General features: G+C 40.1%; 4 protein-coding genes across 7 annotated transcripts in view; 3 read left to right on the top strand and 1 right to left on the bottom strand.

Moving 5' to 3' along the window:
* The window catches only part of ntn2 (netrin 2), a 21,851-nt gene extending 15,766 nt beyond the window's left edge, over positions 1 to 6,085 (top strand). For both annotated transcript variants that reach the window (XM_060869430.1, XM_060869429.1), the window contains 5 exons: positions 490 to 678; positions 2,986 to 3,135; positions 3,216 to 3,269; positions 3,403 to 3,477; positions 4,068 to 6,085. In XM_060869430.1, the coding sequence (XP_060725413.1) occupies positions 490 to 678; positions 2,986 to 3,135; positions 3,216 to 3,269; positions 3,403 to 3,477; positions 4,068 to 4,417 (818 nt within the window). In that variant the 3' untranslated portion in view covers positions 4,418 to 6,085. The remainder of the gene's footprint in view (positions 1 to 489; positions 679 to 2,985; positions 3,136 to 3,215; positions 3,270 to 3,402; positions 3,478 to 4,067) is intronic.
* Positions 6,086 to 26,442: 20,357 nt separating this feature from the next.
* LOC132845369 (uncharacterized) lies at positions 26,443 to 55,887 on the top strand. The gene is made up of 7 exons (XM_060869323.1): positions 26,443 to 26,658; positions 39,514 to 39,673; positions 40,147 to 40,290; positions 53,149 to 53,271; positions 54,617 to 54,694; positions 54,789 to 54,892; positions 55,579 to 55,887. The coding sequence occupies exons 1-7, from the start codon at positions 26,443 to 26,445 to the stop codon at positions 55,876 to 55,878; spliced, it is 1,125 nt and encodes a 374-aa protein (XP_060725306.1). The 3' UTR covers positions 55,879 to 55,887.
* Positions 55,888 to 58,379: 2,492 nt separating this feature from the next.
* Positions 58,380 to 91,875, bottom strand: si:ch211-234p6.5 (pleckstrin homology domain-containing family A member 7). 2 transcript variants are annotated; one of them, XM_060869147.1, is made up of 21 exons: positions 91,809 to 91,875; positions 89,212 to 89,278; positions 88,897 to 88,992; positions 74,799 to 74,871; positions 73,992 to 74,092; positions 73,762 to 73,880; positions 73,481 to 73,633; positions 73,186 to 73,330; positions 70,094 to 70,141; positions 69,928 to 70,008; positions 69,684 to 69,821; positions 69,482 to 69,580; positions 63,945 to 64,053; positions 63,660 to 63,679; positions 63,436 to 63,540; positions 63,282 to 63,333; positions 63,160 to 63,206; positions 62,818 to 63,069; positions 60,184 to 60,290; positions 59,943 to 60,010; positions 58,380 to 59,844 (listed from the first exon to the last, which is right to left on the bottom strand). In XM_060869147.1, exons 2-21 carry the CDS (start codon positions 89,275 to 89,277, stop codon positions 59,069 to 59,071), a joined length of 2,655 nt encoding a protein of 884 aa, XP_060725130.1. In that variant the 5' UTR covers position 89,278; positions 91,809 to 91,875; the 3' UTR covers positions 58,380 to 59,068. The 2 variants fall into 2 exon arrangements, with proteins under 2 accessions (XP_060725130.1, XP_060725131.1); XM_060869148.1 differs by lacking the exon at positions 73,481 to 73,633.
* A 17,026-nt stretch (positions 91,876 to 108,901) lies between these two features.
* On the top strand, positions 108,902 to 142,214 carry mybpc2b (myosin binding protein Cb). 2 transcript variants are annotated; one of them, XM_060869426.1, is made up of 30 exons: positions 108,955 to 108,991; positions 113,169 to 113,195; positions 113,341 to 113,361; positions 113,772 to 113,789; positions 116,201 to 116,260; positions 116,439 to 116,587; positions 117,658 to 117,775; positions 118,125 to 118,173; positions 118,309 to 118,368; positions 118,881 to 119,050; positions 119,521 to 119,653; positions 119,756 to 119,880; positions 120,375 to 120,480; positions 121,440 to 121,606; positions 121,968 to 122,133; positions 122,238 to 122,344; positions 122,646 to 122,675; positions 122,828 to 122,970; positions 123,224 to 123,383; positions 123,744 to 123,848; positions 126,437 to 126,625; positions 126,752 to 126,886; positions 133,263 to 133,430; positions 133,655 to 133,743; positions 133,886 to 134,081; positions 135,419 to 135,558; positions 136,620 to 136,779; positions 138,085 to 138,221; positions 141,755 to 141,941; positions 142,077 to 142,214. In XM_060869426.1, exons 1-30 carry the CDS (start codon positions 108,970 to 108,972, stop codon positions 142,100 to 142,102), a joined length of 3,363 nt encoding a protein of 1,120 aa, XP_060725409.1. In that variant the 5' UTR covers positions 108,955 to 108,969; the 3' UTR covers positions 142,103 to 142,214. The 2 variants fall into 2 exon arrangements, with proteins under 2 accessions (XP_060725411.1, XP_060725409.1); XM_060869428.1 differs by lacking the exon at positions 113,772 to 113,789 and having other exon boundaries at positions 108,902 to 108,991.
* Positions 142,215 to 144,179: the final 1,965 nt, after the last annotated feature.

Here is a 144,179-nt window from a genome sequence, read left to right as displayed (position 1 = left end):
TTTGCTTCCTTCACCGCTCTGCGCACACTGTAAGATGCAGCCTTGTACTCGTCCATGTCCCCGGTGGCGAGTCCCGTGTTGTAGGCAGCAGAGTGGGATCTCAGTGCATAAACACTGTCAGTGTTTATAATGATTTGTAATCCCACTCTTAGTGTTTATATTGATTTAAAATCCCAATCTCTCAGTGTTTATAATGATTATAATCCCACTCTGTGTTTATGATGATTTATAATCCCAATCTCTGTGTGTATAATGATTTATAATCCCACTCTCTTGTGTTTATAATGATTATAATCCCACTCTGTGTTTATGATGATTTATAATCCCACTCTCTAAGTGTTTATAATGATTTGTAATCCCACTCTTATTGTTTATAATGATTTGTAATCCTACTCTCAGTGGTTATAATGATTTATTATCCCAATCCCTCTGTGTGTATAATGATCTCTCTCTCTTATCTCTCTCTCTCTCTCTCTTGCCTTTCTCTAGCCTGTAACTGTAATCTACATGCCCGGCGTTGCAGGTTTAACATGGAGCTATATAAGCTATCAGGACGGAAGAGTGGAGGTGTTTGTATGAATTGCAGACACAACACAGCTGGGCGACACTGTCACTACTGCAAAGAGGGTTACTACAGAGACATGAGCCGACCAATAACACACCGCAAAGCCTGCATAGGTAACCTAGTGTGTGTATGTGTGTGTTAGGGGTGGGGTTGGGGGCGTTGTGTGTTTGTGTTGTGTGTGTGTCTCATTGTTAAGGTGACATTGATGTTCAGTATATTTAGCATTTCTGAAGATTTTCACAAATTCACCAAATTCTTCAATATCATGCACAGTGCACACAGTTGATCTCTCTCTCTCACTCTTTTTTCTCTCTCTCTTTTCTCTCTCTCTCTTTCTCTCTCTCTCACACACACACACATGCTTCCACAAAAATGTAATATATACAGTACTTTAAAACTAAAAATAATTTGCAATATACTGAAGATATTACGATTTACAATTGTCTAGGTGTGATGTTACTAGCGTACCTGTTTCTGTACAGGTGTGTGATGATGTTACTAGCGTACCTGTTTCTGTACAGGTGTGTGATGATGTTACTAGCGTACCTGTTTCTGTATAGGTGTGTGATGATGTTACTAGCATACCTGTTTCTGTACAGGTGTGTGATGATGTTACTAGCGTACCTGTTACTGTACAGATGTGTGTGATGTTACTAGCGTGCCTGTTTCTGTATAGGTGTGTGATGATGTTACTAGCGTACCTGTTTCTGTACAGGTGTGTGATGTTACTAGCGTACCTGTTTCTGTACAGGTGTGTGATGATGTTACTAGCGTACTTCTGTACAGGTGTGTGTGATGTTACTAGTGTACCTGTTTCTGTAAAGGTGTGTGATGATGTTACTAGCGTACCTGTTTCTGTACAGGTGTGTGATGTTACTAGTGTACCTGTTTCTGTAAAGGTGTGTGATGATGTTACTAGCGTACCTGTTACTGCACAGGTGTGTGATGTTACTAGCGTACCTGTTTCTGTACAGGTGTGTGATGTTACTAGCGTACCTGTTTTTGTACAGGTGTGTGTGATGTTACTAGCGTACCTGTTTCTGTACAGGTGTGTGATGTTACTAGCGTACCTGTTTCTGTACAGGTGTGTGATGTTACTAGCGTACCTGTTTCTGTACAGGTGTGTGATGTTACTAGTGTACCTGTTTCTGTACAGGTGTGTGATGATGTTACTAGCGTACCTGTTTCTGTACAGGTGTGTGATGTTGTTACTAGCGTACCTGTATCTGTACAGGTGTGTGATGATGTTACTAGCGTACCTGTTTCTGTACAGGTGTGTGATGTTACTAGCGTAACTGTTTCTGTACAGGTGTGTGATGATGTTACTAGCGTACCTGTTTCTGTACAGGTGTGTGATGATGTTACTAGTGTACCTGTTTCTGTACAGGTGTGTGATGATGTTACTAGCGTACCTGTTTCTGTACAGGTGTGTGATGTTACTAGCGTACCTGTTTCTGTACAGGTGTGTGATGATGTTACTAGCGTACCTGTTTCTGTACAGGTGTGTGATGTTACTAGTGTACCTGTTTCTGTAAAGGTGTGTGATGATGTTACTAGCGTACCTGTTTCTGTACAGGTGTGTGATGATGTTACTAGCGTACCTGTTTCTGTACAGGTGTGTGATGATGTTACTAGCGTACCTGTTTCTGTACAGGTGTGTGATGATGTTACTAGCGTACCTGTTTCTGTACAGGTGTGTGATGTTACTAGCGTACCTGTTACTGTACAGGTGTGTGATGATGTTACTAGCGTACCTGTTTCTGTACAGGTGTGTGATGATGTTACTAGCATACCTGTTTCTGTACAGGTGTGTGATGTTACTAGCATACCTGTTTCTGTACAGGTGTGTGATGTTACTAGCGTACCTGTTTCTGTACAGGTGTGTGATGTTGTTACTAGCGTACCTGTATCTGTACAGGTGTGTGATGATGTTACTAGCATACCTGTTTCTGTACAGGTGTGTGATGATGTTACTAGCATACCTGTTACTGTACAGGTGTGTGTGATGTTACTAGCGTACCTGTTACTGTACATGTGTGTGTGATGTTACTAGCGTACCTGTTTCTGTACAGATGTGTGATGATGTCAGGATTGTACTTGTTTTCTGTCTTCTGGTAAAAAGTATGCAACGGCACATATAGGACTGGACAAGCACCATTAATAGCATATTCATTTTTCATTTCCTGCCTGGTCCTGCATACAAGACAGTGCCAAGCACACACACATACACACACACACACACACACACACACACACACACACACACACACACACACACACACACACACACACACAAAATACCAGAGCCTTTGTGGAAGTGTAAGTGTGAAGAATATAAATGAACAAGCTACTAATGCCAATCTCTCTCTCTTTCTTTCTTGCTCTCTCTCACATGTTCTTTGTCATTTGACATTTTTTAGCATGTGACTGCCACCCAGTGGGAGCTGCAGGTAAAACTTGTAACCAGACATCTGGGCAATGTCAGTGTAAAGATGGAGTGACTGGACTCACCTGTAACCGCTGTGCCAAAGGTTACCAGCAGAGCCGCTCACCTGTAGCCCCCTGCATCAGTGAGTCAGTGTGTGCATCTGTGTGTCTCTGTTCACCACATAAAATCCCAACCAGTAATCTGTTCTTCACCCTTCCTCAGAGATTCCTACTATTAATCCAACAGCAATGGTGAGCAGTACAGAGGGACCTGCAGGTTAGCACACACATACACACACACACACACACACACACACACACACCACACCATGTTTACACAGTTTATTTAAACACTACATCATGTAATTGTATAGTGGAGCAAAGTGTGTGTCTGTGTTCCATCTGTCCAGACTGTGAGTCCTACTGCAAACCAGCCAAAGGCAACCTGAAGATCAACACCAAGAAATACTGCAAGAAAGACTATGGTACAAAAGCAAACACAACACCAAAAATGACCTCTTACCACTGAACACTGTATGCACTTAACACCAGTGATATAAGTTCTGAAACTTTACACAGTGCTGTAAAATATTCTCTAATAAGAATATTCAGAGATGATCTGTCCATCTGAGGTCATAAGCAGAGGTGACCAGCTTCAGAAAGTTCAGTCAGTATTTATTTGGGGCACTTATGCAGCATCTGGTTATGCAGATTTATCTTGAGTAGAAGTGTCTGAGATGGAGTGTCACAGTAGAGCAACTCACCTTTAAACCTGGAAAAATTCAGGGACAGAAAATAAAGTTAATAATATTTTTTTTATTATTTCTGCCAAATATAATATCATAATTTAACTGAATAAAAGACTAATAACATGTTATATTAATGTGAAGATGAACTTATTATTGTTCCTCACCTGAACTGATATCAGGTCTGAATCTCTGCTCTGGTTTAGATTCTGTGTGTGACTCACGTTACCTCTGAATACCTCTTATGTCTATAAAGAATGACTATTGACTATAAAGAATGAAAAGAATCTTGTTTGTGTGTGTTTGTGTGTGTGTGTGTGTTTGAGTAGCCGTCCTGGTGAGTGTGTTGGACATGGAGACGGTGGGAGACTGGGCAAAATTTTCCATCAGCTTGGTGTCAGTGTATAAGAGCCGAGAGCCACTGAAGAGAGGCGAGAACGCACTGTGGGTTCACATGAAGGATTTGGCATGTAAATGTCCACGCATCCACATGGGGAAACGCTTCCTCATCCTGGGCTCTGGTGGGGGTGGAGCCAGTGCAGAGAGGGCGGGGCTTGTTGCAGATAAAAACAGCCTGGTCATACAGTGGAGGGACATCTGGACTCGACGCCTGCGCAAATTCCAGCGCAGGGAAAAAAAGGGCAAGTGCAGTGCTGCAGAACACAACCATGAAGTCTAACCTCCAATCCTGTGTGCGTGTGTGTGTGTGCGTGTGTGTGTGTGTGTGCGTGTGCGTGTGTGTGCGTGTGCGTGTGTGTGTGTGTGCGTGTGTGTGTGTGTGTGTGTGAGTGTGTGTGTGTGTGTGTGTGTGTGTGTGTATAGACTGTTGGTCAGCCTTCTGAAGGGACCGTTAAAAAGTAAAAGACTGATGCAGGAACCACGATTATTTCTCTCTCTCTCTCTCTCTCTCTCTCTCTCTCTCACACACACACACAGACACACACACACACACACACACACACACACACAGATGCTGCTCATTTTCAAACCTCAAACATTCATCATTATCATTCTTATGGGACTGAAGAAATTTCTAATGTTTTTAATATCTGTGTGTGTGTGTGCGTGTGCATGTGTGTGTGTGTGTGTTAGTTATACAGAATGTTAATATGAACTTCATTAAACAGGGGATGTGGTAGTCTAGTGGTAAAGGTGCTGGACTACCAATCGGAAGATTGTGAGTTTCATTCCCACATCCACCAGGCTGCCACCACTGGGCCCCTGAGCAAGGCTTTTAACCCTCAATTGCTCTGTTGTACAAAATGAGATAAAATGTAGGTCGCCGTGGATACGGGCATCTGCTCAGTGCTGGAAATGTAAATGTAAACAGACAAAGTAGATCAGTCAGTCTCATAACCACCTTTAAACACCCACGTGTTCTGGTCACCAATCTGCTGCATTCTCAAAAACATTCTGGAAATCTAGAACACGTCTCAGAACCCTGTTTTTCTGAACATTTTGGAAACAGCTAAGTTGCTGAAAACCTCCAAACACCAGCTGAGTTATAGAACCTCCTCAAAGAGTGAGATGAGTTTTTGAATGTTTTTAGTAGGACATCTATTTTGTGATTTCTACACCAGCTGAATTCTGGGAAACTTTCCAAAATGTCACCTGTTTTAGCTGCAATACATTTGCATGTCAGCTTGGCTCTAGAACAAAAAAGCAGAATGAGTCTGACAGCAACACCTTTGAACAGGAATGTGCTTCAAAGCAAATTCAGAACATTTAGAAGGTCAAGTTCTGAATATTAAAGTATTTCAACATTGAATGGAGCGCTTCAACATTTCAGTTTAGAACACGTTCTGAACATAAACAAAGTTTTATAACTTATATAGAGAGTCATATGGGGTCTAGAAAAATTCTGTGAATGTCAGGTGAGATCTTCTATGAAGTCTGTAGAGTTTTAGAACATGAATGTGGTCTATGTTCTACGGTGGATTCCTAGCATACCTTTTGACTCAATTTTAGATCAATTTTATTACGCAAACTGAATTCTTGTATTCTTTTAAAAATGCAGAGAGGGTCTAGAATGATTTTGAATATCACACTTTCAGATATTCTGCCTTTTTCTGCAGATTTCTGCAGTAATTATTGGTTTGTTCTGTAGGTCTGTTACCTGATTGGTCAGTTCATGTTCACCTGCACTGGTGCTGTAAATATCAATAAGTGTATCTTTGTTGTGTTTGTTGTTATAAAGTAACTGACTAGAGAGAAAGTGTTGCTCTTCCCACTGTGTGCGTGTGTGTGTGTGTGTGTGTGTGTGTGGGGAGACACACTTCCATCTCTCACTATTTTCACTGCCATGACCACTGACTGTTTAACCCACACCAATAAATTATTATTTAAAAATCTTTTTTAATTTTTATTATTCTTGCTGTGTGACGTGTGTGTGTTTGTGTGTGTATTGTGTGTTGTGTGTGTGTGTGTGTTTGCTCATACAGGACCTTTAAGCACAACAATTTGGACCAATTGCTAAGGTTAATCATAGCATACTCATGTCAAATGGCTGTGTGTGAGAGAGAGACTGTGTGTGTGTGTGTGTGTGTGTGTGTGTGTGTGTGTGTGTGTGTGTGTGTGTAGGACTGAAAGCAATTTGGTACCTGAATTTAATACAAATTCCACACTACACCTTTGCCCCCACACACACACACAAACACACACTAAAACACTGTCTGTCTATCTCTCACAGAACAGCCTCTAGCCTATAGATAGATAGATAGATAGATAGATAGATAGATAGATAGATAGATAGATAGATAGATAGATAGATAGATAGATAGATAGATAGATAGAAAGAACTTTATTGTCATTGCATTGTACAGGCACCCAGCAACGAAATGCAGTTTGGCATCTACCAGAAGTGCAAAATGTAGCAGTCGTGCAAAAGTGCAGATAAATATCTAGCATATTTACAGCAAGTGGTATTTATGAAAGCATATACAGTGAATAAATATAAAGGCTATACAGTGCAGAGATGTGTGGACATACAGGATTACAGTGAATAAATATAAAGGCTATAACTGCAGAAGTATGTGGACATCATTAAGAATTACAGAATTACAGAAATGGTTCTAAGGCTATGGCACTGAAGAGGAATGTGCAGAGTGAAAGGTTACAAGATTACAGGAGTATGGCATTTAAGGAGTTAGCAAGCTGAATAAACAGTCTACTATATATATATATATATATATATATATATATATATATATATATATATATATATATATATATATATATATACGTAGATGAATGTGAAATTTTGGGCAGAATGTACAGTAATGATACTGTATAAAGATACATATAGATAAAAAAATAGTGCAGATGTAATGAGTAAAAAAGATGTAAAACTATGTAATATGTACATGTATTGTACAGAGGTTATATACAGTGTTTTGCTTTGTGTTTGTTTTGTAGTGATCTAGCGGTGTAGTGTAGAGTTCAGTACTGTGATGGTGGAGGTTCTTGATGGAAGGAGGTTAAACAGTTTATGACTGGGATGTGAAGAGTCCTTGATAATGTTGTGAGCTCTGCGCAGACATCTGCTGTGGTGAACGTGTTCAATGGCATGTGCATGTGTAGTTGGGTGCCAGTGATGCGTTGGGCAGTTTTGACCACCCTTTACGTGCAGGGCTTTACGTTCACACACAGTGGAGCTTCCGTACCATACGGTGATGGAGTTGGTCAGGATGCTTTCGATGGTGCAGCGGTAGAAACTCGTTAAAATCCCCGGGGACAGATGAGATTTCTTGAGACTTCTCAAGAAGTACAGGCGTTGTTGTGCTTTTTTAACCAGAGCTGAAGTGTTCTGCTGCCAGGACAGATCCTCAGAGATGTGAACTCCCAGGAACTTAAAGCTGGAGACTCGCTCTACCCCAGTTCCGTTGATGTTGACTGGTAGATGTCTCCTGCTGTCGGATTTCCGAAAGTCTACAATGAGCTCTTTGGTCTTTGTGGCGTTGAGGGTCAGGTTGTAGTTGGCACACCATTCTGCCATGCTGACAGATTTCGGATCTCTTCCCTGTAGGCTGATTCGTCGTTGTTGTCAATCTGGCCGACTACGGTGGTGTCATCTGCATACTTGATGAAGATGTTGGAGATATACAGAGGAGCACAATCGTGGGTGAACAGGGAGAAGACAGGGAATGGGCTCAGGACACAGCCCTGCGGGATGCCAGTGTTCAGAATGAGGGTTGAGGATACCTGGTTTCCCAACCTAACAGATTGAGGTCTGTTGGTGAGAAAGTCCAGAATCTATCTGCAAGTGGAGGTGCAGATGCCCAGGTCACTGAGCTTAGTGATCAGTACAGTGGGGAGGACTGTATTGAACGCAGAGCTAAATGAACAGCATTCTGATGTAGGTGTTGCTTTTATCCAGGTGGGTGAGAGCTGAATGAAGAGCTGTGGAATCTGCATCCTCTGTTGACCTGTTCGGGTGATTGGCAAACTGGTGTGGGTCCAGTGTAGGTGGTAGGCCTGCAGTGAGGTGATTCAGAACCTCAGAAAGCATTTCATAGCAATGGGGGTGAGTGCAACTGGGCAAAAGTCATTCAGGCATTCGGGAGCTGAGTGCTTAGGCACAGGTATGATGGTTGTGGTCTTCAGGCATGTAGGAACTGTGGTTTGGGCCAGTGACAGGTTGAAAATGTCAGTAAAAACCTGTGCCAGTTGTCCAGCTCATGCTCTGAGAACACGTCCCGGTATGCCATCCGGGCCAGCTGCCTTGCGTGCATCCACTCTGCTAAACACTGAACTGACATCTGTTGTTGAGAGTGAAAGTGGGCTGTAAGCTGTAGAAGAGTCTGTGGTTGAGGTGAAATGTCCTGTGCTTTGGTCAAAACTAGCAAAAAAGTGATTGAGTTCGTCCGGTTGGAAGGCACTGCTGGTTGGTTGAGCTGTGCGTTTGTAGTCTATGATGGTCTGGATGCCTTACCACAAGCGTCTGGGGTCAGAGTTGTGGAAGTGCTCTTCTATGTGGAGTTTGAATATGAGTTTTGCTTTCCTGATGCCTCTTTTCAGGTTGGCCCTGGCTCTGTTGTAGTCCTCTGCACTGCCAGATTTAAAGGCAGCATCTCTTGCTTTCAACAGGAGACAGACTTCAGAGTTCATCCACGGCTTCTGATTAGGAAAGCATTTCACGTGTTTGACGGTAGTGACATTGTCAATGCACGTGTTAATATGGTCAAAAACAGATGATGTGTAAATGTCCATGTCTGTGTGAGAGTCTAGTGTGGCCTGAGGGCAAACATGTTCCAGTCAGTATCCTGAAACTGTTGCTGTAGAGAAGAAATGGCCCCCTCTGGCCATACTTTTACTGTCCTCACAGCTGGTTTCACCTGTTTGATCAGTGGTGTGTATTTGGGTAGCATGAACAAAGAGAGGTGATCAGACTGACCCTAGTGGGGGAGGGGAATGGCTGAGTATGCCCCAGGTATGTTTGTGTATACCTGGTCCAGTGTTTTGTCCCCTCTGGTAGAGCAGGAGACATTGCAGTGAAATTTTGGAAAAACAGATCTCAGGTTGGAGTGGTTGAAATCTCCAGCAACAACGATAGCTCCTTCAGGATGTGCAGACTGCTGTTTGCTGATAGCTGCATGCAGTTCCTCCATAGCTAGCTTAGCATTAGCATCTGGCGGAATGTACACTGCAGTCACAACAATGGCTGAGAATTCTCTCTGTAAATAAAAGGGTCTGCACTTAATCATCAAATACTCTAAATGTACAGAACAATGACTTTCAGTAACAGTAGAGTCCGTGCACCATGATTTGTTAACATAGATGCACAGACCTCCACCTCTGCGCTTACCAGAGTCCTCTGCCGTCCTGTCCGCCCAAAAAACACTGCGACCCCGAGCTCAATGACGCTGCTGGGAATGTTGTCGTTGAGCCATGTTTCTGTAAAAATCATGACATAACAATCCTTAATCCGTTTGTGTGATGTTATCCGGAGCAGCAGCTCATCCATTTTGTTTGCGAGAGACCATACATTAGCAAGGAAGAAGCTTGGAATCGATGGTTGATGCGGGTTTAGCCTTAGCCTAGCCCTGATGCCGCCTCGCTTCCCTCTCCTTTGTTTACGGTCTCGGCGCCAGCTCCGAGGTCTCGCTGTCGGCCGAGCTCGATCAGCGGTCCATGGTGTTCGGGCGATATCCCGAGGGAGTTCAAAGTTAGTTGAAAGCCCGTATCTGTAATTGTGGCCAATGTCTAATAATGCTTGTCGGCTGTATGAGATGTGTGCAAACCTGTTCTGAGTGAATAAACGCTGTTGATGGAGAAATTGCTACTAAATTGCAAAATCGGGAGAGACGCTGGGCCTCGCGTTGTGCACGCACTGCCATCTTGGAAGATCCCAACCAGTCTGGCTTTAAAGCAGCTCATTCCACAGAGACAGCCTTTTGGATGTCTCTGAGAAACTACATGCTGCTAGATCAGCCAAACTGTCATCCGTCCTTATCCTCCTTGTCCTTTTAGCAGTGTTTGATATGGTCAACCACAAGTCTCTCTTATCCACCCTCAGGAGTCTTGGGATTTGCGGATCAGCTTTGGAATGGTTCAATCCCTGCACAGCGATCTGATCTCCCCTTCAGCCACAGCTCACAACCTTGGGGTAACCATGGACAATCAACTGTCCTTTTCCTCTCATGTTCCTAATGTGACTCGCTCATGTCGGTTCCTTCTCTACAACATTAGAAGGATTTGGCCATTTTTGTCCACACAGGCTGCTCAGGTACTTGTTCAGTCTCTTGTCATCTCAACACAGGTCTACCTATGAACACAATTCATCCTCTGCAAATGATCCAAAATATAGTTGCACGGCTTGTTTTCAACCTGCCAAAGTTCTCCACACCACCACACTGCTGTGTTCCTCCACTGGCTTCCTGTAGCTGAACACATCATATATAAACACTGTCCACTGTGGACCATCTCCCTCTTCCCTCAAAGCCCTCATCACTCCTCACACTGCACCTCACACTCTAAGATCTACAGCACTGCTCCACTGGTTCCACCATCTCTCAGGGTAAGAGGTAAGTTTACTACAAGACTCTTTTCTGTTCTGGCACCGAGGTGGTGGAATGAACTTCCCCTAGAGGTCCGGACAGCCGGAGTCACTGGCTATTTTCAAACGATGGTTGAAGACCTACTTATTCAGGAAACACTTCAACTAGCACTTCTTTCCCTGTCTTCTCCATTTATAAAAAAAAAAAAAAAAAGTGTACTTGTACATAGAGTGTATAAAAGAACATAGAGTGTACTTGTTTTATGTATACACACACACACACACACACCGTTGTTGAATTCTGAATTGTGATTGGTCGGAAGGTTTCTAGCAGTACTGCATCAGCAAGTCATAGATTATTATTAATATAAACTGCTATCTGGTCTGGTGCAGTTGGCTCCAGAAAAAAGAGCCGTCTAACAAACTTCTAACCTTGCACCCTGCTCATGACCGTCAGGACACTGAAAGGAAAGGCAGCTTTCAGTGATCACTGTACCTCGTTCCTGCACTAGACATTTATTATTATTATTATTATTATTATTATTATTATTATTGTTATTTTATTTTTTTATTTTATTTTTTTAAATGCTCTTTAATTATTTAACAAGATAACATTATAATGATTTTAAATATTATTAATACATAGTATTTGCTATTATTTTTTAAACTTATTATTATTACATTGTTGACGCTGTATATTATTAATATATTTGTTCCACTTCTACTGCCACTATAATGTAAATAATTACATTTTAGTTACTTACCATTTCCACTTAAGGTGGAAGATCTGGATGGTGTTTATTTGGTAGGGCTGTGTTGTGTGTGATGTGGGTGTATTGGTGACTGAATACTGAGAAGAATTCCTAACACATGTATACGCTTTTGATTAATCTAATAACAGCTCAATCACAGGAACCTGATTTGTGTATATATTTATTTAGTGAAAATTTTCTTTACTTTAGTTCAACATTTATTCAAGAAGTCTTTAGCGTTGTTGGAAGTAGAGCTAACTTTAGTTTATCTGACATCTTTAGGAGCATTTTCTGTGAAAACCAGAAACAACTTGTTTGACCAACAGTGTATGTAACTACACATGAATAAAAAGTATAACATACTGTTATTTATTTATTTATTCTCTATAAAATCATAATTCTTGGGAACAACTTCTGCTGTATTATAGGATGTCATTATCGCATTCAAGACATTAGCTGTGTCAAAAGCCACCAGAGTTTTCCTTTCCACACACATATACACAGGGTTCTACAGAGACCCAAGATGTGGTATCAGATGCCATTGTGATAACTGTTCTTGTTAGTGAGTTCCCTCATTAGCCTCCACCAGATGCAACATCCTGCCCTGTGCAGTTCAATACAATTTTAGGGGATTCGCTCACGAGCATGGCCGAGACCCAGGTGCTCCACTTCAAGATGTCCTTCACATATAATCTAAAGGCCTTTATGAAGCTCTTCAAGTGCACTCCAGCTGCATTGGGGTGGTCCCTACGCCAGCTACCCATGCTGTCAGGGGAAAACCCAGACCAACCTGGAAATCTAACAGAAGTAATAGAGCTTGAAGAAGCTAATTCTACAACAGGTTGACCATCAAAAACAGGTTGGCCGGAGGACCATCAAAAACACCTCCAGGTCCTGATGCTTGTGGATACTGCTGACTGCAGAGCAGTATGAAGAGAGAATTCTCAATCTTGAATCATCAAATCCATGGGAGAAAAGAATAGATATGGCAATTAGTCCTCACCTCCTCAACCGCTAATTCCTGGGGCAAATGGACCAAGGTTTAGGGCATTAGTATGAGAAATGTTTGTGGATTGGTCCCAGCAGTAGCAAGGCATGGAATATGTACAGTGTTGGTTGGGAAGGGCCACAGGGACATGGACACAGAGGTTGGAAAGGGTTTAGAGGGTGGCAAAGGATCCATAAACATTGCCAACATCAAATACAAAGAAATGGTGGAGTCAAACTGCAAGGGTTCAAACCTAAAGAGCATGTGTAATGGCCTGCGTTTTTAGTTTAAATCTACAAGGGAAGGAGGACCTGTTCGATGGAAAGTGCATACTCAAACATGACCTAATGACTCCTTGACAAGCTTAAATTTGAAATAAACATTCCCTCTCCTTAAAACTGAACAAGACAACCATACATATTGTCCAGTTCAAGGCCTTCAAGGCTGTCAGTGATTCTCACTTACTTACTAAGAGGTACACCATTGATCCACTCTCAAAAAGACATTCTAAAATGACCGCTGGACTGTTCAAACCAACACCACCCTAAAATCTGATGATTACACTACAATCCAAAGCCTTATCACCAACTTCTGTCTCAATGTCAGCAAATCTAAGGAGACAGGATGCAGGAAATAGATGCAGGAAATCCTACTTGGATTCTGAACTCTGACCGGATTGCAAGGGATTGTCCATGTGACTAAATCTTAACTTACTAACAAGGAACAAGAAACTTGGTTCTCTCCTATAACATCCTCACAAATATCTTCCACTGCACTAATCAGAGCATACTGATATGTTAACTGTGAATTTCCCTCTGGGGTTAATAAAGTGGTATTTATCTGGGTAATGAGTAGAACAGCTGCTATAAATAATGGAAAGTTAACATAGAGCTTGTAACTAAAAGTATGCGTCTGTTGGGGGCATTTTGTGAATGTGTATTTAATTGTGTATGTGTTGTGTTAGCGTTGCATGTTTCCCCTTGAGGCTTTAGGTGTGTGAGCTTTAGTAACCTCCTATCACTTTGGTAGAACCAGATGGTGAATAATGAAGAGCATGTGTGTGTTGGAGAGAGATGAAAACACACACAGACACACACACACACACACACACACACACACACACACACACACACGAATTAGGAGAGCCATGTGAATAGGATTGTTGGTTTCATTCAACCTCATTAAAGCGTGACAGACGTCGTTTCTCTATACGTACATACAACAATACATGTATATGCACATAATACGTGTGTCACGTCTCCAGCCCCATTTGAAAACCAGAGATGTTGAAAAAAAAGGTCTAGTTTACAGACCAGACATGATTTTCTAATAATATTTCTAATTTAACCCTTGTATGTTGTTCGGGGCTGTGGGACTCATATTCATGAACATCAATAAGTTTTGAAAAACTTTGCTCCCTTGTATATTTGTACTACTCATAACTTGATTAAATTTGATTTTCTTTCTTTTATTACATTTTATTAAAAAACAACAAAAAATGAGTAGCACTTTAATTACAAAATGTGATGTAATAAAGGTAAAGGGCAAACATTAACTGTATATGCTGTTTATATTGCTTGTAATTGGGATGAAGTAAACATCTGTAGACTATTTTAACATAACATTTTTGATTGTGTTGAATTAAAAACCCAAAAATGCAGTGGGTCAAACAGACCCACGAACACTTGCTGGGTAATAAAAATACAAACATCATACAAGGGTTAAATTAAATAAATGATAAACATTGGAGGGGAAAATTGGCCAAGGTTTAAGTTTATATTTGTTTTTTCCCTTTCTTAGTAACAAGTCCCTTTCTTCATTATAGAATTATAGAAATATATATTCCTATATATATTTTTATGTGTATTTTTTTCTTCTACTTAAATGAGAAAGAGATTTTAAAAGGAGCCACTCTTATTTCTTCATCCAATTAATACACAGTATTGATCGTCTAAAATGACCAGGTTGATTTGAATAAAAACTGCAGTAAAAGTAGTTTATTTTTTATTCAGTTTTATTACATTTGAAGCATTTTTCTATTTTGTTTCTTGAGTCATTGTGAAAATAAATTTCTGACTTTCTGACTAGCAGAATGTTCAGATTATAAATTATGATTTTGTAATTTACTTTAAAATTTAAAACTGTAATGAAATTCTTCTAAAGGACGAATCAGACCTTTTGATGTGGTGCCATTACTTTAATTCACAAAAATTCAGAATTACAGGATGTTAATTTCTGTTAAAAGATGTTCCACGATGATGTCATGAGCATCTCAATGCACACGTCATTCAAAATCCTTTTTGTGCCCTAGTAAAAACTACTTTACAGGATTTTACTAACCCTAACCCACACAAAGTAACTCCAGATCTACAGCTTTCACAAGAAAAGAATTTAAATTCAACTCATTTGGTGCTGGTTGTTGTGACTGCCACAAAATACAGATTATAAAATAGGAAATAGGGACAAATCTTTATTTATATTAAATTATATTATTCTGCTATATTTTACAGACATCGTTTGTGTTCCCTACCAGAGATATTAAAATGAATCTAGAACATTTTAACATTATTTGGCCTTTGAAACAATCCATTAATTAATTAATTAATTAATTTATTTATTTATTTACTTTTCACAATTTTTGACTGACAATTTGACTGATCGTTATCAGTCTGTAGAAATAACTGATAACTTAAATCTCTACGGATCTTAAGGTAAAATTCTGTGTTCCTAAAGGTTCTGTTTAAGCCCACTGCTTTTCTTCTTCTATATCTTGGTGCACTTATTCATAATCTCAGTATTAGATTTACTGTTTTATTGATGACACACTAGCGCTCAGAACAGCTCAGTATTGCTCATTGGGGAAAGTGTTTATTTTTAAACATTATCATTTGTATATTTTTGTTTTTGTATTTATATATTTCTGTAAAGCTGCTTTGTGATAATATCCATTGTTAAAAGTGATATACAAATAAAAGTGAAAAAAAAATTCAAGAAGACATGTCTGTCCAGATATATTAAATATTAATTTATTAATTAATAAATACATTAAATTTAATATAAATGTTAATTTCATTAAAAACACATACAGTGAAACAGACAAAATTTGGAGAGGAACTTTTGTAAGTTGTTCAAGGTCCAGGAAAAGAATTCTGTACCTGTAACATTTTTACAGAGAATTATATGTATAGTAATTACTGCCTCACTATAAATAGACACACACACACACACACACACACACACACACACATACACACACACACTCACACAGCTGGCCACCTGGCTCCTTGGCCATGGAATTCAGAGATACATGCTGCAGGTGTGCAGAGCGAGAACAGATCCTCACTAATCACTCAATTACATCTTACTGATGGACACACACACACACACACACACACACACACACACACACACACACATACAGAATATTTGTGAATACTTTTTGTGTTATCAGTTGTGTATTTGCAGTTAACTCAGAAAAAGTCTGTACATTTATATAGTTTTATTATAAAAAGATTAAGCTAGTGTACGGTGTGTATGACTTATTATTACTCTCTTTTACTAAGTTGATACGAAGCTTTATTAATGTTGTGTGATCAATAAATCTGGTTAAAAATCTTCCTGTATTAACATCAATAACATTAACTTAAATGTATAAAATGTAAAAAGTTAAATTAAGTGTGTGTGTGTGTGTGTGTGTGTGTGTGTGTTTTCTCAGGTGGTTTGGGTTATTGACATTATTCTGCATACTCTGGCAGAAAGCTTAATAAAACACACACACGCACACACACACACACACACACACACACACACACACACACACACACACACACACACACACACACTATTTATACATACAGTTTAAAATCTCCATTATACAGAGTGTTCACACTCTCAACCCAAGGCATGATGTTTTTAAACCTGAATAAGTTTATTGTGAGTCGAGGCACTATCTGGATGGCTTCAGGTCCTGCACTGTTCTCACTTGTCTTTAATTTATTTAGACTTGTGTGCTGTTGTGTGTTGTACTGTTGGTCATTTCAATGTATACAATAAAGACAATTAAACCCAGTTGATTCTCCATGCCACTGTAACTCCTCAATAAACCTCCAAATCTATTCAGACAGCAGAGTGAGAGACGATCAGATTCATAACTCAGTGAGGAGATGTTTTCACTTTCACACATTATGTCAAAGGTACAGTGATCTAAGATGGAAAATCAGGCTGCACTTTGTGGAATTAGGTCTTCCTGACAGATAAGTAGCAGTAAAAACAGAAAGTAATCAGTGATAAAGGATGATTAGGATGAAGAACGTGTGATAGATGGAATTAAATCGGTCTTTTCTCACTCAGAAACTTAATTACCAGAATTCCCAGATGATGTCACATTATAAATATTCCAGTCAGCATGTCTAATCAGGACCTCCATGTTACCCTGCAGCACTTGCAGCACTATGAAGTATGACAAAGATATTAAAGACCGTATTAAAGACGGCAAATCATTTTACTGGCATCAAATTTTACTTCTTAATTTGATAATTTCAGCTAAAAATATGAACATTAATAAAGAGAAACAGAGCAAAAACACACACTCACACACACACATTCACACTCACACACACACTTACACACACACACACACACACTCACTGTGTGTGTATGTATGCGCATGGAGTGGAGGGGGGTTGAAGGAATTTCCTGTGAGCACAGGTCTTTGCTTCAGGTCTCTGGGTTTGGAACACGGCCATGTTGTGAATTCAGGGGTCAGTGCAGTGTTTATAATCTCACACACCTCCTCTCTCTGTCTCGGGTTTAGGTTACACACTTTAAAGCGAATGCCTCATCCTTTATTTCAACACAACTCAATCAAACCAAGTCCTGAGGATGGGATTAACTAAACACACACACACACACACACACACACACACACACACACACTCTTTCCATTTAGTTTCCAGTTTCAGTCACTTAGCAGTTACTAAAATTGAATACAGTAACTAAGTGCCTCTGAACATGGAATAGATATAAAGACCACAGAAACATCACCATCATCAGTCCACTGTGGCTGCGTCCCAAAGCACGTACCCTGTTCACTCCACACTCCACGTACACAAAATCATCAGCACACCAATTCATCCCAGTGTCTTTTTTAAATGGGTTATTTGCCACTGATAAACTTTTAACTGTGATCCTTTATCATTTTTAATCCTTTAAATAGGACAAATCAACACGTCTTTTAGGTTGTCGGACAACTTAATAAGTTACAAACTTGAAATAAGGTCCATGTGGATGTAAGTATTTGAGCTCATTAATGAAGCCGGCTGCATATTTCAGTCTGTTCGGTGTTCCTCTTAAACCCTGGACATGGGGCTTTGCATGCAACTGTGTTTATTTAATGACCGAGTTTAATTTAAATAATTCTAAGATTTGTTATAAGCTTAGTTTTGTCATTTAAATCCAAAAAAATTGCAGTTATTCTAAAGAACATAAAATTCAAATTTACTGTCTTCCTAAAAGGTCACATGACATCATAAACATTATAAATTATATACTCGAATCAAATATTTCACACAACATCTGTTCCCCAACAGACAGCGAGTGCGTGATGTGAAGTATTTATTGTTGTTTGTGTTTCTTTGAAGCTGTGGTGGTTGTTCATTTGGCTCCTAATGAAAGCAGCACCAGTAAATTCTGCACCACACTGAGTGTGTAGATGGAGTAAAACACACTCACGCTAACACACTATAAAATGCCTAATAGTGGTGTATAATGAGCATACACTCCATTCTCCTTCAGCAGGACTGAGAACAACACCACAAATACAACAGGAGTATAAGAAAGAACTGTAAACATGGATAAGTTGAAGTGGTTGTCCTCAAATGGTTTAAGTAATCAACAGTAGAAAAATGTAACTGTTTAAGTAGTCAACTTAAATGCAAAATATTCAGAACTTAATTTTTAAAGTCAAATACACTTAAAACCATGACCACACAAAGTAATTGTTTTTTTTTTATTTTATTGAAACATATAACAAAGCAACAAATGTCATTGATAGTGATGCTATTTATGAACTACAAGATGTTTTCAAAAATGAGCTTTAAACAGCTTTAAACAGTGAGAGCAGTAAAATGACCAAAATGTCTTCTTACCACCAGGTACTACAGTCTATTTTTACATATAGCTGCAGACATTTTCTCTCACAATCACTGAAATACTTTTTTTTTTTAACGTTGAATTGTAAAACAAGTTTTTTTTAAATGTTTAAATTACATAAATTTCTGGAAAATAAAAACACATTTTAACAACACTTACCATGTAAACCTTAAGTGGTACAATATCCCTGCTGAAAAATCCAGCATATACCAGCATGAATTCCATGCTGGTCCAGGCTGGTTTTTACTGGTTCATGCTGGTATAGTGCTGGTATAGCTGGGTGGCATAGTCATGGTGTTATCAAGCAAAACAGGGCTGGTGTAGCTGGTTAACCAGTATGATCTTGCTGGAAAGAGCTTTATGGGAACAAGCTTTATTTTTCCTTGTGTATGTTTCTATGTAACACATTAATACTGTATAAGATTAAAACACAATATATTGGAATATATTTAATTATAAGTGTGTTATTTCTTTTGCTCCCTCTTTTGAATAAAGAACTGAAATAACAAAGCTCAAAAAGCTTTGAATAACAAAGAATAAAAACATTTAAAAATCGTTCATTAGGGATTAAAGTGTCTCCACAAATTAAATATAGTAATACCAACAAATGTTGACTTCCTGGGCTCCATGAGGGAAGCAGCATATAAATCATACAGAATGATGGTTTTTGAAAGATGAAACCTTTAAAGCAACTATGTTCACGAAGATAAATGTAGTTCCTGCACTTTCCTAAAATAAATATCGCAATGTTTTCGAATACATTATATACCTTACAGTGTTTATTGAAATTAGTATAAGTGCACGTGTTCCAGATCATCATGTTTTTGCCACCGTAATTAGGATTTTGTTTTGGGGTAAATAAAAAACTTCCGCTTCTACACGACGAATCTGCTGATCACTGGGAATCAGAATGTTGGCATACGTGAGGTACCTGGATGACGGCTGCATGGCAGTTGTTTCAACTAGCGATATTAAGGACTTTAACTACGACATGTTTGACCAAACTCAGGTTTATTGAGTACGATGGAAGCAAGACTTCTTCAGGGCACAAATACTGATGCTTAAAGGTATGTAACTTAAGCAGTAGCTGTTTTATCGTAACTCGTTCACTGCACAATATAAACAAATGAGTGATATATAGTTTTGTTTCTTATTTTGTTTCTATAATTTTTCAGAGAATAAAGAAGACATAGAGCAGGAGTTGTCTAAAGACAAACGACTCTGGGTAGCACCTCTTAAAAAAACATGGTCATCGCCACCACATACTACTTGTTCCTCACTAAAAGAGAGAGCGGAAGCTAAGACCAAAAATGTGTGTTGTAAAGGTTATATTGTGTAACGTTATTTGTGCATGTGTGTATATTACAGTGTGATGGCAAATGTCATTGTCCAATAAATATTTTAAACAAACATATAAAAAGAAAGCCATGTAAATGATTGATAGGAATATCCAGAATGTTTTTCTTTATTAAAAAGTGAATTGCAATTCTCTAGAAAATTGTCTTCGTCTTTATTTAACTACGAATATGCACTAAGAAATGTGATATGTAACAAATGGGTTTTGTTGTGGTCTTGCTGGGATTATACTAGCATCCAAAAGACAACAGATGTTGACCAGCACACCAGCATCCCAGGCTGGTCGGCCAGCACACCAGCATCTCAGGCTGGTTGGCCAGCACACCAGCAACCAGCACCTAATGCTGGACCAGCATACCACCATCCCAAGCTGGTCCCAGCAAAACATAGTTGCAAAACATACCTTATGCTGGACCAGCAATGCTGTTTTTTTTTAGCAGGGATGTTACAACATTTAACATAAAACCATTTTGTTTAAAGCAGGGGTTCCCAAACCAGGTCCTCAAGTCCCACTTGCCTGCTTGTTTTCCAACTAACCCTGCTTCACCTGCAAAATACGCAAACTTTCTAAAATGTGTCCTTTGTTAAACAATTTCAGTTCTGGTTAAACAAACATTTTTAACAATATTGGACACATATATTACAAGAAGAAACATATATTACAAAATGACGAACTGCAAGAATATTTGCAATTGTGCCACGATCATAAATGTGTCTTACACTGCAAAGATCATTCTTCAGCTTTTGAACCTTTGGTGGTAGCTCACTTCGACCTTTGGGTACTCCAAGTGGAATGCATAGGTAAAGCCAAACAAGAGGCACATTGCTTGAGGTAGGTTGGTGAGTGCATCTCTTACAAGGCTGCCCTCCAGGATAATCCCGACTCTTGAGGGGTTCAGTTGTGTTGATACTGGACTTGTGGATCTGTTGTCTTTATGGCAGAGAATTCCCACTTGAATGTCCAAGAATTCTTCATCATTAAGATTCTTCAGTGTGCGAAAGACAATAAAGAGGATATCCGGGTAAACTGCATATACTGTGGTTTTATTTTTTGTAATGTTGTGTAAACCACAATTGTGTACATAATTTATGCAATAATGTGCTACCTCTTGGTAACAGGAAAGGCACATTAACAGACAAATCAAGTTAAAATCAACTTAAATTCAGTAAAACATCTACATAAATGCTGATTGTTATTACCAACCTTCCAAAATAATTTAAAACTTATAGCAAAATGGCAATATTAAATAACAATGTTAAGTAAGTAACAATAATAATTAAAATAAAGTTACTCACAGAGCTTCTCTTGAAGAACATAGATGCATCATCCCCAAGAATGACTAGAAGTCCCCTCAGGACAAGACATCTAGTGGCTGTTGGCTCAGTGCTCTACAAAGAGTTATAGCACACACTTATATGTAGAACAAATAAACACATTTTCTTTCTTTACTTTGGCGGTATCGCTCCACGCAGAGGCTTGGCTTTATTTGTCCAGTTGAGATTTTAGCCTCTGACATTTACACTTCCATTAGTTTGTTATGAAGAGAATGTGTTTTCGTAATTTGAATGAACCATCAATATTATTACAGAATAAAACAGAAATATTGACCCACCTTTGTCTGTTTTAGTAGCTTCGCTAACTGGCTAATCCGACCTGTCTTAAGTTTGGATGCAACCCAACCCAACTCAAATTAAACCTGAAAAATACAGGTAAAGTTACTTATAACACAAATGAGCCTATTTAACTTGTTGTCCAATTATGTATTGTATGTAAGACAAGTAAAGAAAACACATTTTCAGAGGAAACATCCATAAACCTGGCTTTCTGTGAAAAAGGGCTGTGTTAGGGTTAGGGACATCAGGTTGCCTTGGCATAGTCTGTATTCCACATTTACAGAAAACTTGTCAAATACCTCAGGCCACTCTCTGCACCTCTTCAGGGACATAGTAGACAAGATCTCTGTGTCACGCTAGCTGCTTGTTTCACTGCTTATTTCACATTGTGGCACTGTGGTCAAGGACATAAATAAATTGGATAGTTGGTTTCTCTCGAAGGTCAGAAATGTCAGTTAGGTTACACAGTGCATTGTTGAATTCAGCGTCCTCATACTGTAAAGTGAAGTTGTAATCAGCTCCAACTGATCTCTTGATCCAGTCTTTTAAGTCATCAACTGTATTTGGATGAGGTCTCATTCTTTATTAGATGTAAATGATGTAATTGTTTGCAGAGAGTTTTTGTGCCGGTCGCATGTGTTTGCTTGGCTGAGTATTTTGATTTGGTTTTGGGTTATCTTTGAGTTTATACTTTAACTCCTTACTTTTTACAAATGGTGAACACACCAGCAATAGCAATAGCATCTTAAAAGAAAAATCTTTTTGATATCTGTGGTGGAAATTTTTACTTTAGAGATGTTTTACTTTAGAGACTATAAGTTGTCATTGCCAGTGGTTGTTTTCTTACATTATGACAAGGGCACAGGGGATTGGAAACGAGTTGTTGGGAATTAGACATATACAGCTTCCAGTAGACCTTCCAGTAGACCTTGGTTGGTCCAGATTAGCTTGGTCAGGAGATGAGCAGGCGATGTATTTAAGCCAATGATTGATGATGTTTTGCTTTTTGAATCCTGTCTATAAAATCTTGATGTAATCAACGATCGGGGCCGAGACTTACTCGTGCTATACGCGGAGTGTTGGGTCCTGCTGTGCAGCTGAACACAATAAATTGTGAAACCTTTTTACTCTTGCCCATGCCTACCAGTGTGATATTTAATACTTTAAATTGCTCAAACCTCAAAACCTCCACAACATGTTGTTAATTTGTTACTTATTTTCCTGTTCGTCTGCTTCTAGCTGGTTTGCCTGCTAGCATCACTAGCTTGGTTACCACTAGTTCTCTACACCTTCTCACACCAATTATCTTTGTTTTACTTGCCCTATAACAGCATGTCGCGTGTGCTTCCCAGTCGGTTGCTCACCTGTCTCAGGTAAATTTTCAGTACGAAATTAGTACTCCCTCCACCTCAACTCCGTGTATTTCTCTGACCCAGTGCACCCAGGAAGCGGCCGGCCCAGGTGTTGTTCACTCCGGCACCAGGTAACCACAAACACTGGGTCTGGCAGCAGCGGAAAATGCGAGTTACTACAGCTAAACCAACAACTTGTTCACTAGACAACATTCCAACTAAATTACTGAAAGAAGTGTTACATAAAGCTGGTGAGCCTCTTCTTTATATTATTAACTCCTCGCTATCTTTAGGTTTCGTACCTAAATCTTTCAAGTTGGCAATTATTAGGCCACTCATTAAGAAACCTACTTTAGATCCCAATGAACTAGCAAATTACAGACCTTTTTCACATCTTATTAATGTAAACCTCATAGTCAAAGCTGACATTAAAGAACCACAAATGTTCCATCCTAGAGTGGATTGAACAGATGAATGTGTATTTTTCCGAAAAGGGTTGCGGCAAAGTTGACGGGGTAGAGGAAAAACTGAATCATCTCTGTGGCCGGGCAAAGAGCATTGTCAAGGTTAAGCTAAAAAAAAGAGTGGGTCAGACCGGGCCAGATTAGACAAGAGGTCACATTGGTGCCGTGACCCGGATTTCAATCAAGGTGGTCGAAGATCATCACATCGGACCGGCAAACCTGTTGTCATTCTTCATTGCACAGAACCTTCAGCTAAGCTTTTATTAGTTATTGCTGGACTTTAAAAGGAAAAAAAAACTTTTGAATGGGCACTCTAAAGTCCAGGTATCACAGCTGTATGATATAGTATACACATGTTTTTTTATTTTCCCATTTTCCTCAGTCAACCAGCAGTCAAACTAAGTGATCTATATGTGAGGGAGGATCACGTAGATGTTGTGAGTGAATCTCCCATATCCAGTTTTGGATGAAATGGATTATGAATCCAGATGAAATGGATTATGAATCTTTGTCACATGTTCAGTGATGTCTCTTCAGACAAAACAGTCATCTTTCAGGGTGTTCAGAAAGTTCCAAAAGCTTGTTTTACACATCTGTTTCAGTTGGAAAGGATCTCATCCTTAAAACTTAAATTGATAGTGGATCAGTGGCATGTACAGTACTATTAGCGAGTCCGCTATAGAAAGGATGCTAAAAAGTATCCCAGATATGACAAGCCAGTCAGCAGAAGATATTGTTATTGTTGGTTGTGGTGGCCATCGTGTTGCCCCTACTGCAGTCTATGATCTTAAAGCTAAGCTGTACGGTTGCTCCATGATAATTCCTGCTTTAGTTGTGCCTGGCCAGACCGAAGAAATGATTTTGGGCACAAACTTCATAAAGAGACTCCTGATGCAAGTCAGAGAAACTGACGGTTACTGGAGGCTCATGTCTAAGTCAAGTAACAATGAGAGTGATGAGTGCTGTATGTTTCTTTCTCTTTTCTCGAATGCAGAAAGATGGAGAGGTGAATCCACACCAAAAAAAGTCGGTACTGTAAAGTTACAAAGGAGTGTGATGTTAGAGCCACAAACAGAACATCTGGTTTGGGGTAAGCTACCTCAGTCTTCTGTCTCGTCACTAGGCAGCACTGTTATTGTGCACTGTTATTGTTCCTGGGACATACTTCAGATCAAAATTGTAAGAAGCAAGTTTTGCCACCCATCGCTGCTCGCATGCATCAAGTTGATGTTTTGTCAGAATATATGTTAGAGGATTATTGTCGGTCCATGCCATAAAGTGCCGTCCTCGCAGCCAATGGCTAAACCTCTCATAGATAGCCCACTTCAAAGGCAAAGAACTCTAATCTGTGAGCTGGATAGTTCATTTGTGAGCAAGACAGAGTTCTGCTTGCGAAGGCAATGGGTCTGGCAATCTCTTCACCTGCCAAATAAATGGCAATACAGCTCCCACTCCATCGAAAGATGCATTGACAGCCAAAACGAAAGGTCGGTCAAAGTCTGGGTGAGCTAGTGTTACATTTTTCGTTAATTCTTGTTTTAGGGTGTGCAAAGCTTCTTCACAATCAACCGACCAGTCAGCTGGGGAAAGTTTGAGGTAACTAAATTTCTTTCTTGGATTGCGTCCTTTTGTGAGAAGAGTCTGTTTTACTGAACCTGATGTCAACTTGAATAGAGGCTTTACTTTTCCTGAACATCCTTCAATAAAATGTTGATAATATAGAACCATTCCAAGAAAGGATATGATCTTTTTCTGACACTGTGTTTTTCCATCAGAATACTGTTTACACCTGAATACTGTTAATTGCCTCAACTTTACCAGGATCAGTCTTAATCCCTACTTCACATACAATGTCTCCAAGGAATTTCACAGAACGCCTCAAGAAACAACATTTCTTTGGAACCAACTTTAGATTGTGATGTAACAACCGCAAGAGAACCATTTCAAGACGTTGGAGGGCTACGGCCTCAGAGGGGGCAAACACCATCAAATCATCAAGGTAACAGAGAATGCTGCTGAAATTTTCATCTCCAAAGATAGACATCATCATTCTCATGAAAGTGGCTGGGCTATTAGAGAGACCCTGGGGAAGCCTATTATACTCATGAAGTCCAAATGGGGAAGAGAATGCAGTGTACTTTTTGTGTTCTTCTAGGGGGACATTATAATACCCTGAGGTAAGATCCATGGTTGAGAAGAAGGTGTTGCCTCCTAATGCAGCTAACACATCAGACTGGTGTGGTAAAGGGTAGGCGTCTCTGACAGTCCTTGTGTTTAACCACCTAAAATCAGTGCAGATTCTGAGATCTCCATTCTTCTTCCAAACTAGTACAAGAAGGGAAGCATAGTCACTATGTGACTTTTGGATGATTCCTTTTTCCTCCATCTCATTTAAAGCTGTCCTCAGTTTAGCATACTGGCTTGGTGGTATACGCCAGTATGGAAAACGGAAGGGTCTGTCATCAGTGAGGTTAATCCAATGGACAACGCCTTTAGCCTCTCCGCAGTCCATGTTGTCTCTTGAGAAAACTGAGTCATACTCAATAATTTGCAACAGCTTATCTTTGCAGTGGGTTGAAACTTCACATGATTCCAAATCAAGATTGCCAAGGTTCAAATCACTCAAGACATGCTTCATCTCTTCACTGGATCTAGGTGGTAAGAGTTCCTCGGTACACTGCAGATTTGAATGAATCTATTTTGGCAGCGGTAAATCTTGCACAGCAATACAAGGTGACACGTCAGCTATTTTTGCATTTCTCCTCAACACAACTCAGTGATTAGTGGGGTTGATGACTTTTAAGGGGATAGAACCATCTCCCCATAGCGGTGTTATGACCCTCTCGACCAATATTTGTCTTGACCTTGATCTGGACTCGGTCGGTTCCACAATAACAGTGCTGCCTACTGACAAGACAGAAGACTGAGGTAGCTTACCCCAAACCAGATGTTCTGTTTGTGGTTCTAACGTCATTACAAAGATTTTGTGTCCAAGCTGAAGAAAGACTTGCGTGAAGCAGCTCACATAGCAAGGATGCACACTCTGAAAGAGCAGGAACGACGTGGCAGACTTTACAACAGAAAGGTGAAAGGCTGTCCACTGGCTGTTGGAGACAGAGTGTTGGTTGTGAACAGAGGCAAAAAAGGTAGAAGAAATGTTTCTGATAAATGGGAGTCATCTCCCTATGAAGTCACTGTGGTGTATCCTGATATCAATGTTTACAGGATTCGAGAAATCAACTCTGACAAAGTGAGGGTAGTCCATAGAAATCTTCTGTTATCTGTGAACTTCCTACCAGTTGATGAACATCAGGAATCAGATCAAAAGGATGATGACGTGAATGATGAAATTGATCTTCAGGAAAACAAAGTTGATCTCTCTGTCTTTGTTCCGTGCTGTGATGTCACAATTAGAGGATGTGGTGCATCAAATTAACCCCTCAGGTTCCCCTCCTGATGCTGTTACCCCCGGATTGTTTAAAGAGATTTTCCCTTGTATAGGGCATTTGCTTCTCAATTTTGTTAATAACAGTTTATCTTCTGGTGTGGTTTCTACTGAACTTAAACATGCAGTAGTAAAACCACATATCAAGAAACCTGAAACCAAAGTCTCGATCACTCTGTACTAGCTAACTTTAGGCCTATCACCAGACTGCCCATACTTTCTAAAGTCTTAGAAAAATTTGGATATACACAATTGATATTAGATGAACACGACATCCTGGAGGTTTTCCAGTCTGGCTTTAAAACACTGCATACCACAGAATCAGCCTTGTTAAGGGTTTTTAATGACATGCTTATTGCGTACGATGCTAGTGATTTTGTGATCCTTGTCCTGTTGGACCTAACAGCTGCTTTTGATACAGTTGACCACTGCATATTAATGTCTAGGTCAACATGTGGCTGTCCGTGGCCCTGTTTTAGAGTGGTTTAGGTTCTACTTAAATAGAATTTTTTCTGTGGGTCTTGATGGTACAGTACAGAATCCTCCACTCATCCTTTGTCCTACAGGGTTCCATGGGCTCGGTTCTCTGGCCATTACTCTTTTTGCATTATCTGCTTCCCCTGGGATCCATCCTTATACACTATGGGATTTCCTTCCATTGTTATGCAGATGACACCCAGATCTATATACCTGTAAAGCGAGAGGAAGGTTTCTCCATTACACATCTCCATGCATGTCTTGATGACATTAAAGCTTGGATGGTGTTAAACTTAAAACATTTTAATGATAACAAGACAGAGGTGGTGATGTTTGGCCCAAGTGGCTCCTGCAAGCCATCCCCTGTTGACCTGGGTTCCCTTGGCATTGCATGTTTTATCCCGTGATAACTAATCTTTAAAATGGATGTAGATCTTAGATTGGATTGCCAAACTGGTGCTGTGGTGAAGTCCAGCTTTTTTCACCTAAAGGTGCTTGTCAAAAATAAAACCTCTGGTGTCCAGGCAACAATTTGAGATGGTAATCCATGCCTTTATTACATCTTGACTGGATTACTGTAATGCAGTTTATATTGGTATTAGCCAGTCTTCTCTGTCTCGCCTTCAATTGCTCCAAAATGCTGCTGCATGTCTTTTGACTGGTGCAAGGAAATATGACCATATTATACTGATTTTGGCCTCACTCCATTGGCTACCAGTGTATTTTAGGGTTCAAGTTGAAGTTCTTTTATTTGTTCTTAAATCTTTAAAGGGCCTCAACCTGTCATACCTAAATTAAACTAAAATTTCCCTGATGTATAAGGGAAGTAAGAGAACCCATCTGCATCTGTGTGCCACCAGAGAGTGGGAATTTAAATCATTATAAACACAGTGTCAGGGAAAGTGGGTGTCTTAACAAAATACAGAACTAAACACAGGGATAACAAAAATGGGTTTAATTAGAGAAAACTAACAAAGGCTAAAAACACAGAAACAGAAAACAACAACCCAAAGACAGCAAACTAAAGACAAGGAAACCAGTTTCCTTGTCTAAAAACAGACACAAGACAACTGGTATAAATAAGGAGAACAATCATTGAAACACAAGGAACAGAGGTGGGAATGGATTAAGGATAGGGTGGGGCAAACACAGATGATACACAAAAAAACAAAAACACATGGTACAAGACAAAACGTAACCCCTTGTGTTCAGACAGGAAAGTCCAAGCTGTTCCTGACAGTACTCCCCAGTCTAGACCAGCAACGTTTTGGCACTTTTCCTGGTTCAGAGCCGGTGCTTTGGGTGTCGAAAAAGAAAGAACTGATTTTAAATTAGGCTCTGGCTCCGAACCAGCACTCAAACTGCCGTGGTGGAGGGTTCATGGTCATAGAGTGTTTGGTGAACTGGGATGTCTGGATGTTGTCTTCTTACCACCATCACAAGTCACACAGGTCTGCAGACTATGGAGTGGTGGGACGCTTTACATCCCAGGAAGCCCTCATGTTTGTCACACCTTCTGGCTCTAGCCTAGCCTTTTAATTATGCTGTCATAGCTAGTCTTGATGGAGTCCCTGTCTGCACTTTACACATAATTTAAACTGTCACATACCTCATTACAAACCTCATTACAATCATACCTAACAATTTTTCTCTCTCTCTGTCGAGCTATATACGCCAATCCCAAGCTCCCGGTGTTCCGAGTTCCTAGTCTCTTTTTATGGAGCTACTTCGTCAATCCTGATGTTCTACCCCTGGTTTGAGTCTCGTCTCCCGGTGGTCACCCTGCCAGGGATTGATCTGCATGATCAGCCAGTGACTCATGGGATTGTTGTGTATGAAGCCGCCTGGAGACTGTCATGTCCTCTTTGAACCAATGTTGTGTCAGTCAGCTGTATGTTCTGGTGTTTATCAGCAATCAGGTCTGTGCTGAACTCAGAGTTTACGATGACCCATCAGGAGCTCTCAGCTGCACTATTATAAACTGTTGTAGAAAGGACATTATTTACATTTACACTATTTACTGTAGAGTGTCACCCAAATGAGGATGAGGTTCCCTTCTGAGTCTGGTTCCTCTCAAGGTTTCTTCCTCATATCATCTCAGGGAGATTTTCCTTGTCACTGTCGCCTCCGGCTTGTTCATTAGGGATAGGGATAGATATATTTTAAATTTTAAGTTAATATTTTTTAAATTAATTTTAAACTTTAATTGTGTGTATTCATATATTTATTTTTATCCAAATTTTTTCTTATTATTATATATTTCTTTCTTTTTTGTCTCTCTTCTGTTTCCATACTTCTGTAAAGCTGCTTTGAGACAATGGGAAGTAAAAGTTTAAAAGTTAAAAGTGCTATACAAATAAATTGAATTAAAAAATTTTATTATAAATAATTATAAACACTGAGAGTGGGATTATAAATCAATATAAACACAAGAGTGGGCTTATAAATCATTATAAACACTGACAGTGGGATTATAAATCACTATAAACACAAGAGTGGTATTATAAATCATTATAAACACTGAGAGTGGGATTATAAATCATTATAAACACTGAATGGGATTATAAATCATTATAAACACTGAGAGTGGGATTATAAATCATTATAAACACTGAGAGTGGGATTATAAATCATTATAAACACTGAGAGTGGATTCTAAATCACTATAAACACAAGATTGGGATTATAAATCATTATAAACACTGAGAGTGGGATTATTCTGCTTACTGAATAATCTTCCAGAACTAACATCTTGAATCACATTTTATTTCATTTAGTTTAAGTTTATTGTATCACATTGAAGTTATCCCACTATTCAATGATTGGGTCAAGTATATTCTTTACGGAAATCCATGCACAACATCCACTAAGATTTAAAAATAATGAAGTGAGAGAAGTGTATGTGTGTGTGTGTGTGTGTGTGAGTGTGTGTGTGTGAGAGAGAGTGTGTATTTGGACACAGCTGCTCATTCCAACACCAAACCAAAGAGTCTTTGTATCTTTATCACAGCTTACTGAGTGACATGTACACACACACACACACACAGAAATTGCAGGTGCTGGATGATGGAATGTATTTGAAATGTTGTTCACCTGCTCAGACTGTGAGAACCTTAGAGACAGTTATAACCCTGGAAGGAATGAAAGGTCATAGGCCAACTTCCTGTGAGCTTTCTCTCTATCGCATATACACACACACACGCACACACACACACATCTGTTCTGTTGTTCATAAACACATACTTATCCCCACATCCGCAGTAGCACCTGTTGCTATGTAAAATCACATTGATTAAAATGAAGTGATATAAAACTTCAGAAACGGGTCTCTCTGAAAAACAACTACTAAACAATAATAAGAAGAATAAACCAAGAATTCAATCTGAATAGAACTCAAAACACAAGAAGAACACACATGGTAATAATACAACAGTAATATGTAATAATGAAAGCAAGCTGGTGTGACCAAATCATTTCTACAGTTGAGGCAAACATTTTAAATCCATTTAAACTGAAGACAAATAAATAAAAAAGATCTTCCCCCTGCAGCCAGTCTCTGGTCTGATCAGCTCTTTTATCTAAATTCCCTGCATAAATACAGCCGTGATTGCATAAACCAGAACAGAACTAGTTTATATTCTCTGAAATGAAAGAGAATTTTTTTTATGTTTATTACATACACACACACATTCAGCACAAAGTGTTCTATATATTATAGTGGGGAAAAATACTTTTAAAACAGCTTTTAAAGGGTTATCTGTATTTTTAGTTCAGAACATAACATTCACAATCTGTGTGTGTGTGTGTGTGTGTGTGTGTGTGTGTGTGTAATGATGCAAGAACATTCCAGCACAGGTGACCGGGCTCACCTAAAGATCAGGTATCACCGTGGCAAAGCTTCACTGCTTTAGATCAACAGAGTTGAATAAAACCTCTTAAAAGAAAAAGATCAATGAGAGAGAAATGCAGACATGAAGAGTATGGCTAGAGAGAGAGAGAGAGAGAGAGAGAGAGAGAGAGAGAGAGAGAGAGAGAGAGAGAGCACAAGTGAAATGAGATGAGCAAGTGAAATGTACATCATTTGTAAATTAAAAGGTTTGAATGCAGACTTTTTGCACCCTTACTCAAATCCCTCTATTCCTTTTTCTTAATCTCTCTCTCTCTGACAGGACATAAAGAGACAGGACTGAACAGAGACATATCTGGACAGACAGATCAGGACATAAAGGAACTTGTCAGGATAGAAAGAGACAGGTCTGTATGTAGAAAGTCAGGTCAGAATGTAGAACATAAAGAGACAGATCAGAGCAGCGACAAAAGTTTTATGATTGCTATTCTGTGAATGAATGCCTTGTTGATCTTGTTTCTGACTAACCACCATATTTTCAGTGTTCTAAAAGACCTCCGATTATTTTATTTACATTTCTGCCCTCATCCAGAGCAACTTACATTTATTTTAATTTACACAACTGTGCAGTTGAGGGTCTTGCTCAGGGGCCCAGTAGTAGAAGCTTGGTGGCCCTGGCATTTGACCTCACGACCTACTGATCGGTTGTCCAACAGTTTCACTACTGAGCTACTAGTTAGTATTCATCACAGCATCTATAGACAATGTCATGTATCATAGTCAAAATTAATACTTATGAATTTGCAGAATTTCCCAAACTTATATTCCTTGTGCAGTTGGAAGGTTTTATTAGGATTAAGAAAATAATCCACAGAGGAGCTCTACAATACATAAAAAAGTGTTTGTACTCCAATATGTTGTCATATCAGGAGTCTACCAAATATAAATATTGTAGAAATGACATTATTTATATTTACATTATTTATTTTTACATTATTTACATTTACACTATTTACAGTAGAGTGTCACCTCACCACCGTCACTTTTTCATTAGGGATAAATGTTAGAGATATATAGAAACTTAAGTTCAGGGTTAGGGTTAAAAATTAAAATAGGGCTAAACTTTAAAAATGTTATACAGTTTCTATATTTATGTAAAGCTATTTCAATACCAATACTGCCAGTATAATTTCTGTACTACTTTCAATACTGCCAGTAGTGGCAGTAGTTTGCTTCCTTCCTGGAAGGTCAGTCATATCAGGTGACTGACATCTGCTCCATTAACTCTCCATTGGCATTCCTCAAAGTGCAGTTGTTGTTGTAGAAAGGACATTATTTACATTTACATTATTTCTTGTTCAGTGTCACCCAAATGAGGATGAGGTTCCCTTCTGAGTCTGGTTCCTTTCAAGAGTTTTTCCTCACCACCGTGGCCTCAGGCTTGCTCATTAGAGATGTGGATAGATATATAGTATTTTATATTTTAAATTAATATTTTTAAATTCATTTTAAACTTTAATTGTATATATTCATTTACTTATTTTCCTTCTTTTCCCTTCTTAATATTATTATATATATTTATTTATTTATTTATTTTCGCTTCTGTTTCTATATTTCTGTAAAGCTGCTTTGAGACAATGTGAATTGTAAAAAGTGTGATACAAATAAATGTGTAGTACTCAGGCCTCTTCTGTTCTCCTTCAGCAGGCAAACAACCATTCTCTTGGTGAAGTCATATATTCAGAAGGATTTTCATACCACTGCTATGCAGATGACACTTAGCTCAATCATTCCTTCCCACCATGAGACTCTACTGTTTCTGTTCAGATATCAGCATCTCTGCCAGACATCTCATCATGGACAGCAGCTCACCATCAGAACTGAATTACTGTTCATCCCAGGTGAATCAACCTCATGTCAGGATCTCGCTTATCTCACATTCACCTATTTTCAAATAAACTAAATTTATTTGCCTAGCACTTTCTCAAAGCAGTTTTATAGAAATATAGAAAGAGAAAACAAATTTTCATTTTTGTCATTTCAAGAATAGACTACTGCAACTCTCTCCTGGAAGGTTTACCTCTGAGCTCAATTTAGCCTCTGCAAATGATCCAGAATGCAGCTGCATGACCTTCCTAAGTTCTCCCCACCACCCCGTTGCTGCACTCCCCGCACTGGCTTCTTGTAGCCCTATCAAATTTAAAACACTAATGTTTGCATACATAGCCAAAATGGACCAGCTTCCCCTTACCACAAATCACATCCCTTACTGCACCACACTCCCTCAGATCTGCTAGGTGTTAAGTTGTCTGTATGCTTTTCATGTAAAATTTCCTCCCAGTAGTTTTTAGACTGATAGAACACTTAGTCAGTGAGGTAGTGAACCAATATTAATGCTTTCATTGACAGAGACTCTGACAGAGACAGAGACTTTTAACTGTCTGCCAAATGCAAAACTGAGTGACTTGTGATGGTGGTAAGGAGACAACATCCAGACATCCCAGTTCACCAAACACTCTATGCCCATGAACCCTCCAGATCTGCTACTTTACCTAAGAAAAGATATTCATAAAATTTTATACTAAACAAATGTGTTTTTATCCTGGACTTAAACTCTGAGACTGTGTCTGAGTCCCGAACACTAATTGGAAGTTGTTCCATAACTGTGGGGCTCTGTGAGAAAAAGCTCTGCCCCCTGCTGGAGACTGTAATATTTGAGGTACAAATAATACAAATATCCTGCACCCTTTGATTGAAGTAGGTGTGACGGATAATAAAAAAACAAAAACAAAAGATCTCTCAGGTTCTGTGGTGTGAGACCATTAAGTGCTTTATAGGTTAATAATAGTATTTTATAATCAATTTGAAACTTGACTGTAAGCCAATACAAAGAGGATAAGATAGAGGTGATATGTTCATATCTTCTGGTTCTAGTTAGGACTCTAGCTGCTGTGTTCTGGACTAACTGGAGCTTGTTTATGCTCCTACTGGAACATCCAGACAGTAAAGCATTACAATAATCCAACCTAGAGGTAACAAATGCATGAACTAGTGTTTCTGCATCATGTAATGACATCATATTTGGGTGGAAATGCTCTTCAGATCTTTTTAATATCTTGATAATAATAATAATAATAATAATAATAATATGCCCTGCGATGGGTTGGCACTCCGTCCAGGGTGTATCCTGCCTTGATGCCCGATGACGCCTGAGATAGGCACAGGCTCCCCGTGACCCGAGGTAGTTCGGATAAGCGGTAGAAGATGAATGAATGAATGAATGAATGAATGAATAATAATAATAATAATAATAATAATAATAATAATAATAATGAACTTTATTTTGTATAGCTCCTTTAAAAGTAGCTTCTCAAAGTGCTTGACATAAAAGATGAAATTAAAAGATACACATTACAGGCACTAAAACTACCCATACAAAAATAAAAAGCCAATAAACAACAAACAAAGAAATCACATAAAAGCTGCCCTAAAAAAAGTATGTTTTAAGTTGGGATTTAACAACACAAGGGATTCTGCATTCCTAATCTCAGAGGGCAGAGAATTCCACAATTTGGGAGCCAAAGAAAAGCCCAATCACCCATAGATTTTAGCCGTGTTGTTTGGGCAGTTAGAAGACCAGCTTCAGAAGAGCGTAGAGCATGTGTAGGAATGTAGGGGGTTAACAGCTCACACAAATATCGAGGGGCCAAACTATTAATGGCCTTATAAGTGAGCATGAGAATTTTAAAATCAATATGATAACTAACAGGAAGCCAGTGCAATTTTTCCAGGATAAGTGTGATGTGCTCCCTTGCACTGGTCCTAGTCAGAATTCTAGCAGCTGAATTTTGTATCAACTGTAATTTACTCAGGGTAGCTTTAGGAACTCCAGCCAGCAAAACATTACAGTAATCAATGCGTGGAAAGTGTTGATTAACTTTTCAGCCACAGAGAAAGTCAACATGGGACGTAATTTGGCAATGTTTCTGAGATGAAAAAAATTATGCTTTGACAGTGTTACGAACATGACGGTCAAATGTTAAATTGGCGTCAAATATCACACCCAAATTTTGATCTCATTCAAGTCAAAGGTACATAATCATTAATCATGGCAAACCTTCAGCTTGTCCAATGCATGAGCGGCAGCATGCTTATTAATTCTACCTCCGTCATTTGGCATTAATGACAGAGAAGATCTCAGCTTTAGAGGTGCGCATCCAGACACAAGACATGATTAGCGATAGCGACAGTAGTGTAGTTTCTGTAGGGGAAAATCTGGATGCCTTAGGCGGAGTTAGTAAACCTCCAACTCCGGCATTAGAGTCTTCAGAGCAAGGCGAATGGGTGACAACTTGGCGGCAAAGTCACAAAGCCAAAGCTAACGCTAGGGCTTGCCCACAGGAGCACCACAGCTCTCCGCTTCACATGTCTAACAGGTTTACTCTCCTAAGTGAAGCACATGCGGAGAAACCTTAATCAGCTCTGGTTATAGGAGACTCCATCTAAAGGCATGTGAAATTGGAACACTTTTGAGGGCAAGGCTGGCCTGTTAGGACAGGATGGCATCCATCCATCAGATAATATTTCTGTTTTTGATCAGTACTTAGACAGTGTTAATCCCCCCTTATGAGAATGACCTCAATTCAACGATTTCTTCTTCAAAATGATCAACCTGCATATTGGATCCCTTACCCACATGTTTCTTTAAACAGGTGTTACCAGTTACCAATACTGTTGTCCACAATCGGCAATCTTATTAAGCTAAAACCTACAGTACTTTTGTTACTTATTCGTTTTAACCCTGACTGGAATGATCCTCCTCTTCCTGCCAATAAACTTCCTAATCATGGACCCTTCCTCAGCCCTGTCTTACAGAGAGACGGGACAAAAACTGGTTGGACAGACAAGACAGATAAAATTACAGCATAGCTATAGCAATAAAACATCAAAACATAGAACTAAACTGAACTGAATTGAGAAACAGAGAATAGCGGTATAATGTGTACAAGTGTGTGTTGAAGGTTAGAGAGGACGATTTAATAATGTGTGTGCAGTATGTGACTGCCCTCTGCTGCCTGTAAAAGGAACTGTCACTATATTCACAGCTATCTTCATAACTCCCAATCTCACACTATTATAAATATTGCTAGAACAAAACATCATATTTTTTTAAACAAACAAGCTCACACAGTGTCATATGGATATATAGATATAAATTGTGGTGTGTGTTGTTTGTGTGTGTGTGTTTGTGTGTGTGTGTGTGTGTGTGTGTGTGTGTGTGTGTGTGTGTGTGTCAGTAGTTGGTGAGTGGTGGTGGTGTGTTTCACACTCATTGACACACTGCCCTCATAAACATTGACACACTGCCCTCATAAAATCATATCCCAAACTGAATATAACTACACTGGTCCAATAGAACAATGGCCACACATCATTCAGATGTCTTGAAATATTTACAAGATCTCCCTTCTGAAAGCTACAAGAAAATAAAGGTATAAAATATTTAAAATATACATCTTTCTATCATTAGCAAGTTTCTTATTCTAGTGTCCACATTAGCATAACAGAAATGTAATGAATCGAATTAATGAAAACGAAATAAAACAAAAAAAATAAGAATAAACAATGATATTAACATGTGCACCATGAGAATGAAGTATTTTGGGGCTGTAAGTCTCTCCTCTGTAACCATGTCAGTGCCTGATAATATTTATTACTTTTAATTACCTTTAAAGGCTCCCCTACATGGACTCCCCTACACCTTTGTTGTCACATTTCTCAACTGTAACAGCAGAAGAGATTCTAAAACTCATCCAGTCTTGCAATCCTACCACCTGCCCATTGGATCCACTCCCTTCCACTTTGCTCCAGACCATCTCGCAAGACCTTCTGCCCTTCATTACAACTATCACCAATAGATCCATAGCATCTGGTCAGGCACCAACTACCTTCAAGAGAGCAAGGGTTATTCCCATCCTGAAGAAACCTGCTCTGGATCCATCAGACATCAGTAACTACAGACCGGTATCACTTCTCTCGTTTCTTTCAAAAATTCTTGAACGCATTGTCTTTAATCAACTGTCTGTCTATCTCTCACAGAACAACCTCCAAGACCCCAACCAGTCTGGCTTTAAAGCAGCTCATTCCACAGAGACAGCCCTTTTAGATGTCTCTGAGAAACTACATGCTGCTAGATCAGCCAATCTCTCATCCGTCCTTATCCTCCTTGACCTTTCAGCAGCGTTTGATACGGTCAACCATAAGACTCTCTTAGCCACCCTCAGGAGTCTTGGGATTTGCGGATCAGCTTGGGAATGGTTCGCTTCCTACCTGGAAGGACGCTCATATCAGGTAACATGGAGGGGAGTGACATCTGCTCCACGCAGGCTCTCCACTGGCGTCCCACAAGGCTCAGTACTTGGTCCTCTTCTTTTCTCCCTGTATACTCACTCTCTTGGGGAAGTTATTTCCTCACATGGGTTCTCTTACCACTGCTATGCTGATGATACACAACTTATCTTCTCTTTCCCACCCGCAGATGCCACAGCTTCTGACCGGATCTCTGCATGTCTGGCAGAAATTTCATCATGGATGACTGCTCATCAGTTAAAGCTTAATCCTAGCAAAACTGAGCTGCTCTTCATCCCAGGTGATTCATCCCCAGGTCATGATCTTGCTATATCCTTGCACAACGATCTGATCTCCCCTTCAGCCTCAGCTCGCAACCTTGGGGTATCCATGGACAATCAACTGTCCTTTTCCTCTCATGTTGCTAATGTGACTCGCTCATGTCGGTTTCTTCTCTACAACATTAGAAGGATTCAACCATTTCTGTCCACACAGGCTGCTCAGGTACTTGTTCAGTCTCTTGTCATTTCTAGACTGGATTACTGCAATGCACTGCTGGCAGGTCTACCTATGAACGCAATCCGTCCTCTGCAAATGATCCAAAATGCAGCTGCCCGGCTTGTTTTCAACCTGCCAAAGTTCTCTCATACCACCCCGCTGCTGCGATCCCTCCACTGGCTTCCGGTAGCTGCACGCATCAGATTCAAAACACTGATGCTGGCCTACAAAGCCAAAAATGGACCAGCTCCCTCTTACCTCAAAGCCCTCATAACTCCTCGCACTGCACCCCACACCCTCCGATCTACCAGCACTGCTCGACTGGTTCCACCATCTCTCAGGGTAAGAGGCAAGTATACTACAAGACTCTTCTCTGTACTGGCACCAAGGTGGTGGAACGAACTTCCCCTAGAGGTCCGGACAGCTGAGTCACTGGCTATTTTCAAGCGGCGGTTGAAGACCTACTTGTTCAGGAAACACTTCAACTAGCACTTCTTTCATTATCTTTTGCATTTAAAAAAAAAAAAAAAAAAAAAAAAAAACACACACCTTTTGGCACTTTCATTGTAACTTTGAACAAATGTTTTAAACTCATGGTATCTTAAGTATGTAACTTAGTGAGCCAGCATTAATGTATTCAATGTTAGAGATTTAAGCACTTATGTACGTCGCTCTGGATAAGGGCATCTGCCAAATGCTGTAAATGTAAATGTAAATGTAAATGTAAAAGGCTGTATGAAAGAAATGAACCTGAATTTATGACAGAAACTTATAAATAAACATCTCAATGAATCCCAGTCGGTCGCTCACCTGCCCCAGGTAAATTCCTGGTGTGAAACTAGTACTCCCTCCACCTCTACTCCACGTATTTCTCTCGTATTTCCACCCAGCGCACCATTGTGGAAGTTTGAGTTTTGAGAGATTTCAAGTATAAAGTATCACACTGGTAGACACAGGCAAGAGTAAAAAGGTTTCACAATTTATTGTGTTCTGCTGCGCAGCAGGACCCAACACTCCTCATATAGCATGAGTAAGGTCGGGCCATGATCATTGATTACATCAAGATTTTATAGGCAGAATTCAAACAAAGAAGACGTGTAAAAGCAAAACATCATCAATCATTGGCTTAAATGCACAATGCCTGCTCATCTCCTGGTCAAGCTCATCTTGTCTTACCAAGGTCTACTAGAAGCTATTTATGAGCCTAAGTCCCACTTACTTGTCACCAGTCCCCTCCGTCCTTGTGCAGACCCTGGGTGCAGAAGCAGCAGAAGATGCAAGCTTGGCCCTAGTCGAAGACCTCTCCACCTCCACCACCACCGATCTATGAGAACCCCACCTGGAACCGCTTCGCCCCTCTTCGCGAGTGGGAATGCGACACTGTGATCATTAGAGACTCCATCGTCCATTGCGTCCGTGCTACTGCGGTTAAAGGTAAGGTTCGCACTCACTGTTGACCTGGTGCTTGTGTTCTTGGTGTGGCTGCACAGGTACCTGGGATCCTGAGCAAGAATACCAGAGCTGTTGTTTTTCAGGCCAGCACGAATGACACCAGCCTGAGGCAGTCGGAGATCCTGAAGAGGGACTTCAAGACCCTGGTGGAGTCTATCCGCAGCACATCACTCACGGCAAGGATCATTGTGTCTGGATGTGCTTCCCACATACCAGCAAGAAATCAAGATTTTCAGTAGACTTTTTGCCTTAAATGAATGGTTACGGTCATGGTGTCACGATCAGAATCTACTCTTTATTGACAACTGGAATGTTTTCTGGGAGCGCCCTAGGCTAATTCCGTGCTGATCACCTGCACCCCAGCAGAGTTGGAGTACAAATCCTCTCTGACAACTTCTGCAGGGTGATGCACACCTTCTGACTGGTAAACTACAATTTAAGTCTAAATTTCATCCATTCTTCACCTCCTTCACCTCCTTCATCCTTCACATCCTTCAATTTAAGTCTAAATTTCAATAGCCATCCTTCACCTCATCATCAAATTGATACAAATGCACACAGCTCATCCTATAGAAATTGTCTGTTCCCCAAGTAGTGAGATCAAAAAGTAAATGCATGCAAAGTTCTCTAAATAATATTACCATACTTAGACTAGAAAAAGTCTTTTTCAGATGATCCTGACCCGGATGGTCCAGGTCCTCGACTGGAGGCGGCTGCACCTCAGCCACAACCAACACCGGCAAATGACCCACTAGCACCAGCTTCTGACTCAACAGTGAGACCTCGGCTCTACCCAGATCTGCCTAATCAGGAAGGTCTGTGCACACCACCAGTCGCAGCGTGCATGTGCTGCCAAGTACAACAGAGGCGGAGGTCAGATTCACCTGTCAGTGGTGATGATGAGGAGGAATTTATAGTCTTATCTGATAGTAAAGGACAAGATCACAATGCCCATGGTGGAGGTAGCGGGGCCTGATGATCACTGATGTCAGTACACCTCTCATGAATGCTGCCCAATTAATCTGATAGGCAGTGATTTGATTTATAAATTGGGAATAAACCTAATTAACACCCCAAATGGATTTAAAGTGTGTACAATTAAAACAGTTGAATTTCAGGGCGTTAAGTGGGACCCCAGACCTCTTCTGTATGTGTATGAAGGGAAACTCAGCACCTCTGCTGTGAATTCAGTGAATCAAGCTCACATAGATAAGGCCAGTGCTGTTACTAACACTACACACACACAATACGTAGACATACATGATCTGCACTGCACAGCTCACACACACATAAGGGACTAGATGCACATTATGAACAAGACTGTTTGAGAAACAGAAAGAAGCTGATGTGTTGTTGTTTGTAAAATGTGTATTAATATAACTACAGATGTACTGTAGAAGTGAGTCTTTGTAGAATATATGTAAGGCCAGGAAAGACACACCCATTTATTATGGAGAATTCATGTGTCTCTATCAAAAGGTAAAAAGAGAAGTGGGACGATTTAGTGAGTGGACACTAAAATGTGTGGAAGCTGGTGATTGGAAACCCAGTTCAGATCCCACGGTGTTGTACAGTGAGAAAACTAAAGCCTATTGTATGTCCATGAACTAAATAGCTTTGGCTAACAGACAGATAATGCCACAAGCAGACACAGATGTACTGAAAATGTGGCAAATGACACACATTTCTGGGGAAGACCCTGGTTAAAAGCAGTTCCTAGGGAACTTTGGGCAACAGAAAAATATGACGTGGGTCTAATTAAGAATTGTGCACCGGTGAAAGTAACCCCCAAATTTGGTTACAGGCCTTGTAAATTGTGGTATCCTTAATTTTGGTTTGTGTTTTATATTAATGGGAAAACAGATTTTCAACCATTTATAATGAAGCTTGAAAAATGCTAATTGTAAAATAGCAGGTGAAATTCCTGCGACAGCTGATATCAGAACAAGGCAAAAGCATAGAATAAATCAGAGTTGCAGATATACAAAACAATCCAAAGCCTAAAACAAAGAAACAGCTAATGTAATTTTTAGGCATGTGTTCATATTGAGGGGGCACGGTGGCTTAGTGGTTAGCACGTTCGCCTCACACCTCCAGGGTTGGGGGTTCGATTCCCGCCTCCGCCTTGCATGTTCTCCCCGTGCCTCGGGGGTTTCCTCCGGGTACTCCGGTTTCCTCCCCCGGTCCAAAGACATGCATGGTAGGTTGATTGGCATCTCTGGAAAATTGTCCATAGTGTGTGATTGTGTGAGTGAATGAGAGTGTGTGTGTGCCCTGTGATGGGTTGGCACTCCGTTGAGGGTGTATCCTGCCTTGATGCCAAATGACGCCTGAGATAGGCACAGGCTCCCCGTGACCCGAGGTAGTTCGGATAAGCGGTAGAAAATGAATGAGTGAGTGAGTGTTACGACCCAATTATGGCCTAGGAGTATGTAGGGAAGTAACATTCAAGAAAGGATTTAGTCCCAGGTGTATGTGTGAAATGGAGGCAGGCAATACAACAACTACCATAGATAAGGGTGTTTATTAAACCCACTTGAAGTCAGTGTAAGAAAATATACATAATAATAAAGAAGGTGAAACTATGTACACTATATATATAGACCAATGAACGAAATAAGAGGTATGGGGAGGGGGAAAGGGACGAGAGTGGTGCTAAAAGAATGAAAGTAACAAAACAAAACAATACTGACTAATTTGATGGGACTCCTATAGCCTGACTAATAAATCAAAATGTAGAAACAAAAGCTTCAGCGTAAAACGCCCTATCTAAACTACTCTAAACTATCCCAAAACCAAAACGTACAAGGGGTGGCACTCACTCCTAATCTAGTGTGTCTAATACAAAAATATGGTAACCTACGTGTGCACAATGTATGTCGCGCGACCTCTTACCTGTCCACTTTTCCCCTATAACCGGAAAACGAGTCACCCGCGATATACGCGAACAGTGACAGAACAGAACAAACGGACTAGTATGACACACAGTACGCCGACTCAAACATTCAGCTTAGACAAAGTAAGAACAAGACTTAAGGAGACGTTTAGAGCCCTTTGCACTCCTCCGGTGGCGTTTCTTAAAGTACCTGGATGATTGTGATTCGAGCAGAGACTCATGATGTCACTTTTGAAGCCGGGAGATTGACGGTTCAACGGACCAACGGGAAACTGCAGATGGACCTGAAGAGAGAGATAGCACGGGAGAGCAAAAGAAGGAAGCAAAACATAGGCACAGCCACACAGACGTAACAGTGAGTGAGTGTTCATATTGTAGGACCTTTATACTTAATTATAGAATCCTCGAGGCTCCCTTGAGTGCAATGGATCATGGGAAGGGTCTACAGGCCCACAGTGCACTTAGTAGGACATCTGAAGCAGAAAAGGCCTTTGTAAGAGTTTAAACTAGCCTTACAATCCACACCCAGATTACATATACCAGGTCCAAACTAAATTATTCACACAGATAGTAGATAAAAAAAGGGGGGTGTATTACGTCAGTGTTATTGCAAGATCATGGTGGCAAAATGAGACTTGTAGCCTATTTCTCAGCTAGATTTTAAACTGAAGCAGCTCAAAAGGTTAATGCTTTTAGGGATATTGTGGGATACAGTGAACTAACTCTGTTGGTCCCACATGCAGTGCCACTTCTTCTTCTTGAACAGAAAACAGCACATATGTCTACAGCACGATGGCTGAGATATCACACTATTTTACTTGAAATGACAAACACTGTACTGTACTGAACTGAACCCTGCAACTCTTCTTGACCTCATGCTTCTTAGCCATTAAAGAGGCAGGTGCATGTAAATTAGCACAAGGCAAAAGTGTTACCATTTATACTGATAGCAGAAATGCTTTTAGGGTAGTACATGATTTTGGCACGTTGTGGAAACATAGAGGCTTCCTGACTTCTTAGGTAAATAAATCATGTACAGTACAATGGCCTGATTTCTGATCTCCTGAATGCAGTCCTATGAACAAAATCTATTGCTTTATGTAAATTTGAAGCACATACAGGGATAACTGACTCCATTTCACTGGGTAATGCTTAAGTGGATGCAGCAGCAAAGGCAGGTAAGCGGGTCCAGAGCCAGGAGAAAAAACAGCAAACTACAGCTGATAAAAGGAGCAAGAAAGAACATCAGGGCCCACAGTGACATGCTAATAACCTCTCCCATGAGCTCCAGCTAACTCTCTGTGACACGTCTGAGTCAGAAGAACACCCTGATATATCACAGCTTGACGCTGAGAGAAAAAGCAGCTTCATCTGAACCCAAAAGGTGAGGACATACACACCTCAAACACTGGGCACACACAAATGTGAATGAAATAAATAAACTTAATGAAAGACACCCAGTCTCTTACATACACACCCACACCCACCCACACACACACACACACACACACACACACACACACACACACAGATCTGACTTTATAGACAAGTTAGAAGCTCTTGTTAGGATGAGGAGCCCTAGGGACTCTGATCCAGAACCAGACAAAGGTGAATACAGATGGTAGAGACTGTGATTTGCAATAAAGTTGCTAGATCAAGGCTTTGCCTTTAACTGCATTTCTTATGTAAGGGTCCTGTCCCCACAAAACAGCATATTGTCCACTGAAGATCATGTAATTTATGAAGCATTCATGAAAACCATATAGGGGAAATTCTTCGTTGATATGAGATTGTACATGATTAAGCTTAGCTTAAGGCATACAGTACATGAATATGTTCATGATTGAGTAACTATACTGTTATGTAGAGTTTAGATCTTTGTTACTAATTAATGATTAGTAAAATTTTATGTATTGTCCCAGGGACAAAAGAAGGGAATTGTGATGGAAATTTTTACAAAGAAGCTGTTTGTTAATTCTGACCTGTGTGCAGGACTAGAAGTTGATTTTACTTAAACCCACTTCTTCACTTACAAAATTACACAGGTATTCATGGACAGGCTTTAAGTTGGTTTAGATCCTACCTGTCTGATCTATACCATTTTGTAGAATTAAATGATGAATCCTCCAGTTTATTACCAGTTAATTATGGGGTCCCTCAAGGATCAGTTCTAGGACCTTTGCTTTTCTCAATATAAATGCTTCCCTTAGGGATCATCATTAGAAAGCATGGGATTAGTTTCAACTGTTATGGACAGAAGCTGCACAGAAGCTCTCGCTCATCTTCCATTTAGAGGGATGTTCTGTTACTAGTAGCTCGACAGTGAAAGACCTGGTGTTTATTAGACAGTAACTTGTCTTTAAAATCATATCACCATATTACAAACACAGTCTTCTTCACCTTAGAAATATTGCCAAGCTGAGAAACATCCTGTCTGTATCTGATGCTGAGAAGCTAGTTCATGCTTTCATGACCTCTAGACTGGACTATTGTAATGCATTACTAGGTGGTTGTCCTGCATCTTTAATAAATAGGCTACAGTTAGTCCAAAATGCAGCTGCCAGAGTTCTCACTAGGACAAGAAAGTATGACCATATAACCCCAATTTTATCATCTCTACACTGGCTTCCTAAGTTTAGAATGGAATGGATTAGTATGGAATGAAAACCTTCATAGGTACAAAAAATCTCTTAGTGCTGCTAGATCAGTGTATTTCTCCAGCCTTATTGAAAATAACAAAAATCATCCTAAATTTTTATTTAATACTGTAGCAAAATTAACTAGGAATAAAAACCCTGTTGAAAAGCGCACATCATCTATTTGTAGCAGTAACGACTTCATGAATTATTTCAATGGAAAAATTGGTAACATCAGGGAGAAAATTCAGACCATTAATTTAATACTAAACAATTTGATAGATAATGCTGTAGATAATATTTCTGTTTTTGATCAGTATTCTAACGGTTATCAAACCTTTGATTAAAAAACCTGACCTCAACCCAACCCAGCTGTCCAACTACTGTATAGGCCAATATCAAACCTCCCCTTTATCTCCAAGATCTTAGAAAAGGTTGTAGCTCAGCAGTTATGTTCAGACCTACATAGGAATAATATTCATGAAATGTATTAGTCAGGATTTAGGCCTCATCATAGCACAGAGACGGCACTGGTTAAAGTGGTAAATGATCTGTTACTGGTCTCTGATCAGGGTTGTGTCTCTTTGCTAGTTTTCCTTAATCTTATTGCAGCTTTTGATATCATTGACGTCATCATGATATTTGATATCATGTTATTTTACTTGATAGACTAGAACATGTTGTTGGTGTTACTCTCTCAGTGTACCACAGATTTCTGAAAGCTCTGTGTTCTTTTTTTCTACATGTCATTTTTAGTGAATAGATCAAAAGTTAGTCAATATTCTGTATGTGTTTGGTCAAAATCACCTCCAGTATTTTATTCTTCAGAGCTTTTACACCTCCTCTGAATCTTGAAATAATAAACATATACAGCAAGGACAACCACTGAGAAGATATTCTTCAGTTACTGGGCTGTTTTTCAACCATACAGTAGCATGGAGGTACTGACTGATCACACAACTCTGCACCTCACCTGCACATCTGAATATATTTCCTGCTCTGTATTTACTATGCCTTTGGCACTAATTTCAGAACATTGATATGTGACATTTAGTCACATCACCTACTCTGTGGTACACACTGACATGCAGTATACAGTCATTTGATCACCTAATGATCAGTGCATGCTGAAGACTTACCGGTTCTCAGTGTGGGTTTGGTTGAATCATTGTATCTGACTCAGTCAGTGTCTTGCAGTGATTTACACCATGGTCTACAACTATTCCACCTGTTCAAACTAACCAGAATCTGGTGAAATAAAGGGAGAAAAAAGCTATATGTGAAGGACAGAGGTTACTCCAGGACCCGAGTATGTAACAGGAGCTTTTCTATAACTTTAAGGTATGAGGGGATAAAGTATCCTGAGAAAAAGATTTGTTCTTCGGAGAACACTGTAGGGATAACCACTAGGTGTCACTGTTTTTCATTGTTGAAAGATGACAAACAGTCTTGTGACTATAAAAGAAGAGAGATTACTCGCATGACCCTTGAGAGCCAACCGGGCATGCATCACAAAGAGACCCTCCATAATATAGCAGGGTCACAGACGCATACACTGCTTACACGTCATAATATCTTATTTTTTCCCCTAGTATACACATACAGGACAAACATATGACACAAACATACACAGAGAACATCCTGAAAACAAAGAAGCTGTGATGTAGATGCCCTTATATGGCTCATATTCCCTTTGTCCTATCCAAGCCATTAAATGGGCATGTGCACATGAAGCTTCAGACACAACTGCCTGCTGCGTCAGCAAAATAAGGACCACAGCTAATTACACAAAACAAAAAGAAACAAGAAGACAGCAACTTCTAGAAAATGTTTTAATTTTAATACATAGCATATAGTGCAAATTTTTTAAATGATTCAAAATAGTATGATTAGATTTGATTAGGTAAAGCACTATGGTATATACTGTAGTAAGAGGCAAGTGAGGTGTGGTGGAAATATGCAAATAAAAAAAAGTCACATAATATTATCTTGTTCTTAATAAGAGTTTGCTTCTCCTAATCATATGCAACCAACAGGCAGCTTTGATATTTAGTGTGTAGTTAAATTTTATGTCTCTTTTCACCCAAATGATATTAAGTACGGAAGTTATTTCCTCACATGGGTTCTCTTACCACTGCTATGCTGATGATACACAACTTATCTTCTCTTTCACACCCCCAGATACCACAGCTTCTGACCGGATCTCAGCATGTCTGGCAGAAATTTCATCATGGATGACTGCTCATCAGTTAAAGCTTAATCCTAGCAAAACTGAACTGCTGTTCATCAGGTGATTCATCCCCAGGTCATGACCTTGCTATATCCCTGCACAACGATCTGATCTCCCCTTCAGCCACAGCTCACAACCTTGGGGTAACCATGAACAATCAACTGTCCTTTTCCTGTCATGTTGCTAATGTGACTCGCTCATGTCGGTTTCTTCTCTACAACATTAGAAGGATTCGACCATTTCTGTGCACACAGGCTGCTCAGGTACTTGTTCAGTCTCTTGTCATTTCTAGACTGGATTACTGCACTGCACTGCTGGCAGGTCTACATATGAACGCAATCCGTCCTCTGCAAATGATCCAAAATGCAGCTGCACGGCTTGTTTTCAACCTGCCAAAGTTCTGCATACCACCTCACTGCTGCGATCCCTCCACTGGCTTCCGGTAGCTGCACGCAACAGATTCAAAACACTGATGCTGGCCTACAAAGCCAAAACTGGACCAGCTCCCTCTTACCTCAAAGCCCTCATTACTCCTCACACTGCACCTCACACCCTCCGATCTACAGCACTGCTCGACTGGTTCCACCATCTCTCAGGGTAAGAGGTAAGTATACTACAAGACTCTTCTCTGTTCTGGCAACAAGGTGGTGGAATGAACTTCCCCTAGAGGTCCGGACAGCTGAGTCACTGGTTATTTTCAAGCAGCGGTTGAAGACCTACTTATTCAGGAAACACTTCAACTAGCACTTCTTTCCTTATCTTTTGCATTTTAAAAAAAAAAAAAAAAAAAAAAAACCTTTGACACTTTTTCATTGTAACCCTGAACAAATGTAACTTAGTGAGCCAGCATTAATGTATTCAATGTTAGAGATTTAAGCACTTATGTACGTCACATGCTGTAAATGTAAATGTAAATGTAAAGTACGGAGTTCTTAGGGGGAAGTAGATGAGACGCTATCTCACCAGGGCTCCCTCTACTGGTCATGAATAATATGGACACAACTAGACCTTGCAGCTATCTTTCCTTGAAAATTATACTAAAAAATACATTCATTTGGAGGGCTTGTTTCTTCAAAGATATCATAACAATCAAAAATTTAACTCAAAGTAATAACAATGTCATATATAACATTATACTGCACAGGATCTCTAACAACATGTCACGGTCCAGTGGTTCACTGGCTGTGGTGCTAGCTAAGTAGGAAAGGTGCTGGACTACGGTCTGCATGTTTGTGAGTTCAAAACCCAACACTGTAAGCCTGCTGTAATGCTGCTGTAAGCCTTGAATGCTCAGTTGTGTAAATGAGATGGAATGTAAGTTGGTCTGGATGAGGTTGTCTGCCAAATACTGAAAATATATTTTCATAATAATAATATTTTTTCTTTTTTTTTTTATTTAAAAATACCTAGGTGTGTGTGCATGCATGTGTGTGTGTATGTGTATGCCTGTGTGTGTGTGTGTGTGTGTGAGTGTGTGTGCCTGGGTGTATGTGTATGTGTGTGCCTGTGTGTGTGTGTGTGTGCGTGTGTGTGCCTGGGTGTGTGTGTGTTTGTGTGTGCCTGTGTGTGTATGCCTGTGTGTGCGTGTGTGTGCCTGGGTGTGTGTGTATGTGTGTGCCTGTGTGTGTGTGTGTATGCCTGTGTGTGTGCCTGTGTGTGTGTATGCCTGTGTGTGTGCATGTGTGTGCCTGTGTGTGTGTATGCCTGTGTGTGTGTGTGTGTGTGTGTGCCTGTGTGTGTGCGTGTGTCTGTGCCTGTGTGTGTGTGCCTTTGTGTGTGTGTGCGTGTATGCCTGTGTGTGTGTGTTTGCCTTTGTGTGAGTATGCCTGTGTGTGTGTGTGTGCGTGTATGCCTGTGTGTGTGTGCCTTTGTGTGAGTAGGCCTGTGTGTGTGTGCGTGCGTGTATGCCTGTGTGTGTGTATGTGTGTGCCTGTGTGTGTGTGTGTGTGTATGCCTGTGTGTGATCTTCTCAGCTGTCCTCACTATCCACTGCAGGGTCTTGAGATCTGAGATGGTGCAGTTCCCAAACCAGACAGTGATGCAGCTGCTCAGGATGATCTCAATGGTCAATCTGTAAAAAGTAGTCAGGATGGGGGGAGGGAGATGTGCCTTTCTCAGCCTTTGTAAGAAGTAGAGATGCTGCTGAGCTTTCTTGGTGATGGAGCTGGTGTTGAGTGACCAGGTGAAGTTCTCCACTAGATGAACACCAAGAAATTTGGTGCTCTTGACGATCTCTACAGATGATCTGTCGATGTTCAGAGGAGAGTGATCGCTCTGTGCTCTCCTGAAGTCAACAACCATCTCTTTATTTTTATCAACATTCAGAGACAGGTTGTTGGCTCTACACCAGGTAGTTAGATGTTGCACCTCCTCTCTGTATGCTGACTCGTTGTTCTTGTTGATGAGACCCACCACAGTCGTGTCATCAGTGAACTTGATGATATGGTTCGATCTGTGCGTTGCTCCACAGTCATGAGTCAGCAGAGTGAACAGCAGTGCACTGAGCACACAGCCCTGAAGGGCTCCAGTGTTCAGTGTGGTGGTGCTGGAGATGCTGTTCCTGATCCGGACTGACTGAGGTCTCCCAGTCAGGAAGTCCAGGATCCAGTTGCAGAGGGAGGTGTTCAGTCCCAGCAGGCTCAGCTTCCCAATCAGGTGCTGAGGGATAATTGTACTGAATGCTGAACTAAAGTCTATGAACAGAATTCGTACGTTCAGTTCAATTCAATTCAATTCAGTTCAATTCAATTCAAATTTATTTGTATGGCACTTTTAACAATTGAAATTGTCTCAAAGCAGCTTTACAGAACATAAACATAGAACAGAAGTTTATTATAAAAAAGTATATAAAGATTAATATAATACAAAATACAAGATTAATATTAGATAGATTTAAATGTGTATGTATTTATCCCAATGAACAAGTCTGAGGTGACTCAGGTGACTGTGGGGAGGAAAAACTCCCTTAGATGGTAAAGGAAGGAACCTTGAGAGGAACCAGACTCAAAGGGGAACCTCATCCTCATATGGGTGACACTGGGGGTGTGATTATAAATATACAGTCTGATAAATGTTGTATTGATGTAAAAGACCACATGGAGTTCACATCTACGTGTTAGAAGACTAGCTAGATACATGGGAGCTAAACCATTAAGAGCCTTTATGTAAGTAGCAGCAGTTTGTAATCAATTCTAAACTTAACAGGTAGCCAGTGTAGAGATGATAAAATTGGGGTTATATGGTCATACTTTCTTGTCCTAGTGAGAACTCTGGCAGCTGCATTTTGGACTAACTGTAGCCTATTTATTAAAGATGCAGGACAACCACGTAGTAATGCATTACAATAGTCCAGTCTAGAGGTCATGAAAGCATGAACTAGCTTCTCAGCATCAGATACAGACAGGATGTTTCTCAGCTTGGCAATATTTCTAAGGTGAAGAAGGCTGTGTTTGTAATATGGTGATATGATTTTAAAGACAAGTTGCTGTCTAATAAACACCAGGTCTTTCACTGTCGAGCTACTAGTAACAGTACATCCCTCTAAATGGAAGTTAAATTGTGAGAGTTTCTGTGTACTGGTTTTTGGACCTATAAGTAGTATTTCTGTCTTATCAGAGTTTAATAACAGAAAATTGCAGATCATCCAGTCTTTTATCTCTCTAAGGCATTGAGTTAATTTGGAGACTTTAGTTATTTCATCTGGGGGGCACGGTGGCTTAGTGGTTAGCACGTTTGCCTCACACCTCCAGGGTCGGGGTTCGATTCCCGCCTCCGCCTTGTGTGTGTGGAGTTTGCATGTTCTCCCTGTGCCTCGGGGGTTTCCTCCTGGTACTCCGGTTTCCTCCCCCAGTCCAAAGACATGCATGGTAGGTTGATTGGCATCTCTGGAAAATTGTCCCTAGTGAGTGAATGAGAGTGTGTGTGTGTGTGCCCTGTGATGGGTTGGCACTCCGTCCAGGGTGTATCCTGCCTTGATGCCCGATGACGCCTGAGATAGGCACAGGCTCCCCGTGACCCGAGGTAGTTCGGATAAGCGGTAGAAGATGAATGAATGAATGAGTTATTTCATCTGGTTTTGATGAGATAACGGTGTGTCGTCAGCATAACAGTGGAAACTAATCCCATGTCTTCTAATAATGTTCCCTAACAGAAGCATGTATATCGAGAAGAGCAGAGGTCCTAGAACTGATCCTTGAGGGACCCCATAATTAACTGCCAATAAACTGGAGGATTCACCATTTAATTCTACAAAATGGTATCGATCAGACAGGTAGGATCTAAACCAACTTAAAGCCTGTCCATGAATACCTGTGTAATTTTGTAAGTGATCTAGGAGAATGTTGTGATCTATAGTGTCGAATGCAGCACTAAGGTCAAGTAGAACTAATAGTGACATACAGTCATGGTCCGAAGCTAAGAACAGGTCATTTGTGACTTTCAGAAGTGCAGTTTCTGTGCTATGATGGGGCCTGAAACCTGACTGAAACTCTTCGAGGATATTGTTCTCCTGTAAGAAGGAGCTCAGTTGAACAGACACAACCTTTTCTACTATTTTAGACATAAACTGAAGATGTGAAATAGGTCTGTAATTTGAGAGTTCATTGAGTGAGTGTAGAGCTTTAGGTGACACTGGGTCACTAGTTGCTCTCATATGTTAAACATCACCTATTTTATTCCTGATACTTTTGATTTTATCAGTGAATAATCTCATAAAATCCTGACTACTAAACTTTGATGGAAGTGTGTTCAGATCTCTGGGTTTGTGTTAATCTAGTCACTGTGTTAAATAAAACCCTGGGATTGTTCTGGTTATTTCTTATGAGTTTGCTCAGGTGCTCAGAGCCCTAGCAGCTTTTAAAGCCTGTCTATAACTGGACATATTGTCCTTATACACAATTATAAAAACCTCTAATTTAGTTTTTCTAAACTTTCCCTTAAAAAGATTATAATGATAACAGAATAAATATCAGCAGATGAGCATCAGGTGGACTAATGGTTTACTTTTCTCTCACAAACTCAGAAGAAAGTTTCTTTAACATGGTAAATTGGCCTGAACATTTTCTCCTGCTATTTCTGCTGATGCTTATAAACTGTTTACGTTGACAAGGGACCAGTATAAACAATTTATATAAACCCGAATGAGATGATAAGATTCTACTTCCGCTGTAGTGTAGTATTTGTGTTCATAAATAAATGTATGATTCATTATTGTTATTATTACCGTCTGTCTTCCTACTGTTTTGTGTTTACTCTTCTACTCCTGGACATATAATCATAATTACCAAGAATTTCTCTTTAATCGACTCCCTCACACTTTGTAGTGACTTTATCAGAATGAAACTAACATCATCTTCTTTGTTTATTTCTGAAGCAACATTATTGATGTGAAAAGTCCTACCTAAAATAAACTAGAACAGATTCAGTTGATTGATGAGCTTAGATTATTCTTTACACTTTAGTAGAATAAATATTTGAATCTGCTGTATCTGAGTGTGTGTGTGTGTGTGTGTGTGTGTGTGTGTGTGCGTGTGTGGAATGTCTTATTTCCACTTCACCTCATTCACACTACAGAGTTTTGTGATAACAGCAGGAAGACCATATATGGTCAATATCACTGAGTGTGTGATGTTTCTTAGAATATTGTGTTTCTTTCCGTAAGCCGTGTGAATCACCATCTTCCTCCTGCCACTGCCTATAAAAACCAAACACACATTTTCATAGCTTGTAATGCAAAGAGCATTTCTCACTGATGGTTATTTATTTACTTAATTAATTTCTTTTAATTTGTTGATCTAATTTATTTATTTATTTATTTATCTATTTATTTATCTATTTATTTCACTATACTAATTTGTAAAAGTTTGTTAGAAGTTTTGTGTTTTCTTTTTTTTAACGATGTTGCTGTTTGCAGGATTTTTTTTACTTCCTCATTTCTCTCTCTCGTACCCTCTCACTAACTACTCTCCATCCCTCCATGATTCCTCTCCGGTATTGGCCTTCAGCGATCAAGTTCGGCAGAGACACCTGTATGTGGGTATGTACACACACACACACACACACACACACACACACACACACACACACACACACACACACACATTTTGTGAAGTAAAATTAAAGAACTTTAGTCTTCCTCAGTGTGAACTTACACAATTAAGTGAAAGTCAATCAGAAACATTTTAGAGAATAAAGAAAAAACTTACAGTAACCTAACTGGATACAGGGTTGAAGGTTTCTCTCTTTAGTCTCCTCTTCAGGATGTGAATTGTTTCTAAGGTCTGGTCTAAAATCCTAAATGTTTTCACTTTTTTTTGTTGAGTTGGCAGTGTGTTTTGGATCCTTGTCTTGCTGCGTGATGAAGTTCCTCTTGATTTAGATTGGAAGCATTTCTCTGTAAATTGTAATACTGAATGTTTCTGTAGACTTCTGAATTTATTCTGCTGCTACCATCATGAGCTCCATCATGAATAAATATTAGTGAGTCTGTTCCAGACGCAGCAACACAAGGCCAAGCCTCGGGCATTAGGATTTCTTTCTGTCCTCAGACGAGCTCTTTTGCAGGTCAGCTTGGTACACCTGCAAATCTGTGATTTTGTGCAGCTCTGCACCAGCTTAACTTATCTGATTGTAGACCTTCCCCATAAGACCAGCATGGCCCAACAGGGCCTCAATGAGAGCGCAGACTTTCTCCATGCAGCTGATGGAGAAGAGAGATAGCTTGTAAGCATCTCTTCAAAGCCTATGCATAGACAGCAGTGGCTGAGGAGAATAAACATGCAGAATACGGATCAATCCTCAGCCTTGACATCTCAGTGTGAAGTTCTGCGAAAAATGAGGCTTGGAGGTGGAAGGCGGTGTGAAGTTAGGTAGCGATTTCAATGCTAATCTTTCATAAGGCCAGTCTAATCTAAGCTTAGTAATGGCACATGTGATCACCTCCAAGAGCTATTCAAACAACAGAGAGCTATAAAAACAACATTTTTTATTTTTTAGAACAGCCACTGGTTGTTTTAGGAAGCTGTTCAGTGGCAGGCTGCTCATCATCGTCCACAGTGAACTCCTAAGTCCGATGCGTATAATAATAATAACCTGTTCGGGTCGGCGGAAATCGGAAAGGGAGCTCCGGGAGTCAGAGCAAACTAGAGTCAGTGGAGAGGAAGAGAAAAAGGACTCATTCATCTCTCCTTCCATTTCCACTAACTCAACTTGCAACCTCCATGACCAAAGCCATGAATCTTAAGAAATTTAAGTTTAAAATTCAGTTAATAAGTAATTAAATTAACCTTCAGTCTTTTTAGCAGACAAATTACAGATATTTCTCTATTTTTCTTTGAAGACTAATCAATGAAACCTGTTTTTTTTGTTTCTTAATTATCCAGAAAATAAAGACAACAGCCTGTTTGTTGAGATTTTACTCAATGGCACAGTGTCAGTAACTCAGAGTCCGACACCTTACAGTGAGTTTGTTTCTACATTTCTGTGTATGTGTGCATGATTATCCCATAGATATAAATATATACATGAGTAAAATTGTATGTTTGTGTGTGTTAGCGGTGTTGGAGCTAAAAGCCGTTAAACCAGGTTACACAGTGATTCGGGGTGTGAGGTCATCACTGTACCTGTGTCTGAATGCAGACGGTCACTTATTTGCTCTGGTGAGTAGTGACTTTTTCTACTTGGGTGTTTGACTAATCCCCTATTTACCCACTTACTGACTTTTGGTGATAAACAGGATTGTTGTATCATTTTCTTTACAATTCTCATAATGTTAATGTCCCTCCATGGGAGTGTCTATGTTCAGATTATTTTTATAAACAAATCCTGATGAATACTTTTGTAGATCTTGGTTTGAATGTGCAGGTGTTCTTTAAAAAGTGGACAGTAAGTGTATGAAGTGTAATTGTTTCACTTTTATTAACAGCTTAAGCTGCTTAAGTGGATTTTCTGAGCTTCACATTGAGACTATTAAAAGTGTGATGCTAATGACTCCAAGCTTGACAAATGTTTCTTCAGTAGAAGCTTTTGAGATTTTATCAGTGTCTAAACCACCAGATTAAAACACACTCACCTTCACACACAAACACTATCAGAAGGACATTCCATAGTGACATTCTAAGTGTATTTACAGTTATAAATTTCAGCATGTCAGATTACGATACATTAAACTGGCACACAGTGATGCTGGACTTAACACTGTTCATGCAAGAAAAACGTGCTCTAATTCAAGGACAGGATCGAGTCTGAGTGAGACGGAGTCTGATTTAAACTGTTTACTGTGTTTAAATCTGGTTGCTGTGTCTGACTGTTAAATCTCCTCTGAATGTGTGTGTCTGTGGTACAGGGTGTGTTTCTAGATGCTGATTGTTCCTTCAGTGAGATGGTACAGCCTGATGGTTACACTCACTTCCTGTCTGCTCACCACAGACTTCCTGTTTCCCTCAGTATGAAAGGTTCTCCTGGGAAACGCACACTCAGTTTCTCTCAGTTTCTACCAGTCAGAACCCATCTGTTTATGGAGATACAAGGATATGAAGAGACATCAAGGTTTCTGACCGCTGCAGATTTGGATTCAGATGATCCTCTAAGACTGACAAACACACATCAGGACCTGAGAAGTCCACTGTTTCACATCAACCAATAAGATTGCAGATCAGATCCTAAATACTTTTTATTTTAATGGATTTGCCCTTAAATGTATTTATTTATTGTTTTTTTTTTTAAATAATGTACAAATTTAAGTTCTGCTATAATATTATGGATATTTTGCCAGTTATTTGAAAGTGTTCTAAATACTAATTTAATTTTGATATTCCATGATTTATATTAATGATTAAATTATGGCAGTTGATTATTAGATTATTGGAGCTACTTCATCAGTCCTGATGTTCTACCCCTGGTTGGAGTCTCGTCACCCAGTGGTCACCCTGCCAGGGATTGATCTTCATGGTCAGTCAGAGTCTCATGTGTTGTGTATGAAGCCACCCGGAGACATCATGCCTTCTTCACTATTTACTGTAGAGTGTCACCCAAATGAGGATGAGGTTCACTTCTGAGTCTGGTTCCTCTCAAGGTTTCTTCCTCATATCATCTCAGGGAGTTTTTCCTGCTGCCGTCACCTCAGGCTTGATCATTAGGGACAGGGATAGGCTGCTTTGAGACAATGGGAATTGTTAAAAGCGCTGTACAAATAAATTAAATTGATTCAAGTTTTTTATTAATTTCAGTTAAACTCAGTTAATTTGTATATGTTACTTTATGTTATTTTTGAGACTTAACATATGTTACTGAGGTGACGGTGGGGAGGAAAAAGTCCCTGAGATGATAAGAGGAAGAAACCTTGAGAGGAACCAGACTCAGAAGTGAACCTCATCCTCATTTAGGTGACACTCTACAGTAAATAGTGTAAATGTAAATAATGTCCTTTCTCCAACCTATTTATAGTCGAGTGAAATAATGTGTCAGCGCAAGTTCACCACAAACACTAATATTAATTATCAAAACTAAATGAAGTTAATCAATGAATTTGAAGTTACCAAAATCAAGTTAAATCAATTAATAGGATAAAACTATTTTGAATAAATTAATGAATTGTGACAGAAAATCTGAGTTATATGAAATATTTATCAATTATTTCTATATTAATTATTTATAACATACACAACCCAGAACACACACTCTCTCTCTCTCTCTCTCTCTCTCTCTCTCTCTCTCTCTCTCTCTCACACACACACACACACACACCCACGTTTGATTTCACATTTATTTCACACATATTTTATCAGTTGCGTAATTATTACTGTTTCTCATCTCATTACAACTCAAACATCACATCCTGAAGTCAGTCATTTACAACACCTTTGACAGCCTTCTATTTCATTTCGGTTTAGAACTGACCTTGGCCCAGTCTGACTTCCCCAAAGCAGAAACAGGAGCTCATGATGAGCTACTTCAGTAATATTTTTAGTTTCTACTGGCTTGTAAGTGATTGGGATCTTAAACACGTGTCTTAAACACGAGGTTCAAAACTGAGAAGCTGACTTTGTACTTTCCTGTTGCAGCAGCTCCAGCAGTTTGTTGTATATATTTAATTTCCCTCCAGGATTTATAAAATTATTCTATTCTATCAAATTCTAAATTAAATTAAATTCTAAAATGTACAATGACATTTATGGCATTTAGCAGACAAATAAAATGCACAAACAATAAAACTTTATATTGTCACCCAAATGAGGATGAGGTTCGCCTCAGACTTGTTTATTGGGGATAAATACATAATAATGAATTATCTTTATAGTAATCTTTTGTTTACGTTTATGATCTGTAAAGCTGCTTTGAGACAATGTCAGTTCTTAAAAGCGCCATACAAATAAATTTGAATTAAATTTGTGACTTTGAGGAACTGCAAATAAAATGGAACATTTAAAGTTAAAGCCTGTTAGAAAAGTTGATCATAAACACAAATGAACTCGTGTTGATGATATATTGATAGAATAAAAGATGAATGAAAAGTGTGTGTTTATGTGTTTATTAGAGAAGTTTTAAATGTGAGAAAATGGAGTCTCCCTGCTCATTAAAGGTGGGGTCTCCGTTGTTTGAAAGCCAATGTTGACATTTGTAATCACCAAAACAAACACCCCCCTAACCCAAATGGGTCCCACCCCTGCATCGATAGCTCTGCCCACACATACATACGTAACCCAGGCGGCTAACGGAAAGAAACGTGTCTTTATCATAGCTGAAGTGAAGAACAATACGATTGTAGATAAACAAACAAGCAAAAATGACACACAAGCATAATCATGTAAAGGACAAAGGCATATATTAGTTCTGTGTAACAAAGCAAAACCAACGTTACTCACCTATCGAGAAGGAAAAAAGCGCCTCTGCGTCTTAAGTAAAGTTGGTCACATATTCACAGATTGGAGTTTCCCGAGTCAACAACTCCTGAGTTAAACGCTGTTACTACACAAAACACGGTTGTAGCTGCGTCTCTACATTACTACGATAGAAAAGAGGTGTTATTTGTGTAGTAACAGCGTTTAGCTCAGGAGTTATTGACTCGGGAAACTCCAATCTGTGAATATGTGACCAACTTCCTGCTCCTTCAGTTCTCTCCAGCGCTGGAAAGCTGATCCTATATTAACACGTCCTACTTCTTACCTTATCGTAAGCCTTTCTTCACTTTCTTTCTTTGTTTTTATCCTCCATGTTAAAACCGCTTTCTGCTAATGTCACACATGCGCACTGAACACTCTCTCCGCCCATATTGACAAGACACGCCTCTTTCTGCTCATTGGCTATACGTTTTTGATTTTTGTTTATTATTCGGCCCGACTCGGTTTTCTGAAGCATTTCTCAAAAATAGGAGACCCCACCTTTAACTCTTCAGTTTAATAGCTGAATGTAAACTGTTCATGTGATAAAGATGAAGTCTGTCTGCTTTTCTGACGGTATTTACAGTGATAGTTTAGTCTGAGACTCAGTGGACCAGTCTGAAATATGCTGTGTAAATGTTAAAATTAAACACTAAATTATTGTGTATAATATACTATATTAACACAATCAACCAAATACTGAATTAAAAATTTAATTTAAAAAAGCATAGTTTTAAAAATAAATAAACAATGTCAGCTTTTTTTTAATGAGAAATCAGGTGGAGTTTTAAATATTTCTGCAAAATTATAGTAGCTGTTATGTGAAATATTTAAAAAAAAGAAATTAAAAAAGAGTAAAAACAAAAGTGAAGTACAAACACTTTAAAGCAAACATTATTATAATTATAATAATAATAATTATTATTATTTTATTTATTTATTTTTAATTATTCCTCTTTATAGGCTTGTGCTTACCACCGTGACTCTTGGTTTGTGAAACGAATCATTGTGATTAGTTTCTGAGTTTTTACTCCAGCAACCATGAACTACTTCTGTATTTTTGCCACCGATAGTGACATCACTTCCTGTCTCTTTTACTGCTTTTTCTGTAGGGGCTCCATTCTCATTGGGATTAATGGAAAGGACTTTGGCTTTGGCTCCATCCACTATACCCCCATTATTCTCTGTGGCTGATTGAGCAGCTTTGTACTGGATCTCCTCATCGATGCACAGCTCTCTTCCTGAGTGATCAGAACGGGATACCATGTGACTGTCAGAGGAAGTTCCCATTGCCTGATGGAAAACTATGCCTGGGGACTTAGGCGTGTTTTTATTAAGTGTTTCCATGGTGATTAATGATGTAGTCATGTTCAACTTTCCTCTCAAGTGAGTTTGATTAGTTGATTGTTCTGAATCCTGATTGGTTGATGTGTCTGAATTCTGTTTGGATGGTGAAAGTTCTTCTTCCTGGATGTTGAGGGGAATGAACTCCTGCCAGTGATTGGTGGAGAGAAACCATTCAGCCCTCTGATTGGTAGAAGTGGAGCAATTCACACTCTGATCTGTGTCCTCAGAGGCTATGTTGTTTATCGTGAGTGTTGAAATGTGATTGGATGATGAAGGCTTGATGCCACTAAATGTGGGTGGTGTTTCAGGTACATCACTCTCAGTCATCCACATGTTTCCATGGATACGAACTCTATCAGTGCTCAGGGACTGTGTGGACATTTGGCCTATTACGCAGATGAAAAACATTATATATACGTTCAACACACACACACACACACACACACACACACACACACACACACACACACACAGAGAAACTTACAACAATTAGCAGATCCTTCAATATCAATGAATTTCAGAGGATGAGCAGAGTCACTCCGTCTCAGAACACTGAGAAAGTGAGAGAGAGAAACAGATAAAAGGAATCCTAACAGATAAAAGGTTTCCTAACTCAATAAAAAATTCTTCATTATTATCTGTAGCTTTGTAGCTTCGTATCAGATATGAGCTAAATAATGGACACTGAGAGTTTGTTGACGGTATTGTGTCTGGTGTTTAGGCACCTCTTCGGTACTCGCTCTTTGATGTGTTCCACTCGTTTAAGTTTATTGTGTCTTTTTTCAGATGTCACAGATAAATCAGATTCTCTGTTTAAATCACAGACATCAACCTGTAAAACACACAAAGAGTAAATTATCAAAATGTTTTGTTGATTATTAGGTGTTGCTTTGAGTTCTGTCATGCAGCTAAGCATTGCCTCATTAATAAAGAGTTTCTAGACACAAAAATGGCTCTAAAATGTGTCAAATTAGAAACCAGGCTCTATACAGAAATATATTCAGGATATATGTTTGTGAAATTATTTGTTATTGTGGAGAATATATGTTTGACACCATGTGACAATGTAAAGAATTACAGACTCTTCAATTAATTAAAAGTCAAGCAGATCCACAATAAGAAACATTAAGAGAGATCCGCAGATCCTGAAGAGGGACTTCAAGACCCTGGTGGAGTCGTTTCTCAGCACATCGACCACAACAAGGATCATCGTGTCTGAACCACTTCCCACATTAAGTGATACAAATGCACACATAGCTCATTCTATAGAAACTGTGTCTGTTCCCCGAGCAGTGAGATCAAAAAGTAAATGCATGAGAAGTTCTCTAAATAATCTTACTGTAATTAGACCAGAACAATGCCGAAGAAACAAACAAAAACAGTTCCTAAAGTTTGGGCTTCTGAACATTAGATCACCCAAAGCACTTATTGTAAATGAGATCATCTCAGACAACAGCCTTACTGCACTCTGTCTTACCGAAACTGGGATTAAACCAAATGACTACATCGGTCTAATTGAGTCTCTACACCATCAGGATATATCTATAAACATGAGCCTCGTCAGACTGGTGGTGGAGGTGGTGTTGTCACTATCTTTAGTGATTTCCTTACTGTTACTCAGAGAACAAAGTATAGATTTAATTCTTTTGTAGTGCTTGTTCTTAATGTTGCACTCTTGGAAATACACAACATTTACTTTGACGATACAAACGATGCTTTAGGACTCACATTTATGGACCTACTAAACTCATTTGGGCTTAAACAAAACATCACTAGAGCAACTCAACGTCTTAATCACACACTAGATTTAATAAAATCACACAGAATAGATGTCACTGATATAGATATCATACCTCAAAGTGATAACATCACAGACCATTACCTCATACTGTACACACTACCTGTAGAACAGACTAACTGTGTCTCACCATGTTATCGACTCGGTAGAACTATTATTCTGACCACTAAAGACAGATTCACTAATAACCTGCCTGATCTGTCTGAACTTCTTACTGTACCCTTAAACACAAACCATCTAGATGTAATGACTAACAGCATAGACACTATATTCACTAGCACATTAGACACTGTTGTCCCATCAGATTACAGAAGGTTAGAGATAAAACACCTGCACCGTGGTATAATAGTCATACTCACACCCTCAAGAGAGAAACAACCTGTAACCTCGAGCCAAAGTGGAGAAAAACTACTGTAAATTAGAGGTTTTTAGTATTGTGTATAAGGAAAGTATGTCCAGTTATAGAGTTGGTTAAGTTGGTTTAGATCCTACCTGTCTGATCGATACCATTTTCAGTTCTAAAACCTTTGCTTTTCCTTAATATACATTCTTCCCTTAGGAAACATCATTAGAAGGCAGGGGATTAGTTTCCATAGTTATGCTGATGATACGCAGTTATATATCTCATCAAAACCAGATTGTCTAAATTAACTGAGCACGTTAGAGAGATAAAAGACTGGATGATCTGTAATTTTCTGTTATTAAACTCTGATAATACAGAAATACTACTTATAGGCCCAAAAACCAGTACACAGAAACTCTCACAATTTAACTTCCATTTAGAGAGATGTTCTGTTACTAGTAGCTCGACAGTGAAAGACCTGGTGTTTATTAGACAGTAACTTGTCTTTAAAATCATATCACCATATTACAAACACAGCCTTCTTCACCTTAGAAATATTGCCAAGCTGAGAAACATCCTGTCTGTATCTGATGCTGAGAAGCTAGTTCATGCTTTCATGACCTCTAGACTGGACTATTGTAATGCATTACTAGGTGGTTGTCCTGCATCTTTAATAAATAGGCCACAGTTAGTCCAAAATGCAGCTGCCAGAGTTCTCACTAGGACAAGAAAGTATGACCATATAACCCCAATTTTATCATCTCTACACTGGCTACCTGTTAAGTTTAGAATTGATTACAAACTGCTGCTACTTACGTACAAGGCTCTTAATGGTTTAACTCCCATGTATCTAACTAGTCTTCTAACACGTTACAAACCTTCACGCTCTCTGAGATCACAAAACTCAGGACTTCTGGTAGTACCCAGAATATCTAAGTCTACTAAAGGTGGTAGAGCGTTTTCTTATTTAGCTCCCAAACTCTGGAATAGTCTTCCTGATAGTGCTCAGGGCTCAGACACACTTTCCCAGTTTAAATGTAGCTTAAAAACTCTTCTCTTTAGTCAGGCGTACACATAATACATCCTAGTGCTCTAGTACATCTGGTCAACTGCACATTATCATCTAGTGCTAGTTAATATTATGAACAGCAGCTATGCTAGTTCCTGTGTGTGTGTGTGTGTGTGTGTGTGTGTGTGTCTGTGTGTGTGTGTGTGTACATTGTCATTATCACTCTGTTCTTCGTGTTTGTAACTCAGTGTGTTTATTTTGCCCTCCTCAGGGTTTGATTCCTCCACACACACACTCTGTGCAGTGAGAGCTGAAGGAAGCTCCGACCTCATCACGTGCATCAGACAGAACGGAGAGGACTCAGACTCGGACTCAGTGAATGATCTGGGTTTATTCATCCAATAATCTGGACTTTGGCTCCTCTTATTGTGCATTTTTTTCTGGTGGAACCTCTGGGCCATCTGACAGCAACACAGAAAGACCATTTTCACCAGATCACATATCTATAGATTTAGAATTTATATTAATAATTATTTATGGTCTGTAGTTACCTGTCTGAAATGATCAGACTCCTCCCCTAAACACACTGACTGAGATTCTGTAAAAGAAAGAAAAGTTTAAGTGTGTGTGTGTGTGCGTGTGCGCGTGTGTGTGTGTGGAGGAGTGTGTTTACCTGCTGGTTGTGTACTGTGTATTGTGTTGATTGTATCAGTGTTGTACAACATCTGTGTGTGGGAGAGAAGAGCAGAACAAATAATAATAATAATAATAATAATAATAATAATAATAATAATAATAATAATAATTTTTCTTCTCTGTTTACTCACTGTGTAATTTGGTTCCACCCACTCAGACCTCAGCTTTGTGCTCTTATTGGTGTTCTCCAATTCCAAAGGTAAAGGAGGACGAGCTGGTGGTTCTAATTCCTCCCCCTTAATAAGAAAATAAGTGTCAGTGTTTAATTATAACACACACACACACACACACACACACACACATACACACACACACATCTTAAACTTGTCTTTCTCACCCACAACACACAACTCACCCAGTAGTGCACGCTTTCCTCTGGACAGAGTGATGAGTTGTGAAGAAGAGGAAACAGAGAGAATTAGAAAGCAGATGATAAGAACTCATTATTATCATAATTTAGACTCATGGTGTGTTCTGTTTTTCATCACATCCAATAGACAATGGAAAGTCCTACAAAGCATCACCAATGACATCTATGGTCACATTCACATCTACAATCACGTCCACAGGGTTAACTCCCATCCTCCAGTCACTTCACACCCAGTTTTATATGTGCAGAGTTACAGGCTTGATCACTCACTCTTTGGTGTGTGTAAAGCAATCAGTGCATTAAATCGTCTCCTGTTGGGCTTCAGACCACTTAGAATATCATCCATCATCCAAATCTGCTTCTGAGCCAGGGGGCGTTCCTAAAAAGACACCCACAGAGAGAGAGAGAGTGCAAAAGAGAGAGAGAGAGAGAGAGAGAGAGAGAGAGAGAGAGAATGAACACATTACAGCCTGTGGCAACTTTTCTTTTGTTAGCACTTCTTTTTTTTCCTCTTGTATATTTTGATTAGTTCCCTCTTCTGTCTCTCTTAACTGATTTTTGTTTGAGTTTCAGAGTTATATAAATATGAGATATTTTTTTTTTTCCCTGGCTAGGACCCCCGTGAGCAGAGCTATCAGGGAAAGCACATAGATGGAGCATCGGCTAAGTTTGCACCATGGCATCCAGACATCATAAGGGCTGGTGAGAAAAGAAAGCAAAAAGGAAACAGTGGGAATATTGCCAAATATTGTACAGTGAAACAGTGAACTGTCAGGGGATACCCAGGAAACGCGATACATAAGGAGCAGGAGCATGGGTGGGCATGGCTGACCCAAAAGCACCAGAACTGGTAGCATAGCCAGTTGTGGAGATGGCCATAAGGGGACATCCCTTGAAACCCTAGACCTCAGGCATTACATTCAGACCAGCCTACGCGCTGGCCGGCCACGCAGATTTTAAACTGGGGCCTTGGGCTACAGGGCCGGCTACAGGCTACTGGGGTCAGTGGCTACTGGTTGATTACTCTAGCTCCTCAATGTGTGAGTAGAGAACAGGCCCTTAGGAGAAATCAGGGCATCTTAAGTCAAGAAGCTTTTATTTTCATTTCAACCATATATAGCTGTTGCAGTACAAAGTGAAATGAGACAACGTTTCTCCAGGATCATGGTGCTACATAAAAGCAAAGACAGAGCTATGGACTTAGTAAGTATTCCTAGCCACATAAAATGCAACTGTACAGCCTGGTGCAAACAGTGTAGGACAAGACAGACAAGACAGTGCAGGACAAAAGACAGTGCAGACAAAAAAATTACAAGACAACACAAAAAAGACAGTACACAAAAGACAATAAGAAGCATCACCGACCAGTGTAAATACTGTATGTTCAAACAATATTTTGTGTGCAGTAATACTGGAATGAACACAGTGTTAAAGCAGCGGGTCCCATATGAGATAATGTAAAGTATTGTGCAAAACAGCAAATGACCGAAATGTAAGACAGTACTGTATGTGCAAAGAGCAAAAAGTGTGCAAAACAGCATGTAAACAGGTTGATGGAAGTATATTGGAAGTGTGTGTGTTTGATGTAGGTCTGTGCAGTCCATACAGTTGATGTACGCGTGTATGTTGTGCTCAGAACAGTTCCGTTTCAGTTATTGAGGAGTCTGATGGCTTGTGGAATAAAACTGTTACACAGTCTGGTCGTGAGGGCCCGAATGCTTTGGTACCCTTTTCCCGACAGCAGGAGGGTGAAGAGTGTGTGTGAGGTCTATGTGAGGTCCACAATGCTGTTGGCTTTGCAGATGCAACGTGTGGTGTAAGTGTCCGTGATAGAGAGAAGAGAGACTCCAATGATCTTCTCAGCTGTCCTCACTATCTGCTGCAGGGTCTTGTGATCCGAGATGGTGCAGATCCCAAACCAGACAGTGGTCCCTCTGTAAAAAGTAGTCAGGATGGGGGAAGGGAATTGTGCTTTTCTCAGCCTTTGTAAGAAGTAGAGACGCTGCTGGGCTAAATTGGTGATGGAGCTGTTGTGTGACCAGGTGAAGTTCTCTGCTAGATGAACACCAAGAAATTTGGTGCTCTTGACGATCTCTACAGATCCGTCGATGTTCAGCAGAGAGTGGTCGCTCTGTGCTCTCCTGAAGTCAACAACCATCTCTTTAGTTTTATCAACATTCAGAGACAGGTTGTTGGCTCTACACCAGGTAGTTTGCTGTTGAACCTCCTCCCTGTATGCTGACTAGTCATTCTTGCTGATGAGACCCACCACAGATTGGCGAACTTGATAATATGGTTCAATCTGTGTGCTTTAACTCTCTTCATTTTAATATATTGTCTTCTGGTAAAGTAGGTTCTTGACTTTTGTGTACTATCTGCTTAACCCACTTTGTTCTAGAGTTGTGTGATTTGAATTTTGTTATATTCTATACCATTGTTGATCTTATAGTGTTGGTCTTTGCTTAGTTGTTCTCTCAGCTGATTAATCAGGAGTAGTTTCAGTCTCCCTTAAGGTGTGTATTGTGGGCAGGGCTTACTCATTTAAATTGAAGGTTCTTCTGTAGCTTCTGGCACTCTTTCTTCTCTTCCTGATCCCGAGTCTTTTCCTCACTACCCTTGGACTTGGCCAAAGATACTTTCCTCTCATCTCTTTCCTCAACAATGGACTTTCTCTGCCCTCTGTCTACTAAACCCAAGAAAATTTATTGTTCTGCTCCTTGGCTTTCAGATGTGCTGCCCAACAAGCAAAAAAGCTAAGATCATCAGAAAGAAAGTGGAAGAAATCACAAGGGGCATCTTGTGATGGAAGAAGGAAGAGCTTGTAGAAGTAAAAGCTTGAAGCTTTGTCACAAGACCCTCGGAAGCTCCACAACATCATCTCTTCTCTACTCAACCATCTGGCTCCACCTTCTTCATCCTCCCTGACTGCAGAAGACTTTGCTACTTTCTACTATGAGAAGATTGAGGAAATCTGCAGGACCTTCACTTCAGCCCCGACTGCACTTATATCTGAGAGTATGGATTCCCCACTCCTTCATTGTTGCATTTCTCAACTGTAGCAGCAGAAGAGATTTTACAACTCATCCAGTCTTGCAATCCTACCACCTGCCCATTGGATCCACTCCCTTCCACTATGCTCCAGACCATCTCGCAAGACGTTCTGCCCTTCATTACCACTATCATCAATAGATCCATAGCATCTGGTCAGGTACCAACTACTTTCAAGAAAGCAAGGATAATTTCCATCCTAAAGAAACCTGCTCTGGATCCATCAGACATCAGTAACTACCTCCTGGCTAAGCCTGGCTTTAAAGCAGCTCATTACACAAAGACAGCCCTTTTGGATGTCTCTTAAAAACTACATGCTGCTATATCAACCAAACTGTCATCCATCCTTATCCTCCTTGACCTTTCAGCAGCGTTTGATACGGTCAACCACAAGACTCTCTTATCCACCCTCAGGAGTCTTGGGATTTGCGGATCAGCTTGGGAATTGTTCACTTCCTACCTGGAAGGACGCTCATATCAGGTAACATGGAGGGACGTGACATCTGCTCCACGCAGACTCTCCACTGGTGTCCCACAGGGCTCAGTACTTGGTCCTCTTCTTTTCTCCCTGTATACTCACTCTCTTGGTGAAGTTATTTCCTCACATGGGTTCTCTTACCACTTCTATGCTGATGATACATAACTTATCTTCTCTTTCCTACCCTTAGATACCACAGCTTCTGACCGGATCTCAGCACGTTTGGCAGAAATATCATCATGGATGACTGCTCATCAGTTAAAGTTCAATCCTATCAAAACTGAACTGCTGTTCATTGCAGGTGATTCATCTCCATGTCATGATCTTGCTATATCCCTGCACAACGATCTGATCTCCCCTTCAGCCACAGCTCACAACCTTGGGGTAACCATGGACATCCGCTTGCTGTTCTGTGCATTCCCTGAGCACCCTGCCAGGAATGTTGTCTGGTCCAGCAGCTTTCTGTAGGTTAACTCTGCATAGACTTCTCCTCATGTCAGCTGTAGATAGACAGAGTTCTTGGTCATTGGGGGGAGGGATGGTCTTCCTTGCCGTTACATTGTTCTGCACCTTAAACTGAGCATAGATGTCGTTCAGCGCATCTGGGAGGGAGGCACTGCTATCACAGGCAGGTGAAGCTGTTTTGTAGTTCGTGATCACCTGTATGCCCTGCCACATGTGCCGGGTGTCTCCACTGTCCTGGAAGTGGCTGTGGATTGTCTGGGCATATGCAGGCTTTGCCTCTCTGATGGCCCGGGACAGTTTGGCCCTTGCTGTTCTTAGGGCTGCCCTGTCCCCTTTTCTGAAGGCTAGGTCTTTAGCACGCACTTTAGCAGTCATCCACTGCTTCCGGTTGGAGCGTGTGGTGATGGTCTTGGAGACGGTCACGTCATCAATGCACTTGCCGATGTAGCTGGTCAATGATGCCTTGTACTCCTCCAAGTTGATGGAGTCGCCGTTGGTTGCAGCCTCCCTGAAGATGTTCCAGTCAGTGCACTCAAAGCAGTCCTGCAGAGCAGAATTGGCCGCTATCTTGGTAATCCAAGGTCCATCTAAAAGAAAGGTTTTGCCCTTTGCTTTTATCTCCACCAGATTGCCTGGAGGGCTAAATCTGTGGCTTGGTGAAGTTCAGACCTCATTGGTGAGCCCCTGACAAAAGACAAGCTCTTTTACCAGGCCAGCCTTGTATGCCAGCCTTGTACGCCTACAAAACCATCATTGTCTGCAGCACTGCACAGGCTTGGTCTGAGGCCATACAAAGGGAGAGATATAGGCCAAGATGAGAGATTGCTTGCAAGTGTCTTTTCAACCCTAGGCATCACCACATACCCATGTTTATCTAGGTCCACAATGGCTAAATAGCAGTGGCCTACTGAGGATTATTCCACATCCTTGACAACTCAGTGTGGAGGTCTGAAAAAAAACTCCCGCATTGAGGTGTAAGGCGGCATGAAGTTAGTTAATGGTCGTCAAACCCAGAGCGGACAGTGATAAGCTTTTATCGGTGCAAATCTAAGGTAAGAAAATCACAAAATCACACATTTACAGCATTTAGCAGATGCCTTTATCCAGAGCAACTTACATTTTATCTCATTTTTTATAGAACTGAGCAATTGAGGGTTAAGGGCCTTGCTCAGGGGCCCAGCAGTGGCAGTTTGCTGGACATAGGAATCGAACTCACAACCTTCTGATTGGTAGCCCAACACCTTAACCACCTTAATCACTAGGCTACCACATCCCACATCCAACAACACACATGCACAAATCCATGTAAGGAACAGATATATATATATAGTGTGTGTGTGTGTGTGTGTGTATGTGTGTGTGTGCACATTTATCACCTTATTATGTTTTATTAGATCCATTTCTACAGAGAGAGTCTGTAGTACTTTATCACAGCCACACAAATAAGTCAGAACCATCTAACAAACCGACACATCAGTGTTCATTTGTGTGTGTGTGTGTCTGTGCTAACTTTTCATTAGGCTAAGCTAAGCTAAGCTCAGCAACAGCACATGTACTCACCTCCAGGAGCTTTTCTCTTAGGAACCATTGCCCACATCAAGCTCCTCAGAGTCCGAGGAAGACAAGAATAATACATTGTTTGGGTCAGAAATGAAATCGCAAAGTGAGCTCGTAGCACCAAAGCAGGGAAAACTGAGTGGAGAGAGATGACCTGTCCTTTGTTCTGCCTCCGGTAACGTGGCCTGTGAGACCCATGATCTAATTTGCTGTGCTGAGAGTTATTTGTCATTGTAAAAGAAAGATTTAATATCAGTACCTGTGGAAGTCCAAAATGGCAGATGTGCTGCAGGTGAGAACGAAACACACACAATTCACTCTCCATCCTCTTGTAGTCCAACCAGACTCCCTCCATCTCCTATACACACACACGCACACACACAAAATACAGTTAGGAAAAAAGGCTATAAATACTGTTTTACATGTCTCTTTCTTTCTCTAACACACACAGAGTTGCATACCTGTGTTATGTCACACATTCTGGCTCTGATGGTGACTAGCTCCTCCTGCAGCAAAGCTTTCTGGGATATGTGCTGTTCATTCAACTGCCTCTTGCCCAACTCTATACGAGACATGTTCAATGCAAACTCAGCATGATCCTACACACACCCATGACACACACACAAAATCACACACATACACAAATCCATGTAAGGAACAGATATGCAGTGTATGTGTATGTGTGTGTGTTTATGTGTTCATCACCTTATCATTCTGTAGAAGATCCATTTCTACAGAGAGAGTCTGTAGTACTTTATCACAGCCACACAAACAGGTCAGAACCATCTAACATTAAACATTAAACATAACACAGAGACATTAAACAGTGTTCATGTGTGTGTGTATGTGTGTGTGTGTGTGTTTTACTCACATCTGTACCTCCTTGTAATGCTGAGAGTGTGTGTGTCTCTTTCTCACACTACATCACAAAGTAGCAAGAAACATAAACAATTATTATTATTATTATTTTTTTTTTTTTATTTATTTATTTCGATTTAATTGTATAGCACTTTTAATAATTCACATAGTCTCAAAGCAGTTTTACATAAGAATAGAAACAGAACTAAAATAAATAAATACATTTCAAGTTTAAAATTAAGTTATTTATCTCTAACAGCTGTCCTAATGAGAAAGCCAGAGGTGATATAAATAATAATTCCCAGGTCATGATCTTGCAATATCCCTGCACAACAGTCACAGCTCACAACCTTGGGGTAACCATGGACAATTAACTGTCCTTTTCCTCACATGTTCCTAATGTGACTCTCTCATGTCGGTTCCTTCTCTACAACATTAGAAGGATTCAGCCATTTTTATCCACACAGGCTGCTCATGTACTTGTTCAGTCTCTTGTCATGTCAACACTAGACTAATGCAGCTCTCATTGTCAGGTCTACACGTGAATACAATTGATCCTCTACAAATGATAAAAATGCAGCTGTGTGACTGTTTTCAACCTGCCTAAGTTCTCCACACCACCACACTGCTGTGTTCCTCCACTGGCTCCTGTAGCTGAACATATCAGATATAAACACTGATGATTGGCTACTAAGCCTAAACCAGACCAGCTCCCTCTTACCTCGAAGCCCTCATCACTCCTTACACTGATAGACCAGCACTGCTCCACTGGTCCCACCATCTCTCAGGGTAAGAGGTAAGTATACAATAAGACTCTTTTCTGCACCAAAGTGGTGGAATGAACTTCTGTCACTGAATGTCTTCAAACAACACATGAAGACATTCATCTTCCTGAAATACTTAAACTAGCATTTTCCCTGTTTTCTGTATATCTGTATTAAAAAAAAGAAAATAAGCAAACAAAAAAACCCTGAACAGAGTTTTAGGTTCACGGAATCTGTCTGTAACCTAGTGAACTAGAGTTAAGGTATAATATGTTCATGTTCATTGATAGTAACTTAAAAGCACTTTTGTATGTCACCCTGGATAAGAACATCTGCCAAATAATAATACATATATATATATATATATATATATATATATATATATATATATATATATATATATATATATATATTATTATAAATGTAATAATAATATATTATTATATAATGTTATTATTATTATTTATGTAAAATCTAAGACTACAATACTATGATAATACCATATAACACAGATACAGTGTAATACTAAACTTTTAAAAGGGTGGCCAGAGGAGGCCACAGCAAATCTTGGGGTGGCACCAAAGAAAAAAAAAAAAATCGGTGTAGTGTGCGTTCCACTTGTTTAGTTTTGTTTCTGGTTAATGTAACAATATGACATTAAAGCTGTAGTCCATAACTTTTTTGGTTAAAATTTATCCAAAATCAATTCTTTCTTTCTTTCTTTCTTTCTTTCTTTCTTTCTTTCTTTCTTTCTTATGACTATCTATCTATCTATGACCATTTCTATCTATCTATCTATCTATCTATCTATCTATCTATCTATCTATCTATTTTTCACTTCATGAACTATTGTGAATTTTCATTATGCATTCAAATTCAAACCAGGAGTGGCCAGAGTTTATACAGGGGTTTATAGAGGGGCGCCCCTGGTAGTGTGTAGCACTACTGTTACACTCATACCTGCATTCATGACATTTATGCCTCATCACAGCACTGGTTAAAGTGGTAAATTAACTACTACTGGCATGCAATCAAACTTATGTTTGCTTGTGTTGTGCAATTTTTATTGTGTGTAGTGAATGTAGTGAATGTACAGAGTATATACTGTGTGTATAGCATGTACTCTGCTCTGCCCAGCACATGAGATCTGGCACTGCTTGACTGAACTTCAAGGAGGTCTGAATAACTGAGTCACTTGGTGACATAAAACAAGACTAAAGACCTCCAACCTTCACGTAGTTTCACAAAGAACTTGAATTGTTATTCTGTTGCTTGTAAAAGCCAACATTCTGTTTTGCTTCTTAGACAAAAATGTATTAATTGCTACTCCTCCTACGTCTTTCAAGCCACATGCACCAAAATTGAATATCTTGAAGGTCCTGGTCTGAAGTTTATGTTTCTAATCGATCTGAGTTGCAGTACTCGAGGTACCGGGTCTCAAAATGGCCTTTTTTGCCATAGACACCCATTATAAATTTTATAGGTTTATAACTCGGCAAGCTTTCGAGCTATCTACACCAACCTCGGCCAGCTTCTTTAGGGTGAGACAAAGGTTTACATTGGTGTACCCACTGGCCTTTCGTTTTTTTTCTGCAGACCTGCCCACAAAATATGCAAACTCAAAAAACTTTCCACAACATTGACATGTGATATATCAAAACACTCAAACATGCAAAATAAAGAATTGCGTCATGGGTATTTGGGTGACGTCACATGCTCGTATCCACTCGCCTCCAAAAGAATCAGCACCTTAGCATACCAGCCTTTGGGAATACTTGCTCCAACAAGCCAACATCAAAGTTTGTCACAAAGAACTTTACAAATCTATTTGTTATTTATTTTTTATTTAAAATCCTTGTCTTTTATTTTTATGCTGTTCTCCTGAACAGGGTCAGTAGACTGATCTATGCTCTTAGTCCGTGATGTGGGGAGCTACTATGGGGATATATTTTGATATAAAACTGTTATCATTGATGATAAGAGTAACATCTGCTAAATGTAATAAATGTAGTATATATAGTACCTGTGTAGTGTGTATTTAGTGAAAGTAGTATATGTGTGCATGTGGTTGCTTTGCGCAGTGTGTATTATGCATATGAATGTGTACAGTGTGTGTACTGTATAGTGAGTGTTCTTTGTGTATAGTGTGTGTACTGTGTGTATAGTGTGTGTAGGGTGTGTAGGGTGTGTACCTTGCTTTCTATTTTATGTACGGGTGAGTAGAGTGTGGAAAAACTAAAACCTAATTCAACACACACACACACACACTCAGACACACACACATACACGCTCATACACATGCACACACACACAGCCACCAGGGTTAATGTGTTGTACTTACCTGAAGTCGTAGGTCAACTCTGCCCATTGGGCTGTGAGACCGTGACCCATAATGACATCTGGGGGTCGATGGGCCTGACCCATGCCACCGAAAGTTATCTACACCTGTGTGGTCCAAACTTTGAGACTGAGTTTGAATATCATAACTACAGAGGGAGAGAGAGAGAGAGAGAGAGAGAGAGAGAGACAGACAGAGAGAGAGAGAGAGAGAGAGAGAGAGAGAGAGAGAGAGAGAGCAAGTGAAATGAGTTGAGTGTTAAGTTAAATGAAATGTACATCATCTCTAAATGTGTCACCTGTGTAAAGGTCTGTGTCTGTTTCTGTGATCCCCTATATCCACACTTCCTGCAGCATGAGAGAGTTTGTTCTGGGTCTTGTAAATGTGCAGTGGGGTCACTGACTCAGTGCTGCCCCCTATCTGAGAGAAGTCGTGATAGCTGGAGGATCGTCTACGATAGATATAATTTTTTTTTTTTTAATATTTAACCTAAATGTTGTGTGTGTTCATATTTGTATTTACATTTGAAAACAATAAATTGCTATAATGTAATCTGGTTCAGGTCAGTGATTGGTGGACCTGTTTATTAGGTCATCAGTCTCCATGCATGCTGAGTGGCGGAGAGCTCTGACCCAACCCAACATGTCCTCCTGAGTATCAGCACTGAGCAAATATGAACGCATTCCCTGATGAACCACCTACAAATGTGTACATACAAACACACACATTTAATCAAAAGCAGTGTAATGATTTCATACAAATTATGACTTTTAGAGACTGTTGATCCCCACATGTACACAGAGACACACCTTAAAAGCATACTTCCTGTTCTTGCTCTCTCCTGGAGAGCAGAAGAAAATCTTATAGCTGGGGAGAGGAAGACTTCCTAACACAGATTCCTCCCTACTGTCTGAGAGAGAGAGAGAGAGAGAGAGAGAGAGATTTACTCTGTTTTGTCTGCTTTTTCATGTTATCAGTCTTCAGGCTTCCTTTGATTGGATTTCTGCAGTACACAACAGATCAGGATCGTCACATTAACATCCTTCTTCCTCACATTTTAATCACTAAAATCTCTCATTTTTTATATGCAATTTTAAACTGAATAATTCAGACTGTAGCATTTGCTTCAATTACACTGTATTTATAACTCACTTTAACATGGACAGCATCACAAATTAAAGTTAAATTTAAATTAAAAATTCAAATGGCAAGGAAAGGAACCAGATGGAGTGAAACAGGCTTGGAGTGTGTTCATGCTCATTGTCATAATGTTCAAACTAAAGCGTTTTGCTGTGTAGATTACTGACACTCAGTGAGAGCTAATAACAGGGAATAAGATCTGACTTTCAGCTAACATACAGTAGGACTGAAAACCTTCTAGACAGAGACATGTGGATCGTGGACCAGGATCCATGAAATGTTATATTTGTTAATTCTTCACTTGATTGATAGCTAGATTCTGAAAGGCCTATGACTAAGTGACTAATCATTTGTTATTTGTTATCAAGACTCAGTGTGAAGAGGTCTGAGGTCACGTCACTGTTATTTTTCAGATGGTGAATTATAAACATTATAAACATTAACACACACAGACACACACAGAGTATATGACTTACCTTTATAGTAAAAGAGACAATAGTTAGACAAAACAAACCATCTCCTCTTCCACAACTTCAGCCCTGTGCTGTCCTACAGAAAGACAGGGAGAGAGAGAGAGAGAGAGAGAGAGAGAGAGAGAGAGAGAGAGAGAGAGAGAGAGAGAGAAGTCATGTTTTACTGAAGCCCCCAAAACTTTACAAATTTCAAGAAAAAAATTGGAATATCTTTCAGATCTAATCATCAGCTAACAGGCTAACAGAATGAGCAGGAGCAGCTACAGTAAGAAGACAGTTAAAACAGATAAACAATACAAATAACTCTGGACTTCAGACACTTTTTAATCTTATCACCTGCAGTAAACAATGAGGTAAGAACCTTTAACTATACAAACAACTATAGATTCATCCTAATATTCAAACTTAGCTTCTTCTCTGCTAACACTGATAACAAAGCTAGCAACAAAGCTCTCTGTACCCACTACACTCTCCATAAGAAGTGTCAGGAATGGCTGGGACTAACCCTTAGCCTACCGGGACTGTCACGGTCAGCACACCACACACACTGCCTGAACGTCAGTGCAGAGAAGTGTCTCCTGAGTATTAACTCGCTTCCGGACTACACTCCCCAGCATCCATCACCCACACTGATTACACCGCCACCTGTTCCTCATCACCACTCTCTACTTAAGCTGCACTTGAACTCCACACCAGTGTGAAGTCTCGATTTGTTCCGACAGTCATTCTGAGCGTTTCTGTATTTCTGATTTTCCGATTTCGACTCTGTTTCTGATTATTGAACTTTCTGATTGTTTACTGCCTGCCCCGACCTTCTGCCTGTTTACCGTTGCCGTTTTCTGTCTGCCCTCTGATATCCGTGTTTGCCTGCTCTGACCCTGCTTGTCTGACTTTGTGTGTGATTTCATTAAAAACGCTGCAAATGGATCCTCAGCCTTATGACGTTTCTTTACAGGGACACTACGGAGACATTCTGGCAGTTTTCAATTTATTTGTATTCTTTTAACAATTCCCATTGTCTCAAAGCAGGTTGACAGAAGTATGGAAACAAAAGAGTGAGGAAAAAGAAATACATAATAATAATAATAATAATAATAATAATAATATATATCAATTCATTTAGAGCTGACAGAAATGCAGCTCTGTGCGGTAAGACTTGCAGTGGTGGTGTGTGTATTTACATAAACACAGAATGGTGTAAGAACTCTGTGCTTGTTTCTAGTTACTGCACATCATCAGTGGAGTTTATGACTGTTAGATGCAGGCCATTTTATTTACCATGTGAATTCACCACTGTTTTCATTACCGGAGTTTACATTCCACCCATTGCTAATGCTAAAGAGGCGCTAAGTGAGCTATACGGAGCTATTAGTGATCTACAGAATGTTCACCCAGACGGACTGTTTATCGCAAGAGATTTCAATCATGCAAATTTCAAGTCAGTGCTCCCTAAATTCTACCAGCATGTGGACTTTGCGACGAGAGGGAAGCTGAACCTGCTGGAACTAAACACCTTCCTCTGCAACTGGATCCTGGACTTTCTGACTGGGAGACCTCAGTCAGTCCGGATCAGGAACAGCATCTCCAGCACCACCACACTGAACACTGGAGCCCCTCAGGGCTGTGTGCTCAGTCCACTGCTGTTCACTCTGCTGACTCAGCAATGCACAGATCGAACCATATCATCAAGTTCGCCGATGACACGACTGTGGTGGGTCTCATCAGCAAGAACAACGAGTCAGCATACAGGGAGGAGGTGAAACAGCTGATGTTGATAAATGTTGATAAAACTATTTATCAACAACCTGGTGTAGAGCCAACAACCTGTCTAATGTTGATAAAACTAAAATAAAAGATGGTTGTTGACTTCAGGAGAGCACAGTCCGCATTTTTCCGGTGAGGGGCGCCGCTCCGCTTCCGGTTCTCCGTGGGGGGCGCAGCCTCACTTCCTGTTTGCGGTTCATGACACCAGCCCGAGTTTTTTTGCGGTGTCCTGTGACATCGCCCTGCACCTGTCTGGTGGGGGACGTCGCTTCACTTCCGGTTTTCCGTGGAGGACGCTGCCCCACTTCCTGTCAGTGGGGGGTGGTGCAGGCCCGTGTTTTGCCCCATGGATATTTTTGTTGATTTTTGCTCTGTGGAGGAGGATTTTTTTCCCCATCTCCCCTCCCCTTTTCTGGTTTCTGAGATGTGGGTCTGGCCGTGGTGTGTCGGGGGTATGCACTCGCCCCTTCAGCTCGGCTGTGGACATCGTTCAGCACTTCTGCTTGGCCGTGGACGTCCCTCGGCCCTCTCCAGCTGCGCCGCCTTGTGCCTTGCTCCCCCAAATGCCTCGCCATGTGACTTGCTCCCCACACCTGCATCGCCATGTGCCTTGCTCCCCACACCTGCCTCGCCGTGTACCTTGCTCCCCCACCTGCCTCGCCATGTGCCTTGCACCCCCCACCTGCCATGCCGTGTGCCTTGCCCCCTCCATCCCCCCCCACTCCCACCCGGACCTCGCCTGGACTTTCTTTAACACGGGTTGGCGCGTTGGGAGCCGTGCCTCGAGGGGGGTACTGTCAGGACTCAGCCCGGACTTTGGCCATGTGCTTTTGTTGATGTTCTGTGTTCATGTGTCTGCCCCGCCCCTGTCTCTTCCTCCCTGCCTCTGCACACCTGTTCCTCATGTGTCTAATTGAGGGAGTTGCATCCAAGATGGCGGCGCGGCAGTAGCACGCAGCGGCCTCTCCGGATTCAATACGGTGCTATTTACATTTTCTAAGTTTTTATTTACGGTTTTTAGCCCGACCATTGCTTCTACATGGATGCCAGGCACAGCGGTGTTCATGTATACCACCATCAGGACCTAATAAAGTACAGAAATCGTGTAACAACCAACCTGCACGATGATGTACTGTATAGGCTACGTGACCTCGGCTTGCTGCGGAGACCAGGCCTCCAGTCCCCGGTACCGCCTGATACCAGAGACCAGGAGAGGGGACGCCGAAAGCGGTGCGCGAGGAAGCGGAAGCGCGGTAAGCGGGCGGGGGTCCGTGCTAGGCTAAAAACAAACCCTAGCCGGCCGGCTCTCCCGTCCATTCTACTAGCCAACGTTTGCTCCCTGGACAATAAACTGGACTACATCCGACTCGAACGCTCTACACGGAGAGAGATTAGAAACTGCTGCGTGTTTGTTTTCACGGAGACGTGGCTCAGCGACAGAGTTCCGGACGCCGCCATTCAACTGGACGGGCTAACTTCATTTAGAGCCGACAGAAATGCAGCTCTGTGCGGTAAGACTCGCGGTGGTGGTGTGTGTGTTTATATCAACACGGATTGGTGCAAGAACTCTGTGCTTGTTTCTAGTTACTGCTCATCGTCAGTGGAGTTTGTGACTGTTAGATGCAGACCATTTTATTTACCACGGGAATTCACTACTGTTTACATTGTCGGAGTTTACATTCCTCCTAGCGCTAATGCTAAAGAGGCGCTAAGTGAGCTATACGGAGCTATTAGCGACCTACAGAATGTTCACCCCGACGGACTTTTTATCATCGCCGGAGATTTCAACCATGCAAATCTCAAGTCAGTGCTCCCTAAATTCCATCAACATGTGGACTTTGCTACGAGAGGTGAAAACACGCTGGATCTTGTTTACACAAACATTCCCGGCGCATACCGTGCGGAGCCCCGCCCCCACCTCGGCTACTCAGACCACATCACTGTTATGCTAATTCCAGCATACAGACCACTCGTCAGACGCTCAAAACCGGTTATGAAGCAAGTGAAAACCTGGCCAGCAGGTGCCACCTCTGCTCTTCAGGACTGCTTTGAGTGCACTGACTGGAATATCTTCAGGGAGGCTGCAACCAACGGTGACTCTGTCAACTTGGAGGAGTACGCGTCATCAGTGACCAGTTACATCGGCAAGTGCATTGATGACGTGACCATCTCCAAGACCATTACTACACGCTCCAACCAGAAGCCGTGGATGACTGCTAATGTGCGTGCTCTGCTGAGGACTAGAGACCTAGCCTTCAGAACAGGGGACAGGGCGGCCCTAAGAACAGCAAGGGCCAAACTGTCCCGAGCCATCAGAGAGGCAAAGTGCGCACACGCCCAGACTATCCACAGCCACTTCCAGGACAGCGGAGACACCCGGCGCATGTGGCAGGGCATACAGGCGATCACAAACTACAAGACAGCTTCACCTGCTTGTGATAGCGACGCCTCCCTCCCAGATGCGTTGAACGATTTCTACGCTCGGTTCGAGGTACAGAACAACGTAACGCAGAGGAAGTCCATCCCTCCCCCCGACGACCAGGTACTCTGTCTATCCACGGCCGACGTGAGGAGATCTCTATGCAGAGTTAACCCACGGAAGGCTGCTGGACCAGACAACATTCCTGGCAGGGTGCTCAGAGAATGTGCAGAACAGCTAGCGGATGTCTTTACGGACATCTTCAACATTTCCCTGAGCAGCGCCGTTGTTCCTACGTGCCTCAAAACTACCACCATCGTTCCTGTCCCAAAGAAGTCTACAGTGTCCTGCCTCAATGACTATCGTCCCGTTGCACTCACACCCATAGTTATGAAGTGCTTCGAGAAGCTCGTCATGAGGCACATCAAGACGCAGCTACCACCCTCACTGGACCCCCTACAGTTCGCGTATCGTCCAAACCGCTCCACAGACGATGCCATTGCCACAGCTCTCCACTTAGCCCTCACCCACCTGGACAATAAAGACACTTATGTACGAATGCTGTTCATAGACTTTAGTTCAGCATTCAATACAATCATCCCTCAGCACCTGATTGGGAAGCTGAGCCTGCTGGGACTAAACACCTCCCTCTGCAACTGGATCCTAGACTTCCTGACTGGGAGACCTCAGTCAGTCCGGATCGGGAACAGCATCTCCAGCACCACCACACTGAACACTGGAGCTCCTCAAGGCTGCGTGCTCAGTCCGCTGCTGTTCACTCTGCTGACTCACGACTGTGCAGCAACGCACAGATCGAATCATATTATCAAGTTCGCCGATGACACGACCGTGGTGGGTCTCATCAACAAGAACGACGAGTCAGCATACAGGGAGGAGGTGCAACAACTAACTGCCTGGTGTAGAGCCAACAACCTTTCTCTGAATGTGGATAAAACTAAAGAGATGGTTGTGGACTTCAGGAGAGCACGGAGTGACTACTCTCCGCTGAACATCGACGGATCATCTGTGGAGATCGTCAAGAGCACCAAATTTCTTGGTGTTCATCTAGCGGAGAACCTCACCTGGTCACTCCACACCAGCGCCATCACCAGGAAAGCCCAGCAGCGTCTCTACTTCCTACGAAGGCTGAGGAAGGCACATCTCCCTCCCCCCATCCTGACCATGTTCTACAGAGGGACCATTGAGAGCATCCTGAGCAGCTGCATCACTGTCTGGTTCGGGAACTGCACCATCTCAGAACGCAAGACCCTGCAGCGGATTGTGAGGACAGCGGAGAAGATCATTGGGGTCTCTCTTCCCTCTATCACAGACACTTACACCACACGCTGCATCCGCAAAGCCAACAGCATTGTGGATGACCCCACACACCCCTCACACACACTCTTCACCCTCCTGCCATCTGGAAAAAGGTACCGAAGCATTCGGGCCCTCACGACCAGACTGTGTAACAGTTTCTTCCCACAAGCCATCAGACTTCTCAACAACTGAAATGTACTGTACTGAGCACAACATACACACACATCATCTGTATGGACTGCATAGACCCTCACAAAACACACACACTGACACAACATACTGTTTACATGCTGCTTACAATCCAGCAAACTGTTTACATGCTGTTTTGCACACCTTGTCTGCTGTTTTTTGCACAAACTGTCCCAACATTTCAGCCGTTTTTGCACATACTGTACAATATCTCAGCCATTTCGCACATACTATATTAACACATACAGTATTAACACTGGTCGGTCGGCGCTGTTTCTGTGACTGTTTCTGTGACTGTTTACTATTTATTGTCTTTTGTGTACTGCATTTTTTGTACTTTTTGTATTGTCTTGTAACTTGTGTCTGCACTGTCATTGTCCTGCACTGTCTGGTCCTGCACTGTCTTTAGTCCTGCACTGTCTTTTGTCCTGCACTGTCTTGTCTGTCTTGTTTGTCTTGTCCTGCACTGTTTGCACCAGGTTGCACAGTTGCACTTTATGTGGCTAGGACTACTTACAAGTCTTTAGCCCTGTCTTTGTTTCTATGTAGCACCTTGATCCTGGAGAAACGTTGTCTCATTTCACTATGTACTGCAACAGCTATATATGGTTGAAATGACAATAAAAGCTTCTTGACTTGACTTGACTTGACTTAATTGTGATTAGTATTTAGTCGAGCCGCGTTGCCTTAAGCAGCACGGAATCCTCTGTTATGCCATCTGTTGTTGTCGTGATGATGGCTTGTCTTTAGTGTCCATGTTTCATGTTTTTTTAAGTTACTAAATCCTGTTTATTTTAAGCTATCCTGCATTTGGGTCTGTTTTTACCCCCTGCATCACTGACAGTCTTGTCTGTCTTGTTTGTCTTGTTTGTCTTGTTTGTCTTGTCCTGCACTGTGTACACCAGGTTGCACAGTTGCACTTTATGTATCTAGGACTAACTAACTAAGTCCTTATCCCTGTCTTTGTTTTATGCAACACCATGATCCTGGAGAAACGTTGTCACTGTGTATTGCAACAGCTAAATATGGTGTAAATGACAATAAAAGCTTCTTGATTTGACTTGACATTGTCTCAAAGCAGCTTTACAGAGCATAAACATAAAACAAAAGGTTGAGACAATATGAGGAAGAAACCTTGAGAGGAACCAGGATTAGAAGGGAATCCATCCTCATTTGGGTGACAGTAAATAATGTAAATGTAAATAATGTCATTTCTACAATAGTTTATAATAGTGCAGCCGAGAGCTCCTGAGGAACTAATAGGTCATTGGGTCACTGCACTAAGATCAAGTAATACTGGCAAAGAGACACAACCCTGATCAGAGGCCAGTAACAGGTCATGTCAGGATCTAGCCTGGACTTTTGCCATGTGCCTTTTGTTTACGTTTTGTGTTCATGTGTCTGCTTTGCCCTTGTCTATTCCTTCCAGCCTCAGCACACCTGTTCCTAATGTGTCTAACTGTCTTCCATATTTATTCGTGAATAAATCCTCATCTTTGTTTAGTGTCTGTTACGTCTTTGTGGTCTGTCTTGTTTCTCTGAGTTTGGTTTTGTTTGTGTCTTATGTTACATTTAATAAATAAATTTAAAAAATGTAACAATAAATGAAACAGGATAGCATTTAATAAATCGGATTTTTTTTCCAAGACCACACTTTGGTTATCTGACAGAAGGATTCCGCCACAGTCAGACCCAGCATCTAGCCTGGCTCCAGCTTATATTGGGAGCATTTTTATTATTATTCCTTCTGTCATTTTAAACCCTGTACTTGGATTTTTGTTGAATTTTCTTTTGTTTTTTGTTCTTTTTTGGTGGACATCACTCTGCATTTGTTCCAGTGTGGGACGCCGCTCACTTCTTTCCTGCGGAGGTTGGAATTTTTTTTTTTGGTGCCCTGTGACATCACACCGCACCTGTTCTGGTGGGGGGCATCGCTTCACTTCCTGTTTTTGCATGGAAGATGCCACCTCACCTCTTGTCCCATATGTTTGCCCTATTTTTTTTTTGTTTATTATTTTCTTTTGCTTCGTGGCGGAGAATTCTTGACACCCTCCATTCCTTTCTGGGTTTCTGGACCTGGGTCTGGATCCCTCGGATATTATGACTGATACGGGATTGGTATGTCGTGTCCCACCTCAGCACACCTGTCTCTTATGTGTCTAATTATGTTATTTTTAATAAATCAGCTTTATTTCAGCTATCCTGCATTTGGGTCTAAATTTTATCCACAACGAAACCGCGGTTATCTGACAGGTCATTTACAATTTTAACCAGCGCTGTCTCGTCTCTGTGCTATGATGAAGCCTAAATCCTGACTGATACACACTGGCAGGTACAGGATGGAGTTACAGGAATCTTCCTGGGCTCTAATTGTTATGCACACGGAACAGAAGCGGACCCAAACGCAGGATAGCTAAAATAAACAGAGTTTAATAACAGAAAACACGAAACATGACGCAGACTAGAAGCAGGACATAACCACAGTAGATGCTGCGCTGCACGAGGCAACGTGGCACAGTTAAATACAAAAGGACAATGACACAATAAGGATCAGGTGTGACGACAGGGAGGAGCAGACGAAGGCGGGGCAGACATGTGACGAGAAACGTAAACAGATGCACGTGGCCAGAGTCCGGGCAGAGTCCTGACACTAATACTGGTTCTCACCCAACAAACCCAAATAAATACAAAGATACACCTCAACCAGTTGTTAACTTATCCATCAGAAGACAGACATAAATAGATAGTAAGAGAAGGAAAAATATGAAAAGAAATGAGAGACATAAGTCAAATAGACAAATGTAAAATCGATGTAAAATACAAAAGGTTAAAGAGTTGGTTAAAGAGTTTAAAGACTTAAATATGAGTGATTAAAAAAGACAACGAGGGATCAGACGCTGTACCTAGACAGCTGGAAGAGATTCCAAAAGAAAGGAAGATTATAATGCGTTTTATTTTCAGAAGTTCAGGAGAACTCTGAATCGCTTTCCTTTTACTTCATGTTCATGTGTTCTCCTGTAATAGAATTGCTAAGATTAATATTGCTTATTATGACTGTAAACTTAGATGATTATGTTTCTTGTAGTGAAATCTTAAAAGCCTACTGTGCATTTTGTTACATCCTTCTGTAAATTTCAGTTATACTTATAGCCATCTGTATATTATGTTCATAGTACACACACATCTGTAAATCACTTCATATTACCATTTTATTTAACTTATCTAAGTCTTGTAAACACTGTATATCCTGCACTTGCTGCTATTGCACTCTGGTTAGACCTAAACTGCACTTCGTTGCCTTGTACTTGTACATGTGTAATGACAATGAAGTTGCATCTAATCTAATCTAATTTGTGGGTGAAATCTGCAAATGAAGTGTTTCAATGATTTTTGTCGAAAATTCGACGCAAGAGAAATTTTCAGTCATATATACAGTAATCACAGCTTTGCAGCTGCAGGGAGTTAACTGCAACCTATAACCATATATAGAATTACTAACCTTTAAAGATGAGGAACAAACATGAGTAGCACTCTGAGGGTTAAGAAATAGACAAGAAATGTTTGGAGGATGAAATTTGATATGCTGTCGAAAAAGCCCAAGGTGGCCAGACTCGACAGCGAGATCCAACTTGCAATAGCAATGTTACAAAGTGTATATAAGGCCCATGAAATGTCATCTGAGTGTGCATTCTAGTGTAGACACACTAGTGCATGTTATACTCTGTGTACATCAGAGAACAAACGCAAGCTTACACTTGTAGAGTGTTTCTTGGTTTGTTTTAATCTTTGCATTTTATATACTTTTACATATTCTAATACTGTTTGATTATTTGAAGGAGATTTTTATTTGTAATTTTCTTTTATTTTACTTTACATATATTACACACATTTATCTGTATTACATTGCTTCTAATAAAAAAACAAGGCCTCCCATTGTGAGGACCCTGTAAAGACAAAAAGGTCTAAGTCTGACTCCTTCATTTAAAGATTCAAACAATAGATTAGTTAGAAGAACTTGAAGAGGATCCTTTGTCAGAAGACCAAGAGGCTTCGAAGGACACTTGCGTTCGAGGTAAGACCAACTCTGATAGATGATCTTGTGTTTTCAAAACAACCCGTGCAAATTAGGACACATCCTTTAGTGGGATTGTGGAAGGGTTTCCTACACAATCCAATATACGTCAGTATAAATTACTTCACTATGTAGGTCTGAGCATAACTGCTGAGCTACAAAATTTTCTAGGATCTTGGAGATAAAGGAAAACTGGTTTGGGTCGAGGTCAGGTTTTTTAATCAAAGGTTTGATAACCGCCGGCTTAAAATATTTCAACACACAGCCAGTGCTAAGGGAAGAATTTATTATCTTTCGAAAGGGTTGGAGAGCTACTGGTAATATCTGTTTAAAGAAACATGTAGGTCAGGGATCCAGTATACAGGTTGATCATTTTGAAGAAGAAATCAGTGAAAATAAGTCCGTCTCTTGAAGGGGATTAAAACGGTCTAAATACTGATCAAAAACAGAACTATTATCTACAGCATTATCTATCAAATTGTTTAGTATTAAATTAATGGTCTGAATGTTCTGCCTGATGTTACTAATTTTTCCATTGAAATAATTTCCATTGAAAAAGGCCAGCTCAGTCCTGGGGATTTCATCTGGACACTGTACAGGTCGGTGGGAGAAAGGAGGATGGTAGCAAAACTATCATCATTGCTGAAGAACGACTCTCACCCCCTGTATGTAACGGTGTCAGCTCTGAGCAGCTCCTTCAGTGACAGACTGTTACATCCTAAGTGTCTGAAGCAGCGACACAGACGCTCTTTTCTCCCTGCTGCTATTAGACTTTACAATCAGAGCTGCTCCAAGTGAACCAGTCACCATAATACACACCATTATTACTGTTTACCTGCAATAATAAGCAATAACAAGCATTTTAAACGTGTCCAATAACAGAAATTTAAAAATGTGCAATATGTCTTCAGTGTAAACACTACTGTTTTTACACATTTTTGTTTTTGTATATACTGTATATTATATTATGTCCTTATTCTTTATTCTTTTTATATATTTTTTTGCTGCAGTAACAGAGAAATTTCTCCATTGTGGGACGAATAAAGGAATATCTTATCTGATCTTATCTTATCTGATCTTATTCATGAAGTCATTACTGCTACAAATAGATGGTGTGAGCTTTTTGATAGTGTTTTTGTTCCTAGTTAATTTTGCTACAGAATTAAATAAAACTTTTCGTGTACATTTAACACAGTGACGTGGCAAATTGTAAATATTGTGTCTGAAGAGCAATTTAAATGAAATGAGATAGTGGTCAGAGATAACTTCTGATTGAGACACTGTGACTATAGTTTCTATATTTAATCCGAGGGTTAGAACGAGACCAAGAGTGTGACCTCCATTATGAGTGGGTCCTATTATATTCAGTAATTATGCCATGTGCTTTTTGTTTTTTGTGTCACATGTGTCACATTCCTTATCCGTTCTCACCTCTGAACACCTGTACCATGTGTTCCTATGATTGTCACACCATTAATACCAGTTTTCCTGCATCTGTTTTTTGCTGAGTCCTTGTCTCTTGTTTGTTGTATTTGTGTTCCTTTTCCTGTGTTCTGTTGCACAAAGTGAGGGGGAGGAAAACAGATGTTTAAAAACGTACAAGAAGACAGAGACACTCTGAGGATTGAGCTTAATACATGTCAGAGAAGAACTTTGCCTTAGACAATAAACACTATGAGAGAACAGCTAGAGGAACTCAAAAACAGTCAGCAGCCACCCTATCTAGCACCTCATGCTTATGCTCAGAACCATCAAACCCCCAACCACAATCAGCAAACACCCCGACAGACCTGGAAACACCACGACCCCTGAAAGAACCATTAAAACCCCAAACAGAGCCTTCTGGTTCACAAAAAGAGCCACCAAGACCACAAAATGAACCACAAAAGTTTGATGATAAAACACCTACAGCCACAGAAAAACATCCAAGATTATAATCATCAATCTGACACCATCCAACAAGTGGATGCAGAGATCACCCATGGCTGTGCATTAATGGCAAATGTTCACCTGGCACACCACCCCCACCCCAACATCCAGAGCCTCTATGACTATATACACCGACGCAAAGACATGGGTGAAATGTTTGCCAGGAACCTTAAATATTCTGCTCTTGGACGCAATCCAGATAGCCCTCAGAAGAACAATAACCAATTTAGACTCCACCGACCACCATACTCACCATCCTACTCCACCTTACCATTAATGAGCATCAATTCACAGCTACTAGACCATCACCATCATCAGTGGCACCAACAACACAATCATACACCCAGAGCAGCTGAAGTACAGCGAACCACCACCTCATCCACCACCTGTACCAGCCAAATGCCCCCACCACCCACACTCACCCAACAGTCACAGAGACAGAGCTACACTCACTAGAACACACCAAACAACCCCAGACCAACAGAACTGGGAGAAATCAAACACCTGCTCAACCTCATATGCACCAGACTGATGAGTGCTGATCATATTCACTAAAAACAACAGTGCAGACACACAATATGTATGTACTGTATATGTATGTGTGAGTGTGTCTGTATTTACATATATGTAAACATCTCTATAGTGTGTTAACATGATTTGTGAAAACATGCCTTAATCTATACATGTTTGTCTCTGCCTTAAAACTATTTGTAACCTCATCTTTTCTCTACATATGAACGTGGGAAGGTACACGATCTGCTCACCTCTCACAACAGTACAGTGCAGTACTGTAACAGATTTAGACCCTTTCTATGTCAGCACATTCACTGTTAAACAACTAACCCCTCTGTCTGACCACAGCCAAATTACCCACTACACACACACAGCCCAATAAGCTGTACAACATCCAGAAACCATACAGATGAGACAGAACAGAAATGTTCCAGAAAGCAACAGGCAGCCATGAAATTCAAACACTATTAGATATCTTTCTAGATACAATGTACAGTAACGAAGGCATCAATCTCACAGTCAGAAATTTAAACCATGTTTTCATTAGAACTGCACAATTTAGAAACAAACCAAAAAATCCTACTGATGATAAGTGGGCAAAATATTAGAAAGAAATTAAGACAATTATACAATCAAAAACACAGAGATCGAAAGAATGCAGAATTACGCCTTTGTTACTGTGATACATTATAAGACTTACATACACTCAGAATCAAAAAAAGCCCAATATACATAAACAACTGACACTAATCAAGGAGTCCATAAACACTAAAACCTATGATATCATCAAATCCATGTACACAAACAACAAGTGCGGAATCAAAATCGGCAACAAAAGACCACAATTCTTCCCTCAGGAGTGTGGAGTGAGACCAGGCTGCTGCCCAGCACTGTTTAATATATATACATGACTTGGCCTCCATATTAGAAGGCTCGGCTGCACCAGGTCTCACTCTGCATGACACAGAGATCAGATTTCTGCTGTGATGACCTGGTCCTGCTGTCCCCCAGTGCTCAGGGTCTACAGCAGAACCTGGACCTTCTGCAGCAGCACTGACAGACCTGGGCCAGGACAGTCAACCTCAAAAAGACCAAAACTATCAGACCCAGAAGAAAAAAAAAGACCCAGAAGTCAGAGGAACACACCACACTTCACCACAGGATAGAACACTGTAATCAGGATAATTACGTAGGACTGAAAATTAGTTCCACAGGAAATTTCAGCCCAGCAGTTAACGAGCTGACAAACACACAGGAGATTCTACACAATCTAAAAACAAATCCAAATTCTAATCTGGCTCAAACTTTACAAATCAATAATGAACCTGTTGTATGGTATTGAGCTCTGGGGCTGCTCACAAACCAGACTTTTACACAATGGGACAAACACCAAGTGGAAATTATAAACACAATTCTGTAAATCCATTCGACAAATTCACACAAACACCAGAAATAATGTCAGCCGAGCCAAATTAGGACGATTCCCATTACTGCTCAAAACTCAGAAAGGATCCATTAAATATCGGCTTCACCTTATGCACAGAGACCCACAGAGCTCTCACTACAAACCCTGCAGTACCAAGAGCTGAGCAGAGACAAGAGTCTATAAGAGCTCATGGCTCCTTACAGAGAAGAGAGTATACACACACACACACACACACACACACACACACACACTCACACACACACACACACAGAGAGCAGATGAGACAGACAGTTGAATGTTATTAAACTGTAATACAGGCTTCTTATGATTTGCTGTGATAATTACGTCCTGTTTATAAAATAAGAGATGGAAGTGAAGGACAGAAGAACAGAATCCTCTCCTGCAGATGTGTTATGTTTGTAAAGACAGCAGGGTTTGTCTCAGCATCAGGACACGGAGGATTTGTACTCACTCTTTTATATAGCCAGCCTCTGATCACTACTGCACAGTTCGGATCTCTCTGCACTGAGCGAGACCTTTTACAGAATGACTGCAGTTTCTTGTCAGCCTAAAAAATAAACAAACACACACACACACACACACACACACACACACACACACACACACATTATCAGTAGATCCAGGTATTTCATAGGACATAATAGATTTTTTTAAGTAGGAATCTTTCAGACTTACCAAGATAGTAACACACATATGTGTGTGTGTGTGTGTGTGTGTGTGTGTGTGTGTGTGTGTGTGAGAGTGTGTGTGTGTTTAATAAACTCACCTTGTCTCTGGTTGAGGAAACAGTGACCACACTAGAGGCTTGACTCACTCGGTCCTGTTCCTCCATCCTGCAGACGGACAGACAGACATTTTGTTTTTTTCTTTGTCTTTTTTTTTTTCATGTAATGTTATGTCTTGTCTGTTTGCTTCTGACTACTTTTTTTTTTTTTTAACACTGCGCTGATATCTGGTTTAAATCTTTGGATCGTTTTTGTATTTAGTTATGTTTAAAGCTGTTTATTTATTATCACATACTGTATAGATCATTCACTTAATTTTTATACAGTTCTTTTAACTATGAACATTATCACAAAGAAATCCAGACATGTACGTTACAACATAAAACATCTCTAATGAATAAATTAGGACATAAACACTGTGTTATTTACAATCCCACTCTGTGTTTATAACGATTTATAATCCCAATCTGTGTTTATAACGATTTATAATCCCAATCTGTATTTATAACGATTTATAATCCCACTCTGTGTTTATAACGATTTATAATCCCACTCTGTGTTTATAACGATTTATAATCCCACTCTGTGTTTATAACGATTTATAATCCCACTCTGTGTTTATAACGATTTATAATCCCACTCTGTGTTTATAACGATTTATAATCCCACTCTGTATTTATAATGATTTATAATCCCACACTCTCAAGTGTTATAACAGTGCTATAACAGATCATTGTTAAAATTGAACTAATTGCATTGGCATCTTTAGCTTTTCACAAACTCTGTTTTGTTTTTCTTTCGCTCTTTCCTTTCTGTCATTTCAGTTTCTTCTCTCTGATTCTTGCAATTGTCACTCACACAGTGATGAAGATCAAACAAATCCCTGACCTTTTAATAAAAATCATAAATCTCTACAAACACACTCAAAACCTGGCCTTAAACATCCTGCCTGACATCTGCAGGCAATCCAAGTTAATGAGCCTGGAGGATTCTGGGTAACAAAGTTTCCAGAATGACCCTCTCACTCTGCACCGTTGCTGCCCCCTGCTGGCGACTGGCAGCCTAGTGTGGCCTCATACAATAAGATGACAAACACATGACATTACAAGCAGACAAAGAGCAGAGGCAGGAGCAGGGATCACTAATACACATGGACGACACAATGACCCCTGACAAATGCCACACATTCTAAACTGATGCTCCTGCATAGGTACATTAATTATCATACAGAAATGCATAAATAGAGTGTTGTGTTGCTAAAAACACTTTTCCTTCAGGAAACCTGCATGTGCCAAATCTCAAACAAGGCATCATAACCAAACCATTTTAAATATTTTATTTAATTATACTTCACATTCCATCTGTGTAACCTCTCTGAATCCCATTATCTCTGAGATTAGCATTTATTCTCCTGGTCATATTACAGTGCAGGATATATCCTGATATATGGAGAACATCCCCACGTTACATTTACCTGCTGTTCTACTTATCACCACTAGTTTCTAATACACACAGTCAGGAGTGTGTAGAAATGAACACAATTCTTAATGCATCAGCAAAATTGATAAGTCCGATTTAATGCTTAGAAACAAAACTATCTCAGAAAAAGGAAGTAAACAATGTCCCATTTAGAGCACAGACTCACACAGTACAGATAAGAGCTCTGGGTTCTGAGGGAAATTTTTTTCTAAAAATTCTTTTCTAAAGATTTTTTGTTTATAAAAAAAAATTGTTTATACACTGCTATATACACTGTTATACACTACACGAAGTCTGAGGAAACCCTAACCCAAAGGTACCAAAGCATTCGGGCCTCATGACCAGACTGTGTAACAGTTTCTTTCCACAAGCCATCGGACTCCTTAACGACTGAACTGAACTGTACTGAGCACAACACACACACACACACACACACACACACACACACACACACACACACACAAGCATAATCAACTGTATGGACTGCACAGACCTACACCAAATACACACTCTTTCAATTTACATCCATGTCTACAGCACCATCATATCAAACTGTTTACATGTTGTTTTACACAATACTTTACTTCATGTAACTGCTGCTATAATACTAATGTGTTCATTCCAGTATTTCTGCACATGTAATATATAATTTGAACCTACTGTATGTTCACTGGTCATACAGATACACTGTGTACAGATAAACTTAATGTGTCTAGGACTAACTGACTTCGGTCCTTATCTCTGTGTTGTTCTCTGTAGCTCCCTGGTCCTGGAGGAACGTTGTGTCATGTCACAGTGTACTGTGTCACATATATATGGTGTAAATGATTGTAAAAGCTTCTTGACTTGACTTGACTAAGAGAATGTGACTGTTACAGTGCAGTTCACTCAAATTAGTAACATTAGTAAAACAGATAAAACTGAGATCTGTTGATGGAACTATAACTTAGTCACAGAACCAAAATCACTCAAATCATGTAAGATCTTAAACCCATCTTGTTACAATCAGGACAATAATAAAATAAATATTTTTAGTTTAGTAATAATGAGCTGTGAATGAGTGACATTAAGTACAAGATTTGAATTTTCAATACACACAATTATAAAACACACTGAATATAACACACACACACACACACACACACATTACACTGCTAACCTGCTGGGTGAAGCTCTTTGGTGCTCAAATTTACTCCTTCCTATAAGAAAACACACACACACACACACTGAACCTGAACTATTGCTAAGTTTAGAGTGACAGTTGACAGGTGGTTGCCATGGGCGAGGAATGAGGAATGAGTGCTATGTTAGGGATGGCGCACACACACACACACACACACACACACGGTCACACTCAAATTCTCAACCTCAGATGTCAAAGAGTATCTCACACACACAGACACACACACACACACACACACTCCAACACCCTACCGCACACATATCGTAGTACTGTTCAATCTGTTCGTTTACTTAAGTAACAACTCAATAATTAGGGCTCCTACTTTCTCCTTAATATTTCTGAACATTACATAGTTGTGATGGATTAGTAATTTATTGTTGTAGTCTTATTAGTAGTTTATTGTTTGTTATTCTAAGACTTTACATAAAATTATGTATGATAATTCACAATTTACTTAATAAATTAAAATGTATTTGTCCAACTGTCTGCTGGCTGCAAGGAATCATCACTCAGGGTTCATAATATTATTAGTTTTAGTAACCTTCTTAACATAAAATAAGATCATAGTGAATGCACAGCCAGCACCTTCGATCTTTATATATGCGACCTTTGGGGGACATTATTAGGAGACACAATGTTTCATCTCATTTATATGCTGATGATACCCAGTTGTACATACAGTACCATTGAAAGCTGGCGATACCATTCAACCCTTATTGGCCTGCCTTGGGGACATCAAGAAATGGCTGTCCAATAGCTTTCTTCGACTAAATGAAAATAAAACGGACGTAATCGTCTTTGATCCCCTAAGTTGAGAAGTGGTCTTATAAACGAGCTTAGCAAGCATTTCCCCTCAGTCTCCTCCCAGGTTAGGAATCTTGGTGTCATTCTGGACTCTGAACTTTGCTTAACTAAGCAGATTAACACAGTTTTTATCAGTTACGGATCATCTCGAGACTGAAATCTTTTTTAACTTTTAATGACCTGGAGAAAGTCATTCATACTTTTATCACCTCCCGCCTTGACTACTGTAATTCATTATATTTGGGTCTTCCTCAGTCATCCATTGCACGCTTACAGATGGTACACAATGCAGCTGCGAGACTTTTGACCGGGGCAAAGAAAACAGATCACATTACACCAATTTTAGCCTCTCTTCATTGGCTTCCTGTCTATTGTAGAATTCAATTTAAAATCTTGTTGTTTGTTTTTAAAGCTCTTAATGGTCAAGCCCCATCTTATCTCACAGATCATCTTATTCCTTTTTCATCCACCAGATCTCTAAGATCTTCTGATAGAGCTCTCTTGGTTGTCCCTCGTTCACGCTTAAAAATGAAGGGTGATAGGGCTTTTTCTATTGCGGCCCCCCGTCTCCGGAACCAACTTCCACTGGACATTCGCCTTGCACCTTCCAGTACAACTTTTAAAGTGAAGTTGAAAACATATTTTTATTCCCAGACATTTTAATTGGATTTTTGTCTATGTTCTATTGTTCTATTGTATCATCTGTTTTGTTTATTTTATGTTTATTTTTGACTTTGTTCAGCACTTTGGTCAGCTCTGCTGTGATAATTGTGCTATATAAATAAACTTTACTTACTTACTTACTTACTTGAGCTAGGACTGTTAAATATAAGATCTCTTGCATCTAAAGCTCTTATGGCTAATGAAATGATTACTGATCAGAAGTTTAGTGTTCTGTGTTTAATAGAAACATGGATCAAACCAAACCAGTTTATACATCAGAAGCGCCTACCAGGCAGGGGAGGAGGCAGGGGAGGAGGTGTCAGAGTTATTCATAATGATAAGCTCGAAGTCAAGCAAGAATCTAGACACATGTTTAACTCATTAAAAGTTCTTCATACTAATATAACATATGTAGCCAGAAAAACTAAGTCTACTGAGTTACCATTTCTTCATTTGTGTGTGTGTGTGTGTGTGTGTGTGTGTGAGAGAGAGAGAGAGAGAGAGAGAGAGAGAGAGAGAGATTATGACTGATGGTGATTATGACTAGCTTTTGTTCAAACCCACCATCAAAAATACCCTCTTGTCATCAGCATTAGAATGTGGAAGCATTAAACCCAAGGCTACTTGTTCTGATCAGGTGTTGTCAGTGAACCGGGGCCCCCTGGCACCATCTCAGGGCCCCCAGATTGAGAACCACTGGCCCAAGACTACTTGTTCTGAGCAGGTGTTGTCAGTGAACCGGGGCCCCCTGGCACCATCTCAGGCCCCCCAGTTTGAGAACCACTGGCCCAAGACTACTTGTTCTGAGCAGGTGTTGTCAGTGAACCGGGGCCCCCTGGCACCATCTCAGGGCCCCCAGTTTGAGAACCACTGGCCCAAGACTACTTGTTCTGAGCAGGTCAGTGTTGTCAGTGAACAGGCTGTAAAACTGTTGGCTAAGTTACAGACACTCATGAAAAACTCCTGCTGATTATCTGGGAAACGTCTCTAACAGCAGTCACAATGTCATTGTTTGTGTCAAACAAGTTGTGAATTAGTTGTAACATTACAACAGGAGATCATGACTTACTCTGTGCTCAAAGTGATGCTCGCAGCTCCAGAGCTTTTCTCTGTGGGTGAACGAGGATGATGATGATGAACAATTCCAGGATCTGCTTTTTTCATTGGTTGTTGCGTTAAATCTTACCCAGATACAATAGTGCTATTTTCTGATTGGCTGTTGTGTAGCCTCTTTTTAAGTGTCAGGCTCGACTAAGAGCTCCAGGGGAGACGCGCTTGGTTCCTGCCCGTTTCCATAGAGACAGTGGTTCGGACTGATACATTTTGGGCACTGCAGCTTATTAAATATATGATAAATAGTCAAAACGTTTTTCTGCGTGAGAAATACGATGTGTGGTGAGAGCGTGACAAAAGACCCACATGAGGGACTGTCACGTTAATGTGTGATACTTGAGAGCCCTGCTTTAGACAAAGCAGTAATTGTTGGAGACTTTATTATTTATTTTGAGAAGTTAGAAGATTCTCTGAGAACAGCAGTTATTTCCAGCTTAGATTCAGTTGGGGTGAATCAGAACATAATAGGACCCACTCATAATGGAGGTCACACAATATGCAGCATCAATCACTTTGCAAAATATCAGGCAGGAAATTCAGGATATTAAAGTAAAAGTAGATAATGTGAAATCTAATCCTGTAGATAACAATTTTGCTGTATCAGATTAGCATTTGGCATTCACCTCCTTCAAGAGACGGACTTATTTTCACTGATTTCTTCTTCAAAATGATCAACCTGTAAACTGGATCCCTGACCCATGTGTTACTTTAAACAGATATTACCAGTAGCTCTCCAACCCATTCTAAAGATGATAAATTCTTCCCTTAGCACTGGCTGTGTGCTGAAATATTTTAAGCTAGCGGTTATCAAACCTGATTAAAAAACCTGACCTCAACCCAACCCAGATGTCCAACTATAGGCATGGTATTGGCTTCCACTGTTACTGTATGCTGATGACATGCGGCTATATGTTTCAGCAGTCAAAACTTCTGTCTTGTCAGAGTTAAGCAGGAGGAAGTTAGTAAGCATCCACTTTCTGGATATACATTATATATATATATATATATATATATAGTGGACTTGTTTATTCAGCTTGTTTATTGTTTTTAATGCATTAACCTTATTACCTTCTACTTGTTGTTCCTTTACAAGTGTCTGCACATTTTTTCAATGCCATAGCCTTAGAAACATTTGCTTGCACTTTTCAACAATGTCCTTTAATTAATTTACTTTTCAAAAACCTTTATATTTATTTGCTGTACATATGTAAACATATATACATATTTATATTACATGCTGTACATATACTACATATTTATCTGCACTTGTCTATTTGCACAATTGCTACTTTTTGCACTTCTGGTAGATGAAACTGCATTTCATTGCTGTGTACTTGTACTATGCAATGGCAATAAAGTTCTATCTATCTATCTATCTATCTATCTATCTATCTATCTATCTATCTATCTATCTTTGTAATGCTTTACTGTCTGGATGTTCCATTAGTAGCATAAACAAGCTCCAGATAGTCCAGAATGCAGCAGCTAAAGTCTAGAGTCATTTGTTTAGTTTAACTTTTTATGAATAACTTTTTTACATTTACATTTACAGCATTTGGCAGACTTTTCTTAGATAAAGGAGCAGATCTGGAGCAGAGAAGGTTCATGGGCATAGAGAGTTTGGTGAACTGGGATGTCTGGATGTTGTCTCCTTACTCCTTATGCTTTATGGAAGCTCTCATGTCTGTCACCTTCTGGCTCCAGCCTTATACTTATAAAAAAATCGAAGTTAGTCTTGCCAGAGTCTGTTTATGAAATTACTTTGTGTTCATAATGATGGCTCCACATGGGCAGCCTAAAGATCGAATAATTTACTGTGGATGGTAGCACATAAAAGCCATGAAGGAGGCTGTACATGTTCTTCATGCAAAGTTTCCTTCACTGAACAGTTAATAAGTTCAGTTTCATATAATAGACTTACATTTACAGCATGTGACAGACTCTTTTATCCAGAGATCTACCGCTTATCCGAACTACATCGGGTCACGGGGAGCCTGTGCCTGTCTCAGGTTTCATCGGGCATCAAGGCAGGATACACCCTGGACGGAGTGCCAACCCATCAAAGGTCACACACACACACTCTCATTCACTCACACAATCACACACTACGGACAATTTTCCAGAGATGCCAATCAACCTACCATGCATGTCTTTGGAACGGGGAGGAAACCGGAGTACCCGAAGGAAACCCCCGAGGCACGGGGAGAACATGTAAACTCCACACACACAAGGTGGAGGCGGGAATCGAACCCCCAACCCTGGAGGTGAATATGAACTCTGTTGCTTATATTCAAATTCCTGTTAACACAGTCAGCACTTTTGACTATTATACAGTACACAGTCATAAAACTGAAATTATTCATAAAATCACTTTGTTCAGTGCCACTTGTGACTCAGTGCCACTTGTGTCCATAACCAACTCATATTGGTTATGGACACCAATATAACTGTAAAATTAATATCCGATGTGATAATACATGATGATGTCTAAATAAACATTTCTATTTAAATATTTACTTTATATTTATATTAGATTAATAACAGAGAAATGTGTTTAGGGTGAAATTATAAACAACTCATAAAACGCAATAAAAATCTCTGCACATAAATACAGACAGGCTGACATTCTTATGTTAATATATAAATAGTGTGTGTGTGTGTGTGTGTGTGTGTGTGTGTGTGTTTTCAGTGGAATCCTGGTGTAGGAGTGTGAGTGTGGGTGCTGAAGAATGTTTTCCCATTTAATTCAGCAAAACTTTGTACAGAAAATAAAGACAGATATGTGAAGCTGATCCGTAGTTCTGTATAATAAAATAATGAACTGTAATCCCTCACCTTCTACACAGACAAGAACTTCTACACACACAAAGAAGAGTGACTAGTTTATCCTGATATGGACTGCAGCTCGTTTGTCATTCAATCAACCCTCTTAATTAACACACAGTAATGCATTCTCCACATGCTGTCTCTCCATCATGGAGTATCTGAAGGCTTCAGCACAGATGAGTTGGTGTTGAATCTATAATGAACTCAGATGATGAAGTAATTTATGAGTTGTTCAGGAGCTCCTGGTAACACAACTCAAACTGACTGTAAAGGACGACTTTAGAATGGACTTTATTTATAATTTCGTAACTTAATTTTTTATTTTATTGATCACAATCTCTGGTGTTCATAATTATTTCTAATCTCACACTCTGGTGTCACCCAGATAATGATAAGGTTCCTTACTAGGTTTCTTCCTCATACCATCTAAAGGAGTTTTTCCTTTCCAAAGTTACCTCAGGCTTCAGGGATAAATTAAAATAATGTACATAAATAATGTATGTTCTGTAAAGATTCTGTGAGAAAATGTCCATTGTTAAAAACAGAATACAAATAAAACTGAAATGATCTGAAATGAACAACATTGCTTCTAGTAGACAAATAATTATCTGATCTCAGCTTGGATCAAACATGTCCTGTGATAATGACACACAACCTCTTACAACACACAAAGTAATCACGCTATCAGGTGATGTCCATATTCACTACATCAGTCCTGAATAGCCTGAAGTCATCAGCATCCCACACTCTCCTTCCATCACAATACTTAGTAACATCATCACCAAACAGTTCCGTCTACTTATATTAACACCTTTAAAATAGTTTAGTAATAAAATTTTACTAAACTGGAGACAGAAATAAAATCTCCTGCTAATGCAGAGCTGAAATAAGGCTTTATAAAGGTTTATGTAGGATTATAAACATTGTCCTCTATTTGTAGCACTATGAGCATTAATTACAGACACTCTCTCTCTCTCTCTCTCTCAAACACACACACACACACACACACACACACACTATCTTTAAGAACAGAAAGTTTTACCCGTTCTGTTGTCTGTGTCCCAAAGCGATTTCTAACTCCATCATCTCTGTCCTTTCTCTCTCTCTGTCTCTCTCTCTCTCTCTCTCTCTCTCTCTCTCTCATGCTCTCTGCACCTACACATTCTGTGTAAAGACTCACACTGTTTTTTCCCTAAACACTAAACACTAGCCTCTCTGTCCTTGTCCCTTCCTCCCTCTTTCTCTCTCTCATCACGGTGACCTTTTCATTTCAGCAACATTTTTTAACAATGAAGGCATTTACACCACACAAATATTATTTAATTCTCTGTTTCATTAATCTGTCTGTCTGAAACATTGGATTATGTTTAAACACATAAAACCTTACACAAAATATTTATTTATTATTATTATTGTATTTTTTAATTTATCTATTTATTTAGTTATTGAGTACTATTAACACACAATAAATTGTGGAACATATTTCAACAATAAAAAGAAAACAACTAAAGAAATCACAGTGATTTTATTACATTTGTTATTGCATTCATTTGTAAGTTGCATTATTTCACCTCTAGATGGAGACAGATGGGAAAAAAGTGTACACACTACACACACTAACAAAGAATGTACACTCTACACAATAACAACTAGTGTACACACTACACACACTAACAAAGATTGTACACACTACACACACTAACAAAGAGTGTACACTCTACACAATAACTAGTGTACACACTACACACAATAACAAAGAGTGTACAAACTACACACAAAGAATGTACAAACTACACACACTAACAAAGAATGTACACGCTACACACACTAACAAAGAGTGTACACTCTACACAATAACAAAGTGTATAAACTACACACACTAACAAAAAGTGTACACACTACACACACTAACAAAGAGTGTACACACTACACATACCAACAAAGATTGTACACACTACACACACTAGCAAAGAGTGTACAAACTACACACACTAACAAAAAGTGTACCAACTACACACACTAGCAAAGAGTGTACACACTACACACACTAACAAAGAATGTACACACTACACACACTAACAAAGAATGTACACTCTACACACACTAACAAAGAATGTACACACTACACAATAACAACTAGTGTACACGCTACACACACTAACAAAGAATGTACACTCTACACAATAACAACTAGTGTACACACTACACACACTAACAAAGATTGTACACACTACACACACTAACAAAGAGTGTACACTCTACACAATAACTAGTGTACACACTACACACACTAACAAAGAGTGTACACACTACACACACTAACAAAGAATGTACACTCTACACAATAACAACTAGTGTACACACTACACACACAAAGAGTGTACAAACTACACACACTAACAAAGAGTGTACACACTACACACACTAACAAAGAATGTACACACTACAGACACTAACAAAGAGTGTACACACTACACAATAACAAAGAATGTACACACTACACACACTAACAAAGATTGTACACACTACACACACTAACAAAGATTTTACACTCTACACAATAAATAGTGTACACACTACACACACTAACAAAGAGTGTACACACTACACACACTAACAAAGAGTGTACACACTACACACACTAACAAAGAGTGTACACTCTACACAAAAACACAAAGTGTACACACTACACAATAACAAAGAATGTAAACACAACACACACTAACAAAGAATGTACACACTACACACAATAACAACTAGTGTACACACTACACACAAACAAAGAGTGTACACACTACACACACTAACAAAGAGTGTACACACTACACACACTAACAAAGAATGTACACACTACACACTAACAAAGAGTGTACACACTACACACACTAACAAAGAATGTACACACTACACACACTAACAAAGAATGTACACTCTACACAATAACAACTAGTGTACACACTACACACACTAACAAAGAATGTACACTCTACACACACTAACAAAGAGTGTACACACTACACAATAACAACTAGTGTACACACTACACACACTAACAAAGAATGTACACTCTACACAATAACAACTAGTGTACACACTACACACACTAACAAAGAGTGTACACACTACACACACTAACAAAGAGTGTACACACTACACACACTAACAAAGAATGTACAAACTACACACACTGACAAAGAATGTACACTCTACACAATAACAACTAGTGTACACACTACACACACTAACAAAGATTGTACACACTACACACTCTCAAAAAACAAAGAGTGTACACTCTACACAATAACTAGTGTACACACTACACACACTAACAAAGAGTGTACACACTACACATACTAACAAAGAATGTACACTCTACACAATAACAACTAGTGTACACACTACACACACTAACAAAGAATGTACAAACTACACACACTAACAAAAAGTGTACCAACTACACACACTAGCAAAGAGTGTACAAACTACACACACTAACAAAGAATGTACAAACTACACACACTAACAAAAAATGTACACACTACACACACTATCAAAAAATGTACACACTACACACACTAGCAAAGAGTGTACAAACTACACACACTAACCAAGGGTGTACACACTACACAATAACAAAGTGTATAAACTACACACACTAACAAAAAGTGTACACACTACACAACAACAACTAGTGTACACACTACACACACTATCAAAAAATGTACACACTACACACACTAACAAAGAGTGTACAAACTACACACACTAACCAAGGGTGTACACACTACACAATAACAAAGTGTACACACTACACACTCTAACAAAGAATGTACACACCACACACACTAACTAACACTAGAGCTCCTGAGAGACTAATGGGTCATCGGTAATGTTTTTTTTTTTAAACACACACACAACAAACAGGGAAGAAAGTGCTAGTTGAAGTGTTTCCTGAATAAGTAGGTCTTCAACCGTCATTTGGAAATAGTCAGTGACTCAGCTGTCCAGACCTCTAGGGGAAGTTCATTCCACCACCTTGGTGCCAGAATAATGTATAATGTATAAACTACACACACTAACAAAAAGTGTACACACTACACAACAACAACTAGTGTACACACTACACACACTATCAAAAAATGTACACACTACACACACTAACAAAGAGTGTACACACTACACACACTAACAAAGAATGTACAAACTACACACACTGACAAAGAATGTACACTCTACACAATAACAACTAGTGTACACACTACACACACTAACAAAGATTGTACACACTACACACACTAACAAAGAGTGTACACTCTACACAATAACTAGTGTACACACTACACACACTAACAAAGATTGTACACACTACACACACTAACAAAGAGTGTACACTCTACACAATAACTAGTGTACACACTACACACACTAACAAAGATTGTACACACTACACACACTAACAAAGAGTGTACACTCTACACAATAACTAGTGTACACACTACACACACTAACAAAGAGTGTACACACTACACACACTAACAAAGAATGTACACTCTACACAATAACAACTAGTGTACACACTACACACACAAAGAGTGTACAAACTACACACACTAACAAAGAATGTACACTCTACACAATAACAACAAGTGTACACACTACACACACTAACAAAGATTGTACACACTACACACACTAACAAAGAGTGTACACTCTACACACACTAACAAAGAGTGTACACTCTACACAATAACTAGTGTACACACTACACACACTAACAAAGATTGTACACACTACACACACTAACAAAGAGTGTACACTCTACACAATAACTAGTGTACACACTACACACACTAACAAAGAATGTACACTCTACACAATAACAACTAGTGTACACACTACACACACAAAGAGTGTACAAACTACACACACTAACAAAGAGTGTACACACTACACACACTAACAAAGAATGTACAAACTACACACACTGACAAAGAATGTACACTCTACACAATAACAACTAGTGTACACACTACACACACTAACAAAGATTGTACACACTACACACACTAACAAAGAGTGTACACTCTACACAATAACTAGTGTACACACTACACACACTAACAAAGAGTGTACACACTACACCTACTAACAAAGATTGTACACTCTACACAATAACAACTAGTGTACACACTACACACACTAACAAAGAATGTACAAACTACACACACTAACAAAAAGTGTACCAACTACACACACTAGCAAAGAGTGTACAAACTACACACACTAACAAAGAATGTACAAACTACACACACTAACAAAAAATGTACACACTACACACACTAACAAAAAGTGTACACACTACACAATAACAAAGTGTATAAACTACACACACTAACAAAAAGTGTACACACTACACAACAACAACTAGTGTACACACTACACAACAACAACTAGTGTACACACTACACACACTAACCAAGGGTGTACAAACTACACAAACTAACCAAGAGTGTACACACTACACAATAACAAAGTGTATAAACTACACACACTAACAAAAAGTGTACACACTACACAACAACAACTAGTGTACACACTACACACACTAACAAGAAATGTACACACTACACACACTAACAAGAAATGTACACACTACACACACTAGCAAAGAGTGTACAAACTACACACACTAACCAAGAGTGTACACACTACACAATAACAACTAGTGTACAAACTACACACACTAACAAAAAGTGTACACACTACACAATAACAACTAGTGTACACACTACACACACTAACAAGAAATGTACACACTACACACACTAACAAAGAGTGTACAAACTACACACACTAACCAAGAGTGTACACACTACACAATAACATAAAGTGTACACACTACACACTCTAACAAAGAATGTACACACCACACACACTAACTAACACTAGAGCTCCTGAGAGACTAATGGGTCATCGGTAATGTTTTTTTTTTTAAACACACACACAACAAACAGGGAAGAAAGTGCTAGTTTAAGTGTTTCCTGAATAAGTAGGTCTTCAACCGTCATTTGGAAATAGTCAGTGACTCAGCTGTCCAGACCTCTAGGGGAAGTTCATTCCACCACCTTGGTGCCAGAATAATGTATAATGTATAAACTACACACACTAACAAAAAGTGTACACACTACACAACAACAACTAGTGTACACACTACACACACTATCAAAAAATGTACACACTACACACACTAACAAAGAGTGTACACACTACACACACTAACAAAGAATGTACAAACTACACACACTGACAAAGAATGTACACTCTACACAATAACAACTAGTGTACACACTACACACACTAACAAAGATTGTACACACTACACACACTAACAAAGAGTGTACACTCTACACAATAACTAGTGTACACACTACACACACTAACAAAGATTGTACACACTACACACACTAACAAAGAGTGTACACTCTACACAATAACTAGTGTACACACTACACACACTAACAAAGATTGTACACACTACACACACTAACAAAGAGTGTACACTCTACACAATAACTAGTGTACACACTACACACACTAACAAAGAGTGTACACACTACACACACTAACAAAGAATGTACACTCTACACAATAACAACTAGTGTACACACTACACACACAAAGAGTGTACAAACTACACACACTAACAAAGAGTGTACACACTACACAATAACAACTAGTGTACACACTACACACACTAACAAAGATTGTACACACCACACACTAACAAAGAGTGTACACTCTACACAATAACTAGTGTACACACTACACACACTAACAAAGAGTGTACACACTACACATACTAACAAAGATTGTACACTCTACACAATAACAACTAGTGTACACACTACACACACTAACAAAGAATGTACAAACTACACACACTAACAAAAAGTGTACCAACTACACACACTAGCAAAGAGTGTACAAACTACACACACTAACAAAGAGTGTACACTCTACACAATAACAACTAGTGCACAAACTACACACACTAACAAAGAATGTACAAACTACACACACTAACAAAAAATGTACACACTACACACACTAACAAAAAGTGTACACACTACACAATAACAAAGTGTATAAACTACACACACTAACAAAAAGTGTACACACTACACAACAACTAGTGTACATACTACACACACTATCAAAAAATTTACACACTTCACACACTAGCAAAGAGTGTACAAACTACACACACTAACCAAGGGTGTACACACTACACAATAACAAAAAGTGTACAAACTACACAACAACAACTAGTGTACACACTACACACACTAACAAGAAATGTACACACGACACACATTAGCAAAGAGTGTACAAACTACACACACTAACCAAGAGTGTACACACTACACAATAACAACTAGTGTACAAACTACACACACTAACAAAAAGTGTACACACTACACAATAACAACTAGTGTACACACTACACACACTAACAAGAAATGTACACACTACACACACTAACAAAGAGTGTACAAACTACACACACTAACCAAGAGTGTACACACTACACAATAACAAAAAGTGTACACACTACACACTCTAACAAAGAATGTACACACCACACACACTAACTAACACTAGAGCTCCTGAGAGACTAATGGGTCATCGGTAATGGTTTTTTTTTAAACACACACAACAAACAGGGAAGAAAGTGCTAGTTGAAGTGTTTCCTGAATAAGTAGGTCTTCAACCGTCATTTGGAAAAAGTCAGTGACTCAGCTGTCCAGACCTCTAGGGGAAGTTCATTCCACCACCTTGGTGCCAGAACAGAGAAGAGTCTTAAAGTAGTAAACTTACCTCTTACCCTGAGAGATGGTGGAACCAGTGGAGCAGTGCTGGTAGATTTGAGGGTGTGAGGTGCAGTGTGAGGAGTGATGAGGGCTTTGGGGTAAGAGGAAGTTGATCTGTTTGTGGCTTTGTAGGTCAGCATCAGTGTTTTGAATCTGATGCGTGAAACTACCGAAAGCCAGTGAAGGGATCGGAGCCATGTGATGGTGTGGGAACTTTTACAGGTTGAAAACAAGCCGGGCAGCTGCATTTTGGATCATTTGCAGAAGACAAATTGCGTTGATATGTAGACCTGCAGCAGTGCATTGCAGTAATCCAGTCTAGAAATGACAAGAGACTGAACAAGTACCTGAGCAGCCTGTGTGGACAAAAATGGCCGAATCCTTCTAATGTTGTAGAGAAGAAACCGACATGAGCGAGTCACATTAGCAACATGAGAGGAAAAGGACAGTTGAGTGTCCATGGTTACCCCAAGGTTGTGAGATGTGACTGAAGGGGAGATCAGATCATTGTGCAGGGATATAGCAAGATCATGACCTGGGGATGAATCACCTGATGATCAGCAGTTCAGTTTTGTTAGGATTGAGCTTTAACTGATGAGCAGTCATCCATGATGAAATTTCTGCCAGACATGCTGAGATCCGGTCAGAAGCTGTGTTATCTGAGGGTGGGAAAGAGAAGATAAGTTGTGTATCATCAGCATAGCAGTGGTAAGAGAACCTGTGTGAGGAAATAACTTCACCAAGAGAGTGAGTATACAGGGAGAAAAGAAGAAGACCAAGTACTGAGCCCTGTGGGACGCCAGTGGAGAGTCTGTGTGGAGCAGCTGTCACTCCCCTCCATGTTACCTGATATGAGCGTCCTTTCAGGTAGGAAGTGAGCCATTTCCAAGCTGATCTGCAAATCCCAAGACTCCTGAGGGTGGATAAGAGAGTCTTGTGGTTCACCATATCAAACGCTGCTGAAAGCTCTAGGAGGATGAGGACAGATGACAGTTTGGCTGATCTAGCAGCATGTAGATTCTCAGAGAAATATAAATGTGCTGCTTCAAAGCTCTTGAAGCACTTGTTCTGTGAGAGATATACAGACAGTTGGTCTCACCACAGACCCAACACTCATTCCTTTCTGTCAAAGTCTTCAAATGATCTCTGATAAAGATCAGACCATACAGCTGACTGAACACAACATTGGTTCAAAGAAGGCATGACAGTCTCCGGGTGGCTCCAGCCACAACAATCTCATGAGACACTGTCTGACCATGCAGATCAATCCCTGGCAGGGCAACTACCGGGCGACGAGACTCCAACCAGGGGTAGAACATCAGGATTAATGAAGTAGCTCCGTAAGAAGAGATGATCAGACTAGGAACTCAGAACACTGGGAGCTCGTGAGTGGCATAAATAGAGAGCTCGACAGAGAGAGAGAGAGAGAGAGAGAGAGAGAGAGAGAGAGAGAAGGAGAGAAAATGTTTATATATGATTTTAATCAGGTGATAGACAATGTAAATTATGTGCAAAGTGCAGACAGGGACTGTATCAAGACTAGCTATGACATCATAACAAAAAGGGAGAGTCAGAAGGTGGAGCCTTTTGTACTTGAGGTACTACCAAATATCCTGCACCTTTTGATCAAAGTAGGTGTGATGGATCATAACAAAATAAAGATCACTCAGGTACTGTCATGTGAGACCATTAAGTGCTTTATAGGTTAATAATAGCATTTTATAATCAACGTGAAACTTGACTGGGAGCCAATACAGTGAGGATAAGATCGGGGTGAAGATCTGGTTCTAGTTGGACTCTAGCTGCTGTGTTCTGGACTAACTGGAGCTTGTTTATGCTCCTACTGGAACATCCAGACAGTAAAGCATTACAATAATCCAACCTGGAGGTAATAAATGCATGAACTAGTGTTTCTGCATCATGTAATGACATCATATTTCTTATCTTAGTAATATCTCTGAGATGAAAGAAGGCTAACCTTGTGGTATTATTTATGTGAGCTTCAAATGAGAGACCGGTATCAATAATCACACCTAGGTCTTTTACTGCTGCACATGATGTAATAGAAAGACCATCCAGAGTTACTGTGTAATCAGAAAGCTTACTTCTGTCTGCCTGTGGTCCTGGTACAAGAACTTCTGTGTGTCAGAGTTAAGCAGGAGGAAGTTAGTAAGAGTCCACTGTCTGATGTCCTTCACACCATCTTCAGTCTTATTAAACTGGTGACTCACATCTGACTGAGCTGAAACATATAGCTGTGTGTCTTTAGCATAACAGTGGAAGCCAATACCATGTTTATGAGTAATTGCACCAAGGGGTAGCAAATATAGGGAGAAAAGCAATGGGCCTAAAACAGAACCTTGTGGAACATCGAACATTATCTTAGTTTGTTTAGAGTGGTCACCATTTAGATCTACAAACTGATATCGATCTGTTAAATAAAACCTGATCCAGGAGAGAGCTGTTGCTTTAACACCAACAACATGTTCTAGTCTATCAAGTAAAATTACATGGTCAATGGTATCAAAAGCTGCACTAAGATCAAGTAACACCAGCAAAGAGACACAACCCTGATCAGAGACCAGTAACAGGTAACTTACACTAAACACTGTAAAGTAACTACAAATGACCTCAGTCAAAGGAGAGAGAGACAGAGAGAGAGAGAGAGAGAGAGAGAGAGAGAGAGAGAGATGGTTATGATGAGGTGTGAGTGTAATAAATGAAGGTTAATGAAGACCTGCCAGCAGTGTGTTACAGTAATCCAGTCTAGAAGTGACAAGAGACTGAACAAGTACCTGAGCAGCCTGTGTGGACAAAAATGCCCGAATCTTTCTAATGTTGTTGAGACGAAACCGACATGAGCGAGTCACATTAGCAACATGAGAGGAAAAGGACAGTTGAGTGTCCATGGTTACCCCAAGGTTGTGAGCTGTGGCTGAAGGGGAGATCAGATCGTTGTGCAAGGATATAGCAAGATCATGACCTGGGGATGAATCACCTGATGATCAGCAGTTCATGATGATGATCAATTCCAGGATCTGCTTTTTTTTTTCATTGGTTGTTAAATCTTACCCAGATACAATAGTGCTATTTTCTGATTGGTTATTGTGTAGCCTCTTGTTTTGATTGGCTGATAAGTGTCAGGGTCGACTAAGAGCTCCATAGGAGACGCGCTTGGTTCCTGCCCGGTTCCATAGAGACAGCAGTGTGGACTGATACATTTTGGGAGCTGCGGCTTATTAAATATATGATAAATAATCAAAAGGTTTTTCTGCATGAAAAATACGGTGTGGCGGGAGAGCGTGACAAAAGACCCAAATGAGGGACTGTCACATTAAGGTGTGACACTTGACAGCCCTGTCGACATATAAAAGAAATTTAGGCAATTATTCATCTCAACACTTTTGTCTTTCTCTCTTTTTTCTTTATGTTGATTCTCTGCTTCTTTCTGATTTACTGTCTTTTTACTATGCCTATAGATAGATAGATAGATAGATAGATAGATAGATAGATAGATAGATATTAAAGTGTGGTTAAAGGCTAAAGTAAAAGGAGAAACAGAACCCCCACTTCTGTTCTTGGCCTGATCGCCATCCCAAAATATTCTCCTTGAAGTCTCTGTGGGGTTTTAGGTGTCACCTCTCTCTCTCTCTCTCTCTCTCTCTCTCTCTCTCTCTCTCTCTCTCTCTCTCTCTCTCTCACACACACACACACACACACACACACACACACACACACACACACACACACTGCACCTCTATCTTTTTCTCTCCCCTCCTCCTTTAGGAATGACAGAGTGAGTAATAAAAAGGAAAAACTTCTCAGACAACTGCAGACCAGTGAGAGATTCAGACGTCACCATGCCTGAGCCCAAAGCTAAAGGTACCCAACAATACCTGATTATATTTAATGATAACAGAATTATTAGCAATTTTAATATTTAATTATTAACAGTAGTAGTAGTTGTAGTACCATAAATGAAAGTGTGTATGAAATGCATATAATGTGCATGTCATAATTGTTAGCATTGTTAATATTGTAAATATAAGAACATTCTAAATGTATTACACACACACACACACACACACACACACACGGACACATGCACACAGACACACACAGACACACACACACAGACACACACATGCACACAGACACACACTGCAGAGAGTTAAAGATTAATAAGAATTGCAGAGTGTGCATTGTGATTAGGGCGAGGCTTAGCAGGTGTGTTTAAATGTCAGTGATATCTGAGAGAGTGTGTGTTCGTGTGCATGTGTGTGTGTGGGGGGGTGTTACAGTTAAGGCTATAACCGTAAAATTCCATAATGTACTGAAATATGATTATGTCCACATATTTGTGATCTCAGTGCTGCCTGTGTTTGGAATCCTAATGACCCACAATCACATCCGGTGTCTCCCAGAATAGTATGATCTTTTTTGGGTCTGGTTCCTCTCAAGGTTTTTCTCTCATTTTTTCACCATCAGTTTGAAGCTACTGCTTCTAACATTTAAGCCCCTTCATGAATCTGACTTTACCTCTGAACATTACCTCTTTCTCACACCAAACTATTTCTAAGAACTCTCTCTACTCTTGTTCTCACAGTTCTGTCACAGGACAGTCAGAGCTCCTGTTCAATACAGTGCTCATAATGCATCATTACTACATTATAACGTGATAGAAAACACCAGCTTAACATCAGCCTGCAGAAATAAAGCTCTAAAACTTCAGTAGGTGACAATGTTAGCTTTTTAAATAATGCATTAAAATGTGTTCATTAGAACACTGTAAACACCAATAACACAGAGCAGTAGAACATTTAGGCTTTCAGAAATTCTATAACATATATAACATTATCTAAATACAATGTCATTTAATAAGATTAAAAACATACTTCTGAAAAAAAAATGTATTCCAATATTAATACTACATACATACTAACACTACTACTAATAATAATACAATGAATTATTATTATACGTATTATTATTATTATTATTATTGAGATATTAGAGACATTATGAGAGAGGATATGTACGTGTGTGGGTGTGGGTGTGTGTTCGTGCGTGTGTGTAAGTGTGTTTAAGAGGAATGGGCTGAGCTGTAAAGAGTGTAAAATTTTATCCTACTTCTCATCTTACAACCTTTTAATAACCTCAGCCAATGTTAATCTCCCAAATTAACACTGAGTGGAATATGACCTCATCTCATCACATGAATGTGTGTGTGTTTCTGTGTGTATTTTTATGTACGTGTGTGTGTTTCTGTGTGTGTGTTTCTGAGTGTTTTTATGTGTGTGTGTGTGTGTGTGTGCGTGTGTGTAGGTTTTTGTGGGCGCCTATGGATCTAACACTAGATCCAACCCAACTCACACCCACTAAACACATCCCTGACCTTTAACCCCTGCACAGAAGAATATATGGTATTTTATTCGAATGAACACTTCCAAACTTAACACTGTGAGTTAGGATTAAACTATACAAACTATTTCCACCACAAAAAGATAATAAAACTTAACACATGTATTATATACAGTATATTATGTGTTAACTGCATGAGTTGTAATTCATTGTCATTTAAAATGGTAAAATTAAATGTGCTACAATTGTACAGTAGTTAAATAGTCAAATTCTCTTTGTGAATATAGTTTGAGTAAACTGTAGTAGATAAAATACAGCTTTACTTCTGACTGTGTGTGTGTGTGTGTGTGTGTGGGGGGGGGGGGTCTGTTTAAGTTCTTATAGATAAAGCTCTAACACTTTCACAGCAGGGAATTGGCATAAACACAGCAATATTACACACTTTATTACCAGCATGAGTTTAAGGCTAAAACTCACACACTTTTACACAGTCTGTGCACCCAGAAGGATCTGTTAGATTAGTGTTTAATGACACGACTAGTGTTTAGTGTTTAATAACTGTGTCACATTCTGTTTATGCACAAGTCAGTGTATTAGCGATAGCATTTATCTACATACACTACCTTCATACTTATTTGTGTTTTTTTACAAAATGTTTCCACAAACTCTGAAGCACACAGTTATACAGAATGTGTGTGTGTGTGTGTGTGTAACTTTACAATTTTCTAATGCTCCAGCATGTGACTTACAAATGAATAAAAATACAAGCTAAAAATGTCCATGGTTTTGACACTCAGATGCCACCTCACCTCACCCATAGGGTAAGTCATGGTGGTCATGGGGTCAACAATGGGGTCAGAAAATTTAAGGCAACTGTCAAACAAAGTCTTTAACTTTTAGATTTAAAAGTTTGGTCTTAGAAAGAAAAAAAGAAGATAATATTAAATAGTATTTAATATTTTAACATATTAGGCTGTGGATACGTAATGAACCACTCCAGGGAATTACAGTGTGAATGTGACATTATAAGGTCATGGTAAAGGGGTACGAAGTTCCTGAGGCCTCTGCTCTCTGTCCCTATTTTGAGTTACCAAAAACAGACACTGAACTTCTTCAGGGGTAAGTGTCCATATCAAGACAGTATTGCCCCTGAGTGGCCATCGAGGTGATGCAATATCCCATTTACAGCACTCTGGACTGAAAGGCAGGTTTAGAGGTCCAACACTTGGATCCAGTTCTCCACAAAGTGTTTCTTGGACCACGGTCTGCATACCCCACTGATCTGGTGCCAAGTTCTTGAAATTCAGGACAATCATCTGAGATTCCATTTCTGTCACCGGAGGCTGAAGCTGTGTGGTAAAGGCATCTGATCTCACGGTCGTGAGTGGAGGCTGAAAGGATTAAGTTGGAACTGTTAAGATAGAGTGCGAATGAAAGAGAGAGTGAGAGAAAGAGAGAGAGAGAGAGAGAGAAAGAGGGAGAGAGTGAGAGAGAGAGAGAAAGAGGGAGAGAGAGAGAGAGAGAGAGAGAGAGAGAGAGAGAGAGAGAGAGAGAAAGGGAAAACCTACCAGCTCTAACGGTCATTCAGGTGTGAAGGTCTTTCTCTACAGACATTTCTGAGCTTCCTGTAGTCAGTACTTACACTGTGATCATGGGGAACTGAAGAGTCACATGGCACAGGATCTGGCTGTACTGTTAGTGGGACTTAGTGAGGGAAGTCTTACTTAAGGCAAGTGGTTAGTGCTTAAGCTACTGATGAAATTGTAAACTGGTGAAAACAGAACTCTATTATTTTCTTTGTGCAGATGTATTGCTTGTCTCTGGATAATTGTTTCTTCTTTAGATCTCTGTGATTAATGATAATCCCACAGAAGGTGCCTAAAAATATAGTACTGGTACTCACAGTGCTAAGGGACTTATCAGATATGATAGCCATGCTCATGTAGTCCACAGAACACCAGGCTGTCGTCAATGGGCTGCAGACGAAGCAGTGTAGAATGTGACATGGCTGACATGAGCTCGGGATACTGACGGATTATTTAATCATGATGGACTTAATGTGATTAATAAAAACATTGTAATGATGTAAAAGTGCACCATCTTGTGCTCATGTGGGTCTTGAGAGGAGACCTGAGTGTAAGTAGTGCAGATTCCCACAATGGGTTGAAACGGTTTGATCTGTCAATCTATATAAATGATAAGAGTAACACACTCAGTCATCTGAAACAGGAGAAGTGGAAAAAGAGGAAGACATGTCAAGCTTAAGGTCAGTCTTTACTCCTCAAGCAACCCCCCCCCCCCCCCCAGGGGTTTATGAGGATCAGTTTGCACCTAAGTGTGCTTATATATTAGTGTGTGTGTGTGTGTGTGTGTGTGTGTGTGTGTATTAGTGTGTGTGTTATTTATACATTCAAACTGAATAAGGAAATGAATGTGAGATGATGTTACGTTATTAAAGAGTAAAACAAATGAAACACAGATGGAGCGACTGAATAAAGATAAGATTTCCTTATTGTCAATGCACAGTATTGTCACCAGAGTAAAGGGAATGTCAACAAAATCTAATAAAGGATGCAAACAAATATTTGTTCCAATATTAAACAAACAAATACATATTTAAATGTTAGGAGAATGTTTTATCTATTCTTTATTTTCTCTTTGTAAAACTGTATTCTCTTTTTTTCCGGTGGGTCTGAAGAAAAGAAAGCTCCTGCAGGGCAAAGTGGTAAATTTTTCTTCTTCATCTTCTTTTCCTTCTATTATTATTATTATTATTATTATTATTATTATTATTATTATTATTAATATTCTTATTAGTAGTAGTAGCATTATCATGTTTCTTTCTCATTACTACTGTTTGTCAATTTCAGCCCCAGAAACTGAACCTGAGGGTAAGTGTGTGTGTGTGTGTGTGTGTGTGTGTGTGTGTGTGTGTACAGAAGTATTATTTCTTCGATTACTTTAACCTACTGTAAGTGACATTTTGTCACAGGATGAGAAAAATCAGCTCATCTGCGCCCTTTACTGGATTTAATCCTTAATCAGTGTTATTTTCACTGAGGTTTTGTCCTAAATGTGTTTTTATTCAAATGTATTGCATACAGAATGGAGTCACTGTGACACCTACAGTACTGTAACCTTCTCATTAACTTACTAGCAGACGTGCAAATCATACATAATACACTTCTAGAGAAGTTCTTTCAACTTCCACACAATCTGAATGTGAAATTATTCTGTATTTTTATTCTTTAGTCGTTTATTTTTAATCACATTATATAATGAATGGTTAAATCCCTAACAGACACAGATGGAGAACATGGTGAGACACACTGGTGCATGGAGAAATAATAATAATAATAATAACAGAGCACCAGAGGCAGTAAAATGCACACATGATCACATGGGATATTTGGATATATATTTATATGTACACACATATGATATATATATGTTTTACATCTATATTTGTACATATGAGGGTCAAAGATGTGTTAATATTTTATGTTTGTTTGTTTTAATACATGATATTGTATACATACTTACCCATAAACACAGGGCTGTCAAGTGTCCCGCATTAACGTGACAGTCCCTCATGTGGGTCTTTTCTCACGCTCCCACCACACATTGTATTTGTCACGCAGAAAAACTGATTATTTATCATATATTTAATAAGCCGCAGCACCCAAAATGTATCAGTCCGCACCGCTGTCTCTATGGAACCGGGCAGGAACCAAGCGCGTCTCTCCTGGAGCTCTTAGTCGAGCCTGACACTTATCAGTCAATCAAAACAAGAGGCTACACAACAGCCAATCAGAAAATAGCACTATTGTATCTGGGTAAGATTTAACAGAACAACCAATGAAAAAAAAAAACATATTCAATAGTGAGGGTATTTTCGATGGTCGGTTTGAACAAAACCTCAACACCAAACAGTTTGTCTCTGGACGGGACATTGTCCTCAATCATGTCCCTAAAAATGTCTGGGCTTGTGCTGAACTGTTTTATATGGGAGCAACATTACACATGATAAAGGGGTCCAAAAAGGTAACAAACACTTACAATAAACACCACCAGTCATAATCTCTCTCTCACACACACACACACACACACAAATTAATAATAATGTGTTCAGTGATCCTTACCAAACACAGGGGGTTTGGAGATGTCACTCTTGCCTGTCTTCAAAACTTGACAGCCCTGTAAACGTACATATATATATACTTATGTGTTTAGGAAGTGTCTTTCCATCTTTGACCTATATACTGTGTTGTAATAAATCACTATTCTGCAATAATACACACACACATAAACATACAAACACACATACACACACATACACGCACACACATATACACACACACACACATACACACACATACCCACACACACACACACAAGTTTAAGGTGTGTGTGTATTAGTTTGCTATATTGTGATTTAATACATTTGTGGATTAATATCAGAGAATCAGCAGATTAAGGACTAGCACACTGCACTGAGAGATGATGAACGAGGATGTGAACAGTTTCTTATTGTGGTGCTGTGTGTTTGTGTGTAAAATAAACATGTGATCTATTTTACTAAAGTTAGTCATTTTCCAGTTGTATAAATAATTAAATTCTCCTTCATGTGCATGTGTAAATTGTGTTGTACTAAATGTGAATACATTGTGTGAGTGTGTGAGTGTGTGTGTGTGTGTGTGAGTGTGTGTGTGTGTGTGTGTGTGTGTGTGTGTGTGAGAGTGTGTGTATGTGTGTGTGAGTGTGTGTGTGTGAGTGTGTGTGTGAGTGTGAGTGTGTGTGTGTGAGTGTGTGTGTACATGTGATTATTTTAAAATATATTTTATGTGTATGTATTTTGTGTTTAAAGTGTGTGTATTTGAGGATGGTGATGGCAGAGCTGCAGTGAGTTTAAGGTTAAAGTTATATACAGAGTGTTTTATATAAATACTGTTTATAAAGATGTTCTTCAGATGAAGATCCTTTATTTTAATTTCCTTTGGAGTCTTAGGGACATTTTCCTCATCAGGGATTTAAAATCCAGAGTGTTTTATTACTATAAAGCTGTTTTGTTACACTGTGTGGTGACGTCCTCACTCTCACTGATAAACACACTTTAAACACACAAATACTTAATAAATAGTTTCAATTGTGTGATTTTTTGTTGTACTGCATGTTGTGTCATTTTGTTTTCTGAGTTTGAAAAATACACAAAAACCTGTGTTACAGTTTGTGGATACGTGGGCAGTATTTATGTGTGTAGTAATTGTGTGTGTTTAAGTCTGTTACTTTCAGCCTGTATGTTTGTGTGTGTGTGTGTGTGTGTGTGTGTGTGTGTGTGCGTGTGTCTGCCATGTGTGTGTGCGTGCGTATGTGTGTGTGCCATGTGTTTGTGTGTGTGTGTGTGCCTGCCGTGTGTGCGTATGTGTGTGCGCCGTGTGTTTGTGTGTGCATATGTGTGTTTGTGTCTGCCATGTGCGTGTGTGCTGTGTGTTTGTGTGTGCGTGTGTGTCTGCCGTGTGTGTGTGTGTGTCGTGTGTTTGTGTGTGATTGCATGTGCGTGTTTGTATTTATGTGTGTGTATGTGTTCATGCGTGTTTGTATTTATGTGTGTGTGTATTTGTGTGTGTGTTTGAGTGTGATTTCATGTGTGTGTTTGTATTTATGTGTTTGTGTGTGTTTGTTTGTGTGATTGCATGTGTGTGTTCTTACTTGTTTATTCTGTGTTTAAAGAGAAGACTGAGCTGACTGGACTTTTTGTGGAGAAGCCAGTAGATACAGTGGCCATTACAGGTATAGTGCGCACACACACACACACACACACACACAATATATATTATTATTATTATTAATATTATTATTGTTATTTACATGTTGTTGTTTTTTTGTTTTGTTTTGTGTGTGTGTGTTTGTGTGTGTGTGTGTGTGTGTGTGTGTGTGTGTGTGTGTGTGTGTTTGTGTGTGTGTGTAGGGAAGGATTATGTGTTTATAGCTAAGGTTGATTCCTCCACTCTCACCAGGAAGCCCACTATGAAGTGGTTGAAGGGAAAGTGGCTTGATCTTGGCAGTAAAGCAGGAAAACACCTGCAGTTTAAAGAGACGTATGACAGGAACACCAAGGTGTGTGTGTGTGTGTGTGTGTGTATGTATTAGAATCTACAGAACAAGGGGAGCAGAGCACAAACAATAAAGTAAACGAAAGCACACTATACATTGCATGAAAAAATAATAAACTATTTAATAAAAATAGATATTAATAGACAAACAGAAAACGGAGGATCGTCTCTCATATCGACAAACACTTCAATACTAATGTTAAAGTTCACACTTCTCTCGCTCACTGACGAGGTTTAGAGTGATGAGAGACTGTGGAATGTGTCTGCATGCCTTGTTTACATGAATTACCCATCATCCTCCATCTGTGTCACAAAGACACAGCAGTATGAATCAATAAAGTAGGAAATGTCCAAAAGAAATTCATAGATAAAGAACTAAAAATCCAGTAAGAAGGGAAAGAGCGTTAAGAGCCTCGGACCCTTATTCACTGAATATGTGCTGCAGAAGCGTAGGAACAGGCTGAACCTTCACAATGTGTGTATGAAACACTAATAACTATAAATAACAACATGTTCTGTGAGTTTGTTCATACAACATCACTGTTAACTTAACATGAATGAAATGAGCCTCAAAGTTCCTTCCTTTCTCCTGCAGAACCACTGCTTATAAAAGCTGATTAATTTATGTTGGAAACTACAGAAGTGATCAGTAATTAATCAATAAATCACATTAAGTTGTGTAGGTGAAATTATTCAGTATTTATACCTGCACACAGTAAATTACTGTAATCATCTACTGTAGAGTTTATTTTAATACAAAACCCCCAAAATACCTCTTTTTGATGTTGTTACTATTACTTCTAAAAAAGAGGTAAAATTTCACTGTATTTGTTATTAATAGTTATTTGTTCACAATTTCATAGGTCAGAGTTCATCTAGATAAAGTTCATCTTACATCCATTCTCCATGAACCAGTGGATCAAAATAATTCATGTTTTCTCTGCTCTCTGTTTAAGCTAAAGCTGAAGTTCAGGTGGCCTCCATGTCATCATGGTTCTGTGGCTAAAGAGTAAATGTAGCTGTCTCTGAATTATGTGTGTGTGTGTGTGTGTGTGTGTGTGTGTGGTTTTTCAGGTGTATACATATGAGATGAAGTTAGTGAAAGTGAAGGCAATTGATGCAGGAGGTTACAGGTGTGAAGTGACAGCAAAAGATAAATGTGACAGCTGTACATTTCAGATCTCTGTGGAAAGTAAGTAACACACATCCACAGACTCAAACACACACACACGCACACGCACACCACACACACACAAACACAGACAGACACCACACACACACAGACACCACACACATGCACACGCACACACACACGCACACACACTCAGACACCACACACACACACACACACACACACACAGACACACACACACTCAGACACCTCACACACACACACACACACACACACACACACACACACACACACACACACACACACACACACACACACACACACACACACACAGACACCACACACACACACACACACACACAGATATATAATTAAGTTTAAATCTGTGTGTGACCATTTGTGCCTTTAGCTTCTGAGGAAGATCAACCTAAGGACATTCTATCTGCCTTCAAAAGAGCGTAAGTCTGTGTGTGCAAAAAGTTTATTAGTTTAGTGCGTGTGTGTCTACAGTATGTAAAGTGTGTGTTCTGGGACTGACTGATTAGTGTGTGTGTCTATGTAAAGTGTGTGTATTTATTAATGTGTGTTTCCAGTGACGCGGGTGAGGATGAAGGAGAGTTGGACTTCAGCGCTCTGCTCAAAGCCACTAAAAAGTCAGTAGTCACTCTTTTAATTTTTTGAACAAATTTTTATTCTAAATGTAAATCAAATTAATTAAAATCATTTTGAAGATAAAATAATACTAAGAAAAGAAAAAGTGCTGAAATATTTTACTATGATTTACAGTTATCTGTATTATTTCGATACATTTACTCACTGTGTGTGTATGTATGTATGTGGTGTCTGTGTGTGTGGTGTCTGTGTGTGTGCTGCCTGTGTGTGTGTGTGCTGCCTGTGTGTGTGTGTGGTGTCTGTGTGTGTGTGTGGTGTCTGTGTGTGTGCTGTCTGTGTGTGTGCTGCCTGTGTGTGTGTGTGTGTGTGTGCTGCCTGTGTGTGTGTTTGTGGTGTCTGTGTGTGTGTGTGCTGCCTGTGTGTGTGTGTGTGTCTGTCTGTGTGTATGCTGCCTGTGTGTGTGCGCGTGTGTGTGTGTATGTGTGTGTGGTGTCTGTGTGTGTGGTGTCTGTGTGCGTGTGTGTGTGCGTGTGTGTGTGTGTGTGTGTGTCAGGCCTAGGAAGGTGCAGCCAGAGATTGATGAGAATGAGATCTGGGAGTTGCTGAAGAACGCTCACCCGAGTGAATATGAGAAACTTGCTTTTCAGTATGGAATCACGGATCTAAGAGGAATGTTGAAGCGCTTGAAGAAAATGAAACCTGTGGAGCAGAAACACAGTGAAGGTGAGAGTGAGAGGAATCATCAGGTTCGGCTCCTTGTTCCCCAGGACCTCCACCATAAAGTTCATGAGAACCCTGCTCCCAAATCCACAACACTTTTACAGTGACGCCTCATCCACAATACCAAAGAATAAACAATAAAGTTCATAAAACCTCTTTTATTTTTCTGAACATCTGCTTCAACAATTCCTGTTTAATCTCATCCCATTTCCTGCCCTCATTCCATCCCAACTCCTCCTACCACTATCACAGTGTAGCTACCCTTTACCTCATGATAGCTTCCAGAAGGTGCACATTAAGTTCCTAATAATACTTTATTCTGGTGTTCAGCCTTCAGTCACTCTTTATCCTCTTCTTTACTTAACTCTATACAAATATCTCATAGGATTCAAGATTCTGAAAGAATGGGTTATCTATGTGTGTGTGTGTGTGTGTGTGTGTGTGTGTGTGTGTGTGTGTGTGTGTGTGTGTAGCATTCCTGAAGCGTTTGGAAGAATGGTACTCTGTAATGAAGGGGAAGAAGGTTGTGCTTCGTGTGGAGGTTGCAGACCCCAATGCTGAAGTGAAATGGCTCCGAAATGGCCAGGAAATCAAACCTTCAGCCAAGTGAATCTCACACACACACACACACACACACACATATGCACATGCTAAGACATCTGATTGGCTAATTAGTTTCTGACCACTAATTGGTTCTTTGTGTTGTAGGTACATTATGGAGGCCAGTGGGAATGTCCGCACTCTTACCATAAATAAGTGCACCTTGGCTGATGATGCAGCTTATGAGTGTGTGATTGGAGAAGATAAATGTTTCACAGAGATCTACGTCAAAGGTCAGTGTTCCTGTGTGTTGGGTGCTTTTTTTTTTCTTTTTTTGTCTTGGGGGGGGTTATACATTACATACATTAAAACAAAAACCTGCTTCTTCTACATCACGGTTAAACACATAACTATACAATATTAAATAAAGTGCAAATATGAGTGCAAGACAGCAAATACACAGAATAATAAATATACTGAACAACAACATAACAGTGCTAATGTACAGTGGAGTATAAGATACAGGTGTGTAAGATACAGGTGTTTAAGATACAGGTGTGCAGAAGTATAGAGTTGTATAATGTTAAGTGTTTGAACAGTCCAGGTGATGTTATGGAACCTCGATCCTAGATGATAGCATCAGTCAATACTGCAGTCCCAAGGCCATGCAGCTCAGGTTTTCACATGAACATTTTACCTAAAAGTCATCTAATTATTATGGAATGTGTGTGTGTGTGTGTGTGTGTGTGTGTGTGTGTGTGTGTGTGTGTGTGTGTGTGTGTTTCAGAGCCACCGGTTACAATTACAAAGCTGCTGGATGACTATCAAGTGGTGGTTGGAGAAAGGGTGGAGTTTGAGGTAGAAGTTTCAGAGGAAGGAGCACAAGTCATTTGGTTAGAAACGCAAAAACACACACTCAAAAACACTCACACACACAAACACACACACACACACACACACACTCATATGAGAGGTCGTTTAGGCCATAATACATACTTCCTCACACACATTGTGTAATAACCTTACAGAACACACATACAACTATATTCACACACACACACACACACACACACACACACACTATCATACCCTCACACGCATACGATCATACTCTTGAAACAGTAGCGAACAGAATGGCAGTGAATGTAAGACTGAAGGACTGGAGATGTAAATGAACATAGAGGTTTGTGTGACAGAGTTTGTATGAAACAGAAGGTGGTTTGATTGAAACGGAAATAGCACAAAATTCTCAGTTCGTGATTGGCTCATGTTGATGGATTTTACAGCTCTGACCCGCCTCCCAATCAAGAAGTGAACATGGTGGATAGACAGCAGCTTAATGAAACTGTTGGTTTCTAAACCAACATTATGCTCCTTGTAGCTCCAACGTTGCTAGCAGTGCTATAAGCTACACACTCTGCTTTCTAGACTGTAAGCCAATCAGTGACTCAGGATTTAAACTGTCTTCCTGTTTGATCAAACTAACGCCCGTTCTAATTAGATTCTCTCTCACTTGCATTGTAATTTTGTGCGAGGATATGATAGTGTGTGTGTGAGCATGTGAGAGTATAGTTGTATGTGTGTAAGGGTATGGTAGAGTGTGTGAATATAGTAGTATGTGTGTGAGGTTATTACAGAATGTGTGTGAGGAAGTACATACAGTATTATGACCTAAACAGCCTTTCATACACACAAACACACACACACACTCAAACACACTCACACACACACACACACACACACACACACTCAAACACACTCACACACACAATTCTAAAAAAACATACACACATATTAAATGTATTTATCTAGTGATTTTAAGAAGTTGATGTGTGTGTGTGTGTGTGTGTAGGTGCTATGAGGAACAGGAGTTAAGCCGTGATGATAGTCGGCACTATCGCTTTAAGAAAGATGGAACACGCCACACGTTGATAATTCAGGAGGCCACACTGGAGGATACAGGAATGTACCACGCTTACACCACTGGGGGTCACACCAAAGGAGAGCTCATTGTGGAGGGTAGATACCAGGCTGCTGCTTGAAGATCTCTCCCAAAAATGTATCACTGGCTCTAAAGCTCTATTCAACCATGGATGTCTCACAACCACACTCCCTTCTTCTCTCTCTCTTTCTCTCTCTCTCTCTGTCTGTCTCTCTCTCTTTCTCTCTCTCTCTCTCTCTCTCTCTCACTCACAATCTCTCTCTTTCTCTCTCTCTCCCTCTCTCTCTCTCTCTTTCTCTCTCTCACAATCTCTCTCTTTCTCTCTCTCGCTCTCTCTCTCTCTCTCTCTCTCTCTCTCTCTCTCTCTCTCTCTCTCTCTCTCTCTCTCTCTCTCTCTCTCTCTCTCTCTCTCTCTCTCTCCTGTCTTTATCTGAGTAGAGAAGGAGCTGGAGATTTTACAGAGTATAGCTGATCTAACAGTGAAGTCAGCAGAACAGGCCATGTTTAAGTGTGAGGTCTCAGATGAGAAGGTGACAGGAAAGTGGTTTAAAGATGGAGTGGAAGTTGTGCCAAGTGACCGCATTAAAATGACACACATTGGCCGGTAATGCACACACACACACACACACACACACACACACACACTACATTTTTTAACAGTCCTTTCAGATTTAAAAAGGTCTTCATATGGACAATGTGTGTGTGTAGGATCCATCGTTTGACTATAGATGATGTGAAGCCAAGTGATGCTGGTGATTATACGTTTATTCCCGATGGATACGCTCTGTCCATTTCTGCCAAACTCAACTTCCTGGGTGAGATTTTTTTTTATGCATTAATTATTGTTAATTATTCAAAAGCCTTTTTAAATAATTTTATCAGAAGGTTAAAAAAACTGTATCTCAAAGCATGTTAATAGTTTAGGCACATTCAAAAGATTTGATATTCGACCACTTCCTGTAAAAGTTCGTCATAATCAAGTATTTATTATTGATCCATATTTCATACATACATATACATATGATTTACTTTCTATAACTTTATTAATGTGGTTTTACAAGTAAATAATTTCTCTTATTCATCAATCTTATTTCCTGTTTCTTTTTTTCCCCTCAGAGATAAAGATCGACTATGTACCAAGACAAGGTGAGCAATCAGTGAATCAGTTAATTAATTAAGATGATGTCCGTTACGCGCTTCATTAATCAGTCTCTCACCTAATCTCGTCGATCTCTTTCTGTATCTCTCTTATTCTTGTTGGTCCTCTCTTTCTCTCCTCTGTCTCTGTCCCCTATCAGATCCTCCTAAGATCCATCTTGATGTGTCTGGTAACGTAGTCTCCCAAAATACAATCATCGTTGTTGCTGGCAACAAGCTCCGCCTTGATGTTGAGATAACAGGAGAGCCCGCCCCTACTGTGTGCTGGAAGAAGGGGGAAGAAGTACACACACACACACACACACATACATTTATGGTATATCTGAAACATTTAAGTAAGATCAGAGAAAGAGCAGAAACAGATCTGAAGTCAGATAAAAGACAGACCTGAAGCACATATAAGACAGGTCTGAGAGAGATTTGAGACAGGTTTGAGGTCAGTTATACAGATCTTATTATTAGATTTTATTACATAGCATTATCCTGTCACAGACGTCCTTGTGTCCTGGTCAGTTTGTACTTTTGTCCCTTTACAGCAACTCACAACAACAGAAGGACGTGTCAGGGTGGAGACAAGGACAGGCCTGAGCTCCTTTGTTATTGAGGGGGCAGAGCGTGCTGATGAAGGCAATTACAGCATCACTGTGACTAATCCAGTGGGAGAAGATAAAGCTAATCTGTTCGTCAAAATAGTGGGTAAGGAATAAAATGAAAAATAAAAAAACAAAACTTCATTACCGTTTTTATTATTGTTTATTATCAGTGTATCTGTGTGAACTAAAGTTAACGTTTAACTAAGGCTTAAATTTAAGCCTTTATAACCCATCGTCTGTGTGGTGTTTGTGTGTGTGTTTGTTTATGTGTGTGTGTGTTTGGTGTATGTGTGTGTGTGTGTGTGTGTGTTTGGTGTATGTGTGTGTGTGTGTGTTTGGTGTATGTGTGTGTGTGTGTGTGTGTTTGGTGTATGTGTGTGCATTTGGTGTATGTGTGTGTGTGTGTGTGTGTGTGTGTGGTGTGTGTGTGTGTGTGTGTGTGTGGTGTCTGTGTATACTGTAGATGTTCCTGATCCTCCTGAGCATGTGAAGTGTATTGGAGTAGGAGAGGACTGTGCTTCTATAACCTGGGAGGTGCCCAAATTTGATGGAGGAGCACCAGTTAAGGGTAAAACCATTCATTTTTGATGTGAACACTTTTTAATTTTTAGGTGATGATACTAATTTACTACTTAGGTGATATTGTACACTTCACATTCCACATAACTATGGTAATGTTAAAAATGAATATTAACACAGAATTTACAGCATTTGAATTACTAATTCAATTCAATTTCAATAAATAAATTCAATAAATTCAATTTATTTGTATTGCATTTTTAACAATTGACATCGTCTCAAAGCAGCTTTACAGAACATAAACATAAAAAAAAAGATTAATAAAAAGAATAATATAAAGATTAACAGGGCTCTCAAGCATCATGCATTAACGTGACAGTCCCTCATGTCGGTCTTTTTCACGCTCCCGCCACACATTGTATTTGTCACGCAGAAAAACTGACTATTTATCATATATTTAATAAGCTGCAGAACTCAAAATGTATCAGTCCGCACCGCTGTCTTTATGGAACCGGGCAGGAACCAAGTGCGTCTCCCCTGGAGTTCTTAGTCGAGCCTGACACTTATTAGCCAAGCAAAAAAGTCAGCATGATTTTTTCATGAGTGTCTGTAACTTAGCCAAAAGTTTTACAGCCTGTTCACTGACAACACCTGCTCAGAACAAGTAGTCTAGGGCCAGTGGTTCTCAAACCGGGGCCCTGAGATGGTGCCAGGGGGCCACGGTTCACTGACAACACCTGCTCAGAACAAGTAGTCTAGGCCAGTCGGGTGGGGGTTTACTAGACATACAGTATTTAAAATATGTCACTCTTGCCTATCTTCAAAACTTGAGAGCCCTGGATTAATATAATAAAAAATTTAAGATTAACATTAGATATATTTAAATGTGTATCTATTTATCCCCAATGAGCAAGTCTGAGGTGATTAATGTGACTGTGGGGAGGAAAAACTTCCTTAGATGGTAAAGGAAGAAACCTTGAGAGGAACCAGACTCAAAGGGGAATGTACAGTAGTGATGTAAAAGATCACATGGACTTCACATCTACGTGTTAGTATAGCAGAGTCTAACTGGAGCTGGTAGATCTCTAGATGTCTCAGGATCCTCACAGAGTCGGCCTCGTCTCAGTGGAGGTCCAAAATCTTCATGGCGGAAGACAATCAGAGCTGGTACAATTTCTGGAAGGCTCGGGATGGTAGAAAGAGAGAAGCAGTGGAGAGGAATTAACATATCTGCTGTTCATAATATTAGCAAGTACTAGATGATAATGTGCATTTAATCAGATGTATTAGAGCACAATATTATGGGATGTATTATGTGTACGTCTGACTAAAGAGATGAGTTTTTAATCTACATTTAAACTGGGAAAGTGTGTCTGAGCCCCGAACACTATCAGGAAGACTATTCCAGAGTTTGGGAGCTAAATAAGAAAACGCTCTACCACCTTTAGTAGACTTAGATATTCTGGGAACTACCAGAAGTCCTGAGTTTGTGATCTCAGAGAGCGTGAAGGATTGTAACGTGTTAGAAGATTAGTTAGATACATGGGAGCTAAACCATTAAGAGCCTTGTACGTAAGTAGCAGCAGTTTGTAATCAATTCTAAACTTAACACATCACTCCGCCCCTGGTCTCCCTGCATTGGCTTCCTGTACAGTACAGGATTGATTTTAAGTTACTTTTACTAGTATATAAATCTCTGCATGGCCTTGCACCATCTTACTTATCAGATTTGTTAACTGAACATCAAACGGGAAGAACATTGAGATCAACAACTCAAAATTTACTTAAAATTCCAAGGACCAAGTTAAGCCGGAAAGGGGATCGTGCATTTGCGGCAGTAGCACCTAGACTGTGGAACAGCTTACCCAAGTACGTCAGGGATGCTGATTCCGTACACGTTTTTAAAATACAACTTAAGACATACTTGCTTTCCATGGCATATCCCTCTTGTTGAAATATTTTTTATTATTACTGTTAATGTGTGTATTGCTATTATTAAAATTGTATTTGATTTCTTTTTTATACTTAGATGTTGTAAAGCACATTGGTCAACATGTGTTGTTTGAATAGTGCTATACAAATAAAGTTGACAACAGGTAGCCAGTGTAGAGATGATAAAATTGGGGTTATATGGTCATACGTTCTTGTCCTAGTGAGAACTCTGGCAGCTGCATTTTGGAGTAGCCTATTTATTAAAGAGGCAGGACAACCACCTAGTAATGCATTACAATAGTCCAGTCTAGAGGTCATGAAAGTATGAACTAGCTTCTCAGCATCAGATACAGACAGGATGTTTCTGAGCTTGGCAATATTTCTAAGGTGGAAGAAGGCTGTTTTTGTAATAGTACAACTAATAAAACTAAAATACAGTAAGACATCAGTTATCAGGGCCCCTGTACAAATTTAGCTCATTGTATTGATCAACATGCCATCTACACTGGTTTTTCTTTAACATAAGCATCCATGTTTTGGGTTTCATTTGGTCTTTGGTTGATTGATGGCTCCAGCTTTATAAAGTTTCTACTTCAAATGTTTCCTGAAATAGCTCGTTATACTGTAGATCTTTTTAAGAGTTTTCCACAGAAGGACAAACAGAAGATCAGGTTAGGGTGCTCAATAAAACGTCTATTTTTGTAGGTTACCTGATGGAGAGGAAGAAGAAAGGATCATCTCGATGGACAAAGCTGAACTTTGATGTGTATGAGAACACAAAATATGAAGCAAAGAGAATGATTGAGGGAATTCTATATGAGATGCGAGTTTATGCTGTTAACGGTATTGGAGTCTCAGCACCAAGTCTCAGCTCCAAACCTTTCATGCCAATTGGTGAGAACACACACACGCACACACATACACACACACACACACAGACAAATTTTGTGTTCAAGTCTCTCCATGACTGCATATGATTGGCTGGTGCTCATGCAATCTCCATTTCTCTCTCTTTCTAAGCTCCTACTAGTGAGCCCACAAAGTTAACAGTTGAAGATGTGAGTGACACTACCTGCTCTCTGAAGTGGCTGGCTCCAGAAAGAATTGGTGCTGGTGGTTTAGATGGATATGTCATTGAGTTCTGCAAAGAGGGAGGTAAGCACAAATTATAACCTAGCTTTCAATATGTGTAAATCTGCACTGCTGAATGGGAACCAGAGGTTCATTTGACAGAAAGATCACAGAAATCAGAGCACGCAGTCAGGATAAAGGTAATTAGGACAGATGGAGCCTACAGCAGTCAGGCCAGTGAGAGAGACTAGACAGTTAATCTATTTCAATTTCAAGGGATGTATGAAGTGCAAGGACTGAATAAGAGAATATATCAGGTTCAGGAACTATAGCAAGATTAGAGCAGGATGAAAGGCTAGATCATGGGACAAATCAGGATCAGGCAATAAGACAGGATCAAAGAATGACATTACATCGTTCCAAGTTGGTGCCGGTGCCTCAAGCGCGCACTACCAAACTTTCAGCAGCACATCACCTGCCCCACCAGAGGCGAAAGGACACTGTACCACTGCTAAACACCATTCAAGAACAGCTACAAGGCACTATCACGTCCACCGTTTGGGAAATCGGACCATGTCGCCATCTTCCTCATGCCTGTATACAAACAAGGCTATATACAAGGCTGAAACAATGTAATGAACGACGTAATGTCAGTCTGCCAAGATGTCTGCCAAGATGGCGACGCGGCAGTAGCACGCAGCGGCCTCTCCGGATTCAATACGGTGCTATTTACGTTTTTTTTAAGTTTTTATTTACGGTTTTTACCCCAACCATTGCTACTACATGGATGCCAGAGACAGCAGTGTTCATGTATACAACCACCAGGACCTAATAAAGTACAGAAATCGTGTAACAACCGACATGCACAATGTTGTACTTGATAGGCTTCATGACCTCGGCTTGCTGCGGAGACCAGGCCTCCAGTCCCCGGTGTCGCCTGATACCGGAGACCAGGAGAGGAGACGCTGAAAGCGGTGCACGAGGAAGAGGAAGCGCTGTAAGCAGGCGGGTGTCCATGCTAGGCTAAAAACAAACCCTAGCCGGGCCGGCTCTCCCGTCCATTCTACTAGCCAACGTTTGCTCCCTGGACAATAAACTGGACTACATCCGATTCGAACGCTCTATGCGGCGAGAGATTAGAAACTGCTGCGTGTTTGTTTTCACGGAGACGGGCTAACTTCATTTAGAGCCGACAGAAATGCAGCTCTGTGTGGTAAGACGCACAGTGGTGGTGTGTGTGTTTATATCAACACGGAATGGTGCAAGAACTCTGTGCTTGTTTCTACTTATTGCTCATCGTCAGTCGAGTTTGTGACTGTTAGATGCAGGCCATTTTATTTACCACGGGAATTTACTACTGTTTACATTGTCAGAGTTTACATTCCTCCTAGTGCTAATGCTAAAGAGGCACTAAGTGAGCTATACAGAGCTTTTAGTGATCTGCAGTATGTTCACCCAGATGGACTGTTTATCATAGCCGGAGATTTCAACCATGCAAATCTCAAGTCAGTGCTCCCTAAATTCAACCCTCCCTAAATAAGTGCTCCCTAAATTTAAAGTCAACATGTGGACTTTGCTACGAGAGGTGAAAACACGCTGGATCTTGTTTACACAAACATTCCCGGCACGTATCGTGCGGATCCCCGCCCCCACCTCGGCTACTCGGACCACATCACTGTTATGCTAATTCCAGCATACTGAAGCAGGTGAAAACCTGGCCAGCAGGAGCCACCTCTGCTCTTCAGGACTGCTTTGAGTGCACTGACTGGAACATCAGAGAGGCTGCAACCAACAGTGACTTCATCAACTTGGAGGAGTACACGTCAACAGTGACCAGTTACATTGGCAAGTGCGTTAATGACGTGACCGTCTCCAAGACCATCACTACATGCTCCAACCAGAAGCTGTGGATGACTGCTAATGTGCGTGCGCTGCTGAGGACTAGATCACGAACTACAAGACCGCTTCACCTGCCTGTGATAGTGATGCCTCCCTCCCAGACGCGCTGAACGACTTCTACGCTCGGTTCGAGGTACAGAACAATGTAACGCCAAGGAAGACCATCCCTCCACCCGACAACCAGGTACTCTGTCTATCCACGGCCGACGTGAGGAGATCTCTATGCAGAGTTAACCCACGGAAGGCTGCTGGACCAGACAACATTCCTGGCAGGGTACTCAGAGAATGTGCAGAACAGCTAGCAGATGTCTTTACGGACATCTTCAACATTTCCCTGAGCAGCGCCGTTGTTCCTACGTTCCTCAAGACTACCACCATTGTCCCCGTTCCAAAGAAGTCTACAGTGTCCTGTCTCAATGACTATCATCCCGTAGCACTCACACCCATAGTTATGAAGTGCTTCGAGAAGCTCATCATGAGGCACATCAAGACCCAGTGACCACCCTCACTGGACCCCTAACAGTTCGCATATCGTCCAAACTGCTCCACAGACGATGCCATTGCCACAGCCCTCCATTTAGCCCTCACCCATTTGGACAATAAAGACACATCAGCAAGAACGAGGAGTCAGCCTACAGAGAGGAGGTGCAACAGCTAACTGCCTGGTGTAGAGCCAACAACCTGTCTCTGAATGTTGATAAAACTAAAGAGATGGTTGTTGACTTCAGAAGAGCACAGAGTGACCACTCTCCGCTGAACATTGATGGATCATCTGTAGAGATCGTCAAGAGCACCAAATTTCTTGGTGTTCATCTAGCGGAGAACCTCACCTGGTCACTCAACACCAGCTCCATCACCAAGAAAGCCAGCAGCGTATCTACTTCCTACGAAGGCTGAGAAAGGCACATCTCCCTCCCCCCATCCTGACCATGTTCTACAGAGGGACCATTGAGAGCATCCTGAGTAGCTGCATCACTGTCTGGTTTGGGAACTGCACCATCTCGGATCGCAAGACCCTGCAGCGGAAAGTGAGGACAGCTGAGAAGATCATTGGAGTCTCTCATCCCTCTAACATGGACACTTACACCACACGCTGCATCCGCAAAGCTAACAGCATTGTGGACCTCTCACACACACTCTTCACCCTCCTGCCATCTGGAAAAAGGTACAGAATCATTCAGGCCTCACAACCAGACTGTGTAACAGTTTCTTCCCACAAGCCATCAGACTCCTTAATAACTGAACTGAACTGTACTGAGCACAACATACACACATCACCTGTATGGACATCACAGACCTACACCACATACACACACTTCTAATATACATCTATTAACTTGTTTACATGCTGCTTACATTCATCAAACTGTTTACATGCTTACTGTTTACAAACTGTTTACATGCTGTTTTGCACACTTTTTTACTTTTTGCTCTTTGCACACACTGTCTAAAATGTCAGTCATTTTGCTCATACTGTACAATATTTCAGTTGTTGCTATTTTTGCACAATCTTATACACTATCTCAGGACCTGCTGCAAAGAAACTGTGTTCATTCTAGTATTACTGCATGCAATACTGTTTGAACTTACAGTATTTACATACAGTATTGACACTGGTCAGTCAGCGCTGTTTTTTGCTTACTGTCTTTTGTGTATTTTGTATTTTGTGTATTGTCTTGTCTTGACCTTTTGTCCTGCACTGTCTTGTCTGTCTTGTCTTGCACTGTTTGCACCAGGTTGCACAGTTGCACTTTATGTGGCTAGGACTTTTTTTTTTTTTTAGCCCTGTCTTTGTTTTTATGTAGCACCATGATCCTGGAGAAACGTTGTCTCATTTCACTGTGTACTGCAACAGCTATATATGGTTGAAATGACAATAAAAGCTTCTTGACTTGACTTGACTTGAACAGCAAGCTTCGGTTCAGAGGGAGGTCGCACGCTGGACTGACCAATCGGTGGCCACTCTGCAGGAAACTTTAGATGACACTGACTGGGACATGTTCAGGTGCAGCTCTGATAACATCAATATGTTTACGGAAGTCGTTTTGGGATTCATTGGGAAACTAGCGGATGATACGTTGCAGAAAACACGGGGCTCGCCACCGGAGACATGGACGAGTACAAGGCTGCGTCTTACAGTGTGCACAGAGCAGTGAAGGAAGCAAAGCGGTGCTACGGGAGGAAACTAGAGTCACAGCATCTTCTAGAATGCAGACGCTTCTCTGGCAGACGAGCTAAACATCTTTTATGCTCGCTTCGAGGTTGCAGCTGAGAGAGCTGGAGAGGTACAACGCTGAGAGAGCTGGAGAGGTAAACACGTTCACCATCTCAGAGCATGATGTGAGGAGGGCATTCAAGAGAGTGAGTACCAGGAAGGCAGCAGGACCAGACGGCATCACAGGTTGGGTTCTGAAAGCCTGTGCTGACCAGCTAGCACCGGTGTTCACTGAGATATTCAACCTCTCACTGGAACAGTCTGTTGTCCCCTCATGCTTCAAACAGTCAACTCCAATTGTTCCTGTCCCAAAGAAACCCCAGCCCTCCTGCCTCAACAATTACCGCCCTGTAGCCCTGACCTCAGTAGTGATGAAGTGCTTCGAAAGACTGGACAGAGACTTCATCACTGCATCACTACCAGACACACTGGATCCACTACAGTTCGCATACCGCCAGAACTGCTCTACTGAGGACGCCATTGCTCATCTTCTCCACACTACGATGAGCCACCTGGACTGCAGAAAAAGGAATTATGCAAAAATGCTGTTTGTGGACTACAGTTCAGCGTTTAACACCATAATTCCCTTCATGCTTAACTCTAAGTTGGAGGTCCTGGGACTCAGCCTGGAGCTGTGTCAATGGATCTCCAACTTCCTGACAGACAGAACACAAGCTGTACAGGTGGGCAAACACACCTCATCCACCCACACCCTCAGTACTGGAGCTCCCCAGGGTTGTGTTCTGAGCCCCCTGCTGTACTCACTGTACACATATGACTGTGTGGCCACTTCCACCTTTGCTGACGACACTGTTGTGGTGGGCCTGATCTCCAACAACGACGAGACGGCCTACCTACAGGAGACTAAAAACCTGGAGAGATGGTGCCAGGAGAACAATCTTCTCCTGAATGTCAGCAAGACTGAGTTGATAGTGGACTTCAGCACAAAGCAGGAGCGGTCATACCAACCGCTAAACATCAATGGGACCCCAGTGGAGAGAGTGGACAGTTTCCGGTACCTGGGTGTTCACATCACACAGGACCTGTCTTGGTCCTGTCACATCAACACCCTGGTGAAGAAGGCCTGGCAGCGTCTGTACCACCTGAGACGCTTAAGGGACTTCAGACTAACCTCTCAGGTGCTAAAGACTTTCTACACCTGCACCATTGAGAGCGTCCTGATGGGTAGCATCACTTCCTGGTTCGGGAACAGCACCATGCAGGACAGGCGAGCCCTCCAGAGGGTGATGCGTTCAGCTGAACGTACCATCCACACCGAGCTCCCTGACCTGCAGGACATCTACAGCACGCGGTGCTGGACCAGGGCCAGGAAGATTGTAAAAGATCTCAGCCATCCCAACAATGGACTCTTTACTTTGTTGTGTTCAGGGAAATGCTTCTGTTCCTTGAAAGCAAGCACAGAGAGAATGAGGAGAAGCTTCTTCCCACAGGCCATTTGGAGTTTAAACCAGGAAACACACAGGATCTAGTACTGGACCACTATCTCCATCTTTACTTTCTTTCTGCACAATTTTGCACTATGACACTTTAACTCTGAACTGTCACTTTAACTCTGGACTTAGATAGATAGATAGATAGATAGATAGATAGATAGATAGATAGATAGATAGATAGATAGATAGATAGATAGATTGATAGATAGATACATTCTTATCCCCCCAATTAATTTCAACTGCATAAACATCTTTAAACTTATTTCATGTGTGGTGACCCATTCCTGGACACCAATTAGGTGAGCTTAAGTGTAAAGTTATGCAGCTAAACTAAAAAGCATCTTTGTCTTCACAAATGGGACTGCTGAGGAGAGAACTACACAGTGCCACTTTATACACTTTATACACACCATACTGCAGATGGACACTTTAAGGACAATCATTAAAACCATACGCATTTATGTATATACATATATTTTCCACATACAGTATATTTATATTGTTTATGGTTTTCATATGGTTTATACTTTTTATTTATATACCTCCTTTTGGTTTTATTTTTATCCTTAATTCCATTCCTTTTATGCTTGAATACTGGAGAGGTATAAAAAGCATTTCACTGCATGTCGTACTCTGTATGTATGTATATGTGACAAATAAAAATTTGATTTGAATGAATCAGAATTAAGAAGTGAATTACAATCAATAACTTAAAGATCAGGTTCATGAGCTGGATCCAAATCTCTAAGGATCAGAAGCAAAATTTATATTGCTTCTGATCCCTAGATAGAGTCAGGATAAATTTTGGATTGGTTATTTTAATGTGAATTGTTAAAAGCACTTTACAAATAAATTCAATTTGAATTTGTTTTTCTTTTTTTCTGTTTGTCAGATACGGAGTGGCAGGTGGCAAACACTGAGTTGGTGAATCGTCAGAACTATGTGGTGAAGAATTTACCAACAGGAGAGAAGATGAATTTCCGAGTTGCAGCTGTAAATATTGCAGGCCGAAGCCCTCCTGCCTTTCTTGCCCAGCCTGTCACAGTCAGGGAGATCATGGGTACATCTGTATGATAAAATATTATGATAAGGAAATCTGAATGAACTAATCTTTAAATATATGCCATTTTAATATTGTCTGCTAATATGTTCTAAAAACTGTCATCCTGGTGGGACTGTTATCCTCCCAGTATATTTGTCATATCTGGCATAATTAGTAAATCGAAAATGGACAGGAATTATTTTGCACTTCATTGACTCATTATTTCACCTCATTTCTCTCAGAGCATCCTAAAATTCGTCTTCCTCGCAATCTGAGAACCAAATATATCAAGAAAGTGGGAGAAACCATCAACCTGGTCATTCCTTTCCAGGTGATTTGGTGTTTTGCTAATCACATTATCAGAAATTATAAATAAAGTGATGTCAATGCAAAATTCTAATGTAAACATGCCTAGCTAAGTGATAGCTAAAGTTATGTGCGGGTTGATCATGTGCATGTTTGTATGTGTTTAGGGAAAACCTCGCCCTGTGGCTCAGTGGTTGAAGGATGGAGAACCAATCGATCCAAAGAAAGTGGGAGTTAGAAATTCAAATGTTGACTCAGTGTTGTTTATCCGCACAGCAGAAAGAGAACATTCAGGAAAATACACACTAGTTCTGCAAATTGAGAGCATGGAAGACCGTGCCACCCTTGACATCCGGGTTGTGGGTAAGTAAGAAAAAATATGTTAAAAATGTGTATATATGTAAAATTATTGGACTTCGTTATTGGACTTCTTGTGGTTGTGAGTTTATATCCCAGCATCGCCCTCTCTCACATTGCTACAGTTCCTGCAGACATGCCCCTTTAAGGGCCTATTAAATTCAAATTCAGTTTATTTGTATAGTGCTTTTAACAATTCCTATTGATTCAAATGAGGAGCTCCTGGGGAACTAATGGGTCATCGCAAACTCTGAGTTCAACGCAGACCTGATTGCTTGATAAAGACCAGACCATACAGCTGACTGACAACATTGGTTCAAAGAAGGCATGACAGTCTCCAGGCGGCTTCATACACAACAATCCCATGAGTCACTGGATGACCAGGCAGATCAGTCCCTGGCAGGGTGACCATCGGGCGACAAGACTCCAACCAGGGGTAGAACATCAGGATTGACGAATTAGCTCCATAAGAGGAGATGACAAGACTAGGCAGGCAGCTGATGCTTTCCTACCATGTCTCTCCTCCTCAGTGGTTCTGGAGGGGCTGCTCCAATCCCCCTTTGAGAAGGCACTGCTAATGGTAGGAGTTCTGCAGGCCCTGTCAGTCACCCTCTGCTAATTAGAGTCTGCTACTGGCATTGCCCTGCATGTCAGGGTGAGACACATTCCCAAAAAGCCCCTTTACAGCCAGTCACCCGGTCTTTCTGCAGGCCTTTAGCCCTCAGTAATTTTACAAAGATCTTCCGAAACAACTTCCATAAAAGAGGTTTTCCCTTTCTATAAACCATGATGCAGCATCTTGTTTCCTATAACCATAAGTAACCTGGTGTAGCTTGGCTGGTTTCAGCTGAAAATCCATGATGTAATTTTGTCCAGATGTGCTGAGATCCAAGGAGAAGAAATGGTGTCTGACAAAAGGATGTAGAAAATAAATTGAGTGTCATCAATGTAGCAGTGGTAAGAGAAGTCATTTGAGTATATAATTTTACCAAAAGTGCTTACTGTTTATAAAGAGAAAAGAGAAGAGGACAATGTACTGAGCATTGTGGGACACTACTGGAAAGTCTGTGTGGAGCACAAGTCAATCCCATCCATGTTACCTGATATGACCAACTTCACAAATAGGAAGCAAACCATATCAGAATTATCAGAATCATACTCTGTATCTAATTCAACACTTTTAACAAGGACATTGACACAAATCAGCTTTACAGACACATGAATAACAAAGACATTTCCTTTCACTGCATGAAAGATTATCATTAGATATTACATATTATATATGTGCTTAGTGTTGTTGTATCATTTATATTAACATGAAATAATGTTAATTATGTTTACAGATAAGCCAGGGCCACCAACAGCCGTAAAAGTGACTGATGTTTGGGGTTTTAATGCGGCACTGGAGTGGAAGCCACCAAAAGATGATGGAAACTGTGAGATCCTTGGCTACACTATCCAGAAAGCTGATATGAAAACCAAGGTAATGAATCATCAATTCAATTCAGTTCAAATAACATTTTTAATAATAGATATTGTCATAAAGCATTTTTACAGAAATCCAGAAATAAATTTACATTTTAAAATTTAGCCCTAATGAGCAATTAAGAGTAATTCAGAGGTGACATTGGTGAAGAAAAACTCCCTGAGACGATATAAGGAAGAAACCCTGAGTGGAACCAGACTCAAAAGGGAACCCATCGTCATATAAGTGACACCAGACAGTGGGATTATAAATCATGCCCTTTCTACAGCTGTATGTAGCCAAGTGGTGTTGTGTAATCAGGTCAACTTATAAATATGAACATTGGCTTGATTTCTGGATTCATTATAGATTTCTTCCCAATTCCTTCCTTCCAAAGCCAGTGTAATGATTGAGGAGTAGAATCCATTTGCGGCATATAAACAGTTTACTAAAAATTCAAGGCAGAATAAATCCAAAATGTCAGCAAACAGCAAGGTCAATACAAACAGGCAACGAATCAAAAAACAGAATACACAGTCAGTGTGTATATATAAATAATCTAAAAGGGCTGGGAAAGAAGCGAAAACTGAGATAACAGGCAATAGAAAAATACACACATCAAAAATAACCATGGCTTGGTAACACAGGGAGCACTGATGATACTTCACTATGCTACGTAGCTGAAAGGTAGTATAGACATACTCTAATCCAGAAGCATACCGGGAATGTTAAAACTCAGGCGAATATCACATATCTCAGGCATGGTTGTAACTGCTAAACCGGCAAAACCAACCATTGGAAGAGCATTTCAAAGCCACCGTGAAAGTCTCCAAGTAGTTCTCTCCTCAGCAGTCCCATTTGTGAAGACAAAGATGCTTTTTAGTTTAGCTGCATAACTTTACACTTAAGCTCACCTAATTGATGTCCAGGAATGGGTCACCACACATGAAATAAAACTGAGTTTAAAGATGTTTATGAAGTTGAAATTAATTGGGGGGATAAGAATGTTTCTATCTATCTATCTATCTATCTATCTATCTATTGATAATAAAATGTTTTATTTTAATCTAACATTATAGGAGTGGTTCACAGTATATGAGCACAACCGCCGCACCAACTGTACAGTGTCAGACCTGGTGATGGGGAACCAGTACATGTTCCGTGTGTTCAGTGAGAACCTCTGTGGCCTGAGTGAGGAAGCATGTGTGAGCAAGGACACAGCCACCATAACCAAGACTGGTCAGTGTTTTTGTGTTAGTGACATGATGAATGACCCTTCAATTAAAGAAAGTAAATCCCACAATGGTCACTGAAATAATTAGAAACTGACAAAAGTAATAATAAATACAAACTTACTGAAAACTGACTAATAAAAATCAGACATTACTTTTGAATTGTGGTTCAACACAAGCATTTAAAAAATGAAACTGGCCTGGACAAAAATGATGGTACCCCAGAAAATAATTTGACCTTCGGGACATTTTCAACTAAAGTGTGTCCTCTTATTAGCAACACATGTGTCTTCAAACTTGTAATCAGTCAGTCTGTGTATTTAAATGGTGAAAAGTCATCACTGTGCTGTTTGGTATCATGGTGTGTACCACACTGAACTTGGACCACAGAAAGATAAGGAGAGAGTTGTCTCAGGAGATTAGAAGGAAAATTATATACAAGCATGTTAAAGGTAAAGGCTAGAAGACCTTCTACAAGCAGCTTCATGTTTCTGTAACTAAAGTTTCATATAATATTCAGAAGTCCACGGGACTGTAGCCAACCTCCCTGAACATAAATGCAAGAGGAAACTGGATGACAAATTGAAGAGACAGATAATACGAATTGTAACCAAAGAGCTTAGAACAACTTCTAAAGAGATTTGAGGTGAACTCCAAAGTCAAGGTACATCAGTTTTAGATCACACTATCCATTGCTGTTAGAGCCATGGTAAGTGGCCACAAAGCATTTGGGAGAATGTCCTTTGGACAGTAGAGACAAAACTGGAGCTTTGGCCAGTCACATCAGCTTTATGTTCACATATGCAAAAATGAAACTGTACCTACTGTGAAACATGGAGGGGGCTCAGTTATGTTCTGGGTCTGCTTTGCTGCATCTGGCACAGGGTGTCTTGAATCTGTGTAGGTAATCTCAAGATTTTAAGGCATTCTGGAGAAAAATGTGTTGCCCCGTGTCAGAAAGCTTGGCCTCAGTTGCAGGTCATGGGTTCTCCAACAGGATAATGACCAAAAAAACAAAACAAAACAATGGACTATTCTGAAATGGCCTTCAGAATAGTGGAAAGAGTTGAAACCTGCAGTATGGAGAAGGCAATCTTCAATCCTGCAGTTTGCTCACAAGAAGTGGGCCAAAATACCTGTGGACAGGTTCAGAAGTCTAACTTTTATTATTACTTTTGTCAGTTTATTTCAGATTATTTAAGTGACTATTGTGGGTCTGTGGAATGCTCACTCTTTCTCTCTCTCCCTATTTCTGTCTCTCTCTATTCCTAAATGCCTCTCTGTGCATGTCTCTCTGTCTGCCTATCTGTAGGTCTGCAGTATAAACGTGCTCCATTTAAAGAGAAAGACATGAACTGTGCTCCAAAATTTACAACCCCGTTAGTGGACAGATCTGTGGTCATGGGTTATGCTACTGCCATCAGCTGCTCAGTGAAAGCATTTCCAAAGGTAAGATGCACACATACATACATACATACATACATACATACAGTATCTGACAGAAGTAAGTACACCCCTCACATTTTTGTAAATATTTTATTATATTTTTTCATGTGACAACACTGAAGAAATGACACTGTGCTCCAATGTAAAGTAGTGAGTGTACAGCTTGTATAACAGTGTAAAGTAGTGAGTGTTCAGCTTGTATAACAGTGTAAAGTAGTGAGTGTTCATCTTGTATAACAGTGTAAAGTAGTGAGTGTTTAGCTTGTATAACAGTGTAAAGTAGTGAGTGTACAGCTTGTATAACAGTGTAAAGTAGTGAGTGTTCAGCTTGTATAACAGTGTAAAGTAGTGAGTGTTCAGCTTGTATAACAGTGTAAATCTGCTGTCCCCTCAAAATAACTCAACACACAGACATTAATGTCTAAACCGCTGCCCACTAAGGTGAGTACACCTCTAAGTGAAAATGTCCAAATTGGGCCCAAAGTGTCAATATTTTGTTTGGCCACCATTTTTTTTCCACCACTGCTTTAACCCTCTTGGGCATGGAGTTCACCAGAGCATCACAGGTTGCCACTGAAGTCCTCCATGATGACATCACAGAGCTGGTGGATGTTAGAGACCTTGCTCGCCTCCACCTTCAGTTTGAGGATGACCCACAGATGCTCAATAGGGTTTAGATCTGGAGACATGCTTGGCCAGTCCATCACCTTCACCCTCAGCTTTTATAGCAAGGCAGTGGTCATCTTGGAGGTGTGTTTGGGGTCATTATCATGGTGGAATACTGCCCTGCAGCCCAGTCTCCAAATGGAGGGGATCGTGCTCTGCTTCAGTATGTCACAGTACATGTTGGCATTCATGGTTACCTCAATGAACTGTAGCTCCCCCAGTGCCAGCAGCACTCATGCAGCCCCAGACCATGACACTCTCACCACCATGCTTAACTGTAGGCAAGACACACTTGTCTTTGTACTCCTCACCTGGTTGCCGCCACACACGCTTGACACAATTTGAACCAAATACATTTATCTTGGTCTCATCAGACCAACCTCTGCAGCAATACTGGCAGCATTCATACATCTATTTCCTAAACACAACCTTTGGATATGACGCTGACCATGTGCACAACTTCTTTGGTCGACCATGGTGAGCCCTGTTCTGAGTAGAAACTGTCCTGTTAAACAGCTAGGCCATCATGCTGCAGCTCAGTTTAAGGGTCTTGGCAATCTTTTTATAGCCTACTCCATCTTTATATAGAGCAACAATTCTTTTTTTCAAATCATTAATGAATTCTTTGCCATGAGGTGCCATGTTGAACTTCCAGTGACCAGAATGAGACACTGACAGCGATAACTCCAAATTTAACACACCTGCTCCACCCCATTCAAATTCAGTTTATTTGTATAGCGCTTTTAATAATTCCTTTAATCTCAAAGCAGCTTTACAAAAGCATGGAAAAAGAAAAGAGAGAAAATATATATAAATAAATAAATAAATAAATAAATAAATAATAATAAGAAGAAATAAGGATAAAAATAAATAAATTTATATATTTATTAACTAACATAAATTTAATAAATAATATTAATTATTTGATAAAAATTAACTTAAAAATATTATATATATCCCCATCTCTAATGAACAAGCCGGAGGTGACTGCGTCAAGGAAAAACTCCCTGAGATGATATGAGGAAGAAACCTTGAGAGGAACCAGACTCAGAAGGGAACCTCATCCTCATTTGGTTGACACTCTACAGTAAATAGTGTAAATGTAAATAATGTCCTTTCTACAACAGTTTATAATAGTGCAGCCGAGAGCTCCTGAGGAACTAATGGGTCCAGTAAAGGTTAGTGCAAACCTACTTGCTTGATAAAGACCAGACCATACAACCGACTGACAGAACATTGGTTCAAAGAGGACATGACAGTCTCCAGGCGGCTCCATCCACTACAATCCCATGCTAATGATGATGATAATGATATGATGATATAATACTTTATTGTCAGGACGTCTGAAAGTTTTCTTGCATCACAGTATATTTTCTATGTTTGCAGCAATCATCTCTTACACAACATCACTTAATCCACAAACTCCAAAAAAAAAAAACATCCCACTACACAACACAACACATTTGTCACTGACCATGAGTCACTGGCTGACCATGCAGGTCAATCCCTGGCAGGGTGACCACCGGGTGATGAGACCATAAGACCATAATCATTCTCCTTGTTTGGCTAAGGACATTGCTCTGCCCCTTGCATGGCTGAGATCATTGCTTTGACCACTTTGCTTTGCTGTCATCCTTGGTTCCCATGCACTTCACTGACTTCCTTGCTTCCCCCGACTTACCATGGTCCTTGCTCCCCTAGTAGGCCTTGCATCACGGAGAGATCCAGTCCCAGTCCGGTGGGCCTCCATCATGAATACTTAGGACACTTACCCATCAGACCACCAGGACAAACCTGCACGTATATCTTTAAACACTGTGTTTTTGTTTGTGTGTCTTCATATGTGTTGGGGTTTGTCTTGCCATAGCCCTGATCTTGTTCATTTCTGTGTCACTTTTGTATAGTTTTTTTTTTGCTATGTAAATAAATGGATCTTGCATCCACCTTCAGCCCATTACAAATTGCGAGACCATTATGGATGCAGCAGTATTTATGCATTGCTGGCATGAACAAGACACAGGTGCAAACAGGTGCAAGGTCTTCCTGGAACAGCTCACTTTTACTTCATGTTTGAAGATCTCCCCTGTGTTGGGGCATCAGTGTGGAGGAGACCAAATACCCAGGAGTCTTCCACACTTCTCTGCTCTGTAGGGGATGTCACATCATCTCATGTTGCCACAAGGAATGTCACTCCATTTCCTGGTCTCTTGCAGAATGCTGATCTGCTCCCCTGCCCTCCGGAGTATGTTATCCCCCTACCCTATGTAATTGCTCTACCCCCTCACTGAGGGCATTACTCCAAGAGTTCTAGTCCTGGCAGGGTGTTGGTGCATTGGGAACCACACGTTAGGGGGGGTTGCCGTCATGGATATTTGGGACACTTTTCCAGCAACACTGCATGTATAGATCCCTGAATAGATGAGATGCAAAAATATCTAAAGTGTAAAATAAACACATATTTCATTTAATCTGAATAAAAAATTAAATAAGAGTCTATAAAATCTTAAAAACTTTTTAGTATCTAGTCTATGCTAGTCTACCACTCCTCTCCGCTTCACATTTCTAACAGGGGAAACCTGAAAGAGTTCTGGTTATAGGAGACTCCATCTTAAGGCATGTAAATTAGCTAGGCATTTAGGGGCTCCACCAGCAGTGGTTAGGTGTATTTTGTATAATTTATATAGTCTTTAAAGGCATGAAAACTCTTTCTATGTATCTAATCTATGGTCTGATTAGCTGCTTCAGCTAAATGATTGACCTTAATGTGAGGATTGGATTCAGAAGTTGTACTGGTTCATGTTTGGAAAACTAGAGTTTTGTAGTAAAGCATTTTTTTTTACTTGACTATGATAATTCATGTTTTTCTGCAGCCTAAGATTATCTGGATGAAAAACAGAATGATAATCGGCGATGACCCAAAATACCTGATGCAAAACAATCAGGGAGTTTTAACACTGAACATCCGCAAACCGAGTCTCTTTGACGGAGGAAAATACAGCTGCATGGCCGTTAATGAGCTTGGACAAGATGAGGTGACATGTTCACTTGAAGTCCGAGGTATATGTGTGTTGCTTTCAGCTTTTTCTCTCTCAGTCTACAGTCTCTAGTTCTATGTTTTTATATTCACCTTTGTACTGCTATTTTTTTTTCTCTGTCTGTCATTTCCTGACATTCTCATTGTCTCTCTCTCAGCTCTTCCTGTGGAAAAGAAGGACTAAAGGGGAGTACAATGGACTAAAGTTGGGTGAATGAAGAAATGAAGAATTATTTTAAAATTAAAGACATTACACCAAATGATGGAGGAGAAAAATAAATACATTTCATCATGAATTCATCTTGCTGTGATTGTTGGATTCTATTTTAAAACTACAATCTGATCTTCATATTGGAAACTAATCTCATTTAAACTACAGTATACGTTTACTATCAAAATCAAAACACAATTACTGCTTTATAAGCTTTGAGCTTTATGTCCATTGTTGAAAGTGCTATACAAATAAAATTGAATTACTATATACAGTAGTCTTATCCTCATATTGGGCCATAATGAAATGTGTATCATTTTGACTTTTTTTAAATTCTAAACCCAATGGAGCTAAGGTCTGATTACGTATTAGACACGTTTTGTACACCGCAGTCTGATCTATATATTGCCAGCTATCTGTTAAGACCACAACTGCTTACTTCTACAAAAACAAGCCGACTGTTAGGAGTTATAAATTACAATTCTCAATAACTTTATTAAAGGAATTTATTTGTTCTTTTAGAAACACCAACTTTTAATAAAATGAGACTATCACCACAGATTTCATTTAATCAGCCCTCCAGATGGCGCTCTTTACATCATTTTTTTTTTACTTTGTGATATTAAAAGACATTATAGCCAACAACCATATGCAGTAATGTGACATAGCCAACAGATGGAAGTGTTACACAGTATTAAACTCTGTCTCCCTCTCTTATTCACACACACACACACACACACACACACACACAGATCGAACCAAGACCTTTTAATTTTTAGTGTCATTTTATTAAAAAATTAATCAACTGAAAGTTGACACTGGCCATTAGAATAAACACGCACGCAAACACATGCACACACAGGTCTGCAGTGGCTAGGGTTATCTGCATAGCATTGAAGAGTTTCCATGACAACACAAGAGGCTGAAGCATTCTGGGTGAAGACAGAGAGGATGGATTGAGCTATTTTTGGCCATTGGTTGTCATGGAAACAGAGGCCTTAGCACAGATGCAGACATTCAGATCCACAAATGCTGAAAAAACATCCACCTCCATCCACCCTAAGCTACAATAAACACCTACATTCAACATTACGCACTTTTATGCTTACACTTATGTCCACCCTAAGCTACAGTAAACACGTATGTTCACCTTGAAGCACTATAAACTCCTACATCTACCCAAAGCTACAGTAAAAATCAATGTCTACTCTCAACCACTATAAACATGTGCATTTGCCCATAAGAGCTAGGAAGACCTACATTCACCCTGAACCACCTACATCCATTCCGAACCACTACAAACACCTGCATACACACTGAACTACTTTAAAAATGGTTGGTAGGGATGTGGTAGCTTAGCGTTTAAGGTGTAAGGACCTCTGTTTGGAAGGTTGCTAGTCTGAATCTTAGATCCACCAAGTTTCCACTGCTGGGCCCTACAGTAAGGCCCTTAACCCTCAATTGCTCAAATGTATAAAAAAGAGATAAATATAAGTCAGTCTGGATAAAAGGTGTCTGCCAAATGCCATAAATGTAAAATGTAAATATAAAAAGCTAAGTTCAAAGACAATCTCACAGAGGTGAGTACACCCCTCACATTTTTGTAAATATTTTTTGAATGTATGAGTTCTGCCCGCACTGGGTCGCTACAGTTCTTTCAGGGAATCATGAATGCCAACATGTACTGTGACATACTGAAGCAGAGCATGATCCCCTCCGATCAGAGACTGGGCAATATTTCAACATGATAATGAGCCCAAACACACCTCCAAGATGGCCACTGCCTTGCTAAAGAAGCAAGAGGGTAAAGGTGATGGACTGGCCAAGCATAGCTCAAAACTCTATTACGCATCTGTGGGGCATCCTCAAATGGACGGTGGAGGAGTTCAAGGTTTCTAACATCCACCAGCTCTGTGGTGTCATCACGGAGGACTCCAGTGGCAACCTGTGACACTCTGGTGAACTCCATGCCCAAGAGGGTTAAGGCAGTGCTGGAAAATAATGGTGGCCAAACAAAATATTGACACTTTGGGCCCAATTTGGACATTTT

The sequence above is a fragment of the Tachysurus vachellii genome, chromosome 5 (genome assembly GCF_030014155.1).
Source record: "Tachysurus vachellii isolate PV-2020 chromosome 5, HZAU_Pvac_v1, whole genome shotgun sequence".
In the NCBI taxonomy this organism is placed as follows: Eukaryota; Metazoa; Chordata; class Actinopteri; order Siluriformes; family Bagridae; genus Tachysurus; species Tachysurus vachellii.
This window is presented reverse-complemented; position numbering and strand designations above follow the sequence as displayed.

Coding starts and splice junctions, on each gene's coding strand:
- LOC132845369 (XM_060869323.1), top strand. CDS start 26,443: ATGCACACTCTGAAAGAGCAGGAACGACGTGGCAGACTTTACAACAGA. Junction 39,674..40,146: donor AAGGATCATTGTGTCTGGAT/GTGCTTCCCACA, acceptor AGTCTTTTTCAG/ATGATCCTGACCCGGATGGT. Junction 53,272..54,616: donor GCAGAGACACCTGTATGTGG/GTATGTACACAC, acceptor TTAATTATCCAG/AAAATAAAGACAACAGCCTG.
- mybpc2b (XM_060869426.1), top strand. CDS start 108,970: ATGCCTGAGCCCAAAGCTAAAG. Junction 119,051..119,520: donor GGAGCAGAAACACAGTGAAG/GTGAGAGTGAGA, acceptor GTGTGTGTGTAG/CATTCCTGAAGCGTTTGGAA. Junction 135,559..136,619: donor AAGCTGATATGAAAACCAAG/GTAATGAATCAT, acceptor CTAACATTATAG/GAGTGGTTCACAGTATATGA.
- si:ch211-234p6.5 (XM_060869147.1), bottom strand. CDS start 89,277: ATGGAGGAACAGGACCGAGTGAGTCAAGCCTCTAGTGTGGTCACTGTT. Junction 63,680..63,944: donor TGCTTTACACACACCAAAGA/GTGAGTGATCAA, acceptor CACTCTGTCCAG/AGGAAAGCGTGCACTACTGG. Junction 59,845..59,942: donor TGAAGGATCTGCTAATTGTT/GTAAGTTTCTCT, acceptor TCTGCGTAATAG/GCCAAATGTCCACACAGTCC.